This window comes from Tachypleus tridentatus, chromosome 6 (genome assembly GCF_004210375.1).
Source record: "Tachypleus tridentatus isolate NWPU-2018 chromosome 6, ASM421037v1, whole genome shotgun sequence".
Lineage (NCBI taxonomy): Eukaryota > Metazoa > Arthropoda > Merostomata > Xiphosura > Limulidae > Tachypleus > Tachypleus tridentatus.
This window is the reverse complement of record NC_134830.1, coordinates 44,431,302-44,575,480: the sequence shown is the minus strand read 5'-3', so window position 1 is coordinate 44,575,480 and position 144,179 is coordinate 44,431,302. Positions and strand designations below refer to the sequence as shown.

At 34.4% G+C, this 144,179-nt stretch overlaps 2 protein-coding genes and 1 long non-coding RNA gene across 9 annotated transcripts; 1 reads left to right on the top strand and 2 right to left on the bottom strand.

The window, feature by feature from the left end:
- Positions 1-5,707: 5,707 nt before the first annotated feature.
- LOC143252363 (putative glutathione-specific gamma-glutamylcyclotransferase 2) lies at positions 5,708-11,744 on the bottom strand. 4 transcript variants are annotated; one of them, XR_013028956.1, is made up of 5 exons: positions 11,232-11,744; positions 10,308-10,349; positions 9,442-9,780; positions 6,575-7,959; positions 5,708-6,531 (listed from the first exon to the last, which is right to left on the bottom strand). XR_013028956.1 is itself a non-coding variant. In XM_076504362.1 (4 exons), exons 1-4 carry the CDS (start codon positions 11,415-11,417, stop codon positions 7,870-7,872), a joined length of 657 nt encoding a protein of 218 aa, XP_076360477.1. In that variant the 5' UTR covers positions 11,418-11,744; the 3' UTR covers positions 5,708-7,869. The 4 variants fall into 4 exon arrangements, 3 of the variants coding, with proteins under 3 accessions (XP_076360477.1, XP_076360478.1, XP_076360479.1); XM_076504362.1 differs by having other exon boundaries at positions 5,708-7,959; XM_076504363.1 differs by having other exon boundaries at positions 5,708-7,959; positions 11,254-11,715.
- Positions 11,745-39,374: 27,630 nt separating this feature from the next.
- Positions 39,375-112,224, bottom strand: LOC143252362 (uncharacterized). 3 transcript variants are annotated; one of them, XR_013028954.1, is made up of 2 exons: positions 111,942-112,224; positions 39,375-39,989 (listed from the first exon to the last, which is right to left on the bottom strand). It is a non-coding gene; the product is annotated as an uncharacterized LOC143252362 (long non-coding RNA). The 3 variants fall into 3 exon arrangements; XR_013028955.1 differs by lacking the exon at positions 111,942-112,224 and adding an exon at positions 111,653-111,934; XR_013028953.1 differs by lacking the exon at positions 111,942-112,224 and adding an exon at positions 58,731-59,407.
- Positions 112,225-112,414: 190 nt separating this feature from the next.
- LOC143252361 (thyroid transcription factor 1-like) lies at positions 112,415-122,345 on the top strand. 2 transcript variants are annotated; one of them, XM_076504361.1, is made up of 2 exons: positions 112,415-112,891; positions 120,687-122,345. In XM_076504361.1, the coding sequence occupies exons 1-2, from the start codon at positions 112,552-112,554 to the stop codon at positions 121,439-121,441; spliced, it is 1,095 nt and encodes a 364-aa protein (XP_076360476.1). In that variant the 5' UTR covers positions 112,415-112,551; the 3' UTR covers positions 121,442-122,345. The 2 variants fall into 2 exon arrangements, with proteins under 2 accessions (XP_076360476.1, XP_076360475.1); XM_076504360.1 differs by having other exon boundaries at positions 112,415-112,897.
- The last annotated feature ends 21,834 nt before the right edge of the window (positions 122,346-144,179 follow it).

The following is a 144,179-nucleotide window of genomic DNA, read 5'->3' as shown; positions in this document are numbered from 1 at the left end:
CAACAAGAAGTTGTAAGATATATATTTTATTTGTGTTTATTTTATAGTTGGAATATAAATTATTGAAACTTCAAGTAGGATAGTTTGCTATATAAAAACATGTTTACTAAAAAGTCATAAGATTGCAAGTTTGTATATATATATTTAAAACCTACTAAAATTTTTTCTCTGGTCAATATTTTAATAATAAATCAAAAATCAGTTTCTTTTCAATTAATATATTTAAAAAATCAGAATCATAATGAAGTAATAAAGACAAACACAGTGAGAGTAAACAGGGAATAACTGTTAACTTGTGACCAAGAAGAAACTTGGAAATTATACAACTCCAAAATTAGAGTTATAAAACACAAATTCTTTAAAATGGTCGTGGCCTACTGGCGAGGTTGATCAGATTGTAAATCCAAATGTTCTGGTCTCGTTTTTGGAAAAATATGCTCCTGACTTAAGGACTATGAGCGCTCTACAACAATTACAGTGAACTATCATTATCTCATCAAAGGTAGCTCGGGTTTAGGCGGTGGTTGATATTGACTAGTTGCCTTCAGTCTAACCCCCTCCAAACTGAGTGAGCGTCATAGATATATCCTAATATTTTCTCTTGTCAGAGTGGAAAACGGCACTCCAGTGGCTCAGTGGTGTGGCTGCGGACTTACAACGCTAAAATTCAGCTTTCGATACCCGTGGTGGGCAGAGCACAGATAGCCCATTGAGTAGCTCTGTGCTTAATTTAAAACAACAGAGTAGAAAAATTTATACAAAATCTATGAAACTTAGAAAAAAAAAACTTCTAAATAATATTAATTTATTTTGTTAATTGTTTTGAACAAAGATACACATTGGGCTATTTGTGCTCTGCCCACTACGGGTATGTTATTTGGTATATTCAGGCAGTTTTAGCTTGACTGATAATTTAATCAATATATTTGTTTTGCCGATTGCAATAATCACTACTTCCAGTTAGAAATTGTAAAAAATAAAAAATAGTGAAACCTAAACAATGATGTATTGGAATATTCGTGGACCAATTTATATATAATAAATACAGTTTTTTTAAAGTAAATATACACATGAAAGTGCATTGTCTGAATACAATACATGTAACAACAGTGTTCAATAAATATGGATTCTTGTAATTATCCGAATATTTTGCTATCTGATACAAATAAATTACTTTTATTTCCCCGAACGAGGACCTAAGACCGATCTGGAAGGATTTGTCTTGGTTTGTTTTGAATTTTGTCCCTAATTTAGCTGTAAAAAACTAGAGAGAAGACAGCTAGTCATCACCATCCACCGCCAACTCTTGGGCTATTCTTTTACCAATGAATTGACAGTAACTTTATAACGCCCGTACGGCTGAAAGAGCGAGCATGTTTGGTGTGACGGGGATTCGACCCTCAGATTACAAATCGAGTGCCTTAACCACCTGGCCATACTGGGCCTTTTCTGCTTTGGAAGGATCGCATGTTTTAACCTCTCGCACCATTATACAGTAACGTGTTGTCTGTTAGGGGACACTAAAATTATGTCAAATAAAGACGTTTAACATTGAATTTTATACTGTCATAACGTCAGTAAAACGAGAGCATGCTATGAATCACGAGAATTTCGCACTCTGTAGACTATAACACAGCGTGACATATGAATTTAAAAAGCTAGAACGTTACGGAAGTACATCTACTATATGAGCTTTACAGGAGAGTATTAACACATTTTTCTGTTTTTAAATGTTATACTTGAGTATTAGTTTCGTAGAACGTAATAAAATGTTTTGGTTAACAGATGGCGGTGCAGTTTTTTTTTTCAGTTTTATTGTAAAATTAAAATATAACGCTAGCTTATTCTGAAGTTTATACAACGTTTATTGAAACTAAAAACTTGAAGGAAGAGATCCGTTGCGAATCTGACCTTCCCATGTCACCCAACGTCTGAACATCAACCCAGACTGTCTAGCTACGAATTTAGAAAATTCGAAATATTATTATTAAATAATTTTTGTATTAGAATTTTCTTTGTATCACAAATATTTTTCACTTTAAATAAATTATCCTTATAAAAATATTAAGTTAATTTCCTAAAAGAGAAAGTAAACGTTTCATTATTAACAATGAAAGACGATTGATATTTGTATTCAAACTTTAATTAAAATAAAGTACATTACAACGTTTCGACCTTCTTAGCTCATCTTTAACATAGCTTGTGTACAAAGATTGTTCTGTATTTTATTTCAATTAAAAGTTTTAATAACCATACCAGCTGTCTTGAGAATATATTTTTACTTCAAATGGGTTTCTCGTAATCACAAATTTCATTGTTATCGTTGGTTTAAATAAGTAATTTATATTCTGTTTTATTAATAATGATCCATTCTGTTATTAAAAATTGTCGGAAGATCTTTTGAATTTAAACATTTTCAGTAATTCACCAAAAAAATAACTAAAATATTTGAATCGATCATGGTTTCTATTTTCCTTTAGTGTTATTACGTTTCCTAAGCTCACCCTTTGTTTTAAATATGTGCTTATTTCACATAACACGTGATTGACAAACACTGTCACGTTACTTTCTTTCCTTATTGCTCTTGAAATAGTTAGTACTTATTTCCGTCGGATTCCGTTCGAATCCCCGTCTCACCAAACATGCTCGCTCTTTCAGTCATGGGGGTGTGATAAAGTTACGGTCAATCCCATTATTCGTTAATAAAAAAGTAGCCCAAGAGTTGGCAGTGGGTGGTGGTGACTAGCTAGCTGTCTTCCCTCTAGTCCTACACTGCTAAATTAGGGATAGATAGCGCAGATAGCCCTCGTGTAGCTTTACGTGAAATTCAAACCTTCGAAGGCAGACGTTGTATCTTTGTTAAAGGTTGTGGTGTCCGTATAGCTTGCATGTGTTTTGTGGAAGCCAGAAATGGTTAATGCAGTTCTCAAGCAGTACAGAATTAAATGTGTAAGGAATAAAAATTACAGTTAACTGTTGTCTTTGGACAAGCCTAGGGTGAGAGGATGCAGAAAGTGGGTTTTGTGAACACACCAGGTGTTTTCCTTATTCTTCAGTCTCCTAATTTTTATCCTGAATTCATTATTTGGTCTGAGTATATACAGTGTTCACACAACTGTTTCAAGTACCTTTTGTTCCCTGTTTGCTCTCGAGTTACTAAATAGCTGTTATGACCCAGGAAGAATATTACTTAATACAATGTTATGTAACAATGATGACAGTACCTTCAATGGTTGTTCAGGTGTTATCTAGAGATTACAGTTCAATCTATGTTATAGTGAGAATAATCACATGGGTAGTGTATGTTGCTATGGATAAATGTGAGGTATCTTGATAAGCAAGGAAATGGGCATTTGGGTTGTTTGGTACAAGATCTCAAGGGATAGTCTAAAACTTGACCAAAACAGTCTGAGAAGAGCTATCCAGAGCAATCATCAGGCATGAAAACTGCAAATACAAACACTGTGTCCATGTTTGATTGTCTAATAAAGATTATGAACTTAGTTCTAAATTTATGACCAGTTCTTTTATTTCATTTAACGACTCTATTAAGTAAGAGTTTTAGTAAACATTCATCCTATGTTTTGAATAAATCTTCTGTTTGTTTAATAATCCTATTCTACAGTTCAAAACAATGTTCAGTTCACCTGAATTTATCAAAATGTAGTAAGAATCAATGAAATTTGGTTGGAGGTAGAGAATATTGATAATAGAAATTACTTTGATATTCAAAGCTATAAGTTAATTAAGTTATTTTAAAATAGTAGTGGCTGGGATAGTTTGAACCTATATTGGTTGTATATCAGAAGTTTCAATACCTTGGGAAGACTACTTATCATAAAATTAAGTTTGACATGTTTTTAATATTCTGTGATAAATGAAATTTCAATTCTTAATCTTTAGGAAGTAAACTCTGAGGTGAGTTTAATCATCAGTGAATTGGAATAATTAGACTTATAACATTTATAAACATAAGTTGCTTTTCACTTAAGATAAACACCGTGAGTTTATTAAGTGGGTTAAATTGGCCAACTGGTTGGATAACTTACAAAACAGAACAAAAACTATGGAGTTGATTGGACTGAAATTGAATATCCAAAAGAGTATGAAAAAATGGCTGGATGATGATGTTAAAATTAACATTAAGAATGTTTTAAATCATGTTAAAGGTAAGAAAAATGTTAAAATGAGTCTTTAAAGAATGCTAACAGCAAAGGATTTGTCAAAGACCATGAAGTGATTAGGTTCTTAATGTTCTAGTTTGCTTTTACAAGAGGGAATGCAAGCAATATTCCTGACCCTGAGCATTACATGAGAAATACTGAAATTTACCAGTCTTGTAAATATTGATCCTTTGGTGGTACACAAAAAGATTAATAACAGATAAATCAACAAGGTCAGACAAGATTTATCCAAAGATAAACCTAGAGGTCAAAGGTCAGATATGTGAGCCTCTGTGTTTCATTTCTGGTTGGTCAACAGAGAGTGAGCAGGTGTCTGAGGATTAGAAAGTTGCTTATGTTATCCCATTTTGAAAAAGGGGTGATATGTGTTATCCTGTAAATTGCATGTCTATTAGTAATATAATACTTTCTAAGTGGGAAGAGTCATACAGGATCTAATAAAAGAAACAACAGAAAATCATTAAGTAAAACATGGCTTCATAAAAGAAAGCAAACATAGATTCACCAAAGCCAAGTCTTGGTTTGTTAATCTTCTATCTTTTTATCAAGGATGTCACTTATTACCTGAATGGCACAGAAGGTATGCACTTGGTGAGCTTCAATTTTCAATAAGCTTTGGATGAAGTTCCAAGGAAAAAAAAAAGTCAGGTAGTAGAAGTGTACTGGTAGGGGTCAAAGAAAAGATTAGTTCAATGGATTATGTGGCAGTTGAATGGGGGAAAGCAAAAGGTTTAATAATCTTTAAGAGCAGTATCCGGTCAGTCACTGGACTGAGCTGTCTCTGTGAAACTATACTTACAATTATGAATTTACAAAATAAATCTTAATAAATTTTGAATTTTTTTATATTTAGTTAACATTAAAAAACTGTTCTACACATAAACCAGAATTTTATCACAAATTTGTTTGTAAGCTTTATGAAACTTTTAAGTGGTCAGCCTTTGTGAAAAATGAGTTTCTTGCTAAGACTAAAAGCACTTCTTTTGATCTTACATTTTTTCATATTTAATTGTGTATCCTCCTAAATGAATACCAAAAACTTTCTCTCACTAAATCTTTGTACTGTATTTCTTATTTCCTCTATCCTAACACTAACTGTGTCAGAATTATCAGCATATAGTGAAGTTAAAAATTCGAAATAAAATGAATAACAACTTTTTTCCACTGTATTGACTGTAAAAAAAATTCCAAGTTACTTGTCTTAAAAATTTCAACTTCTCACCTTTTCATATCTATTTTACTTTACTTCTTTGGTTTTACTGCTGTTTTTTGTGCTCACTGAAACAGTAATCCTTGTGATAAAAGCAATAAATCACAGTGGGGACCCCCTGTTAACTGTTTCTAACATAAACAGCACAGGCTTTACGTGTCATGTTTCAAGGCAATTGAGCTAGTGTAATTTTGAGATATTTTACTGAAGTTTTGTTAGGCTAAACTGAGAAGTTTACAATCTGTGTACATGTTTTTTTACTTTTGTTAAAAATATATATAATAATAAAGATAATAGGAAAAAACAATATTCATACTATTCACTGCATACTATGGCAGTTTGCACTTTATTAGTACTTCTGTAAGCCTCATGGATACAACAAAATTGGTTTTCCAAAAAAACAAAAAACAAATGAATTCACGTAGCTTTCAAATACACGATTAAGAAAACAAAAATTATATTAGTCATTAGAAAAGAATGTATTAAAACTATTCTGTCTTTTATGGAAGTTATGAGTATTTAAAAAATATTATGCCAACTCAACAATAATCATGGAACAAAAAAAAACAAAACATTATAACAAATGAATGATCTAAGTAGAAAAACAGGCACACTTAGAAATCATAACATTTTTTTTTTCAGCCATGAAAAGTCCATTAACAAAACAATTATGATAGGTGAAGGGTTTCTCTGGTGAGTTTGACAGATTTATTATGCTTATGCTTTCAGCACATAAAGGAGAAAGGAGATTACAAGATTATTGCTTGTAATTATGCATACCCAGAGTTTCAAATTAGTTAGAAACACCAGCAACCTATTTCTAAATGGAAAAATTGGAGTTCTGTGGTAACACTTAACACAGAAATTTGAAAATATTAATTTTTGAAATTAAGATGTTACAACAGATAACATGAAATCTGAATTATACACTACATTTTCATACTAATTTTATTGACACAAGTTAAATAAAACTGTTTAATGAAACTTTAAATATATCACTAAAATTGCTCTTAAAGAGTTAATATGAGTGCACTTATCAAAGGCCTCACGAGGAATTCTCTATACAGTTTTAGTCTCCCTATTCAAGGCCTCACAAGGAATTATTCTCTGCACAGTTTTAGTCTCCTTACTCAAGGCCTCACAAGTAATTCTCTACAGTTTTAGTCTCCTTACTCAAGGCCTCACATCAACTTCTCTGTACAGTGTAAGTCTCCTTATTGAAGGCCACACAAGGAATTTTCTGTATAGTTTTAGTTGCCTTATTCATAAAAGGATATTAAGCTACTGGAAGCATTTCAGTGGAGGGTTACTAGGATGATTTTAGAGATGAGTTATTTTTCAGGTATAAGAGAAAAACCTCTTAACTTCTTATTTTTGGAGAAGAGAAGATATTATTGGACTTCTGAAAATGAACATGATAAAGTCCTCTAACTTCTTTATACTATATTCTGAATATAACAGGACACTAGTTTAAGATTTGGAAAAGGCAGACTAAATTCAAGTTAAAACTTTTCTTTTTCATTAAGTGATTGAATTATAGAATGATTTATTACCAGCAGTAACGAAGACCAGCAATTTACAGTAGGTTAAGAGGAAATTTCCAAAATACAAAAGCTGGGTTTAAAAATGAATGAACTTTTCTGAAAAATGGGTGAAGTGTGGAAGGGTAGCATTGAGGTCCAAAGAGATTCTTGTTATCCATATGTTATTTAAATTTTATATATTATGTAAAATAACAGAGATTAATATCCAAGTACCAAACACAATTAAATTCATGTTTGCTCTCCTTGTGTGTGGTGAATGTAAACTTTGAAAACTTAGCAGGATGACAATCTGTTTTTTGGTTTCATAAAACTAACAATAAATTTGAACTTTATAGGGCTTTTTTATGTTGCTTAAGAATAGTACAAAAGTATGCTATTTTCAAAAATGTTATAGCTTTAGGTATACTTATATTTGTATATTCAATTAACTATAGTAATTGGTTTACACTTATTTTTACAGTAATGTTTACTATATCTTACACACAAAAATATAAAAGCATTATGTATTTTTATTATATTTTTTAAGAAGTCTATATAATACATCATTATAAACAAAGTTTATATTTTCTAATAAAATAATTTCAAACTTTTATGCCAGGCTTGTGAACAGAAAGCAGAACTGACAAACTACTTGTTTCATTCATTTTTTTTTTTATTACACTTCTGTTCCACAACTTTAAATAGATATATGTATATATACATAGAGAGAGAGAGAGAGCTACAACCTATGAAACTGTTTTTTTTTTATTCATCACATTAATTTTCTCAAAAAAACAACAACAACTGATAATCAAAATCCATTTCTAAAAATGAGTGAAATATTTCTATATTTCAGAATATTCTTCAATATATTGCATTAAATTTGCAATTTAATGTGCTTAGAAAAATGTTTAATTTAAATCAAATAATTTATTATTTAAGAATGTAAAAATTACAAGATCACTAATACTAAGAAAGGTACAACTAACACATAAAAAAATGTCGGCTTTGTTTGTTGACCTTGTAGTACTGCTATCAGCTTCTGTAACAGTATAAACATTTCTTATGAGAGTTAGACTGGATTTCAAGCACATAGTAATGTAATAAGATGTTTTAGGAAATATAATTGTTTGTAGATTATTGCTTGTGCAAGGCTATTGTACAGATAGCAGCTCTCTTTCAAATATCATGGCTAACACAATTGTGAATCATGTTATACTAATAGAAAATAAATAAGTACATATACAATGTGAAAATAACAAAAAAGAAACAACAAAGCCTAAAAAGAACTGTAAGAAAAAATAATTTGGAATAAAAATACATAAATTACTAAGTAAAAAAAAATTAAACATTCAAGCTAATACCAAAAATTTGTATCTTACCTAATTTTTTTGTTAACTAAGAAAACATCCCATGAAATCAACGGATGTTCCGAATAGCAAGATAGACATAAAAGCAACACTCAGAGACACTCACTGCATACTAAGATAATTACCTGCTTTAAGTCTGTGTTACTTCTAACTAAAACAAATACATAAATTTTTATCTATAATTATTTCTAACATTTTTCTAGGTTAACGAAGTACCCAAATTCTGTACAATTAAAACCACAAATTCACCTTTAAATAATGTATGTAAAGAAAATTTAATTTTAAATGTATTTCCTTGTAATATTTAAAAGCACTAATATAATGAACTAACTTTCTATGTGTATGTAAATTACTCCAACATATTAGATCAAATAAAAAATCCTTCCGTCTCTTCAGCTTAAACTAGCACATATGTTGTGACTTATCCTTGAGCTCGAATAAAAAACATAACTTACTGCACCAAAATTACATTAAGAAGCTGTAAAATGAAGTTGGTTTCTAACAGAGTAATTTACACAAGTTAACAGACCAATTCATACCATGCATTACCACTTTAAAAATATAATACAAAAAATACTAACATTAAATGTACAAAATTAACAACATTATTAAAAAGAAAATTTCCTCATACAACAATATTTAGTTTCATACTTCTCAATTAGTCAGTCTCAACATTTTAAAATTGTTAAATTAATGTAATTTTTAACAGGAACTTAAAAAGTTGACCCATTTCATTAACTTGAATATTTTGTTTTTTTCTTAAACCTATCTCAAGCAGATTTTCATCAGATAATATATTGTGCAGTTTAGCACTATCATTAAGTATACTACAAGCCTAATTTAATGATCATCATCTATGTGTAAAAATTCAAAGCTTCTTAACATCTTAGTCAATTCATAAAATTCAAAAATTGGACTCTCCTCTTTTGACCAATTACTATGCAAATGTTGGACAAAATCTGTGCTCTCAACTTTCAGCCACTGGAAATGAAAAAAGTTTATTTAAACAGAATTTTTAAACATGTTCCAAAACCTGAAGAACAATTACCCTTCTGCATTTTGACAGTTGTAGAACTTAACCAAAGTCAAAATTGTAAAAATATTTTTGCTTAACATATATTGTCCGATTCAGTAATTGTGATCAATTTCCTCACTTCATTTTCTAATCCAAACAGATGTTCATCATATACATGAGGAATTAGACTTCTCATTGCTTCGGCGAGATTTAAGAGATAATCTATATTTTTTCCACTAGGACCCTCTGCCTCATAGATCTGTAATGCTATGGTTTCTAATGGTGCAGGCCCAAGAAAGAAAGGATTGTCTTGGTAACCAACATAAATAGTTAGTTCTATGGGACTAATCTCTTCTTCTTTGGGATAAAAAGTTACATTGATTTTTTTGTAACCTCCTTTCTCACGATAATCTAGATGTGTTCGTACAGTCTCAATATCTGATGATGCAATTTTGTAGGCTACCCCCCATACGCACGCCTAGGAAAAATGACAACACAAATAATGTGGTAAGAACTTACTAGCTAACAAAGCATAAAAATCACAATGTATATAAATTCATGTTATTTAAATCCACATGACATAATAGTTTCTGAACATATGATGAGCTATAAAAATTGTTATTTTGAAAAACTAATATTTCACATACACAGAATACAATTGTAGTTACCATGAGTAAATGTTCTAAAACATAAAAATGCTTCTCAGAATGGCTGGCATGGGTGTTAACACTTTAATTGACAGGCAGAGAACAATGTTTCAACCTTCCTATGTCATCATGAGTTCTAAAGCATAGTTTTGGAGTATTTTTTTACATCATAATTATAAATAGTCACAATAAAAAAGGGAAGTAGAAAGACAAAGTATCCAGGAATTTAAAGTTCTTAAATCTTTTAAATTCATTCTGAATTATCTATACTGTTTTTAAGGGAATCTTAGTATATAATGTATTTCAAATAATTGATTCTGTTTCACCCCTAGAATTAAGACATAAAACAAAAACTTACATCTGGTTTGTAAGAGGGCACTAATGTTACAACACGACCTGGCTGAAATTTGAAAAAGACAAAGAAACATGAGTTTTTTTCTCTGAATTTATGAATACAAAAAGAAAACATTAAAAAGGAAAAGACAGTTCACTAACTAAGAAAATTTAAAATTTCAGATGGAGAAGTTTCTTTTACCCAAGTAATTTAACATTTACAAGGATGGTAATTAAAACTAATGTTAACCACAAAATATCTCATTCTAAATTACATTTCAGAAGAAATAAAAAACAAAACAATACATATTTTACTATGGGAAGTAATCAATTGTGCAATTAAAGGAGTTAAAACTTGTACATTTTGATACATTGGGGTCAACTTATAAAGATTATCCATTTCTTAACCCATAAAAACAAGTGAAATACTTCTGTATCGTAATGCCTGGCGTCAGTAAGGTAACAAATATAAATCGTATAAGACATCGCCTGTGAACGACTGATAAATATCAGTTTAGAACAACTACATGTGATATATATATTTTTTTTTCAAAAATACTATTCAACATTAAAAATTGCCTAAAATAATATCGTGTTGATTGTGTCTTTTTAATCTAAGGTAAGTTGATCACTCTATTTACGTTAAACATAAACTTTAACCCTAAACATCACAACAACGTAGCTATAAACTTATAGCAGTACTTTGTAGTGCAAAAAACACACGTGAAATAATTAGGACTTCTACTCTGACTCTAGTTACTAGCTCTAGCAACATAAAACCTTCAACTTCAATCAAGTCAAGACACTTGAAAGTAATTTTGGTTTCAGTGCAAGGAATAGTGTTAACTTAGAACAAAATTACGTGTTTCTAACAGTGTTGGCTAAACAAAAAAGGTGTAACATATATACTTTCTAGTAAATGGCTGGTTAAATATATAACTGGCAATACCAATACTCCAAAATTACGTAACCTTTCCAGGAATACCACGATGGTCTTCACTTCCTTGCCAAAATCGGCGTGTGAATCCTTTAATATATCCAACAACTTTTCTCTCATGAGGAAAATCCACCTTCCACAATAGTGAACCATATCCAAATATCCACATATTTTACAGTATCTTGTCAACTCATGCATGAAAATATTAGGCCTTTTTTCTACTAAAGTGATTTCTAAATTCGCAGTCCAAAAATTATGTAACAACGCCAAGAAAAAAATATTGATAGCTAGGTGTTGTTCGCTTTTTTAAACTAAGCGATATTTTACTAATACCAGTTAAATGCATGCTGAGCACCAATAATCACACATATTATATATTGTTTGTTTTTTGGAATTTCGCACAAAGCTACTCGAGGGCTATCTTTGCTAGCCGTCCCTAATTTAGCAGTGTAAGACTAGAGGGAAGGCATCACCACCCACCGCCAACTCTTGGGCTACTCTTTTATATATATATGGTCCTGCGAAGTTTCGGCTCTTTGGTTATTCTCAACACTACAAAATTCAAACCCTTTAATCCAAATATTCATACTTCTCACACTATTCAAAGAGGAGAAAATTTACAAAGCTACCTCAGAAACTTAAAAAAAAAATATTACTAATAATTATTCAAACAGTTATTTTTATATCAGTATATCTTTACTGATAATATAGCTTCTCAAGGTTTAGTTCGAATTTCGTGCAAAGCTACATGAGGGCTATCTGCGCTGTCCGTCCCTAATTATGCATTGTAAGACTAGAAGAAAGGCAGCTAGTCATCACTACCCACCGCCAAATCTTGGACTACTCTTTTACCAACGAATAGTGGAATTGACCGTCACATTATAACGCCCCCACGGGTGAAAGGGCAAGCATGTTTGGTGCGACGGGGATTCGAACTCACGACCCTCAGATTACGAATCTACTGTCTTAACCACCTGGCCACTCATAATTATAATATGAGCCGCTGACAACGACAATTCATCTCGCTGATTAAAAACAACAATCAGGCAAACAAACTTCTTAATCTTCACTTCACCTAGTTGAACCAAGTTGTAGGCCTAAATCCATAAACTTTTCAATATAAGAACTGAAACATCTTTTAGGCCTAATACATTAACAATATTCAACAGAAATTTACATTATTGAACACCTAACTTAATTTTACTCGATCAACAACTACTGTACCCTTTACATACAAAATGATTAATCACTACCAATAACTTCTCATTACATGTTTCATTATTTATTTCATTAATTACTTAAATAAACCATTAACTAACTCATATTTTTGATTAATGTACCCATGCCTTTATATTAGTTTAAATTTCTAGATCTTAGACTTCTGACTAACATCTAAATTAAAACATTTAAAATATATTTTATACAAGTTTTTCATTAGGACAGCGGTAAGTCTATGGATTTACAACGTTAAAATCAGCGTTTCGATTCCCCTCGGTGGATACAGTGGATAGCACAATGTAGTTTTGCTTTCAGAAAAAAACACAACTTATACAAAAACGCCACCTTTTCTATTGATTGCTCAAAATACTCAAATTTTTTGAACGTCAGTGTAGTGAAAGAAAATTTTCTTAGGACAGCTTACCCCGTTTGGTGTTTTTATTTCTCTTGGATATTAAATCAACCTAAAAACATGTCCGTTAATTCGAGACTTTAAGAGCTGTTCAACTTATTTTACTGGATATTCTTATTTCTGATAGTTTTTGTTTTTTTCCCATGTAATACTATTGACTAGTGAATAGGCTAAGAAAATGTTTGAAAGCTTAACTAGATGTATTTCTAAACAAAATATTTAAAATTACCATAACAATTTTCACAGTTGATAAATACCAATTTCATTGACATCTCTTACCTTAGACAACAAACTATTGTACTTTCTAAACAATTTACGTCTTCAATAATAAAGTTCAACCCACACGGCAAACCACCATTATCAAAACATTGGTAAGATTAAAATACACTACATGGCCAATCACACCTATATGTGCTCGTTGAACATCTCATTCCAAAACCATAGGCTTTAATATAAAGGTGGTACCCACTTTATTGTTAGAACAGTCTCCACGCTTCTGGGAAGGCTTTTCAGTAAATTTTAGAACATGGCTGCAGGTATTTGCCCATATTCAGCCACAAGAGCGTTAGAAAGGTTGGGCAGTGATGTCAGGCGAGAACGCCTGGCTCGCAGTCTACGTTCCAATTCATCCCAATGGTGTTCGATGGGGTTGAAGTCAGCGCTCTGTACAGGCCAGTCAAGTTCTTCCACACCAACTTCGGCAAACCATATCTTTATGGATCTCGTTTTGTGTACGGGGTCATTGTCTTGCTGAAACAAAAAAAGGGCCTTCTCAAACTGTTACCGCAAAGTTGGAAGCACACAATCCTCTTGAATGTCATTGTATGCTGTAGCATTGAGATCTCCCTTAACTGGAACTAAAGAGCCTAGCCAAAACTATGAAAAACAGTTCCAGACCATCATGCCTCCTCCAAGAAATTTCACAGTTGGGACTATGCATTCAGGCAGGTAGTGTTTTCCCGAGTTCCGTCAAACCCAGATTTGTCCGTTAGACTGCCAGATAGTGAAGCGTGGTTCGTCACTCTAGAGAATGCGTTTTCACTGCTCCAAAGTCCAATACCGTAGTGCTTTTCACAACTCCAGCCGATGCTTGGCATTGTGCATGGTGATCTTAGGCTTGTGTGTGGCTGTTTGGCCATGGAACTCCATTTCATGAAGTTCCCGATGAACAGTTCTTATGCTGACGTTGCTTCCAGAGGCAGTTTGGAACGCGGTAGTGAGTGTTGCAACTGATGATTTTTAGCTGCTATAGCACTCGGCAGTTCCGTTCTATGAGCTTGTGTGGCCTACCGCTTCGTGGCTGAGCTGTTGTTGTTCTTAGACGTTTCCACTTTACAATAACAGCACTTACAGTTGACCGGGGCAGCTCTAGCAGGAAAAAAAATTGACGAACTGACTTGTTGGAAAGGTGGTATTCTATGACAATGCCACGTTGAAAGTCACTGAGCTCTTTAGTACTACCAATTCTACTGCCAAAATTTTATATGGAGATTACATGGCTGTATGCGCGATTTTTTGCACCTGTTAGCAATAGGTGTGGCTGAAATAGCTAAACCCACTAATTAGAAGGGATATCCACATACATTGGCCATGTAGTGTATTTCTTACAAACAAAGGGTTAGTTACTTATCTCTTTTCGCTGATGGACTCCCCACAAATATTCATGTGGTTACTGCAAGAGCACATATATTGGAAAAGCTAAACCACGTTTTCCTATCTGCAATCAGCGAGCTCATGGAAGTGTTATTTATAATGATGAGACCTGTCAAATGTATGGTAACTGCGACCTTAAATTGTTAATCCACTCTAACTGGAAGACAAATCATTTCTATTTTACAAACAATAGAGTCTTCTTCTACACTTAATTTTTAAAGCAGCATTTCGATAAAATGATCTTGGAATAGTTATTTAATTTTAAACAATTAAATGTAATTTTTTTCCTATATTGTTTCTAGATAGTCAATAATACTGTTGGTTAGTCCTATTGTCGTTCTTCTTTCAAACAATTGGAACATTATTTTGATTTTGTGCTTACCATTGTTCCTAATAGTTTGTTATTTTCTTATGTCTGAGGATGACCTAACTAAAAATTCAAAACGTTGCATAATCATATTTGTGTATGTGCACGCAGTTGTATGTAATAAACATTTTACGAATTAGAAATGAAGAAAGTACAAGTTGTCTACATGCATGGCACGGGTAAACCTTCAGACTCACAGTGTAAAAGTTCTGAGTTCGATATTCCACGGTGGACAGTTTTTAGCGCAATGTGGTCATCCTGTAACACCGACGAAAAGTACAAGTTTTGTAATTACCATTAAAATATGTTATGTTAAAAAGTAGTTATTGTTTATCCAGTTCTTCAAGTAATGTCTCTTTTACTCAGTTAAATTTAATTCAGAGTCATGTTTTATTCATCACCAAAAATGTGTATGGCAATAAAGTGACTCGGAACAGTGTTTTGGACACATCTTTCTACTATTCTTGACACGGAGGTGGTATAAGGGCACAGTAACATCGACATGATGATAAAGGGAGTATTAATGCAACATGTGTTTAAAACTTAACTATAATGCTGATGTTTAGGTTGTATATTTGTTTTAGAAGTGTTGCAGAAACTTTTTTGTGGCTGGTTATAAAGTAGGCGTGTTAATTGTACATCACGTATTTATAGTATTTTAACTAACAGTGCGACAACAGCATTGATCACATAATAATTACTTATAAAAGAAGAGTTAGCCATGAAAATAAACCGAAAATTGTTTCCTCATCACTTTGCTCAGTGTTATAATCAAAGTGGTCACTGAGAAAACAAAACAAAAACAAAGAAGAAAATGCGAACACTATGAAATTAGCCTAAATACTAGTTGGTCAAAAGTATAAGACCATACTGAAACGAAGCGTTAATCGGTAAATACGTAACGAAATTTAGTCATTTGTGTTCAAGCGTTAGCGTTGTCAACATCCTTCACTGACATTTCCTGTGTTACGTTGGGTAAAACATGGCAAAGGCTAAAAAGTTGATAGAGTTTGAACGTGGCAGAATTGTCAAGCTGCAAAAGCAAGGTCTCTTTCAACGTGCCATCACTGGTGAGATTGGGTGTAGTAAAACTGCTGTTGCAAATTTCTTAAAAGATCCTGAGGGATACGGAACGAGAATTTCAAGTGGTCGGCCCAAGAAAATTTCGCCGGCGTCAAGCAGGAGGATTCGACGTGTTGTCCGACAAGACACCAGCCGATCGTCGAACAAGATTAAGGCCCTTACGGACGCAGAATGCAGCTCAAGAACAATAAGACGGCATCTACGAGAGAAAAGCTTTAAAAACCGTAAACGTCTTTAAAGGCCACGCCTTCTTCCACACCACGAAACAGCTCGGTTAAACTTTACTGAGAAGCACCAAACATGGGACGTAGAAAAGTGGAAGAAGGTTTTGTTCTCTGATGAGAAAAAAAAATAATCTGTATGGTCCAGATGGCTTCCAACGTTATTGGCACGATAAGGATATCCCACTAGAAACATTTTCTACACAACACAGTGGAGGAGCTTCCATCATGATCTGGGTTGCTTTCTCCTCCCATGGAGCAATGGAGCTTCAGGTAATACAAAGACGTCAAACAGCAGCTGGCTACATTGGCATGTTGGAGTGAGCATCCTTATTGACTGAAGAACCTCGCTTGTGTGGAAATGACTGGATCTTTCAGCAGGACAACACTGCAATCCACAATGCCGGAAGGACAAAGGACTGTTTTATGGTGAATAACGTGATTCTTTTAGATCATCCAGCGTGTTCGCCCGAACTGAACTCAACTTAAACTATTTGGGGGTGGATGGCAAGGGAAGTCTATAGAAACTGATGCCAATTCCAAACAGTGCATGATCTTTGTGAAGTCATCTTTACCATTTGGAATAACTTTCCAGCCAGCCTTCTGCAAACGCTTATATCGACCATGTGAAAGCGAATGTTTGAAGTTATTCGCAATGACGGCCGTGAAACTCACTAGTGAAACCTCTTGTTGGGCATTTCATACTCTGTTTAGGAATTCTTTTTGGTATGGTCTTAAACTTTTGACCAGCTAGTATTTAGGCTAATTTCGTAGTGTTCACATTTTTCCTATTAAATGCGAAAAAAAAAAAAATTCCCTATTCTTATTTTCTTCTTTTGAAGCTCTACTCAAAGAAGTGGTTAAGTCTAACAACGCAAAATGCATATTTTTTCTTTATGTTCAGGCCCGGCATGGCCAAGCGCGTAAGGCGTGCGACTCGTAATCCGAGGGTCGCGGGTTCCCGCCCGCGTCGCGCTAAACATGCTCGCCCTCCCAGCTGTGCGGGCGTATAATGTGACGGTCAATCCCACTATTCGTTGGTAAAAGAGTAGCCCAAGAGTTGGCGGTGGGTGGTGATGACTAGCTGCCTTCCCTCTAGTCTTACACTGCAAAATTAGGGACGGCTAGCACTGATAGCCCTCGAGTAGCTTTATGCGAAATTCAAAAACAAACAAACAAATTCTTTATGTTCATTGATCTTAAGATTTTGGCCAGCCATGTATATCATTCAGCTATGGAGATTTCGAAAATAATAATCCTTTTTTTATCATATAAGGATTCTTTTATAAAGTGATAAGAAAATCAGTCTTATCGAGATCAAATTATTGTTTCGTTTACTATAATAAACATTTCGTTTTGTTATGTTTGGGTTCTAGAACAATCGATAAGACTCTCACATCGCGATTTGTTTACAGAAATCTATAGTCAATGGTTGTCAACATTTTAAGCATTATAAAACGTGATCCGTTTTCAAAGAAAATGATTCGATAACGTAAAAGTACTTATTTCGTCTTATAAAATACTTGATGGAGAAAAATCGATATAATTTTTACATTCAGAGTACAGGAATTAATGCAGAATATGTAAATATTTCAAGACAATAAACCCATCACAGGCTTGTGCAATTAGTGGTGAGAATATATAAATATTATATTAAATTATTATTCACATGTTTTTAGAATTCGCGAGTAATAATAATTTTATTACTTATTCTGTAATAATTATAACATTAATATAATGTATTATTTGCGTTAGCTCAGCATCTAACGTTAATATGACTAGGGACTATAATTAAAAAAAAAAGTTACATATTTATTTACATTTTTTTTTTAAATTTTGGTTTCAGATTCTATGGTATTTTAGGAATCCTTCCAGTGGCACAACGGTATGTTTTCAGACTCACAACTCTAGAAACTGGGTTTAGATAACCATTGTAAGCAGAGCACATATAGCCAACTCATTGTATAGCTTTTTGCTTTGATTCGAACAATTAATTTGAGGAAAATTGGCACAATTCGCCAAAAAATGGAGCAATTTCAAAATTAGATTCAATGAGAAATATTTAATATGCACATTGTTTATATTCTGTTTTTCTTTCTTTCCTAAAAACTAGTTACAAATGAATTCTTATATGGGAAAAACGGCTCGTTTGGGTTGAGAAAATATTTTACATAGAAGGTCGAAACTTTGTTCGCTCTTCTATGTAAAATATTTTCTCAACCCAAACGAGACGTTTTTGCATATAAATATCTCAACAAGTGGGTTTCTCGACATCACTGAATTCTTATATGGATCCCTATAGTGAGTGGTTCATCATGCTAAAAATCGGATTTCGGTACCTACGGCGGGCAGAATACATATAGCCTGTTGTTTAGTTTGTGCCACCATTAGTCCATGAACCAAATAGACAAACAAACAATCCTACACGGAATAACAGAGTACCAGGCGTTGCCTGATGTAACGTAGAATAGTACGAAACGTTATAAATGGTATAGACAGGAATTACCCGATAGATGGCGGTAAGTGCTGTTAAATACATCCATCGCTAGTTGTAGAGTGACAAGTAATACTACAATCAAGTTTTTTCACTGTAGAAACTATCTCGACTAGTTCAACCTGTAAGTTATGTCTCTTTCATCTGGCGATTCGTATGATATTACATCATTGGATAAGTTACCGCATCATTTTTGTCCTCCATAATATTTCTCTAGCAGATATTTCGTTTTGGTTTTCAATTGTACATATAAACCATTCTTTCCCTCTGCTTGTCTATACAGCAAGTAAACTACCTATGTTGGAATAAGAGTATGAAAAGTCGTTGTTAAAAAAATCGCAAGTTCAATGTCTTCACCTCTGAAACAAACAAATAAAAAACAGAATATTTTAGCACTACTTGTGTGTTACATAGTGAATTTACACTAATATTAAAGTATTCCAGACGTTGGAAGAAATGCAAAGTTATAATTAAAATCATAAGGATGTTACCTGTGTAATTTCTTTCTTTACACCATATAGATACATAAAGAGGCATTTCGCTGTTGGATATTAACTAGTCTCTAGTTTCATGATAAGTACTCTAAAACTTTATTCTTTAATGATTCAGCAAAGTGACTGGACTGTGACCTGGTTCTTCTAGGGTTTAAGACAGTATCAAATAAGTTAAGCCTAAAAACACTGGCGGTAAGCTGCGATGAAAGAATAATATGTTAGTTTGTCGTTAAGCACAAAGTTACACAATGAGCTCTTTGTACTATGTTCACCACAGGTATTGAAACTCATTTTTCAGACTTACTGTTAAGCCACTGGGGGAGAGGGGAAATAAACAGTCATGAACATGCTGAAATATCTTGGAGTTGGATGTACAACATGCTGTTCCAGAGGCATTCCAAGACCCTATGCTTGGTAAGCATGTACGTGGTTAATCACAAGTCTAACTAGTCTTCTTAAATATTTGTCTGAACTTGCATACACTACAACTAAAACAAGGCCCTCAGTGGATCCCATGCATTTTACAATATCCCTGAAACTCGCCTCTGCATTGTATCCTTAGGTATAATAGCATAGCCTCCTTGTACACTTTATCAGTTTCATGATGGCTGATTGAGCTGCACTGCGATACACGCAAGAAATACACAAAATGAAACACTGTGGCGCCCCTAGTGATAATATGTGACTATTATAGCATTTCCATCCTCATGATAAACTTAACACTCTTGTATAATTTCGCCTTCTTGTACTGGTGACAGAGATGTAAGTCTTTCTTTGTAATCGCCCCGCATACAATTTTTTTTTTACAAATTTGATATACATATATATTTGTTACTTTATTTTGCAGTTGCAATGGTCATCCGAAGCAAAACCTGATGAAGATTTATCTGCTCTTTCGCAATGGCATCAAGTCAGACTAAGTAACAAAACTTTTTGCGAACAACAATGTTGGTGAATGTCAATTTATATCTAATATATAATATTTTTTTTTCTTACCTAGGTTGCTTAAATAAGAAAAATCTAACAATAATATTCATTAAATTTCCGTAGTTTTTAAACAGCCCTCTAGTGGCTCAGCAGTATGTTGATGGCTCATGCCGCTAAAAAACCGGTTTTGGTACTCGTGGGAGACATAGCATGGACAGCCCATTGATTAGCTTTGTACTTGACAATGAACAAGTTTTTAAAGAGATACAATTCAACAAGGAAACATTTTCTAGTACTTTAAGTTGTCTAAATAGCTATAAGGAATTCCCAGGTCTGTGAGTTCTTCTTAAGTATTATAAACTTTCTATTCGATTCCATTCTTCGTGTTTGCTGGGTCTTATAATTGTCTTGTGAATTCATAACTTACACCTCTTTATATTAACATAAACAATGATATTTAACCTTTCCTATTCTATTTTTAGAGCTGAGCTTCATTAGTGGTTGTTATTAGTGGCATACTGTAAGTTTTGTTACTGATTTAGTGTTACGTTTTTTTTAAAAATATCGATGTTTGTTTTAGTTAAATATGTATTTAGAAATGCATATAACTTATACTATTAAATATTTGTTGGTGAAATGTCTGCCCCTTCTCTGGAATTTGTAGAAGATTCTCGAGTGTAAAAGTCGACAATATATGTTGTAGCTTGTTGCCAACTGAAATTTCTAGAACCTCGTCTTAACGTTCATAAACCGACACACGGAGAAACACTTTTTATATTGTTTGTTTGGTATAATGAGTACACTGGCTCGGCATGGCCAGGTTGTTAAGGTACTCGATTCGTAATCCGAGGGTCGCGGGTTCGAATCCCGGTCGCACCAAACATGCTCGCCCTTTCAGCTGTGGGGGCGTTATAATGTGACTGTCAATCCCACTATTCGCTGGCGGTGTGTGGTAATGACTAGCTGCCTTCCCTCTAGTCTTACACTGCTAAATTAGGGACGACTAGCGCAGATAGTCCTCGTGTAGCTGTGCGCGAACTTAAAAAACAAACAAACCTCGGAGGTTGTAACTGTGATAAACGCTTACTAATCGGGAAAACTACCGATACTGACTAGGAACATTTATAGATTTCGAACATTACAAAGCGTTTAACTTCAGTTAATTAACATCGGACGTTAGTATTTCTCTAAGGATATTAGACAGTTTCTCGTCAAGTGAAGTGTACTTGTGTATTAACATGTAATTCATTCGCTTATCGTGAACCATCAATAAAATCATAAATTTGATACCTCTCGACATTCAATTAACTTCTAAATTAAAATTTCAGACTATGTCAAATCGTAATACGTAATATAATAAAGCGGATACTCGTCAGAGACAAATCATAACACGTAAAAAGAGTATAAGGGGACGCTGTACTAATACAATAATAGAGTGTTTGTTTGTTTTTTTAATTTCGCTCAAAGCTACAACAGGGCTATCTGCGCCGGCCGTTCCTAATTTAGTGGTGTAAGACTAGATGGAAGGCAGCAAGTCCTCACCGTTAACTCTTGGACTACTTTTTTACCAACGAATAGTGGGATTGACCATAACATTATAACGCCCACACTGAAAGGCTGAAAGGACGAACATGTCTGGTGTGACGTGGATTCGAACTGGCGACCTCAGAAAATTAATAAGTGTATTGTTTAAAGTCGAGACTTCAAAGAACTGTTCAAAAATGTAAGCTTGAACAATATATTTTACCTTTTCTAAAACTAATACTAAATAAATATTTCGAAATGACAAATTATGCCAATTCTAAAATATTTTTGAGTGAAAAGAATTATTGAAATATACCAAAAATTACCATTCTTTTACATAGATCTTGGTCATCTAACATCTCTAGGGCGCTCACCAGTCTGAATAGGTAGAGCAAATGGCAACTAGTGGTTGAATACCCATGGAAGCATGGGCAACCCAGTATCACCAGTTCTAGCTAATACTTTTATGACACAAGTTGAAACACAAGCAATTAACACAGCATTACATCCACCACTATACTGGTACAGATATGTAGACGACACGATTTCGGGATTCAGATCTACAGAACACACACTTAATTTTTTCAATTACATTAACTCTATATATCCCAACATTAACTTCACATGTGAACAGGAAGAAAGCAATCAAATATCATTTTTTAACTTCAAAATTACAAGAACCGACATACAATTTAAAACAGAAATCCACCGAAAAATCACACATACTGGACTATACATTCCTTGGGACTCAGCACATGAAACAAAACAAAAACTCAACATACTAAGAAACCAAATAAACACAGCCATAAAGCTATGCTCACCAGATAAAATTAACGATGAATTAGACAAAATAATTCAATACTTCATCAACATCAAGAAGTTTCCTCCACAAACCGTAGAAAACATTACACGCACACACCTAGACATAAAGGAAAAACAACCAACAAAAGTAAATATATCTCACGAATCAAAAAATCACGAAACCATATACTGCTGCATACCATATGTTCCCGACATCAGCAGAAAAATAACCAACATTTGGCAAAAAACTAGTAACAAAATATAACATTCCAGTTAATACCAAATTTATTCAAAAACCAGGCACAAAACTGAGGTCTATACTATGTAAAAACTACACTGACAAACACCACACCAACATTATTTATAAAATGCAATGTGATAACTGCCACGACTTCTATATTAGAGAAACAAGTAGAAAAATGGAAACCAGATTCAAAGAACATAAAAAGTCACCTTCACACGTTTTCGAACACTGCAAGTCAAATAAACACAACATAACCATAGAAAACACTCAAATACTAAATAAAGAAACAAACATAAACAAACTCAAAATTAAAGAAGCCTCACTTACACAACAACTTAGGCCCAAAATAAACCAATACAAAGGAACACCTTTATATCTATATAAAAATAATAAAATAAATAATATAAAATTATATATTCAAACATCTAACACTGCCCTCTACATTCCGACACTCATTACATAACACCTTCCAAATATGTGGTCAGCTTCCGGTCAGTTACCTCTTTCTTTCTTTGTGAGCCTGACGATGACCGAAGAAGGTCGAAACGTTTATGTGCAAAAACGGCTCGTTTGGGTTGAGAAAATATTTGACATAGAAGAGCGGTCATCGAAGAAGGTCGAAACGTTGTTCGCTCTTCTATGTCAAATATTTTCTCAACCCAAACGAGCCGTTTTTGCACATAAATTTCTCAACAAGTGGGTTTCTCCACATCACTGATTAGGTCGAAATGTTGTTCGCTTCTCTACGTAAAATATTTTCTCAACACAAACGAGCCGATTTTACATATATAATGCATAACTTATTAGTATCTGGCTTTACAATACATAAAAGGTACTTTAAAAAAAACAACAGATAATTTATTTTTAAATATACTATGAATACTTCCCAAGACTTGTTGGTTTCTTTTAGAATTTCTCACAAAACTTCACGGGGCTACGCTGCTTTAATATAGCAATGTAAAACTATTGCTATAGGAAAAGCAACTAGTCGTCAATATTCACCGCCAACTCTTAAGGTACTCTTTTACCAGTAAACAGTAAGATTGACCGTTACATTGTAACGCTCCCCTACCCCACGGCTGAAAGGGCAGGCATATTTGGTATGACGGGTGTTCAAACCCACGCCTCTCACATTGCGAGTCGAATACCTTAACCATCCGGCCATGCCGAGCCAACTTCTCTATAATAAACGCAGAACGTTATAATAAAAAAAAAGAACACATAATAATATACTACCTTTTTAAATACAATTATCTCATGTCGTTCTGCAAAAATATGATTTTAGAAACTTTCTTGTAGTATCAAATTACACTCTTTAATAAATGTTTTGGCCCGAGGGTTGCGGGTTCGAATTCCGGTCCAACTACAAATGCTCGCCCTTTCAGCTGTGAGGGCATTATAATGTGACGGTCAATTCTATTATTCGTTTGTAAAAGAGTAGCCTAAGAGTTGGAGGTGGGTGGTGATGACTAGCTAGCTGCCTTTCCTCTTGTCTAACACTGCTAAATTAGGAACGGCTAGCGCTCATAGCCCTTGAGTAGCTTTGCGCGAAATTAAAAACAACAACAAAAAACAAACAAGCTAGCGCAGATAGCCCTTGTGCAGCTTTGCGCAAAGTTGACCAAAAAAAAATACGGTAATCTTTTTTTTTTTTCAATTGTTTTTATACACATTTCTGTTGTGAAACTGATTGCACATAATTATTATAGATAAATATATAACTTAATGTTGTTGTTTTCAAAATACATAATTTGTTTGGTAAAAAATAATACCGTTGACAGTGTTTTTCGCTATTCATTTATTGGTTTCCTGAGCAATATATAAACTTATTTATGGTGGAAGTTATTACACGATTGATCTAGAGGCTATTTTTCATTGTGGGAAGAACTGAATCATTCACTGTTTGTTTTTAGCATGGTTCATTGAACTGTTCTAAATTTTTTAACTGTAAACTTTTAACCGATATATTCATCATCTATTGGTCTATTTAAGATTTAATTACAGTTTTTGATTCGGACGGTCAAACCCTTTCGATTGATGTATTTCATCACGCCCAAAATCTCATATATATTAATTTACTGTAACCCAACCTAAAGGACTTTTAAATTGAGGGTAGACTGGTAAAAAACCTGATGAGTAATAAAATCGAATCGCGTGTTCGTGCGCCCCACGATGCAACAGCAGACGCATAAAAATATAGCTTATAAAAAGAAAGGAAACAAAGGTCTTAAAGATTATTTACTGTAATTCTACCTAAAAGAATTTGAAGTGTAGCTGCTATCAAGGACTCCCTCTTGCTTTATGATTTAAACGTACCTGAGTATATGGATTTTAAGTACTCTAACAAATTATTCTTGTTTGTTATCTATTATGCAGTACTCTGCATAATATAACACTTCCGAGTGTTATCTCAAATTAATAAGATGCAGATTATGTTTACTTGATAACGCACTAGATGTCGCTACTAAATGTTGTTTCTACAAGCATTTCCTAAAAATATACTTTAAACCAACTTAACACTCTGTTCCCATCTTTTACTAATAAAGCCCACCTCAGCCGTCCTGAAATACAGTTTCACTTCAAGTGGATTTCTTGTCATCATAGTCTGCATCTTATTTCAGTGTTACATCGTTTGGGGTAATTTTCCTTTCATCGCTAGATTTCGTACGAAGGTGTCGTGTTTATAAATATATGGTATTTTGAGTTGTTTTTTACTTACCACAGTAAAGCTGTTTTCATAAAGGATTTGAAAAACGTATAACCTGAACGATACTAATTTTTTATTCTGTATTATTTACAAGAAAATCTGTTTAGTATACTAAAAATTAATATGTAGCCAAACATAAAAGTATGTATACGGATAAACACGGTAAAGTTTGCACATTCACTATAAATAAATTTATTATTATTTAAGGAAATTACACATTCAGTTAGGCTAATATTACGATGCTTTATGATGTATACTCGTATACAGATGTATACACATTTTTTATTGGATAAACGGGATAAACTTTAGAGCTTAGGTATACATGTGTGTGTATTCAGGCAGAGCTTGTAACTGATTAGGTTTATTTCACATGTTAATTTAATTCAAAATAATACTAATGTGAGACAGAAAATGTAAGTGAATACTCTTATGTACTGTCATTAACACAAAGAACTTCATGTAGGATCACAAAATTAGATGAATCACAAGTTCATTCCTGTAAAAGGAAGTTTACCTCTTGAAAGTGATCACGTTCCTGAATCTCTTGTTTAGTGGTCTACGTATGATCAAATGAAATACCTCAGGCAACAATACACAAAATAACCAAGAAATATTGACGTTTGTAAATACTATTGAGCCTGTTACTTTGTGGTTTATTTATGTTTAAATACTTTACAATTGGATAGTATTTGAAGTTTGTCAGATAAATTCATAACAAAGAGAAATATTTCATGAAACTTAATAAACTTTAATTTAATTATTTTATAATTTACGGTAATACGAGGCGCATGTAGACAGGTTGAATAGAGCTTTCTATTGAATGGTATTTTTGACTTGGTTCCATGTATCATGTATCAATCTTTATTTAGTAGACGACAAATGCTTGTTTTATTTTTTGTTTGTTTGTTTGGGAATTTCGCACAAAGCTACTCGAGGGCTATCTGTGCTAGTCGTCCCTAATTTAGCAGTGTAAGACTAGAGGGAAGGCAGCTAGTCATCACCACCCACCGCCAACTCTTGGGCTACTCTTTTACCAACGAATAGTGGGATTGACCGTAACATTATACACCCCCACGGCTAGGAGGGCGAGCATGTTTAGCGCGACGCGGGCGCGAACCCGCGACCCACGGATTACGAGTCGCACGCTTGTTTTATTAAAACAGTTCACAAGTGTTAGTTACAAAAGAATAATGTTCAATATAAACCACTATTTTATTTTTGAAATTGTGTTTATTCAGATTACTTGCAGGTTGTAACCTAAGTTTCAGTAATATTTATTATGAATAAGAATGACTAAATACAAGATTGAAATTTTCGGTCTAAATAAAACGAGTTTGTTTGTTTTTAATTAAATAAAGTTCGGAAATTTATGTTAGTTTCTCGTTGTTAAATCGTTAAAGGCGAATTCTATGTATTTTATTGAGAAACCTAGAACAAACATGTGGTAACTTGTGTTTGTTTGTCCCGAATATGAACTGAAAAAGTTTCGGCTGGTTTTGAATTTCGCTCTAAGCTATAGGAGAGCTATTTGCACTAGCCTCCCCTAATTTAGCAGTGATAAACTGGAGGGAAAGGAAGCTAGTCAACACTACCCACCACCAACTCTTGGGCTACTCTTTTACCAAAGAATAACACCCTCACGACTGAAAAATTGAGCATATTTGGCGACGGGGGTTCGAATCCGTGACCCTCAGACTGGGAATTGAAAGCCCCCACCAGGCTAACTGAAAAAGGATATGAAAATCAAACCGATGGATTCTGAAATAATCAAAATAAGATAAATATAGATATTTGCTTCCTTCGTATTTATGTTTGATTTGGCTGTATTTAAGCACAAAACTACACAATAATCTATTTACTCTGCTCACCACGGGTATCGAAACCCTGTTTTTGGCGTTATAAGCCGACAAACTTATCACTGAATCGCTAGGGGACTCGTGATTAAGATGAAAATGTTTTGGTTTGTCATTCAGTTATCACCACGCGGTCTTCCTTCATCACATACAGTTGTTGTTAGCTGTATAATAATATTTAACCGTTAAGGAATCACATAAAGGCTTGTTTTCATTGTCGGAATGTTTTTGTTAATAATTTATTTATTTAGTTTTAACGCGATTGTAACTCGGGTAGATAAAAAGTATATATAAGTACTTGTATGTTTGCTTATTTTGTAATTATGAAAAGGTTTCTAGCTTTAAATTTATTGTCAATAGTGAAAAAAAGTTGGCTTTTATATTTACGAAATTTACCATCTTTGCCCATAATATTTTTTTTTTATTTACGTTCTGCACGTAGAAGCTACATTGCTAATACATATATATATTATGGTATATATTACACGATTGTTTTATATATATTTGAATTTTGCAAAAGAATGAATTGCATAAATCAGTTGTTATACGTTATTTACTTGAACTATTTTCATTTCATGCTTAACTGAAGTTAACGAGTGAAAGTTTGCTTTTGTTCTTGATCGTGAGTGATTAAAAGAGTTTACCTGAAGAAACTTAAAATATGATAGCAAAATGTAATCCAGTGAATACAATGTGAACTTCTTCGGCCGTTAATGAACAATAACGAAGGGTACTTTCGTAATATTGAAAATGAAAACACATTTCGAACAGTTAATTAGATATCGGCTAATAATGTTTCACTTATGTTTTATATTTTGAGTTTTATCTTGTGAACTTTTACTGCTGTTACTTCAGTTGTGTTTAATTAATGAACACGAATATTATACTTAATAAGTTGCGATTATTGTATTACACGTTTTTACTTCAAGTGGGTTTCTCGTCATCACGAGTTGCAATTATTGTCAAAATGGAGCGAAGCCATTGTTAATATCTCATTTCGCAACTTTGACAAATACAGCTCTAGTTTAGTTTGTATATTTTTAAATACGTTTGAAACGTACATGTAAGTAGTTTAATAATGAAGTGCACAGATAAATTATTGTTAAACTACTTCCGAGTCCAGTGTTTCACTTGGCGCTACAACCTTGTAAATAAGGTTAAAAATGTAACAATGAGTCCGAGGAACAACGTCTCTTTCCACTTAGAGGAAGTAGAGCTGGACACACTGAGTCGAAGGAAACATATGTTTAAAAAATTATGTATATGGGAAACTGACACAATAATCCACTTTTATCTTTTTCATCTTCTTAGAAACCTGTTATAGCACGTGGCTTTCTTGGGCACTCGTCCATTATTAATCTTTCCTGAGGACTATTACGTTATTGTGTCCAGTGTATCTAGTCGGGCTAGGACGTGGCGCCACTGAATGTGCTACAGAAAAAAAACGTGTTTTGTACGTGCATTAGTACGATACAGTTCATATCACATGGTTGATTTCAACCTAAGAAGAGCAGGCGGATACGGCTGCATAGATATACACGGGAAATTATTATGTAATGGTTGTATACTATAGTAGCAAGAATGAAAAAACACACACCAGTTTGGCCAAATGCATATACATCACATTGAAGACCGTGGGAAGATATGAAGAAATCATTGTTATAAGATTTTTTGGGGTTTTCCTTAAAAAGGTTTCTGAGGTGACAGAAATCTGAAGACGTTTGCCGCTCTAAAGCACAACTATATGTGTTATCTGGATGATGTGTTTAACATAATATCAAATGAATTTTGTTTATTATGTTTAAGATACGTTTCTCGTGCATCTATGTAAAGTAATTTTAGCTTAGTGTTAGACTAGCAAAGGCATTCTTTTGGTCCCTGAGTGCTGTTTTGGCGTAAGTCATTGAACCAAGTTATTTGGTATGTTTGTCTCTACCAGGAGCAGGAAACCTTTCAAAGAAGAAGACATATTTTTTTCTAAGACAAAAAAAACATTTAGAGAGCCGCAGTATGCATAAGTATGGAATCTAAATATAAAAACAAAACGTCCTCGATGGGACAAGAATAAGTTTGCCCCCCGCTAGTACAGCGGTAAGTCTACGGATTTACAACGCTAAAATCAGGGGTTCGATTCCCTTCGGTGGGCTCAGCAGATAGCCCGATGTGGCTTTGCTATAAGAAAACACACAAGAATAAGTTTTCGGTTTTACAATGCTAGAATCATAAATTCGATTCTCCTCGGTGGACACAGCAGACAGTCGGATGTGGGTTTGCTATAAAAAACACACACACACATATACGTTACTCGCGAGCTGCACTTTGCCGACCCCTGGTCTATACTTATCGAAAAACAAAATTATTAACGTTTTAAATGTATATCAAACAAAACAGGTAATATTATCCGAGTTTAAAGAGTTTAACTGTTTATTATTATCATGGCTGTGGACTGGGACAATACAGTACGAGTTTTAATTAGTAATTTCTTGGCAAACATCGACTTTCCCTTCTATATCCACGAAGCAGCTTGTTTTAGATATCCTTGCACACGTGACTAAGTTAACGCAAGACGATTTATTTATCTGCATATACTGATATTAGTTAGTGACGCCAGCAAATTATTTTCGTGATATCAACTTACTATATGTGTGTGGTTTTTATTGGTTTCGATTCAAGAAATACGCTGGTTTTTACGCAATATATTTATTGAGAAAAAAATCCAACCTGACTCTCTTTGTTTATTGTTAAGCACGGAGCTATACAATAGGCTATCTGTGCTATGTTCATTACAGGTATCGAAACCCAATACTTGGCGTTATAAGCATTCGGATTTACCGATGATCTACTGGGGAAGGAGAAACATGATAAACATTTACTAATATTGTTGTCATTGAGAGCCATTTGACGTGACTCTTTCCAGAGTGTTAGCTGTTATATCATATTTCAACAGAATAAAATAACAACACATTTAAGCAACACTCGAATGCATTTTGTCATTATTGATTGAGATGTGACGGTGGGTAATTTGTGCCAATAACCTAAGTTGTGGCTTCACCAATGTTGCCAGTAATCTATGTGGTGGATTAACAGTTGTTAAGGGTCCCGGCATGGCCAGGGCATCCGACTCGTAATCTGAGGGTCGCGGGTTTGAATCCCCGTCACACCAAACATACTAGCCCTTTTAGCTGTGGGAGCGTTATAATGTGACGGTCAAGCCCACTAGTCGTTGGTAAAAGAGTAGCCCAAGAGTTGGCGGTGGGTGGTGATGACTAGCTGCCTTCCCTAGCTGTCTTACACTGCTAAATTAGGGACGGTTAGCGCAGATAGCCCTCGAGTAGCTTTGCGCGAAATTCAAAATAAACAAACAAACAATATAACTATCACAGTTCAGTTGAGATGTTTAAAACCAACTGCAGAATTCCTGGACAACAGTGGTCAAGAGGATGAAGTTCTTATGCCACGAAAGATTTGAGGAAAATTAAGGGAACTGAAAAAATGGCTAAGAGTGATTTTTCTACTGGCTATTGTTGTACATGAATGAAATATTCAAAATTATCTTTCAAATATTTGTTGCAAAGAAATGTTTTGCTTTTCGAATAACGTATTCGAAAAGTGTTTTGTAACAAAGTTGACCGTTATGTTTCTAAATTTAAATAATATAATTGGTTATGGGGTTGCGCCATTTTTTGCTGCAGTGACATCCTAGACTTTGTGTAACACAGACTCTACTAGGTGTCCAGGAAGTATCAGGCCATCCTTTAATTAATGTCCGATTCTGAACCGACAGGTTCAGAAAAATAGAAAGAATTTCAAACACTTTTAATGTTATTTACTCAGTAATGTATGTTCCATTATTATTAATTTTTTTCTACTAACGATCCACAAGCTTCTGAATGCCACTTCTGTAAAATTCTTGGGGTTTGGAGGAAAAGAATGTAGAGAGGGTAGTTTTGACATCTTTATGTGTTCTGAGCTCTTTATCCATCAAAATAATTCTGAAAACTTCGGAATATATGATAATCAGATGGGGAAAGGTCTGGAGAATAAGGAGGATGTGGAAGTTTTTCCCAGTATAGTTCTTTAATCTTTGCAAATGTGATCTTTACTGTATGGGGCCGTGCATTATCCTGGTGTAACACTACACCTTTACGATTGAGCAAAGCAGGCCTCTCTTCTTTCACTGTAACATTCAAGTACTATAACTGTTGACAATAGAAATCTAATGTAATCGTAACATTGAGTGGCAGCAACTCAAAGTGGATCACACCAACAATATTCCACCAAACGTTTAACAAGACTTTCCTATGGTGGAGGTCCATTTTTGGCTGTGTTTAGCCAGTTTACCTGTACTGAGGCATTGTCTGCAGCGCTTAAATTTTTTATAATATATCCATTTTTCATCTCTAGTCACTAACGTGTCCAAAAAAAGGTGAGTTACGTTCACGAGAGTGCAGAGAAATGCAAATGTTCACTCTTGCTCTAAGGTTGGCTTGTGTCAAATCATGGGGAACCCATTTTCCAAGCTGTTGCAGATGACGGTGAACTGTTGAATGAGTTGGATTAAGCTTTTGTGCTAGTTCTTCAACTGTTACAGCACAATCTTCATCAAGTCCAGCCAGCAGCAAGTCATCATTAAACTCAACAGGACGACCTGAACGTGGCACATCACTTAAGCTGTAGTGACGTGATTTGAACTTCTGAAACCACCTTCGACATTTTTTTTCATTAAGAGACTCCGCACCATAAACACCTTGAATGTTTCGTGTGGTTTTTGCTGCACTGTTGCCTTTTTTAAACTCATAAATCATTATATGCCTAATGTGGTCCTTAGACACATCCATCTTCATAGGGGTTTATTTGATTAATGATCTGAAAACGTGGAGTTGGGTTAGTTTCTGTTATTTGTCTGAACATTTTTATGCACGTCCTACTACATATTTTAGTCATTAAAACCTTCTACAAAGACAGAAATGATGATGCACTTTCTGTATTAAATTTTCGGACATTACTTATGGGATGACCTGATACAATGGTTTTATAGCTTACCCTGAAGATATTCAGTTGAAGGCTTGAGATTAAGTGATTGCGCTGGTTGTGACAGATAACTAAAATAACTGTAATGCTCTGTTGAGTAACTGTTAACAATAAAAACAGTTTAGATTGTTGGCATTTTATTGGTTCTCTTGAAATAATTAAAGAACTTCATACCTGCCGTGAAAATAAAACGTTCCCAGGAACTCGCACTGTTGGAGTAAAACAAGAATAATCTTGTACTTCACGTGTTTCTCTCTAAACTTTCACTCACATACACTGTTAAGGCGCTTTATTATCTGCATTGGATATAAAGTTTTTAATAGAATGACTGATCGGCTGGAGTACCACAGTCCTTATAAAGTTCTTTGCATTGCACAGTTGGAAGTCAGTGAATTCCGACTACTGTAATTAAAAAAATCGCCCATACAAACTGCAAAACTCCAAATATGCATGTATCTAGCAAACCTTCACGGTAAGTTTGGTGAAGATGCATGTGTTTGTTTTATAGCAAAGTTACATCAGGTTATCTGCTGAGCCCACCGAGGGGAATCGAACCACTGATGTTAACGTTGTAAATCCGTAGACTTACCGCTGCACTAGCGAGGATTTGGTGAAAATGCATCGACAGGGGTGAACTAGTGGTTAGCAAATGCAGAAACGCTCTAAGAAAGAGAGCAAAACGAAAATACAAAATTGAAAATTTGTATGAACTTCCAATTTTGGTGAAGATCCATCCTCACCCTACAAAGTGGTTTCATGGACGTAAAACAGGTTAGATACAATAGTTAATATTTATATAGTTATGTCCCACCAATTTACATAGATAGCTAAGTTATAATTAGCGAATATGAATATATTTTGTTATCAGTGTTTTAGATAAGGTGGATATGTCTAAGCATTTCAAAACTATCCATCCAGATGAAGTATTTTACCATGTTTTCCTTTTTTTACGAGACGCTCACGACTAGAGCTTAAGTAAACGTTAGCTTTTGGAAAGTAAACCAGTTTCACATAATAGTTTTCGCAAAATTAGGCAGTCTGGAATAAGTTTTTTTACCATTGTTGATTCTTTACTTTATACATGGGATTCCGTTTTGTTTTATATACGTGGCTCCGATGTTCTTGCAAACAATCAGACGTTATCATTTACTTATATTTTGACAAGTGTATTTGCATAATGACGCAATCGTGTTTGCTGTAGAACAGTTTGTAGTCACACCTGGACGGTTGGCGAGTGTTTCGTTGGTAAACCCCACTACTATCCTACCTCTGTAGTATTAAGATACTTGATTTTGTAAGCGTACTCTGTTTACCTCTAGACGTTAAAGGTGTTGCCAAGCATTCTACATTTTAGAACATGCCATTTTTGGAGGTTAAGTAAATTATAATATTAGTATATTCGATTCTATTATGTTATTTAAGTTTGTAACTACAATCTGTTGTTGACTTGACGTTAAAGGTATTGCCAAGTATCTGTACACTTAGAAAATACCTTTTCATGGCATGAGAATAGTAATATGTATGATACCGCATGTTCATATTCTGCACGTCTTAGAGCAAGTACTATAATTATTTTCATAAAGGTGGTTGTATTGAGCATTTAATTATATTATGCTTTAGATCAGATGAAGCTTTTAATGAAGCATTTATTTCCTATTTATAAGGTCAGTTTTTAACTGTTATGGATACCTGTCTCAGCTAGATTCTTTAACTTATTGTTGTCATCAGACGTAATGTTTAGTTTTAAACAAGCATTCACTTGGATGTCACGTTTAGAGGTGAGGGAGGGAAGTTATGACATCAACACACGACGTCACAGCCGCTGTTTTGGGCCAAAGATGCATTTTCTTGAATCACCAGATACTTTTTGTTATTTAAAATTACAGGTTTGTTATCATTGGACTTTTACTGCTTAGACAATCTAGATGTATAAACATATATTAACAAATCAAAGAGTTCGTTTTCAACTAATAAAAAATCAATGGATAAAATCTCCCAGTAGATCAGCAGTAAGTTTCCAGATTTACAATGTTAAAATATGGGGCTTGAGTTACTACGATGGACCAACTGTGTAACTTTGACGCTAAACAACTATTGATAAAATGCTACACAAGTGATATTAAAGACAATATTCAAGATGATAGAGAAGTTTCTTCATTATTTATAGAGAAAAACTTTAATTGCTATGCATTTATTATGTAATGTTCATGAAATGTAATCGTTTTTATCTTAGATATTTGTGTTAACTATTTTATGACAATGAGCACAGATCTAGTTATATTAAGAAGGTTGCAATTGTTAGTTCTACAATTATAATTATTTAAATAAGTTATAAAAATATTTTGTCCTTCGTTGACAACTACGAACTTCACGATGGGTCGGCAGTAAGTACGAGGGTTTATAACAATAAATTCGGGATTCAATCCCTACGGTGGATACAGCGCAGATAGCCCACCGTGCTTTCAGAAACAAAACAAATTTTCTGTAATGTTTCCAGCTCACACAACCGTATTTTGAAATTACAGAGGCCCATGAATTTTATAATGATTGTCTTGGACAATTAAACAATTCTATCGGACGGTGTGTCCGTTTTGGTTTTTAACGATTACTTCTTAAGTTAGTCAAACAAACAGAGTAGCAGTCGATTTTTTTCTTCTTGTCTCATCTCAGTACAACAAAGAGGAGACAGTGTTAGGGAGAAATTTACTCTAATACAACAAAAAGACAGAGATTAGAACGAGGAGACCCTAGTTATCTTCATACCCTTAACAAAACACCAAGCATGGCATTTGGAATTCCTTTTCTGTGTCACCCTTCTTTCACGTTGTGGCGTTTCAAATGCTTTTTTTTTTTCATTCTCGTACACTTACTTTGAAAGGTGTTAAAGGTCCTGTGATTCTATACAGATGGCTTCATTCTAATCGGATCAAAGGATATAACCAATGTAAAGACGGTTAAGCTAGTTCGCATGTATTCCCCGAAGGGGAAAAACTTTGGAAACCATCACAAGAGGGTCACTCCTCTGCACAAAACCGCATGTATTTGGTACGATTAACGCTTGACCCAAAACAATTGATTGTGGGGTACCCAACCTACTACTTTATACGGACACCCCCCGCTAACCTAGTATGGGTGTCATACACTGTATTGAGTAAATAATCGCCTATACACACGATTTTTTTAACCATTCATTCCAGTCTAATTCTGTTCGCTCTTAGTTCTGCTAAGCGCTGTGTTATATGGTAAGTTTCAAGTACAGAGTCTGATTGTGTTTGGGGATCTTCAAAAGGAGTAGAAGGCGGAGGGGGACGTAGTTGCAGAGTTGATATCTATCCTGCTGTATAAGCAGGATAGAAGGGCAGCTACCACGAACATATATATATGAATTTACACCGGACAAAAGACTCGTGACAAGCATAAGTAAAACCAGCATTGACTAAGAATGACGCGCTGGATACACTGGGAATCCACAACTCTGATCGGTCCCTGCCCTAGAAGGTGAACGTAAACACTCGAAAGTATGGCTGGGATACGGAAAGAGGTCTGAGCAGGGTAGAATAGGTTCGTGTTCTCTGTTAACATCCCTGCCGGTCAAGTGGATGGGTTCGGTATATATAAACACTCCAAACGCACCTCCTGGTGGCTACTTTGGGAAACTTGGATGCTTAAACATCTGCTCAGTTATATATTAACCCGACAGTGGCATATCTGAAATGTCAGACTGTCATTAAATTTTCTGTTTTTAATAAAACTAATTTTTTGTGATGTCTTAAAGTAAATATGTCAAATTTGGAGTTGACATAAGTTTACTTAAAATATCTAATACATCAATATTAAAAGAAGCTGATGGGTTTGTTTCCACAATAGCAACAGACGTGGGCCTTGCATACCTATTTATATTTGAGTAAATCAAATCCAGAAATTTTATTTTCTTATGTATTACAAAATTTTTCCCCTTGAAATAAAATAGTTTAGATCGATCACCTTTAAAAGAAAGAAACAGACGTTTGTTCAGTTGTATAACTTCTATAAAACAGTTTTTCAGGTTCATTCACATTGCCAACAGTTGTAATGTTAGAAATTAGGTTTTATGTGTTAACATGTCTTACCGCTGTAAACAGTGTACTTTTAACATTCTTTACATTTATTACCTCTCTTTTTTCGTATCTTGTTTGTAAGATCACTAATTTGTGTTAACGTAAACTTCCAACAGATGTAATGTGAAGTTTTTACTCCTGTTTTCTGGTACGTTTTATGTTTTAACATGCCTTACCGCTGTAAACAGTGTACTTTAACACATTCTTTCGTGTTTCTTCCCTCTATTTTACATTGTTTTTATGAGATTATTAATTTGTGCTAAACGATTTTTTATTTGTTTGGAACTAAGAATAAGGCTATATAGTGGGATATCTGTATTCTGCCCACCACGGGTATCAAAACTCGGTTTCTAGCGGTGTGAGTCTGTAGACATACCGTACGCAAAACATTTCCGGGGGTGATATAGGGAAAAGTAATATTTTCATATGCGTAACTTGTTCGTAACTGGTAAAAATATTTGTTGCGTTTGTATAAATACGAAGGATCTCATAACTTTTACGGACTTTCTGAGGAGGCAAGAACTAAATTAATTTTAACTTAAGCTTACGTAACCGTTACGATAAAACTACATTCTCACTTAGGAGGCTCGTCATAGCCAGATGGTTCAGGCGTTAAACTCGTAATCTGAGGGTCGCTGGTTCAAATCCCCGTCACACCAAACATGCTCGCCCTTTCAGCCGTGGGAGCGTTATAATGTGACGGTCAATCCCACTATTCGTTGATAAAAGAGTAGCCCAAGAGTTGTCGGTGGGAGGTGGTGACTAGCTGCCTTCCCTCTAGTCTTCCACTGCTAAATTAGGGACGGCTAGCGCAGATAGCCTTCAGAACAAATCAAACAAAAAACTTAGTCAAGAAGCGGGAAAATTGATTTTTTGTCGGAAGGGAGAATCTCCCAGCAAGAAAAAAAGATTTATAAAATATGGTATCAAATTTGTACAGTTCCGTGACTCAGTGTAAGCTAAATACAACTGAACAAATCATTCATTAGACTTTGTTTGCTTTTTGAATTTCGTCTAGAGGTGCACGAGGGCTATCTGCGCTAGCTATCCCTAATTTAGCAGTGTAAGACTGGAGGGAAGGCAGCTAGTCATCATCACCCACCGCCAACTCCTGGACTACTCTTTTATCAATGAATAGTGGGATTGACCGTCACATTATAACGCTCCCACGGCTGAAAGGGCGAGCATGTTTGGTGTGACGGGGATTCGAACCAGCGACCCTCAGATACACGAGTCTAACGCCTGAACCCACCTGGCCATGCCGGGTTTTTCATTAGATGAGAAATATCCGTTTCATTATTGCACTGGTTAACTCTACTAGTTCTTGTACTAATGTTATTTACGGTTATTTCTCATTGGTCGAAACTGTTACTCGTTATATTCAGATCATAAATTCCCAGTTTTTCTAATACTTTATCACAACACTATATCACTCTTTAATTAATTTTATATTATTCGGTAAACCAACGCTGTACGTTCTTGAGTGTTGATTGTTATGTGCCTCTGAAAACAAGCTTTCTTTGTGAAGTATTTCGGCACTTAATAAAAGAACAGCCAATTATCACTGCCCTAAAATTGATTTGTATGTCGCTGTGTTGAAGTGTAAAGTTTAGCTATTCTGATCTTCAAAAAATACTATGATGATAAAAGATAAATAAAAGCAAATTATCACTACTTTGAAGTTCTCTGTACCTCAAGAAATGATTTGAAATGTCATCCAAGTTGAGTTGTTCCAGAATCGGAGGGGGGTGTATTGGTACATTATTGTGCGTTAATATTATTCTGTTTATTTCGGATATAACTTGACATTATCATTTGGCTTTATTGCTAAACGTTAATAAATCGTTGTTTATCCTTATATCGTTGTCCATTAGTTACATTTCTTTAAGATTCCCCGGTAGGATAGTTGTAACTCTTCGGATTTACAACGCTAAAATCAGCGGTTCGATTCCACTCGGTGGACACAGCAGATAGCCTGATGTGGCTATGCTGTAAGAAAAACACAGTTATGAATATATATTAAAAGCAATCATTAGTATTAAGTGAATTATGTCTTGCGTTATTTACAAAGTAACTTTCATAAAATGTTTGGTATGTGTTAGATTCATCGGTTAGTAAGTTCATTTTATATATGTATATATCGTTCTTGGAGTTTTAAAGTACGTTGGTATTTTATTTCTTTGTAAATCGGTGAAAATACATGCATATCCTGGTGTTTAGGGTTCAATTCTCACTTTTTGATTAGAATATTTTATAAAGTTTTCTTCTGTTTGGATAAATTACACATTGTGTAACATATATTACGCTGTTAAACAATATATGATAAATTACACATTGTGTAACATATATTACGCTGTTAAACAATATATGATAAATTACACATTGTGTAACATATATTACGCTGTTAAACAATATATGATAAATTACACATTGTGTAACATATAGTACGCTGTTAAACAATATATGATAAATTACACATTGTGTAGCATATATTACGCTGTTAAACAATATATGATAAATTACACATTGTGTAGCATATATTACGCTGTTAAACAATATATGATAAATTACACATTGTGTAACATATATTACGCTGTTAAACAATATATGATAAATTACACATTGTGTAACATATAGTACGCTGTTAAACAATATCAAATTAAGCTAACATACAAACTGTTGAAAAATAAGGTCAGTGTTTAGCTCTCGTTTCTTATGGTAGAAGGAAATGAGAATGATGGCACAGCCTTTTAGTCCACCCACTCACCCACCTCCTGGCACCCATTATAAAGCAAGGCAAACTAAAGCAATTGGGATAAGATATCGCAAAAGAAACGTGATGCTACAACTGTAGTTATTGTAATAATTACAAAACAAGAATACAACGTGAAGTTACAACAATATTGTAATAATTACAAAACAAGAACACAACGTGAAGTTACAACAATATTGTAATAATTACAAAACAAGAATATAAAGTGAAGTTACAACTATAGTTATTGTAATAATTACAAAACAAGAGTACAACGTGAAGTTTCAACAATATTTATTGTAATAATTACAAAACAAGAGTACAACGTGAAATTACAACTATAGTTATTTTAATCATCACAAAACAATGTGAAGTTGTTACAAATTTTTCACAAGCATTGTTGTACATATTTACAAAGTGACCAAACTGTGTTCAAAACTTTTGCCAAACGATCACTAGTATTTATAGAGTTTAAAAATTCTTTACAATCATTAATTTTATAACCTAAAATAATTTAGGTGTGCCATAATTTCATATTATATACCAAAGAAACTGTTTAATTATTATATGTTTTAGATTTATTTTCTTTCTGGCCAAAGTTAAAATTTAAAAGAAGGTCTGTGACGTAGAAGGCTAATTTACTCTTTGATAAATAAATTACAGTTATTTAGGCACAAGTTATAACATTATTCACACACCTAAATTCTTTGAGGTTACGTTATTGGTGATTAGAAAATGGCTTTAAAAACCCATAATTCGTATATACCCATCACCTTTACGAGAAACCTAACTGTATTTCTTTGATACGCTGACCCAAACTTCGCTGGTGAGGCTTGAATTGTCGAAACTATTGTCCACAGCATCTACGTCACAGGTTGTCTTTCGGGTTTACCTTAGATGAAAAAGAAAATAAATCTAACGTGTAATTTATATATGTATATATGAAAGCTAGTATTCCTTTTTTTGTATCTTTTCACTCCAGTGGCACAGCGATAAGTCTGAAGGACTGCAACAACCGACTGCTGATACCAATGTTGGATAGACCTCATACAGTCTATTTTGTAGTTTTGTGCTCGATACCAAGCAATCAAAAATATTATCGTGAGATAATGTTTACTGAGAATTAATGTTAGGAAAAAGTTACAACAATCTGTTCATGATTATTTTGTCATAAATTTTATAGATTTGTTTCGAAATAGCGAATAAATGTTTAACTTTGAATTGAAAAAAACAAACATGGAAATAGTAAGGTAACCACATGTCTAGTTTTGTCTATAATATTGATCCGAGCTTGTTTTCTATTTGTTTGAATAGTTACTTCGAGTATATAGTTTTTGAGTTCATGAAATAGAGGAATAACACATGATGCAAGTGTTAACATTGATGTTATTGTTGTAAACTAAAATAACTTCCACAAAGTAATATATATTTGTTTGGTTGTAGTTAAAACCAAAGTTACACAATGGGCTATTTGTACTCTACCCACCAGTGGTATCGAAACCCTAGTCCTAGCTTTGTATGTCCACAGACATACTGCTGTCCCACTGAGGGTCATATGTAGGTTATTCGTGTTGCGTTAGATAACACAACTAATGATGGCAGATTTGGAAACAGCATTGATCGCACTACCATCAGTGCGTCTAATGTTGACATTGTTAAGGAATCAAGAACATAACTATATTGATTGTTTTAGTACTTAAACACACTCTGCTGAACTTAATTATAGGTGACACAATACACAAAGCTCACGTAAATAAAGTACTGAAGTAATTATAAGATTTTTATGTTACAGAATTTAGTCAAGTTTTCACGGGTCAAAAATATATCGTTAAAAATAATACAAGTTATTGAAAGATTATGTAATAACTAAACCATAAATGTCATAGTTTTTATCAAGGTAGAATTTGTTTATTTATAAATATACAGGTTTACTTAAGTTGATACAAAAGCAAGAGGGAATCCTCATTAGCCGGGGCATTTGAAATTACTTTAGGCAGGATTAGAATAAATTGATGTATGAGCTCTTTTTCTTCTTCTCTTTTCTAGTTACATCAGATTGGATTATATTCCTCATGAAGATTTCTACCTATCTTCAAATTGTTATTCTTTCAAGCGAGAGTAGAGTGAATTAATCAGGGAAACCTTGGGCATGGTCAAATAATAAATCAAAAGAGGTTTGACCTTCTGAGTCCAAAACTGTAACTAAATATCAAATAGGTCAACAGATGAAGGAGCTATAAGATAAACGTTTGTACTTGAAAACTTGTAGCTGTTCTATGAGTCGTTATGCCGCGGCTAAAAATGTCAGGGTACATTCAAACTTCACGTTTGGTAATAACAACAAAAATACACAGCTCACGTAGGTTATAATGCAATAGATAACCAATTAAATTGTTAAAAAATTATCCTATTTAACATCTAAAGCTTTGACGGTGTGTTCAAGATGATTGGGTGTTACTAAAATATAACACCAGAATAATGGTAAGAACACTAGTAAATTGGCAGTTTCGTATTAGTACAAGTGGATTCACTAAAATAGAAACAGGGTTTCGATACTCATGGTGGAGAGAGCATTGTGTAGCTTTGTGCTTAATTACAAAGAAACAAAAAAATCATTAAAATAAAACAGAAAAAACATGACAAAAATACATAATTGTTCATGACGAATTGTTTTCAATTAGTGTAAAATAAAGGCGATTCATTTATGTAACGTGAAAAACAATTCCATGCAATTAAAAACTAATATATTATATTAACATATGGGTGTCCGAAAGTCTAGAACTGCCGATTATTAACAGCTTTTCTTAATTTCAGATTCGTGACTCATTCTGATGCTGTCAAAGTATGAGAAGGCCGAGTTAATCTTGCTGTTAATCCAAACTTGTTTTGAATTACAAAAACACCAAGTACAATTCATCAAAGTACCACTGGTTCCAAATTTTTCGGACACCCTGTATATAAGAACTAGAAATGCGAGTATTTCGATAGGCGATAAATTCTCAGTCAGTGGATATTTGATATATCTCGATGTTTACTTCGTGAAATCTCTCTGGTTATTGAGATTCTATTTGGGGGACTAGAGTAAGTCGCTGAATGGTGAACAGTCAGGATGATAAACTGGAAAGAAAAGAAAGTATTTTCATCGCAATCTGGAGAGAAGTGTTAACGTAATACTTAGAACAACTGGAGGTAACATTGAAATTTCTTTAAGAAGAAATTTAGGTTGTCTTTAGACTTATATCCATTTCATATATTACTATATATAGTACTAGTTTATAGTAGGCGAAACGGTTTGTTTGTTTGTTTTTTAATTTCGCGCAAAGCTACTCGAGGACTATCTGCGCTAGCCGTCCTTAATTTAGCAGTGTAAGACTAGAGGGAAGGTAGCTAGTCATCACCACCCACCGCCAACTCTTGGGCTACTCCTTTACCAACGAATAGTGGGATTGACCTTCACATTATAACACCCTCACGGCTGAAAGGGCGAGCATGTTTGGTACGACCGGGATTTGAACCCGCGACCCTCGGATTACGAGTCGAACGCCTCAACACATTTGGCCATGCCGAGCCAGGCGAAACGGTATAGTGTAGGAAACTGTGGAAACCTCGTTGTGAATGTGGTTAGTTGTACCACCAGTACGAGTTTAATGTATTTTTTGTAGCAAGTTTTGAGAAAGGCGTATGATAAATTGTTGTCGGGATACAGACCTTATTGTCATACTGTGTTCACTATGTATTCTTGCCAAGATATTTGGTACAATGTGGAACGATAAAAAAAAATTTGTTTTGTTTTGAATTTCGTGCAAAGGTACTCGAGGGCTATCTGCGCTAGTCGTTCCTAATTTAGAAATGTAAGGCTAGAGGGAAGGCAGTTAGCCATCACCACCCACCGCCAACTCTTGAGCTACTCTTTTACCACTAATACTGGGACTGCCCGTCAAATTATAATGCCCCCACGGCTGAAAGGGCGAACATGTTTGTTGTGACGGGAATTCAAACCCGCGACCCTCGGATTTCGAGTCGAGTGTCTTAACCACCTGGTTATGCCGGTCCGGAACAACTAAAAGACCATGCAAAATAGCCATCTACGATACTAAACTTTCAGGGAATGTCGCGGATGGTACTCTTGCATTTCAATCAATTACCGGTTGTACCGGCACCATCAAATTTTGTGATTTAGGAAAAATGTTAACATGGGAAAAAATATTCTTAAAGTAACCGTATTTTCTGCATATTGTTGGTGTGCTTCGTTCATTTGTGATGGCAATGTCTACGCAGCTGAACTATATGTCTGTTAACAAGGCCGGATTAAGGATTTTATTGGCCCTAGGCTTTTCGACTTACAGTGCCCCCTCCAGACAGAACCTCTACGTGCAATACATTCATAGTCACAGCTTAAGGCCCTCTAATTAGTGTGATGCCCTGCGTTTCAGCCCGGTAAGCCCATGTCTTAATCCGGGGTTGTCTGTTAGCACCATGATCCAGCATTTATTGAAACATCAATAAACAATATGAGATGTTCGATACCCTGGAAAGTTAAGAGAACTATTGTCTCACACAATGGATGACCTAACCTTGCCAGACCTCTGTGTGTGACATCATTATCTGAAATTTAAATCTGTTTTATCGTCTTCACTGAAGTTTCTGAAAGACAACCAGCATGAAGAGAAAATACAAAAGTAAGGTAACTGGAACAAGCTACCAGAAGTCATGGTATTGGACAAACTAGTTTCGACACATTCATATGTCCTCTTGAGTCTTGCGTTGTCTTCTGAGACTGTGGAAGACAGACAAGAGTGTCGAACCTAGTTTCTCCAATAGTAGGACTTCTGGTTGTTTGTTCCGTTTACTGAGTTATTTTATTATGATATTTTTTAACAATTACATACGGTAACGTGTTAGTTTATTATGAGGTTCTCGAACTGTTACACACAGTATTGTATTACATATGATGAAGCAGGAGGAGGGGTGAGGGTGATTTTTTGCTACTCGGTAGCTACAGAGATGGCAGTGATTGTTTTTGACTATCTCCCCCTCTACCCACTACATCACCTCGTAATTAAGATGACTAGCGCAGATAGCCCGCGAGTAGCTTTCCGCGAATATCCGAGAGAAAGACAAACAAGCGTCACTCCTCTGTTACGTAAGGATACCACAGCTCAAAATTAGAGAGAGTTCTGCGCATAGAGCTCTTCATGTAGTTCGACGCATAAATTCTGAAACCAACATTGATGATTTACTTAGTTTGTTCATTTCGTGTTTGTTTGTTTTCTGAATTTCGCTTAAAACTACACGAGGGCTATCTGCTCTAGCCGTTCCTAATTTAGCAGTGTAAGATTAGAGAGAAGGTAACCAGTCATCATCACTCGCCGCCAACTTTTAGACTATTCTTTTACTCACGAATAGTGTGATTGAGCTTCACATTATTACACTCCCACGGTTGAAAATGCGAGCCTGTTTCATACAACGGGGATGCGAACTCGCGACCCCCATGTTACGAGTCGAGCGCCCTAACCACGTGGCCATGTCGAGGCCTTTTATTCTGTGTAAATCTTTAGTTTGATGACTAAACATGCGCTGGATATTTTTTAATGATAATGTGTTTAGAAATCGGGTTCGAATTCTCGTTTCCCAAGCATGCTCGTCCTTTCAAGCATGGAGGCGTTATTATTTTCCGGTCAATTCCACTATTATTTATTTAAAAATAAACGTAGCACAATAGTTGGCGGTGGGTGGTGATGACTAGCTGTCTTCACTTTAGTCGTTACAGCTAAATTATCGATGGTTAGCACAGATTGCCTTCGTGTAGCTTTGCTCGAAATGCAAATAGAAACGAACAAACAAGGGTTTTGAAATAGGTATATTACAAACAAAAGTATCATTCTCACAAACACGATATATTACAAAGAGCTAGACAAAGATTGTCAATGTATAGAATTATACTCATGAAGTTATTAAAATGTTTCAGTAGTTAGTTATCAAAACTAAACATTTCTTCTCTGGAAAACAAAACAAAGCAAACTATAAGAAATACTTTCAAACACTGGAACAAGTGAACTACCTTTGAACAACTCATTAATAAAACATAAATAAATCAAGTATTATTTGTAAGAGAGCTTTACCTGAGTTAATAAGAAATACACAAAAATAATGCATGAAGTTAATAAGACATTGAATAATAGCATTAGTATATGAAATAAGACAAGAAGTGCAATACTTTCTCCAGTTAAATATACAGGAATTTAAATAAAAACATGGAAATCCTTCTATTGGAATTAATGTTGTTTTTTGTTAAATTCAGTTTAATTCATGGTTACCTGAGATGGTACAGTTTGTCACTGAAAAAAGAGAGAGGTGGGTTTTACAGAAAGCACGTGCGTCCAGGTAGAAAAACGTTAGAGGTAATTACTAACAATACACAGATTCTTTAATATCATATAAAATGTTAGGCTTAGTCATCAAATTGAACGAATCAACCAATTTACATTGGAATATTAATTATGCATGGAAATATATTTTTTATTTTCTAATTTAAGATATAACCTCTTTCTTATTTTAGTTTTAGTCTTATCCTTCGTATATTTGCCATTTAACCCCCTAGTGAAATAACTGTATGTCTATGGACTTACAACGATAGAAACTGGGTTTCCATACCCGTGGTGGGCAAAGTACAGATAACCCACTGTACAGCTTTGTGCCTAATTTCAAACAAAACAATTTGTTATTTAACACAAATTTCGTGTCTCCCAGTAATATAACGGTATATCTGTAGACTCACACCGCTAGAAACCGGATTTCGATACCCGTGGTAAACAGAGCCTATTGTGTACTTTTGTGGTTATTTTTAAACAAACAAACAAACATAACTTTTGTTGCCAATGACAAAAAGATAACAAAAAGAAAAGTTCTAATTTTTGAAGCGTAAGGTGAAATTAAAATGTATACACGAGTTGATTACAAATAATAAAAACAAATCGCTCGAATACTGGCAAAAATCTCAAATCTGAACTTAGAGACGTACTACGTAAACAACTATTGTGGCTCATACTATTCACATGAATTAAAACCCACATATTTTCTTTAGTCTCCATAACGATCTATAAAAGTTTCAAAGGACCATAACAGTAAGTATTCAAGTAATAAGAGTTTCTATGAAATAACGTTTCGCTGACTAGTTGTTCAAAGACACTCACTAAGTCTTTCACTGCTACCGCTATGTACGTCCAAGACCATGCACCGATGATGGTTGATCAAGGGGAAAGATAATTATGTCATCAGTCGACTGTAATAAACACAACAGTGCTTCCCTACTCACTAAATACCATAAACTTACACAAAAACTGTAATTTAAAAAACGGCAACAATTCTGAAAACGTCTCATCTCAGATAAAAAATAGGAAAAACCTGATTTTAGTGGTGCTTAGAGTACAAACTGTGATTATTAAATGGCTGGAAGCATGATTTTAATGGTACTTGGAGTACAAACTGTAATTATTAAATGGCTGGAAGCATGATATTAGTGGTGCTTGGAGTACAAACTGTGATTATTAAATGGCTGGAAGCATGATATTAGTGGTGCTTGGAGTACAAACTGTGATTATTAAATGGCTGGAAGCATGATTTTAGTGGTGCTCGGAGTACAAACTGTGAATATTAAATGGCTGGAAGCATGGTTTAAGTGGTGCTTGGAGCAGAAACTGTGATTATTAAATGGCTGGAAGCATGATTTTAGTGTTGTTTGGAGCAGAAACTGTGATTATTAAATGACTGGAAGCATGATTTTAGTGGTGCTTAGAGCAGAAATTGTGATTATTAAATGGCTGAAAGTATGATTTTAGTGTTGTTTAGAGCAGAAACTGTGATTATTAAATGGCTGAAAGCATGATTTTAGTGTTGTTTGGAGCAGAAACTGTGATTATTAAATGGCGGGAAGCATGATTTTAGTGGTTCTTGGAGCACAAACTGTGCACATTAAATTATTGGAAACATGGTTTAATAAGCCGAGTTTCATTCGTTTCTATACAAGCAGCAAAATAAAATAAGAATTAAAGACAGGAATGTGATTCTGTCTGTGTTGCCCTGACAGTTTACACTGCTGCTGGAAGTGGTGTAATGGTGTATGATACGCTCTCGCAGCAGGGTTAGGATCCCTTGATTTCTATAATAAGGTGAATAACAATTAGAACCTGAATTGACTGTCATGTACATACTGCAATGATTTATGGCAAAAGCTTCTCATAATGTATAATCTATCAACACATCACACTCGTCTTGCCTTAAATTAGTTCGAAGAGCAACTAGGTGGTTTTTATTATATCTTTTGGAAAGAAGAATCGCTGGGTTTTGATCTTGGCAAGTATAATTGGAAATGAACTTAAACGTCTTACCTTTACAATAAACTTCAGTCTTCTTTCTTGGTTAGACGAATTGCTGTTTTTTTTTTTTTTGGGGGGGGTAAACATCTTTGAAACGCCGTTTTCTCCACTGTGACCTTTTGCCACTGTGTGTGGAATAATCGTAGTTCTTATTTCTTGACGAAATGGCTGTAATTAAACAAGACCCTTTCCGATATCTTATGAACTTTATGCTACTATAAGTGATATGGGTAAAAGACTATCCAATCCAATATTAGGTGAAAGTCACAATCAAATAACCAGTCAGTTTGTGCAAGTGTAAAAATAAATTTAGCTCCGAATTTCAAATGACAGAAGTGTGATTGTTTAGCTGAGTGAAATACTTGTTTAAGAAGAAGTGAAATGTATTTAAAAATCAGAAATATGAGTATAAAGTTATTAATAAGATAACATTTGCAGGTTTGTTTTAGACTAATTGCTATTTTATACCTAGTAGGAAAAAAGATACGCATATATGTACATATACAGAAAAGATGTCAGCACGATAATTTTTGCCTTATCATCTTACAGGATGGAAGAGATATAGAAATAAGAGAACTATTATGAGCACTGTCTTTATAAGGTGGCTACTTTAACACTTTATTAATTTATTATAAGTTTAACTTTTATGTTTATTATTATAGTGCGGAGTTTCTTTAAATTTTAAAGAAATTTACCATACAGATTTACCATTCTGTAGTTGCGGTATAATGACTCATTAAACGGCTGAGTATTTTTTTTTGTTGTTTAAGTACAAACTTTTATCTCAAAGCTCCTTCAGCACTTGACCGATTTGAGATATAATTACAGTTTGGGACTAGAGAGGCCGATCTCTTCCGATTAATGTATTTAACCATGTTCAAGGTCTCATAGATTGATTTAGTCTTATCCTGCCTAAAATAATTTCAAGCGCCGCGGCTGCTGAGAATTCCCTTTGGCTTATGTTTAGATAAAGTTTGCTTTTAAATGATAAGAACAACTCATCAAACAAGCAACAAAAACATATAAGGAAAATATATAAAGCTTAAGGAATGGCTGTACATATAAAGGAAATATGTATACAGTTTAATGAGTGGTTGTACTATATATAAGGGAAATATATAAAGTTTAATGAATGGCTGTATCACATAAGGAGATATATAAAGTTTAATGAATGGCTGTATTATATAAGGGAAATATATAATTTTTTATGAATGGCTGTACTATATAAGGGAAATATATAAATTTTAATGAATGGCTGTACTAGAAAACAGAAATATATAAAGTTTAATAAATGGCTGTAATTTATAAGGGAAATATATAAATTTTAATAAATGGCTGTACTAGAAAACAGAAATATATAAAGTTTAATAACTGGCTATACTTTATAAGGGAAATATATAAATTTTAATGAATGGCTGTACTATATAAGGGAAATATATAAATTTTAATAAATGGCTGTACTAGAAAACGGAAATATATAAAGTTTAATGAACGGCTGTATCATATAAGAAAAGTATATAAAGTTTAATGAATGACTGTATCATATAAGAGAAGTATATAAAGTTTAATGGATGCCTGTGTAATATAAGGAGATATATAAAGTTCAATGAATGGCTGTATCATATAAAAGAAGTGTATAAAGTTTAATGGATGCTTGTATAATATAAGGAGATATATAAAGTTCAATGAATGGCTGTATCATATAAAAGAAGTATATAAAGTTTAATGAATGGCTGTATCATATAAGAAAAGTATATAAAGTTTAATGAATGGCTGTATCATATAAGAAAAGTATATAAAGTTTAATGAATGGCTGTACTCAGTTACTTCATGTCATGTATTTGAATAAACTTTGATTATTTTTTAAATCCATAAATATCTTTAAGTGGAAATATTAACTTCATGACAAGTTAAGGCGGTTTTCCCAGCATGCTTAGATCTTCTAAGATTTGTTTCCGAATGAGATGCATCTTCAAAACGTGTTCTTTTACCGTAAGACTAGTTACTAAGTCTAGAAGCGCTCTTTATGTTCACATCTGTCAAAATGAAATGTGCGTTGCGGAGACATTCCACTACAGATGTCAGGGTCAAAAATAGGCTTAGTTGGCTGAAACGAATTGATAGTATTCTCAAAGACAGCGTAGAAAGAAAATAAATTCTATGACAATAATCTGTCCAGAGGAGGCTAAGAAGTGTATGTTAGTAATATGAAAAGGCTTCCCGTCTTTACTCCCTCTTCCACTGTCTAAATACAAGAGGCGGGTATCTTGGCACGCCTACTTATACAAGTTTGGCTTGAAGTAGGTACGACTCACCTGTCCATTTTGAAATCAGTAGGTTTTTATGGGAAAGTTGAGCTTTGGGTTTAATTGTGCGTGGAATGTGATAAGTGAGTTTAGCAGAACTGTTCTGCCTTTAAACTTACACGATATCTGAGTTGTACATTACCGTGGACACACGATAGTTCTGGCCGTGGTGAAATATAACTTAACTTATGACGTAGAACTAAATTTGTGATACCTGAAAATGTACAGAATTCTTTTTTATTATAATAATATTTAAAATAATAAGAAACAGCTTTAATTAAAGATGTTAGTTACAGAGAAAAGATCAACGACTGTATAATAAGAAACATTTGCCTTCTATAAGAATTTTTGCCCCCCGCTAGTACAGGGTAAGTCTAAGCATTTACAACGCTAAAATCAGCGGTTCAATTTCCCTCGTTGGGCTCAGTAGATAGCCCGATGTGGGTTTGCTAAAAGAAAACACACACACACTCTATAAGACTTTAAACTACGAAACGCTGGTCTTCTGTAAGAATTATTGAAAGCACTAGATTGCGAATAAAAACCACGTGCGCGTTTCTTTATTAAGTAGCTTATATCAAGTGAAGCATATTTTGTAGGCATCACATAAACTATTATCACGAACTTTTTTGGTTCAGTGCATTTTATATTCATATACAAAAACCTCTCAGTGGCTCAGCGGTATGTCTGCGGACTTACAACGCGGAAAACCGGGTTTCGATACCCATGGTGGGCAGAGCACAGATAGCCCATTGTGTAGCTTTGTACTTGATTCAAAACAACAACAAATATACACGAAACCCTGGTTAGTTTAGTAGATATCTTTTGTGTTTTTACTAAAATTTTAATATATGACGCAATTTTGTTTTTATTGAAAATTTATTCAAGCCAAGTATATCACTTTATATTTTAATGAATTTATTTTTACCTTTTATAGAATTACCTCCACATTTTCTCATATACTGATCCGAGTTACATCATAATATGTTATTGGAAGGTTTATGAATGTGCATTTCATTTTTTTTTTTTGGCCCGGTATGGCCAGGTGGGTTAAGGCGTTAAGCTGAGGGTCGCGGATTGAATCCCCGTCGCACCAAAATTTTCGCCCTTGCAGCCATTGGGACGTTATAATATGACGGTATATCCCACTATTTGTTGGTAAAAGAGTAGCCCAAGAGTTGCTGGTGTGTGATGATGACTAGCTGCCTTCCCTCTGGCCTTACTCTACTAAAGTATGGACGGCTAGCGCAGATAGCACAAGTGTAACTTTGCGCGAAATTCCAAAACAAACTTTTTTTTTTTATTGAATCGGTTGCAACTGCACGTCTGCGTCTGTCACGCTTATTTTTTCTAATTCTTTATCTAATATTTGTATTTTCATGAACACCACCAACGTTAGAAAATATAATCTTTCAAGTTAGAGCTAAAAGATTAAATACACTTACGTAGTTTGTTTGTTTTACTGAAAAAAGTCCTACAACCATACAACCATTGCTATGCAATACATTTTCTAGTAAATAGTTATTAGTAAAGATAAGTATTCAAAGAATACGTAGGATATAAAAACAATATAGAGTGTTCATCAAGTAGTTACTGGTACAGTTAAGTTAAAGATAGTGATATAATGGAATTTCAATTAGAAGAAATAAATATTGTTTATATGATGATGAGAAACCCACTTGAAGTAAAAATGTATTCTAAAAACGGCTGGTATGGGTTATTAAAATAAAGTACAGAACAACGTTTCGACCTTAAACCATCTTCAAATTAATAAAGAGAATTTGCAAAGTCTTTTTCAACCTGAAGATGATCTAAGAAGGTCGAAATTGTTCTGTATTTTATTGTAATTAACGTTTCAATACTAGCCCTCTTTAGAATAGAAATATTGCTTTAATATTGAAATATACTACTAGAACCAATTCAGATACTTTCAAACAAGAAGCAACAGTTGCAAACGTCTCTGAAGTTGGCTTCAGAAGGTTTTGTGTTGAGTACAAAATTCTCGTTGTCATTTGAAGATTAAGATTTATTGTTTATTTTCGTTCAGTAAATCGCCTGTGACTTGGAATTTATAAACTGAAACCTACAAATAGCTCACATTTCAGTCAACAAACAAATGTTGCCCACGAATGAACGACCTTCATATTATTGTGTAAAGTACAAAGGAAAGGATAAAAAGATGTGACTGGCAAGCTTGACAAATGGGAATTTAACGGACTCTCATAAGGGTTACGAAGTATTAAACTTCACAGGTGGCGCTACCATTTACATGAAAAACGATCTCTGCTGTTGACAATACTTGATTATTATGAGGCCGCGAGCTTTGGTCACGTGCATGTTCTATGATGGCACGTGTCTTGTCCAAGAAACTGAATCGACGTCCGCCATTTTAGATTACTGAATGAAACTTGAAACTGGATGTGTTAGAAAAGAAAGATAAAAACTTTCTTTACGAATATCTTCCTCTCAAATTCTTTATTAAAAGTTTTTATTATGAAACATAATTATGGGAAACTCAATAAGTACAACTAAACATGAGTAGCTGAGCACAGCTGCGGATTAAAAAGTGCTGACAAATTATTAATTGTTAATTATAATAAGATTTTACGGTTACTTTGTTTTGAACATTTGGACAAAGCTACATAACGGCTATCTTCGCAACGCGTCAATAATTTTGATGTAACATACCAAGTAGCGAACAGTACCAACCACAATTTGTTGGGCTTCTCTGATTGAATAGTTGTATTTGACTGTCACTCTTAACACAGCCCCAAAGCGCGGAGCACGATTCATGGTATCGAAACCCGGTTTCCCGCTGGGCCACTGGGAGCGTTCATATTTTAAAGTAAATTAAACTACAAAAGTTGTATTTGACAAAAGCTGTGAAAAATTATTGTCAATTGAAATGTACACAATGGGTATCGAAACCAGGTTTTTAGTGTTGTAAACCCACAACCTTACTACTGAGCCTCTTGGGAGTGAATATTTAAAAGTACAGTTGTACCTAGAAATTTTTTTACAATTCGAATGAACTTTTTCCTTACGAGTAGCCAGGTGGGTTAAGGCGTGCGACTCGTAATTTGAGGTTCGCTGGTTCGCATCCCCGTCGCACCAAACATGTTCGCCTTTTCAGCCGTGGGGTCGTTATAAAGTTACGGTCAATCCTAGTATTCAATGGTAAAAGAGTAGTCCAAGAGTTGGTGGTGGGAGGTGATGATTAGCTCTAGTCTTATATTGCTAAATTAGGGACGGCTAGCGCAGATAGCCCTCGAGTAGATTTGCGCGAAATGCAAAAACAAACAATCCCTTACAAGCGTTTCAATAGAATTCTTTTCAGAACTGTTTTATTTCAAACTATTTTGTAAGTATTAATACAAATTTCCTGGCAAACAAAACTATCGAACGTTACCAGCTTTTAGTTACGTAAAGAAGTAGGTCTGACATTATTTCATTATTATGTTTTTATGATAATTTCGTTCTTCACAATATCTACTGAGCTGTTCCCTTGCGCCAACATTCCTCGAACACAATTATATTATTCTCAGGTTTCAGTCATGTAGAAATAGTTAGGCACGTGTCACGTGATATGACTGTGCTGCTGACACCTATATCAATGCAACACATTCCACGCTCCATTTCAGTGATGGTGTACCCACAGCAGGAGTCACCGATATTGTCAGTCACGTCCGAAGCATTTGAAAGGGTTGTAAAGTTTCATGGGTTAACGTAGGCACAGGTGTTCTTCCCACCCAGTTGTATGTGTGTGTTTGATTAAGACATTTAGGGCAGAGAAGGCATAAAGCGGGATTAAGTTTAGGCCTTTTGAAAGCAAGAAGCACCTCGAAAAACTGTCACTTTTCACTGTTTACCAAAAGCTATCAAAGTATGTTATTTTTATAGCAATGAAAAACACCTCTATGACATAGAAAATTCTTTGTACTCAACCAGGTGAACTTCGTAGTATTATTAACTACTTCCTGTCTTTGTTAAATAATGCAATCAAAAGCCAAGAAATAACCATGACTATTTTTATTATATTTTATAACTGGAATACCCGTCCGTGGGATGGAATTTATATATATTCATGATTAACGAAAGGTTATTTTAGAACATGAAAAGTTGTGATTGTTAAAAAAAAAAAAAGTACGAAGGCGAAGTACTGATAAAAAAAACCTTGAAAACTGCTCATAAACCCTGCAAAATGTAAAATTAAAAAAATTTAAAACCCAAGAAACCTTCATATCAACTTGGGTGACGATCTATCTATGGGGAGTTAAATAGGGGTAAAAAAATAAAAGCTCATTAAAACTGCAAAACTGAAAATGTCCATGTATCCCAGCATGCACTTCATGAGCATCCATACCAGTTTTGGTGAAGATCCATCTACATCCTGCGAAGTAATTATATAAATATATAGTACTATTATATTTATATAGATAACGAACAACATAAGTACTATAATATTTATATAGATAACATACAACGTAATTACTATTATATTTATATAGATAACGTGCAACATAAGTACTATTATATTTATACAGATAACATACAACGTAATTACTATTATATTTATATTGATAACATATACCATACAGTACTATTATATTTATATAGGTAACATACAACAGACAGTACTATTATATATATACTGATAACATACAACATAAGTACTATTATATTTATACAGATAACATACAACAGACAGTACTATTGTATTGATACAGATTCAAGGTAAGAAAGCTGATGATGGCTGTGCAGTGATAAATTGATAGTTCACTGGTTACTCTAACATAACTTGCATTATGTTAAAGCTTTACATTTAAAAGTACACAGCTGTATTATTTCAGTTCACAATTTTGACATCTTTGTGACATTTTGCTTCAAGAAATTATATTGATGTAATACTAGCTTTTTTTTTTTCGCTGTAGAGTTTGACTAGATAAATGTTACATCAGTGTTTTAGTGTGTGATAAGCAGTTATCATAAATTTGTCACTGGTATATAACTGAATGCGGAAGGACATTGTACACATTTTACGAACGTGTGTTATTCAACACAAGAGATTGTGGTACGTCGTCAAAAATACATTGTTCGTATCAATTTACTATCAGTACTTCGTTCAGGAAAGGAAACTGAACATTTATTGCAACTATCTAAGGAAAATAAATATATTATTTTACTAGTTGGAGCACCCGTCTCCTGGACGGAAATTACATATTAATTTATGTGTAATTGTGAAAAAACGTCCATTTTGTTACGTGACACGTAACTTTTAAATTTAAACATATTAGTACTTTTTATAAGGTTTACAGAATTTTAGTACGTTCACTGGGTTGCATTTTAGATCTCAAAAAATGACAATGAAAAATAGTTTGGTTCTGGTTTGAATTTCGCGCAACGCTATACAAAAGCTATTTGCGCTAGCCGTCCCTAATCTAGCAGTGGAAGACTAAAGAGAAAGCGGTTAGTCATCATCATTTATCGCCAACTCTTGGGCTAATCTTTTACCGACGAATAGCGGGATTGACTGTCACATTATAACTCCCTCACGGCTGTAAGGACAAGCATGTTTAGTGTGACGGAGATTCGAACCCGTGACCCTCGGATTACGAGTCGAACACCTCAACCACGTGGCCATGCCGGGCCATGGGAAATAGTATTCCAGGTTGGATACGTTCGTACTGTAGTTTAGAATAATCACAGTTATCCAGTTCTGTAATTATGTAGTAGCCTGTATTACTCCAAGTATGTAAGTTTGTGTAATTGTGTTATTGATAATTAATAATGACTAGCAATTTTGATATCAGAATTCTTAGAAGTTTCACACATGTATTTTTTTATGAATGTCAACTCTGATGACATTGTTCAAAGTTGTTCCTAACTTTGCATTAGAAAAGTAATAGCTAGTTTTTCAATTAAATCACATACGGGTGATATAAACCATTGAAGGACATGTTTATAGATACGGTTTACGAGCGTTCTTCGTATAGCAAAGCCACAAAGGGCTATCTGCTCAGCCCACCGAGGGGAATCGAGCCCCTAATTTTAGCGTTGTAAATCCAGAGACATACCGCTGTACTAGCGGGGGGCTACGGTTTGCGATTATTTTCATGGAAGGGAAAGAGGCACGAGCTTGCGTTACCATGAGAGGAGAAGTGAACTAAGATTATATTATTTACTATACAAATTACCACTAATTAAAACAAAGATGAAGTATTTCCCTTTCATGAGGAAAAAATGTAGTAATGAAAAAAATAATTGTAGGAATTGAGATAAGAGTTATTTATTAAGAAACAATGTTTAACTGAATTTTATTTATATTGAATAAAGTATTGTTTGATTATTGTCAGTTTTTAGCAAAATACGTGAAAAATGTGTTAAAAGGTTAATCAATCAAATCATATATATCTTTAACCTAATGAAAGTTTTTCGTTTTTGATGTAAGGTAACATTTTTATTTTATAAATAAAGCAAAGTACATTTTCACGTGTGGGAAATAAGTCGTTGACATATTGAAACACATACATGTATATTATAAAATATAAAAGTAATTATTTCGGACACATATCTAGAATAAACGTCCTGTGAACATGAGAAAACAAACAAACATACACTTGTTGAACTTCAAAATTCTGTACTTCAAACTTCAGTGTTTTTTATATAAGCTGGTGATTTGCATAATGTATATATTTGTGTCGTTTACAATCTATTCAAAATTAGACGAGTTAATTTCAGCCAAGCTAAACTTGTGGTGGATTGAAAATGACTTGTCAGTGAAATATTGAAAGATTTTGTATCAATATTATGAGTGTTGTTTAAGTTGAATCGTTTTTTTCTCTCTCTCAAATATTTGAGATCCTACACGGCGTTATTCGTACACTTGACCAGTAATGATATAGTGGAAATAGTTCTTTGTGTAGGGTTAAGTTTCGGAGCTCTATTCTATGCATGGATTCCACTTGTGTCTCGATAGCCTTCTGTATAGAGAAAATCAATGTGTTTCTTTGTAAGACTGACCTCCGCGGCCTTTGGCGGTGTAGTTTGTTCAACGCTATCCAAGCAACTGTTATTGATGGCGGTGTTAGGTGAATCGAAGTTCCCTTCCATTTTTAGAGGCACTAGCTATATAACACCAGTTGGGCAGAATCTGAGGCTCATCTAATTAGGCCTCTTATAGGTTGTTTATCCTCAGGCACAACCATAGACTATATGGAATTCTAGTTTCTTTAAGCACATTGGACTGATAAGCATATATACAGTTGAAATACAAAGCTGCACAGAATTGGATGAATACGAAGCAAGTCCTCGTGAACAAAATACCTAAACACTGACAACCAGATTTGTGGATTAGGCTGTAGTTGGTTGCTCTTACAAAACACTACCGAGTTTCTTTTGAAAATAGTTTGTTTCATCTTCAAAAGACGTGTAAAAGCAAGTAGCAATCTTGTTTGTATGAAAACATAGAAAACTCAGTCATGTTTATACGTGTGATAAGGAATTCTTGTATTTGATCATTAGAGAATAAAACATGACAAACACTGTGTAGAACAAAAAATAAAACATTTGTTTAACAATAAAAACTGTATAAACTGTTATTATGCTATTTAACTAAAGCACTGTTGCGTTATTTCATGTTTATGTTATTTAGGAAGCGTATTGTTGTATTCTTTCATGTTTATGTTATTGAGGTAGAGTTGTGATGCATGTTTCGATGTTTATGCTATTTAGGTAAAATATTTTTGCATTCTTTTATGTTTATGCTCTTTAGGTAGAGTGTTCTTGCATTATTTCATGTTTATGATATTTAGATAGAATATTATTGTATTCTTTCATCTTTATGATACTTAGGTAGAGTACTGTTGCATTGTTTTGTGCATATGTTATCTAGATAGAGTATTGTTACATTTTTCCATTGTTAAGTTATTTAAGTAGAGTATTGTTGTATTCTTACATGTTTATGATATTTAGGCATAGTATTGTTGCATTTTTCCATGTTTATACTATTTAAATAGAGTATCATTGCATACTTCCTTTGTAATGTTATTTAAGTATTGTTGTATTATTTCATGCTTATGATATTTAGGTAGAGTATTGCTGCATTTTTTCATGTTAATGTTATTTAGGTAGAGTATTGTTGTATTCTTTCATATTTATGATAGTTAGGTACATTATTGTTACATTTTTCTATGTTTATATTATTTAGGTAGAGTCTTTACATTATTTGATGTGTATGTTACTTAGATAGAGTTTTGTTGCAGTTTTTTATGTTTATGTTATTTATATAGAGTTTTGTTGCATTCTTTCATGTTTATCTTATTTAGGCACAGTATTGTTGCATTATTTCCACTTTTGTGTTATTTAGGTAGAGTACTACATAATTTTTCAGCTCTTCTGTTCTTGTATATAAATTCATACAATATATTACGACATTAACATTTTGGTACCAAATCACTCGATAGTTATATGATGCTAAAAACTTGGATACGTATTACTTTGTACACAAGTACTTAATTTACGACTGTTCTCAACGGTTATAATCGTCATTTTCTTTAAGTTTGTATTGTTATGCGCTTTTTATATTAATTTTATTTAAGCATTCATATCTATACTGAATTATCCAACCATAATAAAATAAATAACACTTTGTTATGAGTTACGTATATTTTTATCAAAACATAAAGAAAACCTTTGTCGATATTTTACTTAGATGGTTTTCGTGTTCACTTACTCCATCTTTATAACATAAAAGACAAACATGAAACGTAGATTTACCCAATCTTTCAATTTACCCAAACATTAACGTATCCTATAATTCAAAATGATTAACTTTTAAAACTACTAACAGAGATAACACTTTCGGCTTTAAAGAAATTGAAATTTAAGAAAAACAACTTTCCTAAACAGTATGAGAAAGATATTTAAAAATTAAGAAATGTTTAGGTGACATACCGCCAGGGAGGCTACCGTTAAGCCTAGAAGAATAACAAAGATCGTTATTGTTATTCTGTCGATTCGATGTATGGAGGTTATCCGACAGGATTGGAGAAAATAACCACTTCTAGATTCAGGTGGGGAAGACATGTAAGAATGTTCCACTGAAAAGCTCATGCTTAATGCAACATATATACAGAGAACAGCTGGAATAGTTATTCACGAATGGGGTAAGAATGAGTAAAAAGAAAAAAAGAAGCAAGATAAAAACTTTTCTATTACTCTCGTACTTCGTTTGCAAACCGCCCTTCAACACGGTCCATTTGGGTTAGACATCTGTGTCGACGAAGTACATAGAAATTCTGAAGTTCGTTGGTAACTCAGTCCTGGGACTGCTCTTCGAGTGTGGCCTGAAGAGCACTTGAGCAATCGGCTATTCATCTGGGTGCTTCACGAAGCTTCCAGGCTGGAACTAATTTTCCATTTCCAACCTACGATAAAGCATGCCAAGTACGACGCCCATGAACCGTAGAAGTAAAGCCCAAAGCAATTTAATGTTTTGTACTCTGGATATAGTCTGTGATGTTATTAAGTTAACGTTGCTTGCTCCTTCAATCGGTAAGCTAATGAAGGATAGACGAACTTTGGGCACGCAAGAATGCTTGTTTTCTTCTCGTGTAACTGTATTTGTGGCGTCACGCCCTTTGAAAACAAGGACTTAACTGGTTCGCCCAACATCATGTTCGTTCTCATTTCAACCTAAATGTTTTATGTACTTCTTTTCATGAATATCGAGTTGATTTTATATATTCATAAAGGATATTTAAAAGAAATGAGAATTTTAAATTTCTACACCTATGAAGCAAATATAATGAAAAAAAACCTAACATTTAATTAGCATCCAAGCGCTTTATTGCACAATAAAGAAATGACGACTTGACGTTAGAACTTAAAAATTAGACAGCAAACAACTTTTTTCGTTTACAGAAAAGTACGTGAAACTTTTTAATACACGGCTAATAAGCTACGTTGTCTTAAACATACGTTATAGGAAGAGAAGTCGTATGTTATCGAACATCTAAAATACATATAAAAGACTCGTAATTATTTTGACCTGTTTCGGTTTTATTTGAATGTCTGAAAGAGAGTTAGTTTTATTATGAGGCTTTCTGAACAATCTAAAACATAAGAGTGAAGGTAAAACGCAATGGTAAATAAAACAACTGTTTAAGATTCTTAGAATTTGTCACAACTTTGAATAAAACTAAAATTTTTGCGTAAACATTTCACAGAACACAAATTAGAGAAAGATAAACTAAATTATTATGACCAGTTGAATTTTTTCAAACTTCAAATTGTCTTTAGAGGTAAAAACTGATGTATTACGTTGCTACGATTATGCTACTGATAATAGTACTTGTTAAAGCAAAGAAGCAGTTTTCCAACCTTTTTTTTGCTATTCTTACAATTTTTTAAAGTTAACCTGTCTGTTTTAAATGACTCCTAAATACATATTTGTTTATTTCTGCTGAGATTATTACATGTTGCTATTTAAACGATTTAATTGAATTTATTTTGAATCTTCTAAAAGATTGTTATCAAATCCACAGTCACAATGCTGTGCCGTTAGGGGGCTACAAGAATATTCAAATATTTTATTTTTACAACGAAATTCCCATACGAGACATTTTTAATATAATTACTTATTAAATAATTGGCTATTTCGGCTAACCTTTTTTACACTTGAAATTATTTTATTACACTCACGAAAGGTATTAAGTTTATCTAACATTCGTTAGAGGGCGCTTTCGGAAATGAAGTTCCTTACCACACTTCTCCGAATGGAAATCTAACGACTAAACATGATTTAAGAAGTAGCCAGGAGAATTTATTGTATGAATCAATTTATGTGTAATTTAGTCAAATAAGTTCTCACAGTCTTATAAGTTGTTAGAAAAATTGTACATTGTGTGGATTATTTGGTTTCATCTGTACTTATATCGTAGTGCATATTTTTAAAGCAGTATGAAATTAAGCTTTATGCGGGCAAATATAACATTTTCATTGTGTTGTTTATGTTGGTGCAAGATGTAAAATCCTTGGTACTGATTCAAACACTTATCTCTATTATCGTTTGATTACAAAATAAACATGTAGTTACGTTGTTATCTATATATTTAAAAAATTATTTGAACCTGTTAACTGTTTCAGCTTAACCTTTTGCTATGATTCGAAAATAATCATTTTATAGATAGCCTAGTGATCCCTTATATTTGAGATGTGGGTTTTCTATTCTGGCACGCTACTTTTGTTTGCTTGAGAGTAAGTAATATACTGATCTTACAATCGCAAATTAAACAAACTCTCTCGTGAAAAGAAAGGTTTAATAATCTTTGGCGCTTGAACAATCACAGTATTTGGAAGCATTAAAAAACGTAGGTATTTTCTGTTGATACAAGAAATAGCCTCAATATTCTGTGTACGACAACATTATATAGAGGAATAACACTGTAGAGACATAAAAACATGTTAGAATTAAATCACTTCCTGTCTTACGTTATAATAACAGCATCAACATTCTGTGACGTACTACAAAATCATAGAGGAAAACATTGTTAAGACATGCAACTATATTAACATTTAATCATTTAGCGTTTTAACTTTGTCTTTATCAGCAGTTGTCTTATGATGATGAATTAAGGAGTTAAAATTTCTAACGAGCAATGAGTTAAAATGAATTATTAGACATAAATTTTTCATTTCTGTATTTTGCATAAGATGTATTAGAATATAATGAACTGTTGGATCAACAGGTTAACTCACTGCATCTAGCAATTTATAATTTGAATGTTAATATATCATCGCTGGACATTTTTCATCACTCACAACAAACTAGTTTTCAATGAAAATAACGGGTGTATTTAAGAATAAAAAAGTCATTGGGTTGAGGACCGCTTCAGGCCATTAATTGAACATGATTTCGAACACATGACCTACTGAAGTTACTGCTATATGCATACATATATTTTAAGAATTTCAAGTATATCAGAATATTTAGTGAGACGATTGGTGTTGAACAAAGTATAACATAGAATGTAGTGATAAATTTAGTTCTTTAATGTTTTAAAACGTGAGGTAAAAGTGTATTATTATAATTTCTCTCCAACAGAGAGTGAAAAGGCTGTAAAACTTTAAGAAACTTGCTGGTTAATTCATGAGATATTTAAAACCGTCAAACGCAGGTGTTGAGCTCTCTTATCCTTGATGGCTTTAGAGTGGAAATTAAAAAATCAATATGAAACACGTTATTTAAGATAAACATTACAATTTACCAAATGATAAGAGTTGCGCTGTGGTTTGCCTGCTAGGATTCAGTGGTTAAAGAGATCAGTACTTGTTATTGAGTTATACTTCTGATTACTTTTCCCATCTAAAGATGGCTGATTAGATGGAAGTCTAACGGTCTTAGACCCGTCGATCTTCACTCTGCCGAGACACAGACCCTAGAAGAAGTTTGGTTAGGAACGTGGACACCGATAAGGGAAGCAAAGTCTAATGACACTTGATTCCCACTCGGCCCAAGCTGAAGTCGTCCAAGAACACTTCTGCCACTGCAAGTGGTGCTCTTCACCAGCGCCTTCTGGCGTTCTCCAACATTCGAGAGAAACTTCCAGAAATCAAAAAAAGAGAAAGCAGTGAAAAGCTAATGTAAACAGTTACCAAGATTACAAGACTTCTTGACGCTTAATGCATATTCGACCAAGATAATACTTATTGAAAACAAACAAAATTCAATAACACTCTTATACAAGCCAAAAGCACTCCATTCCAGTGTATGTAACTAAGTATTTACACGGTTAAGCACAAGATGATGTATAATCACCAAGGAAATAGTTCTCGATATCTACTAAATGCCTTAAATTAACTAAAACCCTATAACTTCTACTCTTTACAAAAACATGACTTACGATGTTGTGTATAACTTGTTCATTCTTATTTCATAGCTAACACCTTATAAACTATTTCTGTAATATTTTTGTCTAGGTTATTTTAGAAAACGAGGTGCATAGTTGTACGTCTTTCACGTGCTCTTAACGTAATTTAAGACCTTAAATTAGGTTGTTTTGCTTTAACATCACAAATTGTTCTATGCTGTGTGTTAGAATTAGAGATACTGTGTTTAATTCAGCTACATAAACTAAGTTTTGTTTTTCTCGATTTTATTTCCTTATATTTTATTATATTATCGTATAAAAACAAAATACACAATACGACCATAAATTTTGGCACGCCCTCAAGTATACAGCTAATTATTAATCACGAGAGAAACAAGACACACACAAATATATATATATACTTCCCTAAGAAACATACAATGTAGTTTATATAATATATATATATATATATATTTGTCCGCCATCTTATACATTTTCAGTTGGAGGATCTGGAGGCTAGGGTACTGGACTCACAGTCTGCAGATTATGGTATCGAGCCCCCTCAACCGTGGGGATATTATAAAGTGACGTTCAATCTCACAGTTCGTTGATTAAGAGTAACTCAAAAGATAGCGGTGGGTGGTGTTGGTCAGCTGCTCTCCCTCTAATCTATCATTTCAAAATTAGGGACATCTAGCGGAGGTAGGACTCGTATAGCCTCGCTTCAAACTCAACAATAACGTAAACAATATAGTATGCTCTGCCCCTCCCCTCCCAGTGACACAGCGGTACGACTGTGGATTTACAACGCTAGAATCCGGGTTTTGATACCCATGGAGGGCAGAGCGTAGATAGATCATTGTATATCTTTGTGTTTAACAACAAACAAACAAAATTAGATAGTTCGATTCTGAAGGGGGATTACCTATTACATATTTTTAGGTAAAGGACGATAGTTTACGTATTGAAGAAGAAAATAAATCTGGAACATTAACATGGCTATTACTTCTTGGTATAAAGGAAAGCCACCATTTCTGCACCATTTATTATTCAAGGGTAACGGAAGTAGCAATAAGATATTAAGTTTCAGAGTCGAAATCAGGCGGAAAGTAATACTTAGATATTTTGTTTAACTTGTAGATTTGAACTTTATCTGAACAGTTCACGTGCCTAGCTCACTTGTTTGTTTTTTGAATTTCGCGCAAAACTACACGAGGGCTATCTGCGCTAGCCGTCCATACTTTAGCAGTGTAAGACTAGAGGAAAGGCAGCTAGTCATCACCTCCCACCGCCAACTCTTGGGCTACTCTTTTACCAACGAAGAGTGGGATTGACCATCACATTATAAAGCCTTAACCCACCTAACCATGCTAGGGCAACTCACTTGTTACACCATGATCAAAGTATAGGCCATAGAAGCAGGTTAGCAATGACATTAATCATGAAGAAGTTTTAGACATAAGGTTTTTTTTCTGGCTTCTGGCAATAGTTAGTTGATAAAATGGTTAAGTATGGTGCCTATAAAGACTTAGGTGTACTGGAAGCATTTGTGACTCCCTAAGATAAAACTAAAGAGATACGTAGTTCAATATAAAATGAGTCACACACCTTCTAACTCATCACACTGCTGCCAAATTTTAATGCGAAATGCCTTCCCGTGACGAATATCTTTTACTCCCGGGCATGTTGGTACTTTAAGATAGATCGACACCGCGGCAAACTCTGATGTCTCCGTCTCCTTTAACTCACTGCAAGTTCTCTCTGTCCTACAGATGTCAGTGATTACCCCTTATATGAAATATCGATTGGTATTTCTGTATCACAACACATGGACATCTATTTTCCAACAGCGTTTCAAGTGTACACTAAATTTGAGGTTCAATCCATTAAGTGGACACGCAGGCAGCAATAAAACTAGACCCCACGCGCGGATGGCTCAGAGATAAAGATCACAGTTTACAACGTTAAAATTTCGATGTTTAACACCCTCGGTGAGTTGAACGTGGTTAGCCCGTTTTGTAACTTTGTGCTTTTTAACAAACAAACATTAAAACTAATCGCGGGTTCGAATCCCCGTCCCACCATACATGCTAGCCCTTTCAGCCGTGGGGGCATTATAATGTTTCGGTTAATCCCACTATTTGTTGGTAAAAGAGTAGCTTAAGACTTGGTGGTGGGTGATAATGACTAGCTGCCTTCCCTCTAGTCTTACACTGCGAAATTAGGGACGACTAGCGCAGATAGCCCTCGGAAGCTTTGCGCGAAATTAAAAAAAACAAACAAAACAAACATTAAAACTAAAGCAATCAAGAAGCTAGCGCCACCTGTCACGTTCACTAAATTTTATAATAAAAAGTCGGCAGTGACGATCGTTTTTAAATAGTATCTCTGGACGGCTGGTATGGGTATTAACACTTTTACCAAAATAAAGGAGAGAACAACGTTTGACTTATTAGGTCGTCTTCATGTTAACATAAATTGTGTGTTTTTACTACGTAGCTTTCTATATATTCCTAAATTATGGGCGTTCCCAACGCAACAAGGACTACGTTATACAATGTCTTGCTTCCATTTCCCTCAGTGGACAGAGAAGAGAGCCCATTGTGACTTTGTTATAAGAAAACACACACATAATATCTGGCAGTGGCGAGTTTAACATATTTTACATAAGACATTACATTATTAATAGCAGATAGCCTTTACTACATGCTCACGTGTGATATACGCGTCTTTATAAAGGTAAAAAGAACTATTATTTTTTGTATATAAGGTGCATTGCAAGGTAGATGTTGAAAATTATCGTACTGAGATTTAATAAGATAATCGAAGACTTTAAAAATTCAGTTTGCTTTTGGAGAACACACAATGCTTTATTTTTAAAATTAATCTTTATATATATATATCATGTCATACTTTATCATTGCAAGTAGGATCCGTAATTCAGCTGTGGCGCGTTATAACAAAGACAATGAATTCCGCTTTACGATTAAAAGTAGCCTAGTAGGCGGCGGGTGATATTGACTCGTTGTCCTCTAAATTGGGGCAACAATACAGGAGCTTTAGAATATCTGATCTGCCACTTTAGTCCATGTACTATATAAGTTGCCCATATATACCAAACTATAATGACACGATTTAGAAAGTATATTATATGAACTATGTCTCTATCTACTTCTCTGTCTTCCTAGTGTTTTCAGATATAACACGCATTCTTCAGTCGCTTCTGTAAATGGTTGTTTTAAGTAAAGATACCGTTTCTGTGATCACACGCATTAAGAATGTGAGTATTTGTACGTATTATCTAACCTTAACCACCATAGAAGAATCTGGAAAAAATGTTTATATTCATAAACTCTAAGAAACAGAAAAGAGCGACGTATCCGTACAGATTTACTTACGTTTATACTAATCGTGTAGCCCAAAGAGTGAATTATACATTCTTACTGATCCATAAAATAAACAATGAAGAAAAACTGTTTTGATATGTATCCACGTTAGTTCTGAAACACATCGATTTCAATGTAAGCTTGTGTTATATTATCTATAATAATTTTAGAGCGCTTTTCGCATTTAGAGCATTTTCACATTCATTTATACAAAACACAGTTTGTCATCAGCCTAACGTAACATCGACACGAAGAACATGTATAGTGATTATACTAACGAATCAGGCATTCGGTGTATTGAATTTCACTTTACAGTGTTATATCTGTAAGGCCCTTGGAGTGTTTGAAGGGAAAAAGAACAAACACCATTTTTCTCGTCAGCTCACGAATTGTAGATATCTTCTGTAGCTCGTTAGCCTGCTTAAAGACTTAGCAAGCGCAGTAAATTGATATTAAATGATGTTGAGTGATACCCAACCAACCTAGAATCGGATACAGTGCATATTCCATATGCGAAGCTGAGCCCTACTTAACAGCAGTAGCGAGGACATGATGTTGCTAACCAAAGAATCCCCGTATCAGCTCGTCTCTACTTGACAACGGCATGCTCATCGGCTAAAGGGGCTTCTTCTCCGGCGTGGAGAGGTGCTTAGCTCCGTGCTTGCTACCTCCTCAGCCGTGAGAGAACTCTATCACGCTACAGAACTTGTAGCCTACCGGGAAATGATGAGCCCTCGGGTAAAAACTAAATGATGCGATGTTGACATATTCCTCGTTAGTTTGGTTACACAACATGGTAATTAGGCTTCCTTACATCGAGATTGTTCAACCCAACGTGTATATATAAAGCACGGGAACTGTCACGCGGACCGTGGATGATGCTACTCCATTGTTTCAACTACCTTGACATTTAAGAACAAACTTTATAAAAGGGGGTGGGGGGTAAAATGAACAACGACATAAACTACAAATGACCATTAAAAGTGTGCTTTGTATAATATTCTATGGTGTTTCCTTTGGTTAGGTAATGCAAGTTCAAACAAAATTAATGCATTTGAATGTGAGAGTATAACAAGGCCTATAGTTTGGCAACATAAGGATTCGATTGAATTCCACCCAATCAGGAGTTAGCGGATTCATTATTTTAAGTACCTCTAACGTTCATAGCACAAGTTGTCCTCTTTCTTTCTCCACAAAAAAAAAAAAAAAATAAATAAAAAATCGTGCGCTAAACAATTGCTCACAACAATTTTCAGAGTATAATTAAAAATGATTTTTATTACGACCAATCAGAAGTTGGTGAATTCACTGGGTTGTAACGAATACGTATGAATACACATGCATAGTGAATCTCACTGTAACTATATGGTTGATAACACTCCATCTAAACATGCACTTGCATATCCTATACCAACCTAATATTTGTGTTATTAAGAAAGTTATGATGTTCATGTAAAAAAACATTAAAAGATAAACATATTTTATATGTTGCTTTGGAACATCAAATGAGCACTAAATGAGTCTCATTAATTATTACACAAGTTATCATATTCACGTATCATATTAAGTCAACTTGTAATTCATATCAAGTAATTAGTTGCTTGATAATTTGGACAGGGAACAGTGAATCAAACAAGTTGCGATGACAGTCCTTAATGTCGTGTACTCGTTTGCATGGCCTCTATTGCAAGTTTTCGTGTGAAGGAACTTGAAAAGGAATAATAGTGCAGGTGTAGAATTAGTAATAATAACCATTTGCACTGTTTTTTTTTTAAAAATGTCATTTTTTTCGTGGCTACCAACTGTTAGAAGTCAAATAATATCAAAAACTACAAAATTACATTAGAAATGATCCATTTAGACACAACATTTTGTGGTTGAGTGCTGCTTCGGGGACGTCAGATCTCTGTTATGCAGTCGCACAGGTTTGGCTTGAGGTGGCCTTATAACAAACATCAGATCTCTGTTGTACAATCGCACAGGTCTGGCTTGAGGTGGCCTTATAACAAACGTCAGATCTCTGTTGTACATGTACAATCGCACGGGTCTGGGGTAAGGTGGCATTATAACAAATGTTAGATCGGAGAAGCCCGGTACTGTGACAAATGTCAGTTCGTTGTAGCACGGACGCAGAGGGCTAGTTTATGGCACTATATCACATATTAAAAGTCATCAGTGGACTTTCATATGTAAAGGGGATGCCATGATAGAAGTGTGCACATGAGACATATGCTATAGATCAGCAAGTCCCAGTTTTTGCGCTACAACAGTTAAATAATTTGAAGTGTCAATGTTACTGACCATTTAATGTAAATATAAAACGTTGAACATTATTTCTTGCTGTTTGACCGAAATACGTAACAGAGATCCTACCGTATTAATCCCTCTACGTTAAATAAAAAAAAAGAGTCTTATTCTAATTCAAAGAATTTAAAATCGACAAATATAAGTTTTGAAAGACAACAAAAATCTATATTGGTAACTAGCGCGTAATGCAAACTTCTGGCTTAAAGAAGGTATTTGTAGTACATACACGTATGTGGAGTTTTTAGATTTTTTTTCTAAGTCTGCTCTGGTTGTCAGTTTCGCCAGTCACAAGGTACCTGCAATAGCATCAGACCACCAAGGAAGGCATGCTAGGAAGTTAGCAGCCCACCGGGTAGAGACAAAACAGAACCTCAAGTGCTTAGCAAACTTTCTGCTTCGATCCTGAGAGGCTCGTGTCAACAAAACTCGTATGGACATCTTCCGAACTTCTGATTCTAGCTCGAGTTGGCTGTTATGAGCAAGTATGAAGGCGAGGTTCGGCCTTAATATCTACAGTCTTTACTAAGGTGGCAGATATTTACTAGCCATAAAGATTTCTACAAGAACTTCTGTTTAAATGAACTGTATTTCGTTCTACAGACACGTTTAGATACTGGCAAGAAAACGTACGATTCACTGTTATTAAATCTGCCTTGTTGTTGTTGTTTCTCTTTCCAATTTTTACATTTTCATCTAGTTACGCAAAAGAGAAACAATACCTCTTTCAAGTGGAGAGCTACGGATATAATATCAGCTATTTAAGTAATTTTAAGATATAATGAATATGATATGATGAGATAGCATGACTTCATTACATATTTGCTGTTGAGATGAATGCTACGTATCACCAAAATGTGTTGTCAGTGAGTTCTAATAATCAATATAAAGATAAATTGATAATAATGTTAATGTTAAACCTTCTGTACTTTCAACCTCTATACACTGGCATGCTTGCAGTTGAAGGAGACTTTTAGGTTTACAAAACGTAAAAATTACAAATGGATATCTGTACTGCATTGTTAAATGAGTTACAATTAGACGGATGTACTGCATTGTTGAATGATTTACAGTTAAATAAACTTAATACATTATTACGAGATTTACAATTAGATAGATTTATTGCATTGTCATGTGATTTACAATTAGATAGATGTACTGCATTGTCACGTGATTTATGATTAAATAGATGTGTTTATAGTTACAATATTTATAATTAGAGAGATGTACTCATTGCTACATGATTTACAATCAGACAGATGTATTTCATCGTTAACTGACTTGTAATTAGATATTGGTTCTGAATTGTTATGTGACTTTCTATTAAGTGAATGTGCCATATTATTATTCAATATTTCCTGATGGATCAAATGTTTTTATTTTTTTGTTTTATATATTTTTGAAGAAAAAAAATTCCTACAATAGCTTATTTAAAACTAAGATAATATTACGCCTATGTTGTTAATCATATTGGCAGTTACGTATTTGTTATTATATCTTAACATTTTACAAGTACGTGAAAGTGTGTAATCTGTTTGGCCTATTTTTAAAGTACAAGCAACGTTTTCAAATATCCTTAAGGTTATTTTTATTGTTAAGTATTATTACTTCATAAAGACATCGCAATTGGAATAGCTCGGTAATGATGAAGTGTGAACGAAATTCAGTAATGATTTTATGAGAAAAGTAGAAAGTGGATTATATCCATGAAAATATTTATCAGTATAGACTGATGAAACGGGGGTGGTGGCACGGCCAGGTGGTTAAGGCACTCGACTCGTAATCCAAGGATCGCGGGTTCGAATCCTTGTCACATCAGACATGCTCGCCCTTTCAGCCGTGGGGGCGTTACAAGTGCAATCAATCCCAATATTCATTGGTAAAAGAGTAGCCCAAGAGTTGGCCTTGAGTGTTGATGACTAGCTCCTTCCCTCTAGTCTTACACTGCTAACTTAGGGACGGATAGCGCAGATAGCCCTTGCGCGAAAGTTCCATTAACATAACCAAACTTGATGGAACAAATACCACATTTTTAGATCCTTTTGATTTATAACAAGCAACACATATTCACTGCTTATCGATACATTTGAGCTAAAATTCCACATCAAATTAGTTCTCATAAGACATGTAGAAACATAAGATTTTTGTATTTTACGCTGTTCCTTTACTCTTACATTATCCTTGAGGGCATTAAATGTAAAAAAAAAATGCTTTATCACTGTGTTACAGTATAATCATAGAGAAGAAGTTCGTTCGTCATCTATTCTAGGAGATCAGGAGTGGCCTAGTAGTTAATGCGCATGGCCAGTAATTTCCATTATCAAACACTATCGAAATGTTGTGATTATTTCCACTGTGTTGCGACATGAATGCTTTAGTACGAATGATTCGATATGTTACTACACTAACTATGAAGAGGCAACTGAATCCTTTGTTTCTAGCGAGAAAATTCATTCACTCTGTGTGAAGTCAGGACGAATTAAGACGACAAAACAGTATTTTTATGATGATAGTGCCAATGTTAAGAGACGCGAGAAATATTCATGTTTTTTTTCAATGGAGATCGTATGACGTATGAGCTCCTGGAAAATCAGATATAAAGGAAAATGTTTACTGGATAAAAAAGTATTTAATATTCCAGTTAGCTCAAGTGTTCTACAATGTAAGATATTGCTGGTAGATGTTCGAAAGAAAAATCCTGTGTGCAGAGCAACATGACGCGATGATGAGAGCTATTTCAAAGGTGCTCGAACAATGGACAACATGAAGTGAAACAGACAATGTGTGAGCAGACCATAACGACAGAAAGTGGATAAAGAAAAGACCTGTAAAGTTTTAAGAACTATTTCCAGTCTTCATCGTGAGCTGGTATTATCACATTACTGAAATGGTGAATTTTCTAGCTCGCCAATATTTCCTGTCATGTACTGTGCGGTCAGGTAGAGAACTCTCCAGTTTGTAAGAATAGCGAGCAAGTCCTTCTTCTTACAAACTTTCAAAGGCTTTTGTTCTTTCAACGTGCATCTGGCTTTGCAGTTCCAGCTTTCTTTAATTTAACTATGAGAATTTCTTAAGAAATGGTGGTTGGAGCTATTTTCCTCCGGAACTGGTCTCCAACACACTCTGCTGAATGGGAAAATTTTGTCGAGGATTTAATTGAGGATCCACCTAGGACAAAATATCTTGGCAATCTTTACGAAGAAGAAGTCTTAAGAAGAACAAAAAAAATCATACAACCATCTTATCTTTGAACTTGTACGAATATGTCGGTTTGTTATGTAAAATATAAACTAATTTAGAAACATTTTATTTCCAACCAAACCTATACCACAGGACTCACGCAATCTTATTATAAAACCCTACTTATTTGACACAAAACACATGTGCCATACGTATAGACACTGGAAAACTTTCGTGTGATTGGTGAGTGAGGTGGTGTCCTTGAACTTGATTTTTAACTAAATGCATTTATTCACATTCTTAACAATGAGATTTCTTTAATAGATTACTATAAGAATTTGCTATTACTATCGCTTTGGATTCACTGTTGCCTTTGATTGATGTTCAAACAATATTTTCAATAAGACAATAACAATAAAGACATTGGGCATTCAAAGTGTATGAACGTTATAGCTAACCTCTCTTTCCTCAGGAGCATTGGTTTCAATTAAGATGACGTATTGCTGAAAATATCATGCTCAATATAGAGTACACGTGATGATTATATAAAGAAACCCTAATATTTAAGACGATCACGTCTTAAATGTGGAGTTTTCAGAGATAAAATGGAGTAAAACGTACCAAATTTGCACATATGGTACTTGGTTCCATAACTTTAACGCTAAAGTTATTGTGTACAGCTTATGTGAATGACTCACATAAGCATGGGAGTCTGATGATAGCAGAGATTGTTTAAAACTATGTTACACGGCATACAAACTGAAACTGTAAAAAGAAAAAGAAACGAATCGTTAATTTTGGGATGATGGAATCTCCAAAGACATTGAAGGACAGTAGTCCCTTTTAATCCACTAGTAAAATAATTGATAGATAGGATTCTGAAATAGGGTTAGAAGGAGGTAAGAGGAATATTAGAATGCCACAAATTTTCAGTTGAAGTAACATCGGCCAATTATTTGATGACGTTCTTATCACCAGCTATTTCATTATCCTTCAGGTTAGTCTTTATTTGGTAGGTCATATTATACTATAATTCTTGAAAAAATTAAAACCAAGGCCAAATAAATTTCGTAACAAACCAAGATGATATTACATTAATCAATTTTGTCAATAACGTTCCACTTCTGTAGCAGGAAAACATCTCCACACCATTACAGACAAAATGTCTTTCGTGTTTGACTGTTTGATTTGCTTTAGCCGAATTTAACTGTTTTGTTTGCTTTACCTGTGTTTGACCTAGTGGATACCGCGCTCGAATTGTGAACCCGAGGATTTGCGGTTCGTTGCCCATAGTCACAAAAATTCGAGTTGGCAGTAAGTACTTTTGATTAGCTGCATTCTCTCTAACATCTAAGTTCAATATTAGGGACGACTATGCACAGACAGTCCTTTTGTAGCTTACCACGAATTTTCTAAACAAATTAAACATACCAAACTGAATCGCACTTGTTAGATACTATTCTGGTAATATGCTACCGAGTTTTTCATTTTGTAAAGCAATAATTTGTGTTTTGTCTTAACGCATGATTGTAAATTTTGTTTCTTTAAGTGACTGCTTATTTGTTTGTTTTAGAGCAAAACCACTTTGGGCAATCTGCTATGTTCACCGCAGGGGATCAAACTCCGGGTTTTAGCGTTATAAGTTCGTAAACTTACCGCTGTTCCACCAGGGAACTTTCGAATGGCAATAACATTTTTTGTCATTCATTGCATTTCATTGAATTTAAATAAGGGTTTAGGTAATTTAAAGTAATTGTAGAAAATTAGTACACAATTATAGAAGCACATATCGTTCGATTAAATGCACATTCAAATCTCCACATTCAATGAATCGCATAGATTGGGTATTATAATGTCATGACATTGTTTATTAAACTGTTTTCATATTTCTTTTCGTGTTCAACATATTTAATGTAAAACAACATCACGTTACTATGTATAATATGTTTATCACAATACGACCTGATGCTACTACATAATACATAAAATACAAAACAACTTAAACTTTATTTACTGGGTATAGCATGTATAGTATACACAAACCTAATGTTACTGTTTAAAGAATGAAAAACATTAATGAACCCCAAGTTACTGTCTACAACATGTATAGCATTAATGAACCTCAAGTTATTGTATACAGAACGTGCAACGATAATGAACCTCAAGTTATTGGACAATGTAAAACGAGGTCATAGTAATAAAGTAAAAAATATATAGCACAAGTAATCTGATAATATTTTGTAACAAATGTTTATTATAAGATTATTTGATGAATTTTGAATTGTATGTTTATTATTAAACTATCTGATGATACTTTGTATTGTATGTTTATTATTAAACTATCTGATGATACTTTGTATTGTATGTTTATTATTAAACTATCTGATGATACTTTGTATTGTATGTTTATTATTAAACTATCTGATGATATTTTGAATCATATGTTTATCAAAAAACTATCTTATGATATTTTATAGATTTTAAGGACAACAGCAAATAAAAGACCTGTTTGTATGATACTTAATAAGAAACAACTTTCACTGTTTATATAGTTCGGATAATGTTAAAGTTTATTCACTCATATAGAAGTTGACTATAATTATAGAAATAAAGGAAAACTATGAAAAACTTGAATATATATAAAGTTTAATTATGTTCTTATATGCTTTCAAAAATTCTCAAGTGATAAGACTGGCTATGTCAGTTGCAACACATGGAAATGTAGAAAATATCATAGCACCATAGGAAGTCCATATAAAACGTCGAAGACATTGTTTAACCACAGTCTGGTAAATTTAAGCTTATTACAAGACTAGGATGTAGAGTGCCAGTTTTAATGAGTCAATCCTCACGTGTCGGTTGCATACACACATCGTGACCCATGCTCCAAAAGGAAAGAACGTGGAAGACGAGTAATCGCACGTGATGCCACGCTTGCAAGGAGATCTCTTTGTTGTAAGCATGCACTAATTCAAAGAAGGATGAGGGTTCCGTAGATGTCATAAAGATTGGTCACGAAGTTCCAAGGACAAAAATATGTTTAATAAAGTAGGCATTAAACAAGATATGAACATTTGGGATGAAGTCTAAAAATATGTTACGAACACAGTGTTCATATTTACATGCACAAATGCATAGAATTCATAAGAACACCTACTGGAAAATACTGCTCGTTAATTTGTATTTCTTTAATACCTCTGGGAACGCAGACTCGTATCATATACTCTTTAATGAAGATTTAACATTTGACACTGTACTATATACAACTTGATTCTTCAAAGTTAGACACTATGACTGAAATATATTCTTTCTTCTCTTCTATTGTATGTATGTATATGTATATATATTGTAAAGAAAAACTTCTTATCGTGTCTAAAATGTGTTTTAATTAGAAAACATTTTAATTTAATGAAAAGTAAATATACATATATATATATATACTGTCAGGCAATATTATACTTATTTAAAATAGCCCTCGTGTATCTTTGCGCGAAATTGAAGAACAACAAACAGTTACGCCTACGAATTATTAATTGGATAAAATCGATAAATAGAGAGACGGATGGAAGATAGTCTGTACTTAGTAAATGGATGTATTGATGATGATGAGATGGGTAGATGGGTAATGAAAAATGAATTATTGTACTTTTTTTTGGTATTTACCTATATAGTTCACAAGAGTTGACTTGCATTTTTCATGAAGAGACTCAGTAAAGCTGTAGATGTTGGTGTGATCATCGAAATCACTTTTATTAGATTTACTGTTACAGTCCAAAAGAGAAGCTTATAATTGGATCTCTCCAGAACATTCTAGATGATCAGATGTCATGTAGGCGATACACGTCATTCACGTGCATTCTTCAAAGTAACATCATAGAACACATTAGTAGTACATAATTAACACAAGGGTATTTCACAAGATTAACAGGACGAGATATCACGAATTACTCCATCTAACGTCCATATTTGAAGTCATTATTTCAAGCTTGAGTGACAATTGTAGATTCTTATAACAGCGACCATGCAGAGTACAGTCCAAATGTGATCTGATAATCCAACGTTAGGGACACTTGGGATATTTTTCATACTAATTGTGAAGGATTCAGATGAAATAAGGGTTGATTTTTCTCACGTTAGCATAGAGCTCGTTTAGTTTCTATTAATGGAATTAATCAGTTTGTCCGTGAATGAAATTAAACTAATTACTCTATGAACAAAAAAATCAGAAGAAACAAACAATATCAAATGATTATATACGACCTGCTCCTATGTTTATTGAACTGCCTATATCTGTAATTGTTTTCTGTACATTTCAATGTATGTTGTTTACTTGCACATTCTGTTGTTTACACTTTTTATGATGTTAAAATGGTATCAAAGTAAATTTCATAATTTAAAAGTTGAGCTTTATCCAGTTTTTATGATGCATTTTAAGTTTCAAAAAAATCGAAAAGTCAAATCTGCAACCTAGATACAGTTGCGTTGGAACCGAAATTTGACATTTCGTAGATAGTGTGATACTATCGGAAGTTGATCGCTTTTGTGAAGGGTATATAACAACCCCTTTAGATGCAAAATATTAATACATTCTTATAATAAAGATGTATTCAGATCTTAAATTTGTAGTTTACAATATATTCATTGTACTAATTGTACTGGAAAACAAAATAGTATGGATTAGCTTGAGCTACCAGGACCATCGAGAAAGATACCTACAACAAATTACAACTCAGCTATGGTAAACAAAACAAAATTTACGTAACAGGTAAATGTTACGAGTGCAAAGCTGAGTGGCAAAAGCCGTCCATGTGCCTTAAGCAACATTATATAACATAATTAAGAAGGATCTTCGTTCCAAAAACGGCACAAGTCAAACGTACACAAGCTGCTACCATGACATATATATAAGAAATAAAAACTAATTATATAAAACTATATGAAAGGTGTACAGCTGTGGAAAAAGTCAGTTCATAGTAACATTTGACGAAACATTTGTGTTCATTACTAACTGTAACAAGTACCACCCTTTTTCTGTCGGTCAGTTGGTGAAATAAATATTCAAAAGTGGTATATGGCACTTCAAAAAACGTTCGCGAAGGGATTCATAATCATAGATGGATATTGCACTAAGATCAAGTTATGGATCAGGAAAAGGAATGAAAACGGCAAAGTGAACTTTTCTTACTATCGTACTAATATTCTGAACTTGTTTCTCCGTACAGAAATACCCACTTTGTATGAAAAAAAAAGGCAAACAGGGTATGAGCTCACACAGAGAAGGCTTCTATTCTTATCTTCCATTCAACCATTTGTCTTTACTAGTATAGAATAACTTGGACGATTTACTTTACTGTCGCTAGTATAGAATAACTTGGACGATTTATCTTTACTGTCGCTAGTATAGAATAACTTGGACGATTTACTTTACTGTCGCTAGTATAGAATAACTTGGACGATTTACTTTACTGTCGCTAGTATAAAATAACTTGGACGATTTACTTTTACTGTCGCTAGTATAGAATAACTTGGACGATTTACTTTACTGTCGCGAGTATAAAATAACTTGGACGATTTACTTTTACTGTCGCTAGTATAGAATAACTTGGACGATTTACTTTACTGTTGCGAGTATAAAATAACTTGGACGATTTACTTTTACTGTCGCTAGTATAGAATAACTTGGACGATTTACTTTACTGTTGCGAGTATAAAATAACTTGGACGATTTACTTTTACTGTCGCTAGTATAAAATAACGGACGATTTACTTTACTGTTGCGAGTATAAAATAACTTGGACGATTTACTTTTACTGTCGCTAGTATAAAATAACTTGGACGATTTACTTTACTGTTGCGAGTATAAAATAACTTGGACGATTTACTTTTACTGTCGCTAGTATAAAATAACTTGGACGATTTACTTTTACTGTCGCTAGTATAAAATAACTTGGACGATTTACTTTTACTGTCGCGAGCATAAAATAACTTGGACAATTTACTTTTACTCTCGCGAGTATAAAATAACTTGGACGATTTACTTTTACTGTCGCTAGTATAGAAAACTTGGACGATTTACTTTTACTCTCGCGAGTATAAAATAACTTGGACAATTTACTTTTACTGTCGCTAGTATAGAAAACTTGGACAATTTACTTTTACTCTCGCGAGTATAAAATAACTTGGACGATTTACTTTTACTGTCGCTAGTATAGAATAACTTGGACGATTTAATTTTACTGTCGCTAGTATAGAATAACTTGGACGATTTATCTTTACTGTCGCTAGTATAGAATAACTTGGACGATTTATTTTTACTGTCGCTAGTATAGAATAACTTGGACGATTTATCTTTACTGTCGCTAGTATAGAATAACTTGGACGATTTACTTGCTAATGTTTTATTTTATAAGGTATAGAAGTTGTCTTTAGAAAATTGTTGTATTAGACACAGCATATGCAGGAGCGCAAAGTTGTTCAATAAGAAAATACTGGTTTAACAGTAAATAAAAATATTCTTTCGTTAAAAATGTATATCAAAACTACAGCGATCTTTACATCAATTAATACGTTTGTTTAAACACATCTCTGTTAAATCATATCAATAGTAGATCACAACAATTTATTATTTCAACTAAGCTGAAATTTGAGTTGAAAGGAACGTCTTGGTTGTTTTTAACATTCACAATGAAGTTAATTTAATAAGTAAAGTTATACACGGACTGTTCTCCATGTTGAAATATCTTCTATTTCTGAGCGCTCTTGCAGTAGCTTACGGGCTCAGTGTGTTGTTGTCCGACGAAGGCACCGGTAAGAGGGATGAAATCACGCACATTAAGTAAAACTATTTTAACTTGAAGAATAGATTGTGTATAATTCTACACAACAATGACTTAAGATATCTACTACATACGACTGTGGCCTGGAATGCGCATGACATCAAATACCACAGACAGCTGAAAGCACTTTTTGAAGATCTCTCAGTAAACGGGTTTATTTTCAAGACTTCGGGTTTTCGTTTTCATGTCATTTACTTAAAGACATGCAGCAAAAAATAATTTCGCGGATTCGTTTCGTTTTCGAATTTTTCTCGCGAAGTCACAGGAAAGCAACGTTCGCGTAGCTGTAATGAGTATTAAATGACAGCGTCAATAGTAATGCTTGGGTTATCCTTATTTGATAGAATAGCTGGATTTCATCGTCAACCTTGTAGATTACCAATGGCCGAAAGGGGTGAGGTTTTGTAGTAACAAGACACGAACCATAAAATCTGGGATTTACTGTCTTGACACATCAATCATTTGGACACACCCAATATATCTCACTTAGAAACGCTGTTATATAAAGAAACAATTTTTTTACATTCTTTGTTCCATCACCATACGTTTTCGCTATATAAACAGAGAGGATCCATTGTAGAAAAATACTGTTTCTAATCGCTAGAATATTTTACTCGGTAGAGCCCGCCACCAACCAGTAAAAGAGAGTTGACATTTTCGGATACATAATAGGTTGACCTTTGTCTTGCAAATTCGTAAGATATTTTTTAAACTATTTAATAATTAAAAGTTGATAGTGAATACAAAGATATACCAAATTATCAACCATATAAAATAAAAGATGCTAGTGAGGTTGTTAAGCAATGTAATGAATCCCCTGGTGAAATTCAGTGATGACTAGGTAGATTGTTTTGTGAACTCAGAAATTATATACAATTGTGAAAGTGACTTTTTCTTCCTTTCTTTCCCTCTCTTGGCTCGGCATGGCCAAGCGTGTTAAGGCGTGCGACTCGTAATCTAAGGGTCGGGGGTTCGCATCCCCCTCGCGCTAAACATGCTCGCCCTTTCAGCCGTGGGGGCACTATAATGTGACGGTCAGTCCCACTATTCGTTGGTAAAAGAGTAGCCCAAGAGTTGGCGGTGGATGGTGATGAATAGCTGTTTTCCCTCTATTCTTACACTGCTAAATTAGGGACAGCTAGCACAGATAGCCCTCGAGTAACTTTCTGTGAAATTGAAAAACAAAAACAAACAGATCTTTCCCTCTCTTATATATATACACTAAGAAAGAGTCTGCTTTATCAGAACTGGCTCAGATGTGACGCTTCGACACACTCGCCTTTGCCTTATTCAGCATCTAAGCCAAATAAACCAAGACAACCTTTCCTCAATATATACAAAACACCAGCGTCATGAATTGTAAGAGCTTTTAAGTCACTGAGATAAATAAATAGCTGAAACGAATTTTTCCTTATTCAAAGTGCCTGACATGTAGGACTAATTTACGTAAAAAACAATAAAAAACGGGATAGAGTCACGAAAACGCTAGTGTGCTAGTCTGTCGATTGAGAAGCCCAAGGTTCGAAACCATGAAATTCCTCTAAATACGCTTTGCAATTTCAGCCGTTTGTTCATGATAAAAGTTTTAAGTCAATTCTGGTAGTCGGCACTGATGATTGGAGGTTGCCCTCCCACTAATCAGTAATTTTAAAGTATGGGCAGCTATGCCTGAACCTTGGAGTCTCTGATGTAGTCGTTTTTTAGATGTAACAGCAGAAACACAATGTTTCCATATGTAAACTTTTATGTTTTGTTTATATCCTTCTTTGCCAGTTCAAATCAACGTGTAATCATTAATGTTTTATGTAAATATCTTCTGTCAGTTCAAACAAATTTATTTTGAACTATAATTATTAATATAAATGCGAGTTTCTATACACGTGGAATACCTCGGCTATAATATACTTTAAAGTATGACATAGTCTGCGCAGGCCCGTAGATTAATGAACAAAACTATTTACAGACGCTACAAAACTACTGTAAGATTAGTTTACTGAATAACACAGCGTAATGTTGTTACATTGACTTCATAGAGTAAGCGGTCTCGTTGAAACTAACTACTTTAACACGTGTATGTATATATACATATTGCACAGTATTGCAACTTACTTTAGATCATGTTTGGATACACACAAAACATACGTTTTAAGGCAAGATTGTACACAAGCATCTTTTGACTTCCCCTAATTTAATGCAACTCTAAACCATAGGCACTATAAACACCACATGCGCTATAAACTCCTTAGACACTATAAACACCATCGGCACTATAAACACCACATGCGCTATAAACTCCTTAGACACTATAAACACCATCGGCACTATAAACACCACAGGCGCTATAAACACCATAGACACTATAAACACCATAGACACTATAAACACCATGGGCACTATAAATACCACAGGCACTATAAACACCATGGGCACTATAAACACCACAGGTACTATAAACACCATGGGCACTATAAACACCATAGACACTATAAACACCATAGACACTATAAACACCATGGGCACTATAAATACCACAGGCACTATAAACACCATGGGCACTATAAACACCACAGGTACTATAAACACCATGGGCACTATAAACACCACAGGCACGATAAACACCACAGACACTATAAACACCATGGGCACTATAAACACCATAGGCACTATAAACGAAAGTTAAGAACAAAGACTTCAGTATTGTAACCTGATTAATTAAATTGGTAGAACAAATTCGTAGCAGTTCTTTCTCCGCTTTTAATATTTAGTATTTTTCACGCTCAGTAATAACAACCGGTTAGACTAAACAATGAACCAAGACGGCAATTTTTGTTCCACTACACGCCTTATAAAGCTGACGTAGACTTAGTTTTACAAAAATACACTATTTCTAAGCGATAGCTTTTCATTATGTATCAACAATTAGCATTAAATCGTTCAGTCTAACTTATCGACCGCTAGAAATTAATATAAGGTAGAATTTCCTAAAATAATTTCATAGGGATAACGTTTCTACAGCAATGCCAGCGGGTCAGTGAATTAATTACAAAGTTTAGGATTCTGGAATCCAAATTTTTTTTCCCTTTCTTTTTGTTGTATCATCCGCAAATAGATGTATAACTTTTTAAATTTATAACGTTCGGACGTAACTGAACACTTTGTTACCGTAATAAAAATGGTACAGGATTCTGTAGGTAAAACAGCAAGAAGGTAATTCTAGACGTTCTGTATAGGGCTGCAACTAAATTCCCGGAAGATTCTCTTCCACTTTGCAGAAAAACCAAGTTCATTTAATCAGTTTTTGATTATAATCACATCAGATGAAAAACGTTCGTCTTGACTGACGTGCCTCTACCGTACGGACCTTATTACTAACCCCGATGCTAGGATAAAGCCTCGGCTGCAACGCTGTAATCCGCCGTGTAAACATTATACAGCAGCTGCAATCAAACCAGGGCGGTAACCGGGGTGTCACTTTCTGGCCCCCGATTTAACGGCTCGACGACTCCGCGTTCGCACTCTCGTGCTGAGTTCGTATACCATAAAGCAAGACGGTGTCGTAGTGGCGGTTTTCAATACCTTCCCGAAATGAATACAAAGACTTCGGCGATGAACCGGCCTCTGTCTAGGGACAAGTAACCTAGGGCAATTCACTACGTTTTAATTAAAGCTTCGGGCGATATGTTTATTTGTTCGAACGAGTCTCAATTATTTACCACGAACCATGGTAGAGCGTAAGGTGAAGTGCAGCTCTGAGTCGGCACGTCCAGTGAGCGGTTGAATACGCGTGGAATGTTAATATTGAGCTCGTGAAATATAATAGTCCAGCAGGAAAAACAAGTGTTGCTTGAACTACACGTTATTTGGACAGTTCTTTTTTAAGTGTTATTACTAATTTACTCTGAGAGCGTAAGTTATTAAATATGATTTTATTAGTTTCACAGCTAAGTCAAAATTAGTTTCTCATAACCACATAACGAGTATATAAACGTTGCGTTATTTATAATAAGCGAGGTGACTTCAACAGGAAGATACATAATATTTAACAAATAATCCTTAATCTTGCATTCATCTCATGTTAAGGTTTAATAAAGTTAAAATGTAAGAGCTGGCACTATTGTTTAAATGTGCCAAGGAAAGCAGAGCCAAATATATAAAAATACACATAACATACGTTGTATGACAAATACTTTGACATGTATAGTAACACTATCACGAATTTGCGATCACCTTTGTTCAACAATACAGATAAGATGTATATGTCTCGGGATTCTGGGTGCCTACATGGTACACAAAGTTATCCAAGAATATGGATTTTAGATGCTTGTACAATTCCCAAAATTAACCAAGACTAGGGACTTTGGGTGTACAAACAGGACTTAAGGACCTACAACATCAAAAAGACAACAAGTTTATCCACATGTTTAAGTTAGTATTAATGAAAATGTAACTGTTTTACAAACCTTTATGATAAACACAAGGATAGAGTACCATACTTGCTGTAAACGAATAGAGTTAAACAAATTTGTTCCCGGTCTTAAAAAAAAAAAAATGTACAAAATAACAATTTCAAATATGATAAAGTTCGTTTTAATACACTGAAATGAAGGCCAAAGAAAACTACTATCGAGTTTCTATATGCTATACACTTAAATTATGTAGCTAATATTTCAGTGTTCAATATAAGATATTCAAACTAGACAAACATAAGCCATACACATAACATTTATTTATTGAACACAAAATACAGCGTTTCAATCACTCACACACTGAGTTTTTTCCCATTTAAGGATTCGCAATGATAAGCTTTCTTCCATTTTCAGTTCTTATGAAGAGGTATTTACAGACTGGGATTTTAGGTCACATGTATAACTGTAAATGCATACCACACACCTAAGTGTTTGTGACACCGCACTAATAATTCTTTAAAGTATAACAAAGAGGATATACTAAGATGTGGATGTAGGTATGATATTTAACACCGTGAATATTGCGTCCTTATAAAACGTATTTGCACACGTTTAGAATAATCTTTGCATTGAATCAACAGTTATGACAGGTTTGTTTTTTCGAGACGCCGAACACGCACAATTTCCGTCATTGCGAATCGCATGCACGCGTAAAGATTATCGCGTATTCACGCATAGCTGCTTAGCTCGTCTAACATATTCGTAAAACATATAAAGTTCTTGATTTATGTATCACAGAATTTATCATTTTACGTCACATTAAACTGTTAGTAAAATATATTGCTTTCACGAAGCAATATATTATTTATCTATTTTTAATTCAGTCATGAGTAAATCTTTGATATCACGGACATACCGACATTAATCATCTACTTTACCAAAAAGGTATTACGTGCGTTTATTATCATCAGTGTGAGAGTCACAGCGTTCTTTCTGAAATTCGTAAGACAAATAAACACAACATTATACATTATGCAAAGAAGCTTGAGAAAGAAAAAAATTAGTTAAATAAGTGTAGGATCTGAGAAAATATGTTTATATTAACTTCTGAAACATTGTTCTCAGTGAATAATGTACTACTGTTAACTAACAACTAGTACTATAAAACTGAGAGATAAAAGTTGACGTTATGCCATTGATTAAGCTGTTACAAATGAACTCTGCAAACGAAAATACATCCAAACGTTTGTAAACGCCGAGTACCAAACGATTTTCTCTAATTGACAAGTTACGTTCATTTGTATGAAATTAGTAAACGTTCAGACGTACTAACTGTGATTTTAATTTTATATATGAGACAAAACAAAAATCTGGAACGGTTCATGAAAAGTAAAACAGAATGAGTGGGAAGAATAAATTCGATAGAATACATTAGTAAAATAACAAAATATTATTACTATGCTCGATTTCATTTGAGTATGTGAAGGTAATTAAAAACATTTTAAATACAGAACCATTTATAGTGTCGTGTTTGAATAACTGGGGAATGTTTACAAACAAACGGTCGAAATTAATATCTGTAAGGCTATTAAAATTCACTATTAATGTATCTGCACATTTGTAAGCACATTTCAGCACCTGCTCCAGCCATAAAGCACCAGGACAAACCGTAGATAATTCCGACTTTTACATAGTAAGCGAATTATTGACACACTATTTGACAAAACAGACTTTTTATCTTATCATTAGCCCTAAAAACTGTTGCAGAATTTGGTGAATAGCAAACTGATACGATGAAAACAATGTGACTTTATAAACTTCCTACAGATGACTGATAGTTGACATAAGGGATTGGAAATGGTTAGACAAAATTCTCAGTAATTTTCTCAGATCTGATTAATTCCTTAATGAAATGTACTTTCAAAAGGCCCAGTCGATCATATTCCAAACAAGAATTTATTTGTATGTTGAATTTCGCAGAAAACTACTGGATGGCTATCTGCGATAGGTGATCTCATTTTCTAAAAACATGATAGACCATAAACATGGCTACTAGTCAACACCACCTACCACCAACTCTTTGGCTACTTTTTAATAGTGGTATTGACCGTCACATTATAACGCATCTATAAACCCCAAATTTCGAATTGCATTTTTATAACAATGAATACTCGGATTTCCAGGACACGCACGCTGTCTATGGGGCATGCCATGCCCCCGAATTAAACCACAAGATGCAGAGGGGTTCTAAACGAAGTTCTGAAATATCTAAAGTATATTATCCAAAATTACTTACTTGAAAGTTTAGGTATATTCTAGCTTTGAGATTAAACTTCTCAACTTAATTATTATTCTTATATTATCAAAACAAGTACTGATAATTATATGAAAAGTATCAAAGGAGCTTCTTCTTGGGAAAAAAAAATCAAGTTACCAAAATATAAAATCATTCATTATTATCAACTGTCGTTCACAAACAAAGAAGTTGATTCAGCTAAGCAGTAATCATTTCAGGAAATGCCATTTCTTCGTATATCATACCATGAGAAAAGAACACTAGAAAACGTTTTACTATGGTAGTAAAACCTTCCATATGAAATTGGCAGAAATGAATTGTTTCCTCCACGTGTTTGTATGACTAAGACGGTTACAACATACAAACACAATTAACCAGTTTTGTTCCAAGGGCCAACGATAAATGGTCTGAAAGGGAACGATATTCGAGCGTATAGTGACAAATACATCAGCTCAACAATGACCACTGGCGTTGAGACCAACACTAACTGACCATTACTGTGGAAAAGGTCGTTCGTCATAATCATCTGCAGGAACGACTTCAGACCGAGAGCTGGACATAAAGGATGACACAAAAACTGGGTACTTCATGACCGTAAATTTAACGCATCATTTTCGTTAGATCTATTTGTATGTCTATCTGTGTCTCGTAAAGAAAGGTTTTAAAATATTTGTAATAAAACAAATATAAGTACGTATTTTCAGTAAGGCTGAAAAATTAACAGATACAATGCTAAATGTAAATTACGTTTTTTAAGGAATAGACGCCACATGGTAAGTGTATAATTTACAAGTGTTAAGAGTAGAGCATATACCATGTTTATTGTAAATTGTGTTTTAAAGGAATAAATAACTAATAGGTGTATAAAATGACAACTATTAAGAATACAGCAGGTAACATGGTTATTGCAAGTTGGGTTTTAAGGGAATAAATACACGGTAAGCGTATTAAGTTATAGTTGTTAAGAGTATGTGGAAACGATAACACGCTTATGTCTATATAATATCTACTTTCTTCATCAGTCTTAACATTTTACTCGTCTATGTGTAATTAACCGGGATTTTCAGCCAAAAACCACCATGGGAAACATTAGCATATACTTAACGCCCTTACATGCAGTAAGATATAAATTTACTCACTGCCTATTACTTCGCAAAATGTTTAAGTGAAGTCGCAACAATACTAGAGAAAAAAACAACAAAATAATATGAGAACAGTCGACAAGTAATTAATGAGAAAATGACAAGTAATCAATAAAATAGCATGAGAACAACTGACAATTAAAAATAAGTAATAATCAATAAAATGGTATAAGAACAATTGACAAGTAATTAATGAGAACAACTGACAGGTATGAGAACAATTAACAAGTAATCAATAAAATGGCATGAGAACAACTGACAAGCAATTAATAAAAGGGTATGAGAACAATTGACAAGTAATCAATAAAATGGTATGAGAACAATTGACAAGTAATCAATAAAATGGTATGAGAGCAATTGACAAGTAATCAATAAAATGGTATGAGAACAACTGACAAGCAATTAATAAAAGGGTATGAGAACAATTGACAAGTAATCAATAAAATGGTATGAGAACAATTGACAAGTAATCAATGAAATGATATGAGAGCAATTAACAAGTAATTAATAAAATGGTATGAAAGCAACTGACAAGTAATCAATAAAATGGGGCGTGGTATGACCAGATGGTTAAGGCACTCGACTCGTAATCTGAGGGTCGCGGGCTCAAATCCCCGTCACACCAAACATTCTCGTCCTTTCAGGCGTGGGGACGTTATAACGGGAGGTCAATCCCACTATTTGTTGTTAAAAGAGTAACCCAAGAGATGGCAACGGGTGGTGATGACTAGCTGCCTTTCCTCCAGTTTTACACCACAAATAGTCCTCGTGTAGAGATTTGCGAGAAATTCAAAACGAACCAATAAAATGGTGCACAGATTTGAGTTTTAGAATCCAAACGAATACCTCATTCTAAACCTGATATATGTGTAAAGACTCTCTTGTGTCCATTAGTCACAATGGACTAACACTGTTGTATAAAACACTGAAAAAGTGGTCGGGCGTTGTCTCGTTAACACGTGCTCGAACTGTGTATCATAGGGTTCAAGATTCTGTACTCTTGGGGCTTGGACGAGCTATGAGAGTCATACATAAATACAACTATTCAGTTATTCGATCAGAAAGCAAAAGTGGTGGGTGTTGTTGATTAGCTGTCTTTTGTTTAGTTTAGTCCATGAAGTTAGTTACGGACATGCGCATATGTGTATATCTAGGTTTACGCAAAAACTCTGACACGGTCACACACTAAATAAAATTGGAGAACAGAGAAAACACCTAATTACAAGGTGAGAGATAATACAAAGGAACATTTTAAAAGAAAACCATATATTTTATGAACTTAACCAGTGGAAGAAAAAATCCCTTCATATCGTACGTTTCGTATTTTCTTCCTGTGATCTGCAGATCTTAATATTGGTTAGACCAACAAAATATTTTAATTTTCATCTGCTATCAGCTAAGACGTCATCCCGAAGTGTTACGTTTACTGGATTAAGATGAAAGTTAGTGTGTACCAACTGTAGTTTATGTGTTGTTATGTTTTGTTATTATTTTGTTTGAATACATTTCATTTGTTTGTTTGTTTTTGAATTTCGCACAAAGCTACTCGAGGTCTATCTGTGCTAGCCGTCCCTAATTTAGCAGTGTAAGACTACAGAGAAGACAGCTAGTCGTCACCACCCACCGCCAACTCTTGGGCTACTCTTTTACCAACAAATAGTGGGATTGGCCGAAACATTATAACACCCCCACGGCTGAAAGGGCGAGCATGTTTAGCGCGACGGGGATGCGAACCCGCGATCTTCATACTACGAGTCGTACGCCTTAACACGCTTGGCCATGCCGGGCATTTCATTTGTTAGAAGTAAACCGTACTTAGTCTGATTTATAATTAAACCGTAGTTGGTCTGATTTATAATTAAACCGTACTTGGTCTGGTTTATAACCGAACTGGCTTCAGTCTAGGCTATCACTAAACCCATATTTGGTATGGTTTATAACTAAACCGTATTTAGGCTAGTTTATAACTAAACCGTACTTAGCTGGTTTATTAGTAAACTGTATTGAGTGTGATTTATAACTAAACCGTACTGGTCAAATTTAAACTGCGCTACATGATTCAAGATAATCAAAACACTATAATTAAACCGTACTTAGTCTAGTTTATAACTAAACCGTACTGAGGTTTGTTTATAAATTAACCGTACTTAAGCTGGTTTATAACTAAACTGTACTTAGTCTGATTTATAACTAAACCGTACTGGTCAAATTCAAACTGTGCTACGTGATTCAAAAGAATCAAAGCACTAATACAGTGAGTTGCCACTCACTGTGAATGAAAACAGTTCGTTGCCCAGAATATTTCCCTAAATGGTTGCTTCGACCAATGGTGGACTTAGACAGTTCCTCATTATTCTGTGTAGGTTTCAACAGCTACCAGTTTAAAAGTTAGTATTTGTTAGAAAAATAGATCGAATAATTAACTTGTTAAAGTGTAGTAAAACAAATTAATTAAATCCCAGCTATCCTATTTTAAGGAATTAATGTTTAGTGAGGAACCCACCGAAATGAATAATTAATTCAACTTTTATTTGTTTGTTTGCTTTTTCAATTTCGCCCAAAGCTACTCGAGGGCTATCTGTGCTAGCCGTGCCGAAATTAGCAGTGTAAGACGAGAGGGAATGCAGCTATTCATCACCGCCCGCCGCCAACTCTTGGGTTACTCTTTTACCAACGAATAGTGGGATTGACAGTTACATTATAACGCCCACACGGCTGAAAGGGTGAGCATATTTGGTGTGACGGGGATTCGAAACCGTGACCCTCAGATTACTAGGCGAGTGCCTTAACCACCTGGTCATGCCGGGCCTGTCAAATTTTACAGTGATCATGTTCTGATGGTACTTGGAATATAACACTTTCTTGATGATAAATCCGTGTTATGGATCGAAACGTTTTGATCATTAAATGAGAACTTGCCTAAAGTAAAAGGTCCTGTTATTATATTTTTGAATTAATACTTCTGGCTCGTAATCCTTGAATAAATAAAAACGTATAAATAGCTTGTTTCAAATAAGTTATTTTTTTACTATTATTATAAGGCCCGGCATGGCCAAGCGTGTTAAGGTGTGCGACTCGTAATCTGATAGTCGCGGGTTCGCATCCACGTCGCGCCAAACATGCTCGCCCTTTCAGCCGTGGGGGCGTTATAAGTGACGGTCAATCCCACTATTCGTTGGTAAAAGAGTAGCCCAAGAGTTGGCGGTGGGTGGTGATGACTAGGTGCCTTCCCTCTAGTCTTACACTGCTAAATTCGGGACAGCTAGCGCAGATAGCCCTCGAGTAGCTTTGTGCGAAATTGAAAAACAAACAAACAAACAAACTATTATTATATATTTGTTTGTTTCAGTGTCGAGCTACACAATCGGTATCTGGTCGCTGCCCGCCACGGGGAACCAAATACTGGATTTTTAGTGTTGTGAATCTGGTAAATTGTTCTCAAGTTAAACACGATAATAAATTATATTGTATATATTTACTAGCTATGAACACATTGTAGTGATAATTGGTAGTAAAAAATACTTGTTATCTTACTACGAATATTTTATTATGTTTTATGGAGTATTTGCCATAAACACACATGAGTACGAAATGTTTTGGAAACAAGGTGGGTTTTTTCTTTCACAAACGTTCTCTGAATAAAAGATAACCCTATAATTAGTATATGGCAAATAACTCAATCATATTAGTTTTGTTACAATGTTCTTTGGTTAAACTTTTGTAATTAACCAATTCACAATTAATGACGAATTAACAATGTAACTAGTTAAAGTATGTAACTTATTGTTTACTCCAGATGTCTCCTACTACTAAAGTCATAAAGACGATCAAAAGTCTTATTAAAAAGGTAGTAGAAAAGCTCTAAGTGATCTGCGCAGTGAGTCTGTATATATTATATGAAAAAACGTTGAAAAGGAGTGAAGATATTTTCACTGAATACCACTCCAAGTACATGGTTATATCGTCACTGTTAACGAAATGTATTTTAATAAAGCACAATGTTATATCGTTATTGTTAACTAAATGTATTCTAATAAAGCACATAGTTATATTGTCACTGTTAACGAAGTGTATTTTAATAAAGCACATGGTTATATCGTTATTCTTAACTAAATGTATTTTAATAAAGCACATGGTTATATCGTTAGTGTTAACTAAATGTATTTTAATGAAGCACCTGGTTATATTGTTACTGTTAACGAAATGTATTTAATAAAGCACATGGTTATATCGTAACTGTTAACGAAATGTAGTTAATAAAGCACATGGTTATATCGTAACTGTTAACGAAATGTATTTAATAAAGCACATGGTTATATCGTAACTGTTGACGAAGAACAACTTAAAGCTTCAACTGCTAATAAACTTAGCTAAACAGTATTTAACACAACGAAACATAATTAATGGGTGGCATTTTGAAATAGCAAGAGATAAGAAATTTAAGGGTTATCAGTAGATTTAACTTTACATTACTGTATACATTTCGCCATAGAAATAAATAAAAAAGTGTTAAAAATACAATTACGATATTTTACTCAATGTAAACATATTCATTTTTACGTTCTTCTGGGTTAAACTTTAAAAAGAGAGATACGTTGACAACAGGGACAAAAGAACACATTTTAGTAAGACTATTGTATCCAAACAGACACATTTTAGTAAGACTATTGTATCCAAACAGACACATTTTATTTAGTAAGACTATTGTATCCAAACAGACACATTTTAGTAAGACTATTGTATCCAAACGTTCTCTAACTATTTTCTTTTCTTTTTTCGGGAACAAAATTAATGCTTATTCGTCCTTTGTTGTCTGTATCATATATTATACCATTTTCACTTTTTTCAGTAAAGAGTTTCTGTTTAAATTAGTTATTAACAGGATGGAATCCACTTTTTTTATTATAAATCTTCCGTTATCAATTTATCTAAAACTTTTTGCCCCAGGCATTATATTCAACGCTTGCATTTCTTTTATACCTATAACAATCAAATAGATAAGTTTTCAGAATAATTACCTAGTGTTAAAGAATTCAAAATATATCACAATATAATACACAGACCTATTACAGTTTTGAGTGTATGTTTACATTGACTAATATATTAATCACTTGTTATACATATTGCAGAATAACTTTAAAACCCAGTAATTATAAAGTCTACTATCAAAAAACTTAAGGATTCATTGAAATTAAGATCTACGACAAATTACCACAAGGACTTATTATTAAATTTACCATTAAACATTCGCTGAAATTAAGACTCTAAGATAAATCACCATAAAGATTTATTATCAAATCTGCCATTAAAATCTTTAAGGATTCATTAAAATTAAAGTATACGACAAATTACCACAAGGATTTATTACCAGATCTACCATTAAAGATTTAAGGATTTTTTTAAACTAAGGTATTCGAAAGTTACCATAAGTAGCTATCAATCTAAGACTTACCACTACTTTGGTGATGTTAATATTCACTGAAAGGCTTGTTTTGATCACTGCTAAGCATTTTGATTTAATTACAATATTTGACGACATTTAGAAAATTTTGAACGTCTATTATTGTATTTGTTTTGTTTGTGAGTGTTACAGCTATTCACTATGGATATCAGTTGCTAACGTTTGAGGCTATAAAACTATTATAACCATATATGTTTTAAAAACAAACAAATGTTACATGTTTTAAGAACTGTTGGATTATTATTTCATACCCTCCTATCCGCAGTTAAAGTATACACAAAAAACAGCAAGTTGACATAACTCTTTGTTGAGGTTCCACTTTGACTTAAGAAAACAAATCATACTTTTATTTGAAAAAAGTACACGAAACGCAATAACAAACTGTAACACGTAGTTCAAACTCAATAATAAAATGTAACACGTAGTTCAAGCGCAACAATAACAAACTGTAACGCTTAGCTCAAACACAATAACAATTTGTTTGTTTTGAATTTCGCGCAAAGCTACTCGAGGGCTATCTGTGCTAGCCGTCCCTAATTTAGCAGTGTAAGACTAGAGGGAAGGCAGCTAGTCATCACCACCCACCGCCTATTCTTGGGCTACTCTTCTACCAACGAATAGTGGGATTTAACGTCACTTTATAACGCCCCCACGGCTGAAAGGGCAAGCATGTTTGGTACGACTGGGATTCGAACCCGTGACCCTCGGATTAGGAGTCGAACGCCTTAACCACCTGGCCATGCCAGGCCCCGCAATAACGAAATATAACACTTAATTCATATGCAATAAATATTACAACGCTGTTGCTTTTATCACGGCTTATTATTTTAAAAATCATTTTGACACGACACAAAAGCAGCTCCCGAAAAAAACACCGTGATATCTGATTGGTGTGTACACCATCAATCAACAATCTCACTGTATTGTCAGAACATTATTTGTGACACATCAGAGGTAACATAAGCGCCAGTCTAAGTGTCTTTGTGTTTGTACTAATGTATGAATGCAATAAACGCAGTAAAGTCGGTGCTGTTTAACGAGTATTATATTACAAAACAAATACAAATGTTTAAGAGTACGTTATATACTTGTAAACATAATAGTCTATATAATATTAATGTTATCGGATAGACAGTTAGAGAGCATACAATCACAATGTTATCATTTACGGTTTTGATAAGTAAATACAACATATCTCACAACATTTATGGTTTTGATAACTAAATACAACATATCTCACATCATTTACGGTTTTGATAACTAAATACAACATATCTCAATCATATAACTAAATACAACATATCTCACAACATTTACGGTTTTGATAACTAAATACAACATATCTCACATCATTTACGGTTTTGATAACTAAATACAACATATCTCACATCATTTACGGTTTTGATAACTAAATACAACATATCTCACATCATTTACGTTTTGATAACTAAATACAACATATCTCACATCATTTACGTTTTTGATAACTAAATACAACATATCTCACAACATTTACGTTTTTGATAACTAAATACAACATATCTCACATCATTTACGTTTTTGATAACTAAATACAACATATCTCACAACATTTACGTTTTTGATAACTAAATACAACATATCTCACAACATTTACGTTTTTGATAACTAAATACAACATATCTCACAACATTTACGGTTTTGATAACTAAATACAACATATCTCACAACATTTACGGTTTTGATAACTAAATACAACATATCTCACATCATTTACGTTTTTGATAACTAAATACAACATATCTCACATCATTTACGATTTTGATAACTAAATACAACATATCTCACATTATTTACGGTTTTGATAACTAAATACAACATATCTCACAACATTTACGGTTTTGATAACTAAATACAACATATCTCACAACATTTACGGTTTTCACCAACACACACACAATCACCGCATTGCATGGATAGTCTAAGTACTTAAAACATTAAAATTTAATGGACACAAATAACAACAACTGTAATATTTAAAATATCTTTCATACGTATCATCTTACACAGTGTTAACCGTCTCATTCAATATTTCTTACCCTGGTTTTGTATTAACGAAACATAATAATTGCTTATTTGACATGAAAATCAGGCGGGACTGGTGTTAATGTTGCCAAAGAAAACACATTCAGTAGATTAAAAATAAAATCCTTAATATAAAATATATGAAATGAAAAGAAGGGTTTATGGTTATAAGCCCATTTTGTGTTCACTGATATTTCGCATTTATTACGGCCTGGAATTGCCTGGTGGTTGAAACCCTCGATTCGCTACTTGAGGCTTGAGTGTTCGAATCTCGTCACTGAACACCCTAGTTTTGGGGGGCTTTCTGTTCTGAAGGTCAATTCCACTATTCAATTAGAATAATACAAGAGATGGCAGTGTGTGTGGTGTTGACCAGCTGTTTACTCTTTACTTCACTTCAAAATTAGGTACGACAAGAGCAGATAGCTCTCGAGTAGATTTTTCGGTGAAACTCAACAAACAAACAAAAGCAATCGGCAGAAATAACTGAAGTTAACGTGTAACTGATTATAATAATTGCAGTAAATGCGTTTTTGTGAAACATTTGTTTTTACATCTATCATTTTATATGAATTATAAGCGTATTTGTAAATTGTTCTACAGTTCAAAACAAACTTATATCTAGAATATGTACACAGAATTACTGTATATATAGTTTAAAAATTCATACGTATGTAGAGCTGCTTTGTGTAAAATATAAACACTCATAAGCATTTATAGAACTGTTTTGTTTAGACTAAGTGTAAACATTCATATATACATAGAACTGTTTTGCGTAAAGTATAAACAGTTATATGTATATAGCACTGCTTTATGTAGACTAAAGTGTAAGCATTCATATGTATACAGAACTTATATATGTGATCTAAAGAATAAGAATCCATATATATATATATATATACAGAACTGTTTCGTCTGGACTAAAAAAAAATAAGAATTTATATGTAAATAGAGTTGCTCTGTGTAGACTAAAGTGTGAAAATGTATATTTATATAGAATTATTTTGTGTAATTTAAAGAATAAACATTCATATGTGGATAGGAGCACTTTGTGTACACTAACTTATAAACATTTATATGTATAAAAACTGTTTGTGTAAACTAAGAGTATGGACATTGCGTTTACCTAATTCTTTCAAGGGTTACAGTAGGTAACCAATAAACGTTAACTGTAAGATTATGCTAATATCTAACTTTCTCATGTGTAGCTAGGAGCGAAATAAAAAAAAAACAAACGCTTAGCACGCACGTGCATTGGAACCAAGCCTATAGTTTGATCTTCTCTCGTTATTTATTACAGGCTAATATATTATTTTAACCGCCATCTTTGATAATGCTTAGGCTAACACAGACCATTGCAATTAGTTCAGTGTAATGATTTCCTTATCTAGTGGTTCGGTAAGGCTGTAGAATCAACTATTTAGTTAAGTCGAATGCAGTTTTTCTCATGTACCAAGTTGTTAAGACTGCGTGCTAGACGACATACAATTTAGTTGAGTCAACTTTTCCCCATCTAGTTGTTTGTTTAGTTTAATACCAAGTGCATATACCAGTTGGTATGTTTACATATCTTTCTGTTCCAAGCGTTCTCCAACAATACCTAGTTAGACTACTCGTAAAATAATTCTTGTTTGATTTTTTAACGGAACAAAAGAGGTTTAGATAATGTTAATATTATTGTGTTGAGTGCAAATAACTGAATATTTTTTTTTCTTTCCGAAAGTCACATACTGCAATCAGCTTTTCTTTTGTAGTATATACGGTTACAACACCAAACATAGTTTATTACTTTCTGCCATGCTTGGTGGATTGTTAGCTGTCATTGTTGTGTTTAGAATCAGGAATCAGAGAATCCTTGTAGAGCAATACCGTCATTGTTGTGTAGAGAGTTCAGGAGGCAGAGAGTACTTGTAGAGTAATATCGTCATTGTTGTCTAGAGAGTTTTTGTAGAGTACTACCGTCATTGTTATGTATAGAGTTCTTGTAGATTAATACTGTCACTGTTATGTAGAGAGTTCAGGAGACAGAGAGTTCTTGTAGAGTAATACCGTCATTGTTATGTAAAAAGTTCACTAGACAGAGAGTCATTGCAGAGTAATACAGTCATTGTTGTGTAGAGAGTTCTTGCAGAGTAATTCCGTCATTGTTGTGTAAAGAGTTCAAGAGACAAAGAATTGTATAAAGTAATATTGTTATTGTTATGTAGAAAGTTCAGGAGACAGAGAATTCGTGTAGAGTAATACTGTTATTGTTATGTAGAAAGTTCAGGAGACAGAGAATTCGTGTAGAGTAATACCGTCATTGTTGTGTGGAAAGTTCAGGAGTTAAGGATATAAAACACATAATGTTTGATTAACAAACATCATATCTCTTTCCAAATTTAGCGCAATTTATCGAGTAAGGAGAGATACCTCCTACGTGTTCTATTTTTCTTAAATATTTTTCTGTTAATAAAACGAAAGTAGGTTTCTATCTATCAAACATGAAATAGGTGGAAGTAATTCTCTAGCTTGTAGTAGCTATCTATTTGGCAGTAGGGGTACTTGTATAGCCTGCAGGTAATTCTGTGTGTAAGATCAGAAAACACTTTATCTGAATTCTCAGATAATTTATTCCCTATAATACAAATCTAACAGAATAGTTATGTGTACTCATCTCAGACTTTATTGTTTAACACGTGAGCTTCCATGTAATATTAATAAAGAGATTATTGGACGTACTCCAGTTCTTTTGCTTCGCGTCTAACATACAAGTATTCCAAATAATGGACAAAAGTTTGACTAAAAATTCAGCGAACTACCCTATCCCTCCCGCGCGCACTCCTGTCCTCCGGGCGACTGCGGTGTAGGTTGTTAATAGATGGTTGATTTACTAGATAATCACATCTTATCATCCGAGTGTCTGTAACACCTGCTTCTGGAAATACACCCAAAACTTTGACGCGGTGGCGATGTGTGGGAAAGCTTCATACTTCCAATAGGTTTCGGGTTCGCATCCCCATTGCACCAAACGTGCTCGCCTTTTCAGCCAGCCGTTGGGGACGATCAATCCCAATTGACGATCAATCCGAGAGTTGACGGTGGGTGGTGATGACTAACTGCCATCCCTCTGGTCTTACAATGCTAAATTAGGGACGGCTACCGCAGATAGCCCTCGAGTAGCTTTGCACGAAATTCAAAAAACAAACAATTCAATAGGTTTACGCTTTCACGGCGCCGATGATAAAACATACATTTATTTTTCTTCAGTGCGCTTAAAGTTTTATATAAAAACTTTTGTTACAAAACTATAGAAATTTTTAACTATGTTCAATGATAAGTCAACAGGTTGTCTGTAACATTCTCTAGGTTATTATAGAAAACTAGCGGCAGTTAAGATCACAAGAAATAACTTATAACTTTAATACTAACGGCCTAGTTTATATTTGTTCTGTTAATTTAAATCTTTCAGACTGCAATACGGAACTAAACGGCCCGGCATGGCCAGGTGGGTTAAGGCGTTCGACTCGTAATCTGATGGTGGCGGGTTCAAATCCCCGTTGCACCAAACATGCTCGCCTTTTCAGCCGTGGGGGCGCTATAATGTACGGTCAATCACTCTATTCGTCGGTAAAAGAGTAGCCCAAAAGTTGGCTCTGGGTGGTGATGGATAATTGCCTTCCCTCTAGTCTTACACTGCTAAATTGGGATGGCTAGCGTAGATAGCCCTCGAGTTGCTTTGCACGAAATTAGTTTGTTTGTTTGTTTTAATTTCGTGCAAAGCCACTTGAGAGCTATCTACGCTAGCCATCCCAATTTAGCAGGGTAAGACTAGAGGGAAGGCAGCTAGTCATCACCACCCACCGCCAACTCTTGGGCTACTCTTTTACCAACGAATAGTGGGATTGACCGTCACATTATAACGCCCTCACGGCTGGGAGGGCGAGCATGTTTTGACGCGACTTGGGCGCGAACCCGCGACCCTCAGATTACGAAGCGCACGCCTTAACGCGCTAGGCCATGCCAGGCCGCACGAAATTAGAAAACAATGTTTTGTTTTCGTTTGTTTTTTTTTAATTTTGCGCAAAGCTACTCAAGAGCTATCTGCGCTTAGTCGTTCCTAATTTAGCAGTGTAAGACTAGAGGGAAGGTAGCTAGTCATCACCACCCACCGCCAACTCTTGGGCTACTCTTTTACGGATGAATAGTGGGATTGACTGTGATATTATAACGCCCCCCCCCAGCTGAAAGGGCGAGCATGTTTAGTGCGACCGAGATTCGAACCCGCGATCCTCGGATTACGAATCGAACGCCTTAACCCACCTGGCCATGCCGGGCCTGAAAAAACAAACAAAAAACGTAACTAATAAAAGTAAACAGGTGATTTTTTTTTAGATTTTATAAAAATGCAATGAACTGCGACTTTTTTGATTTAGAACTAAACGACGGAAAATGTAAGTTACTTCTTGTTCTTCCTCGCCAACTCATACACGGTTAAAAATCGTTAAACAAATTAGAAACAAAAATTTAAATAATCAAATTTCTCAATATCAAGAGGCATTTAGAAACAACAAATGTAGCTTAAAGGATCGAAAGTATAATATTTTTTATTCTTCGAAATTCAGTGTTTCCCATCTCTCGACTAATTCACGGTGAAAAATTATTAAACACATTTTAAGAAGAAACAAACTTACCATAATCAACTTCCTGAACGTTAGAACGCATTTAAGTAGAACAGATGTAGCTGAAATAATTTACAATGTGTCGTTGGTGGCAAGCAACAATAAGCTTAACTAGTTTGTTAAAAGAAAAGGTGGGATCATTGCTTAATGTTTAACGGAAAAATATTTGTAAATTAGTGGTTCGCTTAGAGATGCCAGAATCATTAAATCAGTTGGTTTTCAGTACTCCTCGTTTGAAATGACGGTCATGGATAGTTATGTAATAAACAACGTGGGTGACCTCTATGACGTTATGCGTTTTGTTTATTTCAGTCTGATTTTTATTAATAAATTTTGACGTCATTAACAGCTGTTCGGTTCATGCGAGAGACGAAGTCACGTGATGAACTCAATTTAATTGTTACTGACATTCACTTTTTCTCAATAATAACAGCTTAAAAAACAGTAGGAGTTGTTTCAGTGGAACTTTGGGCAAAGTAGACGTATTACGCCTGACAACATAACTAGCTAGAGAAAGGTTTTGGAATATTCATAATCTAAATATATTAATGTGAGTTGACGACTTTCGCTAGTGTCTTCATATCTTTGAGGTAGGATCGAGATTCTATTGGGCTGCAACAGTCTGTTGAATGGCACGAGGATTACCTGGAAAAGGTTTCAATATTGAAACAGATACATCGTCCCGTTTTAATTCAAACTGCAGTTGCAGCTAATTAATTAAAGTTAATATTCCCAAAACGTTCTATTGATTGATATGTACGTTGTAATTACAACAAGAGTGTTAAGGGGCCAATTAGTTACGATCACATTCTACACAAACACTCTGTCGAATATTATTTTAGGATCCATTTCCATACAAACATTCGTAGAATATTATTCTAGGGACCTTACCCTTTCCATAGAAACACTTGTAGAAGATTATTTTAGGATCCCTTTCCATATAAACGTTTGTAGAATATTATTTATTTTCATACTGAAAATACACTTATCATGTGATACTTCAGGGGTTTGCTTAACATTCCCTCCATAAATGTACAGATTTAGTCACATCATGATTTCTAAGACAACGATTTAGCGCAAGAATCTCATCGAGAGTTAAAGAGGTTTGGTGTATCTTACACAGGAAAGACGTTGTCCAATACCGTTTTGGTTTTGTTTGGCTGCTCAACAAAGACACGCGTGTCTTCAGTAACAACAGCAAAGGACTTAATACACCACGTATTGTGAAAACAATTAATCGCCAACCATTGGTCACTTATCAAGATAAATGGACGAGGTTTAATGTACGACAGACAAAAGTATTTGACTAATACTTTCCACAGCTGTTAGAATTTGAATATCTTTATTATAAATACCAATCGAAGGACATAACATAAATATCACAAGAAAACTAAAAACAAGCCCGAGAAACGTCTATTTTAGATAGAAATAGGAAAATGCTACTTCAGTGGTATTTGAAAGTATAAAAATACACAATAAAAGAATGAATATATATAAATTGCTCTGATGAGACGGATTTTACCATTATCTATACTGATGATAGAGTCAAAATTTCGAAAATAAATTTGTAGGAAACTTTTGACTCTGCAAGATCTTGTGGGTTTTGAAAACTCTTGTAGATGGAATAATGGTGTGGAAAAAATTCTCCTAGCAGAGTGGAGTTTGTTGGTTCCCTTGAGAAGGACAAAGAACTTTCTAGGTGTATCAAAATGATTTTGTCAGCCCTAATCACCCAAGAATATAACCTTTCAGGCATGAATGACTTCATTTTGCTGTTGTTTTTGTCATACACAGTGATTATATTTTAGTTCGATTGAACATATTTTAGGATAAACTTTAATATTAAAAATGTCAAAAGGTGGCAAGCGATGTTGATTACCACTTTCTTCTAGTCTATCACATTAAAACTAGGGACGGCTAGCACAGATAACCGCCGTGTGGCTCTGTGCATAATTCAACAAACAAACAAACAAACGTTTTAGCAGCAATATAAATATTCATCAGTTTGCTCTTCATTGTCTTAAACCACCAACAAACATTCAGTTTTTTAATCGTTCACAAGTTAATTTCTATACCTCTGATAATATTGTGAATGGCTCTATGTGTAGGTAAGTGTAAGTGGCACTGTTGGGAAATCCAGGCTTTAACTGAACACTCAAAATTAATAGTGATAACGTCAACGCATCAAGATAACATGCACTATCATTAGACATCGTCCAGGTTCTTTAGGTAGTAACAAACCTAACAACAAATATCATGGCGAAATGACATTGTATTATATCATGCTGTGATCTCACTAGGAAGCACTAAGAACGAACAGAAGGAAGGACTTATTGTTCTAGGATAATGAAAAAATATTAATTTTCTTTTACGCACTCACTTCCACGCTCATTCGTTTCTGAAAGAAAAAAATTTTTGAAAATCCCTTAGCTTTCCAGTGAACTCTAGCATTTCTGACATTTTAGTATTTTAATTTACCAGCTAACTCTAACAGCTATGACACCTTAGCCTTTTAGCTTTGCAGTTGTAACATAAGACAGTGTTGTTACACAATATATTTCATACCAGTACCACAGTTGTTAAAATTTACCGTGAATGTATACAGAGAAAGATGTAATTACTGGGTTAACAAAGTTTGACGGTTAAACAAACATGACCCTTTCAGTGTAATGGCTGTAATAATAGCCTTCAGTTTAGGATACATCTCTCTTTTACGGGTTTTTAATGGTCTACTGGTCTCGTCTAACGAGTAGCTGGTGTTCTGGAGATTGGGCTTTAGGAGGACGCAAACAAACCCGAGTCACTAAAGGTATAGAGTTTCCTCTATACCCAGAAGTAAATAAGAACGAGAGAGACTAAACAGCTACAAAGGCAACCCATTAGGTCCTCGTTCTGTAAAAGAACCTAGCGGAAGTGGTGACCAAGGCAGAAAGAAGTACCCTTTATCTTATGCTGACTGATTATTGGCCAGAAAGCTTGGACAACAGAAGGAATCCATGCATCCATGGAAGATAAACACGAAGAGAGCAGCTCATTAAACGAACATTTTCTTAAGTTTGTGATGTATCGGTCAATTTCACGGAGAGCTTAAGCCAATTGTGAAAAGAAAATAGCATTTTTTGTGTGTAAATTACATGTAGAGCGATTTTTTACACAGTTACAAAAAATTCAAGTCTGACATTAATACGTACGTCAGATACGAGTTATTAGAATGATTGAGGAAAACAAAATTCAGATTTTCAAACTTTTATTATTCTTATTTTGTAATCTGATATTTTATTTATTTTTAACAGACTACAAAAATTAGTAAAAATAACTAAATAATAGAGTTGTTATATTACCCCGAGCTGTTGTAATCACTATAAAACTTTTTCAATATATATCGAATTTTCGACTTTACTGTATCGATTCTAATTCAACCATTATAGTGTTAATTTTTTATCTGTATTTACTCGTACGAAATAAAAAAAAAAACTTGTTTAACCTCCGTGGTTCACTTTGTTTTTACCTCAAAATAAGTTTTACAACCATGGTTATGCCTTTCTCTTCGGTTGTTTCTTTCAATTGTTAAAAAGCTAAAGAGCTTAAAATAGAATCATGATGGATACCCTTCCGATGTAGGAATCTTCTTCAGATCCATTCACTTTATACAGATTAAGTTACGCAAGTAGTCCCACTCAAATACCCCATTCGGTCTTTTCACATGTATCCTTACACTTCTATTACAATTACAGCACCATTCTACCTAACTTAGGCTGTCCATATAGCATATCATTAGATAGAATATTAAAATTTATGCAAGTTAATAATACAGTAGAATGATACAATATGATCAGATTCGAATAATTAAATAAGAGAAAATAGCCATGTGATGTAAAGAAAAAACAACGTTTATAACGTTTGTTTGTTCAAATTATTAAAGCAATAGATATGGCAATATTTGTTCTCAGCCTTTCAACGTATAAAACGATTCACGTTTCTTTTTTATTGAATGAAGAGATGAATTCTGTTGTTTTTCTATTATTTTAATGTGGCGACTACCTAGCCAAGTGCGCAGACTCGGAGACAGTTATAATATCTGTTGTGAAATCTATAGCGACATATACGATACACGAGAACTATTAGTCAATTAAATTGTGCGACAGAATTTTGGTATAAACAAAACAAGGTTTATTTTATTACAGAAAAAAACTTTCTAATATTTGTCTATTATATCATTTCTTATTTCTTGTGTTGGATTTTCAGTCTAACGTACGTAATCGCAGAAACTCGTAGAAACTATGGTTCACGCTATCAAGCATAGCTTGTTTGTTTGTTTTTTAATTTCGCGCAAAGTTACTCCAGGGCTATCTGCGCTAGCCGTCCCTAAATTAGCAGTGTAAGACTAGAGGGAAGGCAGCTAGTCATCACCACCAACCGTCAACTCTTGCGCTACTCTTTTACCAACGAATAGTGGGATTGATCGTAACATTATAACGCCCCCACGGCTGAAATGGCGAGCATGTTTGGTGCGACCGGGATTCGAACCCACGACCCTCGAATTACGAGTCAAACGCCTTAATACACTTGGCCATGCCGGGCCCATGAAGCACAGCATTCTTTCGGTAGTTCTTAATAACATTGATACGACACCAGTCAGAAATTAACAGTTCTATGCTAATGCAGTTCGCGTGAACTGTGACCTCATTTATTAACTTTTGTAACAAAATAACGATAAGTAATGATATTTAAAGAGTCGTTTACTTTCGGCGTTTGAATTTCATCTGTTGTAAGTGCACCAGTACTTTCTAGAGTCAGAACTTTACACTCTATGTAGCGTTTACAGTGAGCGTCTCTTGAACGGTTACGTTCAGCAAGCCGTCAAACGGTGAGAATAAATACTCTAGCTGTTGTAATATATTTTCTGATCAACTGTAATCAGGTATTTAAATATCAGTATCATTTATATGACGTAATATTTTATAGAAAATTACATTATAAAAATTGAGAAGTGTATTTATCCAAAAAATGGCCCATTTGCTGCTGCATAAGTTGGAAGAATTTAAAACTAGAGGATTAAGCGTCTCAATATGAATAGTACACATACACACAGATATATATACATATATGTGTGCGCATATAATATGAATCATTATGAGTTTAACTAGTACTGAACTGATTCAAATCATAACGAAAAACTCTAACTATTTCACAATCCTATGGTTCTGTAAAGTTTATAAATTACGTTACATCTTTCGCTTACTGGGCATATCCGCTCTGTTAAATTCAAATGCCTACTCAACTGCGCCATCTGCGCGTGGCTTTTTGCTTTCTTTCCATACTTTTAAACCACAATACCTGTTGAGATTAAAACGCTAGAGGCGCTAATGGGCTTTAATTCCGAGACCAATTTGTTTAACCGCACGTGCATCCTAAACTGTAAGGTGATTGAAATGGTGTAAAACTTTGGGTAAATTCAAAGGTTTTAAAATTCGTTTTTGGTTATTGCTGAGGCTTTGTTCGTGTTCCAACTTCACAGTCATTTCACGCCTAAGCAGGCCCATATTAGCTACCGTTTATAGTCGTTATCCCCATGGTATTGTCACTTTCTCAGCGGGAGAATTATACTTAGTTAGAAGGTAGGGCTGAGGGAATAGAGGCGAGCAAGCGGAGAGAAATCAAACCTGAAATCCTGTTGAGTTATTCATTATAAAGGACCTCCTGTAAATCAACCCAAGAATAGCGTATCGTCCGTCCTGTTACTTCTTCAACAGAGCAGGCGTCGTTTTGAATTCTGTCCATCCGTCTGTCTTTCTGTATAACTTCTAAGTACTAAGAATTATTAAAAGCTATTCGAGTGTAGGAAATACAAAGGAAATGGAAGACCTTCTGTAGTATAAATATTCTTCCTTAAGCCTAACCACTTTAATTAACTATATACAGTTTAAAAAAAGCAATCAAAAGAAGAAATATGTACAACGTTTCACTCACACGATACCCTTATGCTTCTCAAACACTTAAGGTTCAACTTAATATATCTAGCAGTAATTTTGTTGGATTTATTTTCCTCTGTATTTGGTATAGTTCAGGGATGCAGGATGTTGTGAGTGTGAGAATCATTCCAAGATTCTGAACAACTTATTTCTAGAAGTGTAAAGAGTGCGTAAACCTAGGCTTTGCTTACGTCCATGCCACGCCCGGCATGGCCAGGTGGTTAGGGCAACCTGCCTAACATGTACATGGACATGTAATGTGAGGGTCGTGAGTTCGAATCTCCGTTACACCAAACATGCTCGTCCTTTCAGCTGTGGGGACGTTATAATGCGACAGTCAATTCCACTATTCGTTGGTAAAAGAGTAGCCGAAGAGTTGGTGGTGGGTAGTAATGATTGTCTTCCCTCTAGTCTTACACTGCTAAATACGCAAGGGCTAGCACAAATAGCCATTGTGTAGCTTTTTCGCGAAATTTCAAAACAAACAAATAAACTTCAATGGTTTCAACGATAACATGTTAGGAGGAAATGATGCAGTTCGAAAATGTATGAGAGAAGTGAAAAGTTGGAGCTAAAGCAGTTTTCTTATCAAAGCACGTTGAGCATACACATGTTCGTCCGTGCGTAACAAACAGCAAAATGTCTTCAAACAAACTTTTAAAAAGTAAAATACTAGTGACTAAAATGTAAATGTTTACAATACTCTAAGTCACCGGTTCTTTTAACGTTTTACATACTGAAGGAAAAGTCACCAGAATGTGTCATATCAGGTTGAAGTGGTAAGATTTTTCAGGATCCAATCAGGGGAATAAGAAAAATCCCCCACACCTTCCCCTCCGTGCGTAATTTACATTTATCCTTAGCTACGCCCCAAAAATAAATTATTAAAGCAATCTCTTGTTAGGATATTTTCTAGCTTGGCATAACGATTTGTAGATTATGTGGTTTTTTATCAAATCATGAAATATGTGTTATAAATCAGGATATGTTCCTGTATTATAATATTTTCTTTTTATAAGAACATAACTTTGTTTATTTCAGGTATTCACGGAAAGTTGTTCAAGGGGTATATATATATTCTCCCGTCTAATCTTGTGGTAAAGAGACGCGAGCCTTAGACGCGCAGATCCATCGTTCTTTCCGCCAACCACTGGGCAACACTCGGTCTAAGATCACAACAGTTTCTTCAAATTAACAATATACACTTAAAGTAACATTACATGTCCGAAAAGTACAAATATCACCCCTGTCTTGTTGATACAGAAATATTGAGATATGCGGAGCAATGGAATCAGTAACTGAAGCCACTACGAAAACGCGAGAAGCTTCTTCAGGACATTATTCTACAGTAGATATATATATATATATATAGCCCGGCTTGGACAGGTGGGTTAAGGCGTGCTACTCGTAATCTGAGGGTTGCGGGTTCGCATCCTCGCCGCACCAAACATGCTCGCCTTTTCAGCCTTGGGGCGTTATAATGTGACGGTCAATCCCACTATTCGTTGGTAAAAGAGTAGCCCAGGAGTTGGCGGTGAGTGGTGATGCGTAGCTGCCTTCCCTCTTGTCTTACACTACTAAATTAGGAAGGCTAGCGCAGATAGCCCTCGAATAGTTTTGCGCGAAATACAGAAACAAAACATACAATAGATATTTTTGCAAATCTTAAAAGAAGCTACTTTTCCGGCTAAAGAATAAATACTGAAAATTAAAAAAAATAGTTTTAACTGTATCTTTATACAGCCTTACTAATAAAGTTTTTGTTGTTTGTGTAGGAAACGGAAATTGTGCGACGTGAAATATGGAAAGTGCAACTTTTAAATAAAGTTTTCCAATAGAGCAGTTTTATTGGTAAAATTATATAAGTTTAGCTTTGACAGGTATTTAAGCATGCTGTCGTATATCAGTTTCTTCGAACGCACAAATTTTTGATACCATATTGACTTACATACCGACACTATTGCACTATTAACTCTTGCTTCTGAATAGCACCAAATTTAAACTCGTGTTCAAAACGCTGCTCTCACCCATGAGCCAAAAAAGACGTCTGTATGCGAAAACATTGCATCATGTTCTGAGTTATATGGAGGACGAAACTTAATTTTGGCCTACTTTAATTTACATCAAAAGTTAACCAAGACCGAATAAACACCAAAGACAATTTTAAAAACATCAACACAAACCTAAAGCCTAGATTTACGTATCATTTAAATGTAGATCACTCATACCTTAATATGTATCATTAACAGCGTGTGTTTGTTTTCTTATAACACATCAACATCGGGCTATCTGCTGAGCCCACCGAGTGGAATCGAACTCCTAATTTTAGCGTTTAAAGCCATAGACTTACCGCTGTACCAGCAGGGAGCATTATTAATAGCAACTTAGGAGTGAAAGTAAGGAAGTGTGTATAACACTCTATAAAACACATTATATCTGCTATTTCCAGTCAACGAGGTCTCTCCCCCAGTACTTGCTGAGGTACGACAGACGTAATATTTCTCAAACCGTTGAATCTTGATTTTGTGGAGAACTTCTAGATTCTCAAGCATTATTTTGTAATGTGATCAGTTTCATGAACCATTTAGTCCTAACCAGACGTACTGAGGTTCATTACAAATACACATGTATATTTGGTCTCGAGAATATGCTTTAGACATAGTTAGACTGGGGACAAATTTAAGACTGAGTTTTAATCTAAGTAATTTATAACTTTTAACGTAAATGAATAGTTTTATTGATAGCTACTGATAAAGTTACATTTCTGGTATAATAAATAATTGATTGGCATTCTGGTAAATCATCTATAGATTATTACAATCGTGATGTTATATTTCTTCCGTTTTTGCTGGTTTTGGCATTATTGATTAATTACTAAAATGTCATAGTTATTGATTAATTACTGGAATGTCACAGTTATTGAATGATTCCTGGAATATCACAGTTATTTATTAATTAGTGGAGTGTCATAGTTATTGACTAATTACTAGAAGGTCACAGTTACTTATAAATTACTGATTGATTGATCACAGTTAATGACAAATTACTGGACGGTCACAGTTATTGAATAATTACTGGAATGTCACAGTAACTGATTAATTACTAAAATGTCATAGTTATTGATTAATTACTGGAGTGTCACAGTTTTTGATTAATTACTGGAATGTCACAGTTTTTGATTAATTACTGGAATATCCTAGTTACTGATTTATTACTAAAATGTCTTTCATTTGATAACATAACGTTTTTTACAAATCTTGTTCGTGGACTCATGGGTATGTTTAGTATCAAGTAATTACACAAGTTAACCATCATAAGTTTTAACTCATTGTGTCGAATTACTTATTATCATTGATAATACAACACTTTGATTTATTTTTATGTGGTTTCTTAATTACCGTAACCTATTTTGTTTGGCTAGTGTCTCTATTAGTGTATGTCTCTGGACTGAGCTCAAATTGTGTAAAAGCTACATAATATTTACCTTTGTGAAACGATTAGGGTTAAACTATAATAAAAAGAAACAATATATTTAGGATTATGTTGCTGAAATTCACAGAAATGGTAGTGCCCAGGATTAAATGTCCCTTTTGTCCTCTGTGTTATTTGTTACGTTATCTCTATATTACTAATATTCGTGCTTATAGCCCACGTCTCTAGCTTACTGTTTAACAACTCAACCATGCATGAAACATGCAACCTTAAAACCAATGAAACAAATTGGTTCTTTTTTTTTTTCTTCAAATTTTTATCTGAAGTGAAAAAAACAAACAAATCAACAAATACGTTAAGACATTCTGTAAGGCCCATGTTTCAGCCGCCAATAAAACATCTTAGATCAAACATTCAAGACCCGTTAATTTAGAGGATTAGCGCTTATGAAAACCAACTTACAATCTATGATACACAGTTAATGAAGAAAAAACAGATATTTATTACAGTTTTGTATAGACACCAATTATAAAAATGTTTAACTGCTTCTTGAGAATAATAAATCATTTTATTTTAAATAAAGCAATTCGTTAAATAAAACAATACAAATACAAATAGATAATACAAATGTTTTATCTTAGAGGTAAAGTTTGGAAAAACTATATAAAAAATAAAAATTTAGAGCAATATATCAATTACAACTATTTTATCTTAGAGGTGAAGTTCACAAAAATGATATAAAAATTAAAATTTAGAACATTATAGCAAATGATTGACTGAGTTTATGACTTTATGGGTTTCCAAACTTAGAGTTATTAATCCCGAACTGTTTGTTTGTTTTTAATTTCCCGCAAAGCTAATCAAGGGCTATCTGCGCTAACCGTCCCTCATTTAGTAGTGTAAGACTAGAGGGAAGGCAGCTAGTCATCACCACCCACCGCCAACTCTTGGGCTACTCTTTTACCAACGAATAGTGGGATTAACCGTCACATTATAACGCCCCCACGGCTGAAAGGGCAAGCATGTTTGGTGTACGGGGAATGAAACCCATGACCCTGAGATTACGATTCGAACGCCTTAACCCACCTGGCCATGCCAGGCCTAATCACGAACTAAGTAAAATAACTGGTAATTCGATCTAGAAATATTCTGATTTAGTTACGTTTTCTCTATATATGAGGTCCGGCATGGCCAGGTGGGTTAAGGCATGCGACTCGTAATCCGAGGGTCGCGGTTTCGCATCCTCGTCGCACCAAACATGCTCGTCCTTTCAGCCGTGGGGGCGTTATAATGTGACGGTCAATCCCACTATTCGTTGGTAAAAGAGTAGCTCAAGAGTTGGCGGTGGGTGGTGATGACTAACTGCCTTCCCTCTAGTCTTACACTCCAAAATTAGGGACAGCTAGCGCAGATAGCCCTCGAGTAGCTAAACAAAACAATTCTCTATATATGAGAAAGTCAAGTACTTGTTTATAATTTTTCTATCGTTTTTATATATTTCTTGCCAGTTGAAAAGCAAATCGCCCAAAACTGCACTGTTGTCTCAAATTTTGCTCAAACTATTTTAAAGGTATTACTCGAGAACAACAAAATCTGATGATGTACTCATGACAAGACAAAGTTTTAAACAGTTTTGCCCTTAGAGATAATATATCAGTACTGTTCATATTAACTTCACGGCCCGGCATGGCCAGGTGGTTAAGTACTCGACTCGTAATCTGAGGGTCGCGGGTTCGAATCCCTGTCACACCAAACATGCTCGCCCTCTCAGCCGTGGGGGCGTTATAATGTAACGGTCAATCCTACTATTGATTGGTAAAAGAGTAGCCCACAAGTTGATGGTGGGTGGTAATGACTAGCTGCCTTCCCTCTAGCCTTACACTACTAAATTAGGGAAATTGCTGGCCTAAAAGGAATGAAGCGTAACATATTTACTGTTTATGTGCTGATTTCACAAACTTGAACGTATTTCTCTAAAAATTACATTTGCTCTAAAAATGTGTAGTAAATGAAACAATGACAATTATATTCAATTATTCATAACTAGCTGCAACGTATGTTTAAACTTTATTATTTAAATTATTTATAGATTGCTACTTACAACATATCAGTTCTCCGTCAATATTTATGTAATCATATACAAATTATTTAAATTATCGCTTCAAACTGGCTTTAGAAACTCTGATAACGTTTACACTATTGTGAGTGTCAGATAGTTGGAAACATCGCACAAGTTTGAAGAATCACTTATATTTATAGCGTAATAAGTTGCATCTTTATGGAAGTTTAATACAACCAAGAAATGTGAACATAAACAAAGTTCGTTCTTCCTCTTTGTATAAAGTTCATAATTAGGAAGTGTAAGAATGGCAGCTAGCCCTAAAGTTAGCCTAACACACCGTTTGCAGTAGAACGATCAATGTACTTTATATTTCAATAAGCTGGTAAAATAACATCTTTCCAACTTGCTGGTTTCCTAAAACTTTGTCAGTATTTGATGAGATAATAATGTCATGCAGAAGACGAAGAAAAACCCAGGGAATGATGGGAAATTATTGACGGAATACAACGTTTAGATACGTTACAAATTCTCCTGCATTTCACCTCTTGCGTAATCCAAACGCATTTAAACACATCTAATACACTTATATTACAAAATACGTTGACGAAAAAGAGCCCGACAAATATATGTTTGAATGTTTCATACGATCAAAGGTTACGTGTGGCCTAGTGGTTGGAGTGTCGAACTGCGGATATGAAGGTCTAAGTTTGGCGTCCCGTTTTTTAAAATAAAATCGCTTTCAGCATTTTGGAGTCGTGGATGCGTTATAAGTGTGATGACCAAATTTCATTATTAGATTAGAGTTGCTTAGAGGCTGTAACCAGTGCTATATATATAAAGTTACTGACTTCTCTCTAGCTTATTAGTTCATAATTAATTTCCGCTAGTGTGGATAATCCTTGTGTAGCTTTACCAGAATATCCGAAACAAACTTTTAGAATTAAAAAAAATGGCTCAACATATTTCATGATGTTCTTCAGTGACGAATCAACACGCCTTTTGAGTCAACATAGTATTACAAATGAACATTAGAACAGCTAATACCGTCCGCCAAAATCAAAGCTTATATTTACTCAGCAAGATGATTAAACAACTGTGAGGTGAGGTAAGACGTAGTTATATAGCATGCTACATTAACAAAAGGTTGTCCATGAAAACACCTTGACTATAATATTAATCAGTGTCTGCGTGTCAGTTAGTAGTAGGGGCTAAAGCCTATTTTTAGGAAAATAGTTTCGTTCCATTTTAACCTTTTATTTTTCTGATTTTATACAATTCATATCATACTACAATTTCAACTCAAAGCCCACGTTCAAAGACCATCCAAATACTCTTTTATAAAAGTTACAACGTGCATACGGGCATAATACCTTAACGTAAATAAACCCACATATAATGCGCATAACTTTTGTTTGTTTGTTTCTCTTATAATGGATCCATATGGAGCTATCTGCTGTGTTCACCGCAGAGAATTGAACCTCAGATTTTAGCGTTGCAAATCCGTAGATTTACCGCTGTCTCACCGGGGGACTTCCAGAATATAAAATATATTTTGTGGTTCTTTGGCATCATTACGAAATAATAAACGTTGCTTTTACCATCGATTAATTAACGACATGTTATAAAAACATGTTAAATATTATTTAGCTGAAGACGACACTGCGAGTGTCAAAATTTTACAAACAGACTTAGATACGAACGTCTTGCGTTTTGCTAACCTTTGATGGGCAACTATACTAAGAAGTAAATGGCACAATTGTAGTAAATATAACATAAATTGGACTTTACGTTCATAATATTTACCTCATCTAAATGCCACTTCATTCCGAAATTTTGTGGGAATCATTTTGATCCACAGAAAGTCTTTGCTGGATGTGTTGAGTACCATAATATGCTTGGAGGTTTACGATTATTTGCGGTTGTATTTTACAAAGACTATGTTTCACTTAGCGACTTTAAAGGAAAATATTTCAGAAAGTTCTGTCGAACCTTCTCACGTTCCTTTTAAGCTTTATAAACTATTCATTTTTTTTCTCTGAGGTAAAGATGGTTCTAAAATCAGTTCTAAAAGAAGGATAGATAGCAAGCTTACCCGCTGTCTTCCGACACTTTTTCGTATCTTATCGAAGAAAATAGAAGGCGGGGTCACTAGGTGTCAGTCAATCTCTTAGACCATCGTTAAAGCTCCGCCTCTTCCTGCGTCAAGCAAAAATGATATACCAGGCGAATATTGTTACCCTCGAACGACGATGTCGTGTTCGCAACCATGTCTTTAAAAGAAAACTGTTCCCTTTACCACTGGAAACTAAAACTTAGTTTTTGAATAATTTACTATTTTAACTTCGATCTTCATGACGAACTTCGCATCTTTAACGTGAAACTTAACGCATGCGTGAAACATACTTACACACACACACCTTGTTCTGTCACACCAGCCATGGCTCCAATGCTGTGAAAGCTGCTTCGGTGGGCAGTCCGTTCCTCAACGTTGGCTGTCGTTGCCCTAAGGCTCAGATCTTCGCATTCATACATGCCCCTAACAGACGGGGCAGTAGTAGTCAATACGCACGAAAGGCAGGCCGGGAACGAGAAGACAGTGGGTACTCCACCCTCCCTCCCTTCCCCCCCACCTGATTCACTGTACGCTGCATAAGAGGATCTGACAGAGAGGCACTTAGCGCAGTGACTCTTGTGTGCAAGCCATGTCACTGAGCCCTAAACACTCCACTCCGTTTTCCGTGACCGACATCCTGAGCCCACTCGAAGAGAGCTACAAGAAAGCCGCCGCCCTTGCTGTTGCTGTGGACACCACCGGATTTCCTGCACCGTTAGCCGTCGCAACATCAGGCTCGTATCGTAACCACCAACCTCAGGGAAACATGAACGTGCCCGTGACCAACCCATACATGGTTCCCCAACTGTCCCATCCCAACTCCTTCACCACCCAGTACTGTAACGGTGCTGATCTCTCACACTATGGTGACCACGTACGGCAAACCGCGACAGGATGGTACGGGACGCCCCCAGACCCGCGCTTCGCAAGTGAGTGTTAGTATTCTATTTTTTTTTACCATTTCTTTATTTCTTATTTTTAACTTATTACTTGAAAATGTTAGAAAATAAAATAATCTACTACATCTGTTATATTATAAAGCCAAGAAGATATATTTTTTAAATTATACACTCGACTGACCAAATTTTATGAAGGTAAACGTCTACCAATAAGTTTAATCCACTGCAAATCACGTGAAGTAAGTCTAACACACCGCAAGTTTCATATTCTTTGAAGCCTCACCTAAAACTGGCATCTTTCATATGCTCCGGGCCTTTTATACGAAGCAATGAGAGTTGTTAAGTGAAAACAAGCAGAAAATAATCCACGTAGTATATTACATGAGTGAAGAGTTATCAGTCCTGCTAGCAAGAGGTCTTGATGGCTTGGAAGAGGTTGGCTAGTACTGGTATCACTTTACGTAGGTCTTCCGGTATGGAGGGAAGCTGGCGTAATTCCTTCAAGTAGATTTGAGAGCTTTTCACTGAAGAGTTATTGAGAGACATCGGTGTTTGTGTGTGTGTATAGCAGCTATGTCTGCCTGTCTAAGTTTACTACATAGACAATCACTTAGCGCCTTCCCAGCAAACCGGTCCATACTCAGGTCCTTGTTCTGGTCAACCTGTCCACTTGATGACGCTGAAGAGTTCCTGAATTGGCTGCTGTTTCTAGAGGGTCCGCTGCAAGAGGTCCTTAGCACTGGACATTTCTCTGCGAAACGGTTGGTAGCTATGGAGAGGAGTTCTTAGTGGTTAAAGACATAACCAGTCTTGATACTGTTGGTTGTTGTGTTTTTCTCTGTAATTCTACCCTAAACTACTCTTCTTAAGATGAGGTTTTATGGAAACGCTGTGTATACATAGGTTCCATTTTTATTACTTTAAACAGCAACCCACTTTAAAGTGTGTAACATACTTCAGTTTGTAAAAGAAGGGTGTCAAACGCTCGTTCGTGTGTCATGTTTCTATATATTGTTGAGGTGAATATTCACCTATAACAGTTATTAACATAGTAAAAACACTGTTGTGATTTTTGTTTGTATAACTAAAATTACTTACATGAAAAAAACAAACATTTGAACTCTTTCCCCCTTTAAACGAATTAGCCTTCATGTATTATGTCGTTATAAGTATTTAACATGAATTATGCTTTTGTTTGTTTCTAGTTAAGCAAAAAGTTACACGATGGGCTATCTGTGCTGTGTCCACTACGGGTTTCGTAACCCGGTTTGTAACGTTTTAAATTCTCTGACATACCGCTGTGTCAGTAGGGGACGTGGATTATGTGCAATTTAACAAAAGCCACAGAGGTTAACGTATCGATTTGTGCATTTTTTGCAATATAATACCCTTAAATAACACATCGAATACTTTAAACTGTGGTTTAAGCTACTGGTTTATTCAACAATAATTTAAATATTCACAATTCTATTGAAATGTCAGTACCGTTTACACTACATACTAGCAGGAAAAATCTTATTAATTCTATTTTATTGGAAAGATTTGAAGCATTTGACGTTCTGTTGGGCTTTCAACAGATGTAACATGTTTTTATCTCATGTTTGCTGTGTTATAAAAGCGTAGAGACCAGTTCTAAGAAAGAAGGAAAAAGTTTAACTGTTTGAATTACGTGTATGGGTGGGAAAAGCCAGATACGTAAGCATATTAGATCTCTAGTCAGGACGTAAGAAGTACAAATATTGACCAAGAGACCAGTTGGACTCACCATGCTACACAGGTAAAAGCTGGGTGAGGCAAATGGAAGTTGGTGGCTCGGTGGGGAGATGGAACTTATCTGGATGCATATCGTAGTCAAAAACTGACGTTAACATTTCCATATACCTGAGCGACGAAGATTAATGGTAGCTGACAAACTTGGTGTTCTGACAAACCTCCATTATCTCCGTGGGTAAACATCGTCAGGTCGTTGGTCTTTGTATAATAAGCTAGACGATAGGGTAGGACTTTTGGCTGATTTAGGTTTAAAGAAGCACCAGTCGGTTTATTGTGCCTTTTACTTAAGTTCACGTAAACGTGAATTTTATGAACAAATCATTCTTACTACCATAACAACACTCAAACTCCAAACATGTTTTGCAAATAGCGTCATAAATATTTTTCCAATGACACAGTTAAAATGTGTGTATGTTTAATACCTCTAAAGCTTATAGTAAATTTCTAATAGTAAAGTTGGTACAAAACTACCTGTGGGAAGTTTTTTAACATCTTTGTGGAATAATTAATCGATAAACATTTTGTTTATTTACTTTCTACATTTTGCCCAGTGCTTATTTAATAAAAAAGCATAACTTACACATATATATAATACGAAAAATAAACTTTAACTCTTTTAACGTTAAGACAAACAAACTATCATCTCATTTATAATACTTGTTATAAAATGATATTTTTTTTTTCCAAACACGTCATCAAGTTAACAGCCTTTACCCCCTTTGTTGTTGACTGAGAATTAAAGACTTCCAGTGTAACAACATGTGCTACGATATGCCGATAACTCACTTGTAATCACTTAAAGCTATGGGCACGTGGAGTTGGTGACGTTGAAATAGACATAAATTAAACATAATCACTCATAGGTGTATTTAAAATTGGTAATAAAAATACGCCAAAAGCTAAGACGTCATTTTGATTTTATGTATTGAAATTAACAGCTTAACAGTTTCTCTGTATCGGGTTCCTTTCAAATGAGCATTTTTTTTTTTTCATTTCGACTGCTTTAACTCTGCTATTACTAAGATTTCAAACAGACGTATATGGATATACTATTTACTTACATTTCTATTTAAATAGTAGATTGAATATCTATATGTACCAAAATATACCACGTTGATAACAACAACAGAAATAATAATATGGCCTAATATCAAATATATGAATTTATGCACAGTATGTCCTTTTAGTAATCAAAGGTTTTAAGATCTAGACGATAGTGAGAATGTTATACACACACTATACGTAGTTTTTTTGTCCATATTGTTTTCCTGTACTAATAAAATCCTCTGCCAATTATCAAATAAAATCCTCTTATGAGTCAGCCACTGATGAGAAGCTATCAGAGTACATCTAGTGCTCTGATATACAGATATTGAATCCTACGAAAAAATATACAGGCACACAGATGCGCTGTTTTTGTGACAGGAAAACATATTATTTAAAGCGTGATAAACCATCAGGTGGTAACGTCCCTTGTAATTATATCCTTAAAGTATATGTGTAGGAAAATTACCGAAATAGAAGTGCTGATAGATATTCGGCGGGTTAAGGCGTTCGACTCGTAATCTGAGGGTCGCGGGTTCGAATCCCACCCGCCCGAAACATGCTCGCCCTTTGGGGACGTTATAATGTGACGTTCAATTCCACTATTTGTTGGTAAAAGAGTATCCTAAGGGGTGATGATGACTAGCTCTTTTCCCTCTTGTCTTAAACTCCTAAATTAAGGACGACTAGCGCAGAAAGCTCTCGAGTAGCTTTGCGCGAAATTAAAAAACAACAAACAAACAGATATTAATTGTTTTCAACAGCTCATATCTCGTTCCACGCTCACAAGCCAAATGTTCGTGTTCTAAGATTTGTAATGCCTTCGACAGTCCAATGAAGCAACAACACTAAAACATAATATAAAAAGGAACCCATTATGTATTAATTACTGTTTAATTAGAAGATTCACTGTAATAATTATGCATTGAAGGCTTGTTTATTTTTCTTTCTTACACAGTTATTATTATGATAATTACAGCAAGGTGTTAAAAGTCTTAAAGCTGAGGTGGTAAACCTGAGGGCTTTTTATGCTAAAAAATCGGGGTTGGATGCCCGAGATAGGCAAACCACAAATAGCCCATTGTGATTAAAACACTTTAAAACAAAACTTCAAATAATGCCTTTTTGCTGCGTTTAAAAATTTAAATGTCTACCTCTTTGCAAATGTATTGAACTGTATTCTTTAATGCTGGTTATAAATTGAAACAGAATATAACTAGCATAGCATACAGCTAATTACAAGTTCACAATAAACTCAATTTATTGGGGGAGGGCTGATAATTAACCCTGTAATCAGAGTAGCTGACATTCTGTTTGTAACAAAAAGTTCTCTTCACGTTCTAAACCAAAATTCTAATAGTTTTTAAGACTTACCAACAACATATACGTTAATTCAGCATTATTTCAGTATAATCCACAGTGAAACCGAAGAACCAATCTACTATCTGCATCATTACCGTATAATCCACCGTGAAACCCTAAAACCCATCTACTATATGTATTATTTTAGTATAGTTCACAGTGAAACCCTAAAACCTATCTACTATCTTCATCATTTCACATTGAAACTGTAAAATCAATTAACGATTTGCATCATTAGCGTATATTTCACAATTAAACCGTAAACCAATCTACTATATGAATCATTACAGTATAATCCAAAGTAAAACCGTAAAACCAATCGATGAAACTGCTAGTTTAACACATTATGATTCATATTACAGACTAGTATTTTTTTGTTCATATAATACAAATTGGTAAAGACGAAAACCCTCACTAATTGGTAAAGACAAAGACCCACAATATTGACTGTTAGGGTAAAAAAGATTGAAAAAAAAGGAGATGGTTTGCCCTTAGACAAGTTGGACCTATGGTTCACGAGTAAACTTTCAGACACTTTGAATAAAAATAACCATGCCTTTGGTTTTCGGATGTTTTAAGGTACAAGAATTTTTCCTCAAAGGAGTACATTTTTATTTGCCTGTTTTATTATTATTGGAATTTTTCATCCAGTGTACAACTAATATCAGACCTTTTTTATATTATTACTAAGACGAATTCTTGCAAGAAAATATAGGTAGTATCATTCTGTATCGGATCGTTAAAATATTCAGACAGTTATACTGTGTGTGTTTTTTTAATTTCGTGCAAAGCTACTCGAGGGCTATCTGCGCTAGCCGGCCCTAATTTGGTAGTGTAAAACTAGAAGGAAGGCAGCTAGTCATTACTACCCACCGCCAACTCTTGGGCTACTCTTTTACCAACGAATAGTGGGATTGACCGCCACATTATAACGCCCCCCAGCTGAAAGGGCGAGCATGTTTAGTGCGACCGAGATTCGAACCCACGATCCTCGGATTACGAATCGAACGCCTTAACCCACCTGACCATGCTGAGCCTGAAAAAACGTAACTAATAAAAGTAAACAGGTGATTTTTTTTAGATTTTATAAAAATGCAATGAACATGCCAAGGGCGAGCATGTTTGGCGTGACGGGGGATTCGTAATGTTCTAATCGATTGTAACTTTGTTGGTTACAATGTAAATTATTAAGGTGAAGAAAAAAACAACAGACTCTATTGAACCTGACAAGTAGCACCAACAGACTAATGTACATCAACTACTGATCAAATGTTCGGTTTCAGTGGCTGAATGTACAATAAAACAATAAGACGTTTTACGTGAAGATTTCGTACGAGTACGTATGTAGCGAAATAATATTTTTCTAGATAACGTAGGCTTATTGTTAGAACGAGTAATGCATAAATGATTAATTACAGGTTGTGTAGAATGTCAGTTCTAAGAGAAACAATATTTGTATTGGCTTAACACTAAGTCACATGAACAGATTCCTGCTCTAAAGAAAAAGCAAGGTCACAACAACAAAGAATAATTAAAAAAAACATTTTATTCTTTTATATAGAAATTCCCATGGAAACCATGCTATTAAGTATGCTTTGTTTAACTTTCGTCAATGACGTCTTTGTTATTTATTCTTTGCACAAGAACAAATGTGGTTACTGGAAAACCTTTATAGGATTAAAATGACGCTTTCTTTGTATATTTATATATAAGTATTGCATACTGTTAGGATGAGACTAGGCTTTATTTTCTTTATACTTTCATTGCAAGAAATTTTCTTGATATTTAGATTTATATTGAAATTTGCAAGAAATAATCACGAAGATAATTATTGAATTTTATTATGCATATATATAGAAATATATATATATATTAATCAAAATTATCTAAGAATATTGTATGGACATCGTTGACGATGGAAATCAGATAAACAAAATATCTGTATTGTGTATGTGTGTATGTTTTTCTTATAGCAAAGCTACATCGGGCGATCTGTTGAGTCCACCGAGAGGAATCGAACCCCTGATTTTAGCGTTTTAAATTTCTAGACTACCGCTGAACCAGCGGGGAACGACAACATATCTCTGCGCGTAAAATAAACGTTTTAGAAAAAACATACTTAGATAAATCTGTTTGAACTTGCATAATATTTGCAACAGCTTAGTGTAATTACACAAAGTCAATCATCCATTAGACTTACAAGAACGATAAAATTAATGTTCCCAGAACAATCGATATTGAAAGATTTCTCGTGTTGCCTTGGAATATGCTTTCTCTATCCCCGATCATGATAAAGTTGATGGACATGGTTACAGAACATTACCATTCCATGTACCTCGACCAACACTACCACCTTCAAACATAGTGTTTCTACAAAAGTCAATTGAAGATGCGTCGAGGACCTTTATAGGTTAAGTGACGGAATATAGGATTACATCATGAAAACATCTTTTGATTTCGAGAGGCGAATGGAAGCGTTATGTGTCTTTGCTGATTCCGAATCCTTACATGGTATCTTGTTTTTACGGTACCAATATATATAATCAGCTTTAGAGGGATTACTTTTGTTTTTTAAGTCGGAAGGTTCTCTTTCGTATAACCTTCACTCTTTGGATTGGCTTAAAGTGTTGTTTGCTTTGTCCTGAGCCATCTACAGTGCAATATTTTTCGCTTCCACGGAGAATATTAAAGTTCCCTTCTTCGGAATAGTTTTAAAAAAATCTATATCATTTAATAATCTTGATACACGAATGTCCCTCCTTGGAAGGAGATATTACTCACGTCACAACTTTCTCTGTGGTAACATTCGAGAATTCTTCATGAATCAGACATATATATATATAGGTGCTATAAATATGTCGTCTGTTGCTTCACAGCTCGCAAGTGTAGAAACACATTTGTTTAAGAAATCATTGTAACACAGTATCATTAGCCTTTATACACGAACGTGGATAGATTTTACAATTATTTCTGAATGTCGCACGTCTTTCTTTGAAGTACCGCTAACTTTCAAATAAAGAAGTCAATTATTACCACATTTTCAATTTTAGAAGGACTGTTCGCTCAGTGTTCCCAGATCGTTTCACATATGGTAACTTCAATAGCGACGTATCTAGTGGCTTTAGTTCCGCAACGAAACGTGGTATTTGTAATTGTCTTTATGTATCCCAGACTTAACCCAGAGAGCTACTATACCGAATTAACGAGTTGGTGGCGGCGATTTTAATTTTTGTCGTACTTTTAATGATAGTGACGTATAGTAATTCAGTATTTAACACCTTATAATAATCTTTATCTGACTGCTATTTTTGTACGTAGTTTTCATGTGCAGTTATTACACATAAAATATAAAAGTTTGGTTTTAAGATATTGTTGTTTCTTTGTCTGATATTTCTAGTTTGCGATATGAAATGAAAAAGTTAGGGATAATAAGCCGTAACCGTAGGCGTAAGAAACATCGAAGAATGAGGGTTAACATAAATACATTCTGCAGTTGGAAGGCAAATGTTTGCAGTGTTATTTATTTGTGCTAAGTTTTTCTGTTATAAATGACATCACGTTACAATAAGGCTCTTGGAAGAGCGAATATTTGTTGTGTCTTTGAAGCAGTATTCACATTTGAAATTTTTTTTTCTGTTCCTGACAGTTTCACGTTTGATGGGCTCGTCTCCGGGGATGCCCATGTCCAACATGAATATGCCAACTTTCAGCGCTTGTAGTGTTGCTGCAGCAGCCGAGAACAAGGCGATGGGGTCCGGGGTTCAGTTTCCACTAACTCAACGCCGTAAGCGAAGAGTGTTGTTTACTCAGGCGCAGGTGTACGAACTTGAGCGTCGCTTCAAGCAGCAGAAATACCTGTCTGCGCCGGAGAGGGAACATCTGGCCAGCTTGATCCATCTCACCCCCACGCAAGTGAAAATATGGTTTCAAAACCACCGCTACAAATGTAAAAGACAGGCCAAAGAAAAGGCTATGGCCGAGCAGCAAACTCAACAGTCGCACCAGCACTCGCCGAGGAAGGTCGCGGTGCCCGTATTGGTTAAAGACGGCAAACCTTGTTCGGCCAGTTCGGGAGAACACGACGGCACCTCTGCCAGCGGTAGCACAGATACGGCCACGCCAGATCTACAGTTGTCCCAAACGCATCAAACGCGTACAACTCTTCAAGGCTCATCCTGCCTTGGCGAGTCGTGCGCTCAAAACACTTCAGTAAGTCGTTCCCACGTGGTGTCGCAGAACGCAATGGACAGTCCAGGTCCTGGCCTCGGCTCCCTGAACAGCTTAGGTGGCTACGGTCAGCATCTTGGCTCACACGGTGGTTTAGATTTGGGTTCGGGGATAACAGTGTCCAACAGTGCTGTTTGCCCAGCTTACCTTCAGCTACAAGGCAGGACATGGTAATTAAATACACGTACTACAAAAGGACCCAAAACATTGTACTTCTAAATACAACTCCATTAACTGACTGATAGAGAAACTCATTGAGGGAAAACTTCTCATGTTCTTACGACAGAGCTGAGGATCAGGACCTCAGGATGTAAAAAAAATAAACTTTCGTAAAATAATCCGCAGATGACACATCGAGGACATTACGATCGATGTCGCTGCTAAAGTGTCGCGAGTTTCAGTTATGTTAGCGGCTAAGATGGAAGAAAAAGTGTCGAAGGAACTCGGAGAAAGTCTGTGAATTAGATGTAACTCTTTGTACGTACGTAGTTTCAGTGTACAAACAATTTCTCTTTACCATAGAAAGGTGTCATTAGATCAGCTTGATCCCTGTAAAGCTGAAAATTACATTGAATAATTTCAATTAGAATATAGATATATGTTGTAAACACATAACTAGAGGTGTTATGGTATAAATACATTTACAGAAGAGTTGCCGTTTATTGTCTTTCCTCCATGTAATTTCTATTTTAAAGAATTGTATTTGGGATGTATTGTCAATTTGTGTACGAACTTAGTCTCACGTGCATGTGTTATATTTTCACAACTTCAACCTTTAAGATGTATATATATATATATATAAACACGTACACATCATGTGAATGGTTATATATATTTCTCTAGTAATCTATAAATGTGATTCTTGTTTGGTGATATTTTCATATAACATCATGAAATATCCGAATCGGTACAGATACGTATTAGCAATTCCTTGTAAGAGAATGTTTAACTTAACGCCGTCGTTAAAACATTATGGAGTTTCCAGTTAATGCTAGATAGACGTAAATACCTCCTGTACATGTTTTATCTTGTACTAACATTATTAAAGTATTGAGAGCCAAACCAATGAATGAGAAAATATTCGTTGTGATTAATTCTATCATTTCATTTCATGCAACAGTTGGTTAATGAATCCGGTTGTTAGTGAGAGGTGACTATGTAAAGGTTATCTTGTTTTTCTTCGCCACTACCTAACTGAACAAATGAATTATAAACTTTTGTAAATTCTGGTTCATGAAGCATAGTTTGTATACTTCCAGTAAAAGAAATGTGCGCCTGAAAGTTTAACTACTATTATATATACTTCCACGTGGCCTCGCTCCACCTGAGATTTACTGATAATAGTTCTGGAAATGAAACTGACGCAGAAGCTATCATGGAAGTTCGCAGAAAATTTATACGCTGATAACATTATGACAAAATAACAACTATACACGAAGTGTCAGCACATTCAACGTCAATTAATTGTCCCTTTCGTGAGGAATTTTGCACGATATATACTTTTTATTACTTATACGTTTCGTAATTATGATTTATATCAAATATTCCTTGTATATTTGAATATATGACGGATAAACATAGCATTCCAATACTTCTCCGTATTCTGAACTAAATACCTATTAATTTAATATCTCACTGTACACGAAGATAATTCACATCATTTCAGGCCTAACTACATGACAATACTTTATACACGTATATATTACTTGCTAACTATATAACAATCGAACACATCATTACAGTCAATACATAACAGTTTAGTACTTTACGATATAAATTATATGGTAACTATATAACAGTAGAACACCTCACTACATGAAGTCAGTACCCAACAATTTAATACTTCACTGTAATCCGGAATAGGTGTAAAATAATTCATTATCTCGATCACTGTCGTATACTAGCAGGCCTTCTACTGCTTGGTAGAAAGGCCATGAGGCCACTAAATGTGGAAGACATAGAGTGGTTGACATATTATTAAACACTTTTCTTTGCTTTAACTCATAAGTTCTTACGACTTAGTATACGACAAATATACACATCAATAAAGCACCTAACTATAAGTAGATAAAACATAACAGTTCCATACTTCGCTATATATTATTAGGTAGGCATACAAAAATGAAATATTTCACTTCGTAAGGTCAGTACAAAACTATCTAATTAATCATTTTATGTTGAATTAATACGTAAGAGTCCAATATTTCACTATGTGTGAAACGAATACATGGCAATTCAATATTTCACACTATGTAAAGTTAAAATATAATAAGCCTTTTAGTGGTTCAGAGGTAAGTGTGAAGCCTTATAATGCTACGAGACAGGTTTTCATATCGATGGCTGGCATATCACAGAAAACCCCTTATGTAACTTGGTGCTTAACAAAAGTAAACAATATATAACAACTTGGACCATGAGGGTATGCACCTGGGTATTATTACTTATCTATGTGGAATAAGTAGTACGTAATTGAATTTCTCACTCTACGTGGAGTTAGTACATAACATTTAATTATTTCGCTTTATTCTGAAGTAAACATATTATGTTTAGTACTTCCTTTTACATGGAGTTAATAAAACATGTTAATTCACAATATAATATAAATTAATGACAATGAAAACATATTTTATGCAGTAAGTTCAAATGAGGTACACATCTTAACACATGGAATAAATTAATGCAAGTAAATAGCTCACTATATGAAGAAAGTACATATTAGTTCAAGGTCTTATTATATATGGAGTGAATACATCAAAGTTATTTAGCACGCTACGTTGTACGGTAATAGGCAGTTCAACATCTCACTGAGTATAAGACAAATATAGAATGATACACTGGAGTTCATCACTGTACGGTATGAATGCGGAACAATCAAATACATATAAGTGGAATGAATATACAAAAATAAAATATACTCGTTTATATATATACACAAACACATAGATATATATGGTACGAACATCAATGACAGCTACAGTATCCAATCATGTATAGAGGAAATACAGGATTAACAAATATATCGTTGCAAGGAATATCCATAACTAAATGTATAATCCATTATATAATGATAGTAAACAACATATCCGTACATGTTTCTCTTTATGTAGTGAACACAAAATAATCAATCTCTTCCTATATAAAGTGAAGGCGTAATAATCCAATACTCTTCTCAAATACTTGACAGCATAACACCCCCAGTATCTAGAGGTAGTACATGGTACACTATATGTGTATATATATATAATACCTATACCATTAATATTACTTAATCCATTTCCTCAGTATATGGAGTGAATACATAAATAAACATTACCTCACTATTGGAGTAAATACACAACAATCCAATTACTTACTATTTTGAGTGGATACATGATTATGCAATAACTCATTGTGTGGATTAAATAGACAACTATACAAATTCTTATTATATGGAATTAATACATGATTATGCAATAACTCATTGTGTGGATTAAATAGACAACTATACAAATCCTTATTATATGGAATTAATACATAATTATACAACACTACACATAGTAGTATTCTATATTTCATTACTATATGGAGTTAACACATAATTATACAATGCCTCACTAAGTATATTGAATACATAACTATCCAATTCCTTAATACACGAAGTGAATACATAATTATTCAATTATGTGTAGCAAATTCACAATCATCCAATTCCTTACATTATAGAATGAATAAATAATAACGTAACATCTCATAATCATTAATAAGCCAGTAAATTAATAATGTGAAGTTTCAAACACCGCTAATAACTTATTTCATACACTGTATTTTGAAACCGAACTTTGAGAGAGGCACATTATGTCCCGACAGAACACGTCTATTGTTAACTTAGATGTTTGTGTTTTTAAGTTGACAGTGACGAATAGCAATCCAAAAAACTTAATCTGTGATCTGAGGAATGAACATAATATAACAATATTACGAATTTAATGTTCTAGACTTACAACAGTTACGGTAGAAACGTTCAGAATGAATACAAGACCAAGTTAATTCTTTCTTTGAAACAGATGCACAACAAGATACGGAGAAACTGATTATATATAACTTACGTGTTTCCTGTGAAGAACAGCAGTATTTTAAATACTAAATAACTAAAGATAATTTTAGTTCTCTCTCACATTCCCAGGCTAAATACGGTGTTCTTTTCTGAATAAAAGTAGGATGGCAGAAGTAACAAAGAGAATTTTAAGTATATATATATATATATATATATTAATCCCAAAAAATGAGATAAACAAAACTTGATCAAATCTTATATATTTATAGATTCGAAATTTATTAATAGGCATGTTAACACTATACTACATTACATATGCGTAACAAAAAGTATTCTAGGCTTTCATGCATACAGGTGATATTCATTTGTTAGGCTTTCATGTTTATTAATCTCACACATGTTGTAACATGTTAACATGTTCGTGTAGATATATATATATATACGTAAGTGAAGTAGAATTGTTCTATACAGCATATCTTATACTTAAACAAGCTACCAGTATTTGTATCACTTTTTATATATACTATGCCATTCAACTTATGCTACGATACTTTTAGGATGGGGTGTAATGATTCTACAGCTCATAATGTGCAACAAGGAGAGTTTTTAAAGGCAGAACATTGTAGATTAATTGCGTACAGTACCATGAACATTTAAAAATTATTCATATTCATACATACACACATATATATATATCAATATATTAAAACATACTGCAGACAGTTAACGAATGTATTGACAAGGAATGATTAATAAATCAATTACTTGAAAGTGAAAATGCTTTTTTTTAAATTATTTTCAACTATATGGCGCCAGGTTTATTTTTTTATTTAATCATTTAGAACAGCCTTTAATAGTAGCTTACAGTAATATAGTGAAAATATCGCACAGAACTTCAACGTAACTTTCTAGAGACTTTGGATTATATACTTTTGTCAAAAGAATGCAGGGACATTGTAATTAAATGTATGGGCTTGTAAACTACTTGGAGCTCTGTATTTAGACTGTTGACGGTTTTCACGTTACCCGCCTGGCTCCTCCCTCAGCAAGTGGGCCCCTAGGGTGTCACTCACTCATATAGTTAACTTTACATTCAGTGATAAATTACGGCGGCATCCTCGGTCACCGCCCATCTACAAAATAATGGCCACCTCGCAATTTCCTCTTTTACCGCACAAGGGTGAGATGTAAATATTTGTCTAGCGCCACTGTTCGCCTCTTGCCGTACGTTTGGTTTAAAGTATGCATATATTCACACATATATCTATGTCAACCTAGTGCAAATTGATTGGAACTGGGTTGAGATTGCCTTCGTCTCCCTCTTGGCTGTTGGCACTCTCGGGTTGCAGCACCTCGTTGGCTTTTCATTTACTTTGCTGTTAGAACAAAACTAACCGTATGTTGACATCCCTTTATTTACAGATGATGGCTTTTGAATTGCGTCATCCTGTGTCAGTATAACCACAAGCCATTAGATAACTTGTTGGAGTATCATATGATAGTTGACAGTGTGAAAACAGACGTTGGACGTAAAACAATCTGGATTTTAACACATTGGAATATAAGTGTTCAAAAATAGTTGTTTCTCTAGTTAGTTATCCTAAGATCTAAAGGCTGAAATGAAAACAAAAACCATATTGGTAAAGAATACGATTATCACAGTATTTGAAGGTCAGTAGAGTAATATATTTTTGTACTCTGATGTATACCCGATGTCCTATAATCTTAGCTTGTAACTATATGTAAACTCATCACACAGACATCTGATGACATACTTAATATCTTATTTGTTTTTTGTTTAAGCATCCTACATATATGGAAAAAAGGTGAAATAAATTAGTCCATCTAAAGTCTTTATCAAATAAATAAAACACTATGTTGATAACGCAGTAGTAAAAATTATCTAAATTTACTTAGCACATAGAGTGTATGATCTTTTCAATCTATTCAGTGCATTAGGTTACCAGTAACGAATTTCTTACTATTGTTGAATAGAAATTAGCGTATTAATCAAGTTACTTACAGTATAGTTACTCGATAAAGACATGTATGCTAAACAGTGCGTTTATATTTACATTAAGGCGAATATTCTGGTGTTCACGTATGTTATATTTAAAAAAGTGTAAAAAGGATAATTCCATCCAAACTGACAAAAATCAAACGCATTACTTTGTGCTATTTTTCAGTTAAGAATCTACGTGGTTGGAAATGTGTTTTTGGTAACTTGATTGGCTGATTAGTTCGAAAACACCAAACTGTATTGGTAACTAACTGACTGTTCATTAAAGTTACCTTATCAGACATTATGTAAAACGAATCACAAAACAATATTTCACTGATTGCATATCACTATAGCTAATACCCTTTGTAAACCCGAAGCGAAGTTTGAAAGATTAAAAACAAATGAATATTTTATTTCACTGGAATGAATATTCTGACGTATATCCAATAGTTTTTGAGAATTTAAAAGATATCGTTTTAACCAACTCGTTTCTTTTTTTTCAAATCATATTGAAGAAACTTAACTTTATATACTAATTCAGTTTGTCTATTCAGGTTCTAATCTCATTGTGTTATGCTTGAAGAAAGGTAAGTCAACATTCGAGATGTAAGAATGTATATTAGCTACAATGAATTCTTTGGTTCGGATTCCTCCCCTTTTAACTGTTACAAGCGTGTATTAAAAACTTATAGAGGTTCACTGACTCTGCTCTTCAGTGTTTTATTGAAATTGTGATGACTTCCACCTGGTTCAATCATCATATTTGCAGCTCAAACCAGAAAGATCAATATTACATGAAAATATTATATCTTACAGATTAAATACAAAATAAAACAATGTTTTGTGTTTGTGAACATTAAATACATTCCCAGTGTCACCGCTGGTTTATGACATTATGATTTCATTTATTCAGCAAATATAGAAACAATATGTGCCGGTTCCCAGTGTCACCGCTAGTTTATGACATTATGATCTCATTTGTTAAGTAAATACATAAACAACAATTTTCGGTTCCCAGCGTCACCGCTTGCTTGTGACATTATGATCTTAGTTGTTCAGTAAATACAGAAGCAACAAATTTCGGTTTCCAATGTCACCGCTAGTTTATGACATTATGATCTCAGTTGTTCAGTAAATACATACACAACAATTTTCGGTCCCCAGCGTCACCGCTGGTTTGTGACATTATGATCTTCGTTGTTCAGTAAATACAGAAACAACCAATTCCAGTTCCCAAGTGGCATCGCAGTTTGCGACATTGTCATAATGGAACTTTGCTTCATTTTGATTGCATTTCTCAAGGTTTTATAATTGATATGAAATATATGTATTCATTAGTTAATAAAAGAACAAAAACAAAATGTTTGTTTGTTTGTTTGGGAATTTCGCACAAAGCTACTCGAGGGCTATCTGTGCTAGCCGTCCCTAATTTAGCAGTGTAAGACTAGAGGGAAGGCAGCTAGTCATCACCACCCACCGCCAACCCTTGGGCTACTCTTTTACCAACAAATAGTGGGATTGACCGTCACATTATACACCCCCCACGGCTGGGAGGGCGAGCATGTTTAGCGCGACGCGGGCGCGAACCCGCGACCCTCGGATTACGAGTCGCACGCCTTACGCGCTGGGCCATGCCGGGCCTTAAAACAAAATGAGAACAGTAGTAAGAAACAATGAAGTCAGGTGAACATTAACAAAGCTAGTAAAGAATTTATTGTATTAACCATAACGTTGACAAACATTTTATGTGTGACGTAAAGGTAGTAAGAACTTCCAAGTAATAACTTTGGAGCTTAATCAATTTATATATAGAAAAGGATTAATAAAATTACACGTATTTTTCTAATTACAGAAAACCAGTTACTCTCGGTGGCTCAGTTCTAAATTCATGAGCTGGTAATGGTATAAAACAGGGTTCGATACCCTCGTGAGTGTAGCTCACAACCATAAACATCATGGATAATCTGTGGATAAGCTAATGTAACTAGGCACTAAAATTAGGTATAAATAAATTGAATACAAGTAATTATAGAAATTTCTGTGAAATATATATATCATTACAGTTAGGCTATTCCTAGAAAACTATAGTATAAAGCGACACCTTTTGGGACAATATAAAGATCGATGGTTACTTATAAAGTTAATGGTAAAAGGCCAACTTTAATTTTATTGAAGGAACAATGCTATCAATGCACGTGTTTCTAAGACTTTATCAGCACAAGTGAAGAAGAATACTCTGTAACGCCCCACCCCTCACGCTGCATCTTTCATGCACTGTACCGAAAGGTCTCTAGGCAATTACCACGGTTTATTATTCCTATTGGTGTTCAACAGATACAGCAGTGGTCCAAAAGTGAATTAGATTAAGTAAGTGAATTGTAATTATTATACATTTCGCTTAACTCGCATGCGAATCAAAGTTTTAGGCTAAGCATTAAGAGCACTATATTAATTATTTAATTTTTAACACCGGTCATTTATTTTTTTATCATTGTTAGATTTTTTGAACTAAATTTTCTATCGCTCAGAACAACTGGCGAACATGGATTAGTCTTGTTTCCGGAGTAGGTCGGACAAACTCAGTGTCAACGTGCGAGTTTGTTTGTTTGTTCTGAATATTCCGCAAAGCTACGAGAGGACTATATGCGCTTGCCGTCCCTAATTTAGCAGTGTAAGACTAGAGGAAAGGAAGCTAGTCATCACCACCCACCGCCAACTCTTGTGTTGCTCTTTTATCAACAAATAACACTCCCATGGTTGAAAGGACGAACATGTCTGGTATGACGGGGATTTGAACCCAGGACCCTCAGATTACGAGTCGAGCACTTAACGTGAGAGAACTACGTTAGTAATTTTAATAAAATAAAGAATTATATGAGATAATGTCCTAGTACAACAAAGTTAATGTAAGCCACAGATAGAAAAAAAAATTGTTTATCATATGTATTCCTTCTCGCGGACATTGGTTTCACAAATAAGTATGCAATATTTTTAAAATAGTAGAAAAAAAATCTCTTCAGTGGCGCAGTGGTACGTCTGCGGACTTACAACGTTAGAAACCAGTTTTCGATACCTGTGGTGAGAAGAGTACAGATAGTTCATTGTCTGGCTTTTACAAAAAACAACAACAACAACAACAAACAAACAAAAGCTAGAAAAATTAACGCTCTGGAAAAAAATCGTTCTATATAAAGAAGGCAGAGAGAGAGTCGCCTGAAAGTGATTTAATCAAAATGCTGCCAGTTTCAGTCCACGTGTCTGAAAGTCTAATACCAAGGCGTGATGTAAACAATTGTCTGTCGAAAATCGACCCACGTCGTTTATAGACATATCTTTCTCTGTCTCTGCCACTGTAGCCTAGAATATAATGTATATTCTAACATCGAAGATTCTTATCTCTTCGTTCAGTGTTGTGTGTCGATTTCGTCGGGTGGTAGTGACATCTTGTGTGATAGTTGCTGCATGGAATGTTTGCCCATAGCTGGTCAGGCACGGACGATGGTGGTGCCAATTGTAAAGGGATACTCTACACCAGCAAGTGTTACTGTCATATCCATGTGGTTTGCTGTTTGCTCGCTCTTCTTGTGCTGTTAGTTCTGCAAATTGTCTACCGTCTGATAGATTCTGTCTTCAAACAAAGAGAGGGATTCGGTGTTGCCTACCAATCCTGAATTCAGACTTAGTGAGGATTAGTTTCACAGAGCACACGAGACTGTTGGATATCAAAGAGATAGAACGAGTATGTGTGGAAGTATTTTTCTATCTTACCTTCTGAAGGGCCAGTCGATTATTTCGTGGCTTACTGTTGTGTACCACAGCTTACAGTCCTTCACTCTCAGGTATTTCGTCAACTTAGCTGATATTGTTTTTATGATAATTGTGCACTTATTATATACAGTAAAATACATGGTACCAGTATACATTTATCATGAAACAATATCACAATACCAGATAATTCAGGTGCGATAAATGCATTGTCTAAACGTCATTTACCTGACTCCTATATTCGGGTTTAACCATGACGTCATGTATTCTACGGTACTTATTTCACCAGTTTGATATCGATCTTTGAGCTTTGACATTTTAAGTGAAATTGCATGTTGTCTATTGTTTTGACAACTCTCGCTATCACTTGTAAGGCTCTCAAGTGGCTCAATGGTAAGCCTGAGGGCTTATAACGTGAAAACCGAGTTTCGATACTTGCAGTGGGAAGGGTACAGCTTGCGCATTATGTAGCTTTTTCTTAGCAGCAAACAACTTGTACTAGATAAAATAAAAATATGTTCCCATCACTAGAACTTCTGCCGACCTTTTGTCTAGTTATAACTATTACAAAGTGTTAAGAGAATGATATATATATATATGGCTGAAATATTTCTTTTGTTTTTGGCTTTACTTTCTAAGAGAACGGATTAACTTATTAACTTCAATTTGTTATGAAAAAGCTACCATATATTTGGATGCTGTTATATACCTTAGATGTGGATACTGTAAGAAAAAGGCCACCTATGATTGGAGGTTGTAATACACTTTAGATGTCGATACTGTAAGAAAACGATCACCCATGATTGGATGCTGTTATAAAAAAGTTACCCATGTTTAGATTCTGTTAGAAAGAAGTCATTCTATGTACGGATCATGTGAGAAAAGGTCACCTGATATTTGCATACTACTATAAAGTTGTAATCCTGTAGTTAGATGTTGTTAGAAGGGATTCATCTTACAATTTGATGCTGTTTAAAAAGACTCACTATATACTTAAATGCTACGAGAAAAAGTCACCTTATGTTTGGATATGTTATAAAGAAATCACCTTACATATGGTTGCTATAAAAAAATCACCTTATATATGAATACAGTTAGAAAATAATCACCTTATATTTGGTCGCTGTTAACAATAAGTCACCCTATATCTGAATGCTGCTAAAAATCGACATAGCTAAAACTATGTTTGCCCGTAGCTAATAAGTCAACTTATATCTTCTCCTAAAAATAAGTCACCTTATATCCGGATGCTGCTAAAAATAAGTCATCCTATATCTGAATGCTGCTAAAAATAAGCCATCCTATATTTGGATGCTGTTAAATATAAATCACCTTATATCTGAATGCTGCTAAAAATAAGTCACCTTATATTTGGATGCTCAAGGACGAGATAAAATAATCTTATTAACGATCAGGCTCAAGCTGGCTAAATATAGTTAAGGTGTTTTAAATACAGTTATTTACATTTGTATTTTTATTTACCCAACCACAATTAGAAACAGCGTGTATATACATATCTGTTTATTTGCATATTTATGTACGTGTTATAAACCTCATCAACAAAATAAACAGTTCCTTTGCAGGAGTAGTAAACATGTTACATAAATGTAAAACTTTTAGGACAAGTAAATATATGAACGGCCCACTTTTCACAGTTGAAAATAAACCTTATTGATACACGTGCAACAACATACAAGTTCTCGGAATGCGCATCGAAATCACCATTAGAACTACATGAAACATAAAGATTGTAACAGAACAAATATGGAATTATTAGAAACACTATTATAACCATCTAACAGTCAGAAACACTATTATAACCATCTAACAGTCAGAAACACTATTATAACCATCTAACAGTCAGAAACACTATTATAACCATCTAACAATCAGAAACACTATTATAACTAACAATCAGGACCACTATTATAATTATTTAACACTTAGAAACATTATTATAACTATCTAATAATCAGAAATACTATTATAACCATCTAAGAACCAGAAATACTATTATAACCATCTAAGAACCAGAAATACTATTCTTCCTGTGTTAAAACTTATGTATATTATCATCGTGTGCACAACTGGTTTCAATCTGTTGTATTCTCATGATTTAATATACCTAGGAACAGATTTGTGAACATATGATTGTGGTCTGTTTCTGTTTATTTTATAAATTACAGAAGTTTAGAAACGGCAGTGCAATACGCACATTTTGCCAGTTGTAAGGGTATTGCAATACGCACATTTTGCCAGTTGTAAGGGTATTTATGGAGTTGAACGTTTATTATTTTTTTTCTAAACACATGTATATCCTTATTTAATTTAATTTATTGTTTTGATTTTTTAGATCATTAAAGCTGAGACAAGTTGAGTAAAGCTAATAGTTCAGATACATAAATAATTAAATTATCATCCATAAATGCATGTTCTCCATTTTTGTTTTTGGTCGGATTAATTTTTTTAAACTTAAAACACCATCCAAAGTAAGGATATTTATTTGGTTACGTCCGCTTCCTATTATAGTTTGTCTTTGTTTTCTTACAGCAGATCCACATCGGGCTTCTTCTGTGTTAAAAGAAAGGAGTCAAACCCTTAATTTTTGCAATGTAAATCCGAATACTTACTCCTCGCTATCTCACAGGGGGACCTATTATGATTAACGTTACCAATAACGTCATTACGTTTAGGTTAATCTGGTGCATTATTGATTCTTTTAAAGGTAGATTATAATTGTTGTTCTTTTACTCGATATTACATCTCAAATTGAATTTTGCTGTTGACAATATACCGTTATAGGGAATGTAAAGAATCCCAACATTCCTTACAATCCTTATTTGTACATTTTTAATAACCTGCCATCATTGTTATTTTATTATTTCTTTCTTTCATTGCTTCAATAAGACCAATTATTTTCTTAAAACATTGTCCCAGACAATAGTATTAGTTGTGGGCTTGGCATGGCCTAGCGTGTTAAGGCGTGCACTTCGTAATCTGAGGGTCGCGGGTTCGCGCCCGAGTCGCGCCAAACATGCTCGCTCTCCCAGCCGTGGGGACGTTATAATATGACGGTCAATCCCACTATTCGTTGGTAAAAGAGTAGCCCAAGAGTTGGCGGTGGGTGGTGATGACTAGCTGCCTTCCCTCCCTCTAGTCTTACACTGCTAAATTAGGGACGGCTAGCACAGATAGCCCTCGAGTAGCTTTGTGCGAAATTCCAAAACAAAAAAGTATTAGTTGTGGATTGTTCTTAGGTGGAGCGCCATATCTAACCCTAATTTTTTGTTTTTAGCTTCATTTTGCACGCATATTTGCAAATACAGGTTAAACCTGATAGATCGTATATCGCTACTGATGAGTGTGTCCAATTACCCCGGGTAGTTCTCTTACTAGGATACACTATACTATTTTAGTTTCGTTGCATGTGTTGTTTGTGTGTTGGTTAATCAGTGTAGTTTGAAAACGCTATCTATGTATTATACAGCGCTATACATTCATTGTATGATCGTTATATTAAAAAGGTGTAATTGTATCGTGCCTTTATTTATAAGCAATGGTGAGTTTATAAGTACAGTTTATCAACCATAATATATATATATATATATATATGTATATTTGCAGAGCTACTTTGAATATGATGCGAAATAGATGTATATCCAATGGGAACGTTTCCGTAAATATATTTGTCGTAAAGAAAAAAATATCAAAGAAACAGAAATCTTTTAATTACACACTTTTTGATGTAAAAATATTATATAAAATTAATTATAATATCACCTGCAGTTCCTAATGGGTTGTAGTTTTAATTAAATTCCGGATTACAACAATGTTGCTATTAGATACAAAACAATGTTTCAACAAAGAGAGACGAGAATAGGAAAAAACACATTTATTGAGCAGTGTTCTGTAGTAAAAACAGTAAAACAGGGAAAAGAAACACAGTACACTCAAAGCCAATTCAAGCAACAGAAACAACCTGGGTCAACACGAGCAGACCTTATATTTAATTAAACCTTCGGGATGTTTGTTTACTTCTTTGCCTTTAGAGAGGAAATCCATAAGAGACTTCAAGCTTGTCTCTCGAGTAAAGCGAATATAAGACCGACTCCGCACGCATTTTTATGTTGTTGTTAACATAGACACCGTCTACAAAATTTGTTTTTATCTGTAGCCAATTAAAATAAAAACAACATATTTTAAATCTTGTTAAAAGATTTGACGACTGATTTTTTTATTTCCTTTATGAATAGATAACTCATGTAAATTGGGTATACAAGTGCAGACTTTGTTCAGTGAAAACGTTTACTAGACTACACGTCCAAAATTTTAAGAATTTTGAGTAGGCGTTAGCGACCACAAATTCTTTACGAAGAGACACTTATTTACGGTAAAAAGGACTTTTAATCAAAGTAGGAAAATAATTTTAAATCCCTTAATTTTGCTAAATAAGATCTTCTAAAACTTTTTGTTTCTTTAAACAAGTTCGTGTTTATGGATATGCGATATTTTTGTTTCTTTGTTATTACGCACAAAACAGCACAATGGACTGACCATCTGTACTATATCTATCATACTGGAAGAATTTGTTGCATATTATAACCATCTAACAATCAAAAACAGTATTATGACCATCTAACTTGTGTTATTATGCCACGTCTACGTTAGAAGCTCGCGTTTCATTAATATATTATTGTGTTATTTTAATTTTTTATAATCTATCTTATGATTTTATTAATCACAACATTGTTTGAAGTTAAGCACAAAGTTGCACAATGGGCTATGTGTACTCTGTTCACCACGGGTATCGAAACCGAGTTTCTAGCAGTGTAAGTCTACAGACATACCACTGTGCCATTCGGAAGCTTTTATTAATCATATGGCATTCATGTACAGTCCTCAGTTAGCTAGTTTTTTTAAATATTTATCTATTTCAGATTGGAAAAAGTTACTCCAATAGAAATATTTACTAACTTATGAAATTATTACTTTTATGGTACTATTATACGAATTGAGAACGTAGTTTACTTTAACGCCAAATATATATAAAATAATTACATAAAAAATCTTCACCAACGTTTAATTGCGGGTTGGACCAGTTAATAAAGATCTAAATTTCGGATTTGGTGATCAAGATTAAAATAATTGTACGATGTGGTTTTTGAGGTACTGATGACTGGCTGTTCTTTCCTAGGTCAATGGTTCGTAGCTAGACCCTTGTAACTTTGCTGTAAATACAAAATACAGATGCACTCGCGGTTTATTATTAAATAGTGTGATAACTTAATCCACCTACATTCTCCTCAGATATTCTGCTTTTAAATCCAGCTGATACTATTTTTCTTGATGTTATATAATACCTTTTTAAAATTATAAAACGTATTCATTAGGTAAAATAAAACACGACTTCAATGAGTTACGATACAAATGTCTTTATTCTTCCTAATTATACACCACTGGTAAAGAATAGTATTGGAACAAATGGGGTGTCAAACAAATGGGCAAGTGAAACAACCTCAAAGTGATAATGACACCCCCTCTCTCTTTCTATACACACACGCCAATGAAACTCATGAACAGTCAACAATAAATCTATTTGTTTACTCTCGTAGTATCACATTCTTTAATAACCAGAAAAGCTCCGTGCACACGAGTACATACACCACTGTGTAAGCCTAACTGTATGACTAAATAGCCTCATTAGCATTTATATGATTATCTCCCCTACGCCCACGCTTTGCGTCAAATAGGAAAACACTAGAGAACCGCAAACAACGTAAAATGAGTTGCCACAATATTGAGAAGGCAATGATTACGTTTTCTCACACGGGGATTCCCAATTCACATTGTCAGCAAAACGTGCCTGAAAGTTCGAAAACCATCACTGGACGATCTAAGACATATATTGTTCACTAGAGGGCGTACAGCTTGTTCCTACTAGGAAAAAACAACAACATATTAATTAGCTATTAATTATTGAAAAAAAAAAACATCACACAAGGAAACTTCGAACTAAAATGTGTATCTCAAACAGTATGTTTATAGCAGTTTGGAGGATATTTTGAATCAGGAAATAGTAACTTGTAGCTTTTAACTTTGCAAACAAGACTGATAAAAAGCAACTTATTTGATGTTTTATTTGTTCGTTTTTGAATTTCGCGCAAAGCTACACGAGCGTTATCTGCTCTAGTCGTTCCTAATTTAGCAGTGTAAGACTAGAGGGAAGGTAGCTAGTCATCACCACCCACCGCCAACTCTTGGGCTACTCCTTTACCAACGAATAGTGGGATTGACCTTCACATTATAGCGCCCCCACGTCTGAAAGGGCGAGCATGTTTGTTGCGAGCGGGATTCGAACCCGCAACCCTCGGATTACGAGTCGAACGCCTTAACACATTTGGCCATGCCGGGCCCTTGATGTTTTCGGATTCCTTAATCGAAGCACAAGACTCGAACATTAATTCATCGAGAAACTTTTCAATTTCTCAGTGTACGTTTCAGATACGAACTAGGATATATGTGCAAAAACCACTTAAGTTGTAAATAATAAGTGAAAACAAAGATAATATACAACATTATACGTTTTTAATAGTTTTATTGAACCCATGTTTCAGTTTGTTTTATAGTATATTGTACTAATAAACTGATTTAACCTGTACATATTAATCAACTTAAAAGGACAATTGCTACATACATATTATTGTTTAAAAATATCTTGTCTCTACGAATGCATCAAAGTTGTAATGTCATAAAACAAAAACTTACAGTAATTAGAATGCATCTATTCATCGGTGTTTTTGGCCGTAATCCCATAATACCTCACGAGGTTCAGGTAGCCTAAAACGTTAGTTTTAAGTCTATACAATAAGAAGCTCAGAACGCAAAATTCTCCTCAGAATCAAAATATGTGTAATAAGAAATGAATATATTGTATGCACTGAACAGTTTAATCAATATTCTTAATAATACTTGCATTTAACAAAGAAAGTAAAATATCTGTACTTTCAAAGCAAATAATAATTAGTTGTTTATTTCGAAAATTATTACTGATTCGTTGATTCTGGAAAACTGTGACGCCAGTTTCTCTATAACTTCATATACTCAACCCTAACAATTGATCCATTTACAGTAGAGAAATGCTATGGACTGGTGTCTTATTTTACTTGACTCTAAAAATAAATTACAATTCACGAGTCATTTAGTTTACAACATGAAATATTCATAATGCTGGTAATGCTGTATACTTAGAATTCATGTACAGTTTTTAATAATAATAACAAGAAAGAATTAGTTAATTAAAGTTGTTGAAAGTCAGTTAAAAACAAATATTAATCTTCACGATCACCAGAAAGTCAGTTAAAAACAAATATTGATCTTAACGATCACCAGAAAATCAGTTAAAAACAAATATTGATCTTCACGATCACCAGAAAGTCAGTTATAAACAAATATTGATCTTAACGATCACCAGAACCACAGTATACGAGCAGACGATTCTTTGTTATTCTTACATGTCTTGTCGGAGAGTTTGTATTCTGTTTTTATGTTCATGTGTTTGCTTGTGCTAAGAAAAGTGTTCACTCCACATTAATACATATGACGTAACTACTGTTAGTCGTTGACTTACGGACAAAGCTAGTCGCCGACATATTAAATTGACTATATTAATTACTGGTTTAAATTTTAATTCTAATTTATGCAGGTAGACTTCATTGATCGGTAATTAACGGTAATATTTATCTTTTCGTATATGCTCACAGCCAGGGTGCGTGTGTGTTTGTGTTTTGTTATAGCAAAGCCACGTCGGGCTATCTGCTGAGCCCACCGAGGGAAATCGAACCCCTGATTTTGCGTTGTAAATCCGAAGACAATCCGCTGTACTAGCGGGGGGCTGCCAGGGTCCGATCCGGTCCGATCCAATCTTCATAGGGGTTTAGGTTTAATAACCCAGGGGTGGTCAAAAATTAAGGCTATTTTTCTTCGGCCCTTTTTTGGTTTGTTAATGATTTTAGAGGTGATAAAATATATTGCTTCTGTTGAAGATGAGATTCTGTCATACCACAGTGAGGAAACAAATCACGTGGCTTATATTTCCATTCTCCTTAAAATATTGTCTGCAGTTTTCCTTTTGCAAACTGCAATTTCGTGATTAATTTTAAAAATTGTGTGTGGGCGTGTCCTTATGCTGTACTGGAGAGATTAGAACTAATTTTTTATCGTAAAGCATTCACAGTGCGTGTATGTGTTGGATTTACACACAAATATCTTGAAATTTGTACTAACTTTTTACTAGGCCCAGAATGGTCACGTGATCAGAGTTCTCGACTCACAATCTGAAGGTAGCGGGCTCAAGTCTCGCCTCATCAAAACATGCTCGCCCTTTTAGCCGTAGGAGTGTTATTTTGTGATGGTCAATCCCACTACTCTTTGGTAAAAGTGTAGCCCAAGAGTAAGCAGTGGGTAATGATGACTAGCTGCTTTCTTTCTAGTCTCACACTGCTAAATTATGGACGGCAATCGCATATAGCCCTCGTGTAATTTAGCGCGAAATTAAAAACAAACAATAAAACTTTACCAAGATAGCCTAAAACGCGTCCTGGATCTCAGTCAGGCATTATTGGGTTCTATGAGTAGGCTTATTTGGGTCGTTGGTCCCGAATCTGGCACTGAATTTTGTGTTACTGCCTCATCCCGCTTTCAGGGTGGCAGAACCAGGCTAGGCAAACGTGCTTAGGTACTTGTACGACGGAAGAGTACCTAACGGTTCCTTTTTCAAGTGTGGAAACCCCCTTAGGAGTAGATATGGAAGTAATTGGGAATGATTGAGGAGGCTGAATAATACACTGGGCCTCTGTGAATCAAAAGGGGCTATTGAACCCCACCAGCATAGCGTGTATTTTATGCTAATTACATTTAAATATTTATGTGAACCATTTAAACAATAAGAATTGTAATAGTTTAATGTATGGTAATTTAGATTATGGAAGTGCTGTTACTGTAGCTTAGAAAACTCATTTTTAATATTTTAATTTCCTTGAGCTTTGGTTTTACATATTGCAGGTAGTAACATGTTTAACACTTATCATTAGTTACGCTCTTTATCACCAGGGTTTGCTATGCATATTGATAATTTAATATTTTGAAACACGACCTATCTCTCTTCTAATCATACCCTAAAGATGACTGCTGCAGTAACAAAATGTTACAAGTCCTCTATTTTTATATTGAAGTAAAACTTTTCCAAAGAATTCAGAGTATTTACCTTTTAATGAAAACCGAAATACGGTTTTCTTGTGGAAGAGCCATTTCATTAATAGTTGACACCACTAAACACGTATACACTCATACACGCAGATCTAATTTAGGCCAGGACTATTCCACGTAAAGTTCTTATTCAGTGAAAATATTCCTACTTTACAAATCGAGGTGGGCGAGCACTGGCGTCGGTAGATAGTCAGCGCCCAGGCCACTTGAGGTGGCTCTTAAGCGTCCAATAAACTTAGGAACGCTAGATTATTAGGAAGCAAGCGGGAGTGGCTATTCCTATGGAGTCATACAAGACGTGATCAGCCGTGAGGCCGGACAAAATGTGATGTTTGGAGTTTCCGCGTCATAAATTTATCTGGTAGAAATGTAAGTTACTCTAAGCCAAGACTATTTATTCAACGACCTAAATATGTTTAAACGTAAAGCGATTCAAACAATGAACGACTTGGAATAATGAATGTTGTGTTTAGAAATACTGTAACGGATACAAGATGACACATTTAATGTATTTGTTTAAAACCAAAACTACTTAAAAATGTCAGATTTTTGTTATGATTCTTATAACCACTTTTATGAACGTCTCACTGTTTATTTCATGAAATTATTAAAAACTGTTTCAACCGAATAATTAATTTAAAAATATATTTTATGGTTGATCATGGTCAATTGATTTTTCCTAATGAACGATTCAAAGTTACATACATTTCTTGCCAATAACGTTATCAAAGTACAAGCACCAATAAGACGTTATTAACTGAATACTAAACATAATGGCGACCAATCAAGCTAAAGGCTTTGACGCTACATATCAGGATATGACAGCTAATTTGAGACTTCCTATTTAATTTAGGGTAATGCAGTTCTAGAATGTCTTCCCGGCATACACTTGGATGGCCTTAAACCCCTCTACATGCATATTGGATTAGAAGAAACAAGGCTTAGTTGTGAGACAAAAGAAATAAACTTTCTATTAATATAATTCTTCATCTCCCTGTAAAAAAAAGAGAGGAAGTTTTTACTTAAGCAGATTTTAATAACATCAAGTTCATCTTTGGAGTATTCAGCTTTTACTAGCAAAACAACAATAGTAAGATAAAAACAAGACAGACTATAGAAGAACGAATTAAGGTATCATGAAATTATTGCACTGTTTCACTATAACGAGGAATTACAAAATAAAGTTGATCTATTCAAGGGCATCTTTGATTGAAGGACGTTTTTCAATAATTGTTAGTTAGTAATGGACGAATTATTTTATTTTGTGATCGAGAATGTAATGCCATGTTTTTTTTTTCAATAGCCATAACGGTTAAGGTTTTAATAAAACGTATCATTATCCTATGTGTATGCCATTGGTGTTTAAAGGCGCATTTCTAACCAAATGTCATACCTCTGAGCAGTTTGCAATTGTTCATATGTAACGCAAAATTTCGTTCGTTTGTTTTTCAAAATACGCATCTAATAAACGTATGTGTGAGGTTGTCATCCTCACTAATAACACGTTGTTATCTTCACTTTGAAACTAAGACTCTTTTGGATTATTTTAATCAGCCCCTAATTGTTATCCTTTTCGATTACATAATTCTTTGTTCTAAACCTAAAGCTGTATAACGCACTGTCTGTGTTGAGCTCGTCGCAGAGCCACCAGGGGGTGATTATGTACATAAGTGCTTTTGTAGTACACCACATCTGAAACGACATAAATTAGAAACATGGCTGCTTCATAGCCCGAAGTGTATTCTGGTACAATGATTTGAAGTTACCAAAGAATAAACGTAAAGGCCAATATATCACTCGATTTGTTACTTGTCACAGAGTTATACTGGTTTCAAAAAATTCCATTCTCAATTTAAAAGTTAGGATTTTATCAAGACTATTGGAAATTGTTATTTCTCTAGCATTTTAAGTTATTTATAACCGATAATATATTCATCTCTCTACTCTATTAGATACTTAAAGCGCTGTTATAAAGTTAGCTTACTCTAACAGTCATAACTCGAAACCTAATCAACAATACTGTAGTATTTTTTATATAAAACAATGGAACTATGAGAATAACAACAGTTATTTTTACCATTACTGTTGGCTACTAATGTTCAATACGACTGCTACTCGTGTCCAATATTGCTACGATTTGTAAAAAGAACGTGCAGATAAATGATTCTTTCCCTGGGCTTTGTTTGACTTCATTTGACATTTTTCAAGACATTCAAGCTAGTAAACACGTGGGACTTGAGGTGACATGAAGAACGAGCTTCAGAAACGAGCTGGTCGCGTGCTGTCTCTTTTTTATTTTATTTGGTGCTTGGACAAGTGACCTAGTAACATTTTGATGATGAGGGCGGATCTTCATCTTGTGATTGGTTTAACACAAAAACTCTCATTCTTTGATGAGTAAAATTGATACGAAAATCCAAGTTACACCAACACCAGAGCATTCTTAATCAAACTTGCTTATAAGCTTCCAACAAGTCTCTTTAATACACGGTCCTCCCCGTTCGTCTCTCTTACGTCAACATTACTTTAATACTAATTTTGTTGTGAAACTTTACGTATTCAATTCTAATGTTTAAAGACAAACTATAAGGAGTCATACTGAAATAGGGGGATAAATGTGAACATGTTGTATGCCCCCTTTTTTAGTACATATTCTGGGATGAAAATTATTTATCAAACTGGGATTGTTGAGTTTCCCATTTACTAAATGCATTTAACGATGACGTAATAAATGCAGCACGGTTTTACGGCTGCACCTCAAAATAAACACGCTCTAACTACTAAATTATGGCCCATATGTTCATCAACTAACCTTATTATAATTCGGTATATTAAATTTGTTAGGAATTTTGTTTCTACACTATGGAGTAAACGAAAGGACTCTAATTTTCTGAGTCTACCAAGTTGAGAGTTAAACATTTGTTTTTGTTTTAAATTTTGCGCAAAGCTACACGAGGGCTATCTGCGCTAGCCGTCCCTAATTTAGCAGTGTAAGACTAGAGGGAAAGCATCTAGTCATCACCACCCACCACCAACTCTTGGGCTACTCTTTTACCAACGAATAGTGGGATTGACCGTCACATTATGATGCCTCCACGGCTGAAATGGCGAGCATGTTTGGTGCGACGGGGATTCAAACCCATGACCCTCAGACTACGAGTCAAACGCTTTAACCCACCTGGCCATGCCGAGCTGAGAGTTAAACATAATTCGGTGAACTGAGGTAAACTTATCATGTTTTTAGATTGTTATATTTGCCAAATTACTTCCAAAATTTGTAGATTGACTTCTGTTCAGTAAACTGGAGTGAATATAGTAATATTTTAGATTGCCAAGTTTTTCCGAATTACTCCCCAAGCTTGTAGATTTACTTCTTTTCATTTCTCGCTTGAAATATTTGCTTCTGAAATGTTATTATTGACTTTTACTTTTTAAGTTTCAAACGTTTGTAAATGTAAAATGTAGATTTATCTGGTAATTTGGTAACCATATATTTATAAAGATAAATATATCTCATCCTGGAATTTGTTTGTTTGTAAAGTTGTTATTTATTTCCGCAACACCGTAAATTAATTGAAACTTTCAACTTCTAGGTTTAGCAAGGTCGTTGCTATAGACCTTTCAAAAAATGCTTATATATATGATATGGTAAAACTACCTCCGCGTGACTGACTTGTCACCCAACGACCAGCCATAAAAACAGGCACTGAAAGAAAAAAAGAAAAAAATACGCTAAAACTCTGAGCAAACATTCGCCTAAACCTTCTTGGTTGGAGTCTTTGGTTCAGAAAACAAAGAGAACTTGCAGATGTTCATACAGAAGGTTAAAAAAGGTAAAACCTACGTTA

What these genes read in the sequence shown, in the direction of transcription:
- LOC143252363 (XM_076504362.1), bottom strand. Translation starts at nt 11,417, where the DNA reads ATGCATGAGTTGACAAGATACTGTAAAATATGTGGATATTTGGATATG. An exon ending in TACGTAATTTTGGAGTATTG is followed by an intron (nt 10,350 to 11,231) that starts GTATTGCCAGTT and finishes TTCAAATTTCAG; the next exon opens with CCAGGTCGTGTTGTAACATT. An exon ending in TGCCCTCTTACAAACCAGAT is followed by an intron (nt 9,781 to 10,307) that starts GTAAGTTTTTGT and finishes CATTTTTCCTAG; the next exon opens with GCGTGCGTATGGGGGGTAGC.
- LOC143252361 (XM_076504360.1), top strand. Translation starts at nt 112,552, where the DNA reads ATGTCACTGAGCCCTAAACACTCCACTCCGTTTTCCGTGACCGACATC. An exon ending in CCCGCGCTTCGCAAGTGAGT is followed by an intron (nt 112,898 to 120,686) that starts GTTAGTATTCTA and finishes TGTTCCTGACAG; the next exon opens with TTTCACGTTTGATGGGCTCG.